We start from the raw sequence: 144179 nt of genomic DNA, 5'->3' as shown, positions 1-144179 counted from the left end.
GCATTGTGTTCAGCATCAACTCTGTGATGCATCAGAAACGTCAAACTTATTGTGCAGGTTATCTGTCAAAAAACGCTATTTTGCATGGATCAAATATCGTTTGCTACATTCGGTTTAAAGTTAGTGATACATCGCAGGGCTGAATGTCCCAAATCGGATGGGTTTGCGGGGGTAACTTTGTTATTATTGAACATAGAGATTAGGTTTATTAATCAAGTTTTCTGTTTTGTGTGTTCACTAACACTCTGTTTAGAAAATTCAAAAACCCTAATAGTAGATTTTTTTAAACTGAAAAATGACAATTTGCAAAAAATAAGTATTTCTTTAGTTATAATAACGTATAGCAAAAATTTCATACAAAACATTTCTGGTTTCGATAAGACAAACCAAAATTTAAAATGGCAGTCACTGACATATTTCAAATTTTATTTGTGTTGGAGTTGTCTACGATTAAAGAGAGTTTTTTATTCTCTTTTTTTTCAACGATGTAATAAAATTAATTATTTTCTGTTTTCAATTAAATTTGTTCTTTAATTCTTACGAGTCGAATTCAAGGAGTTGTTTGTTTTTTAGGGCGGGGAGGAGAGAGTACATGCCTAAATTGATATCTCGCCAAAAACGAATACTATACGAGACATACAGGATGTTTCACGCAAACCGTTACCTACAAGTTTTCAGGCTCTCATTAAAACATTAAATCTGAAAATTTGCATAACGACATAGTTTTTCATGATCTGTCGAAAGAAAACATTATCATGATGATGTCACTTCCGGTTTGTCCGGAAGTAGATGTAACTTTCTTATTTTAAGTATTGTGTATTGTATTGCATTTTTTTTAATCTAAATCTACGTCGTTTGTACCATATTTCCCTAGCATCAAAGTTTTCAAAATTGTTTGACTGGTTTTTTTAGCCCTGTACCTATGACTCCGTTAGTCCGTTGATGTGAATTTCAAGCCGTCTTCCAAAATGAACAATACTCTCTTACTTAAATTTTGATCGCCCTTCTATAGGGTGTTTTAAAACTAAAGGAAAATTATTTTTTTATGTTTTCGACGAAAAATCAAAGCGAATCCAATCGAAACTTTTTCATGGAATGATTACTAATTTTCAAAATGTAGCTTTTTCAATATTTTTGCAAACAAATCTATTCCACTGTATCGATTTCAATGAATTCTACACCAAATGAAATTCGCATCTTTAGCATCGTACAAAAGTCGGTATGTCTACCATACCATCAACCATCGAGACTAAATAACACTGACAGTGATATAATTCTTTTTTGTGCAAATTGCGAAAGGCATAGCAATTTTAAAGAAATTGATGTAAAGTACTGTACAGTGTGTCCAAGATAAGAATGAACAGCATATGGAAATCGAAAACCATGAGATACACAGTCGGTTAAATTAGAAAAAAGTTGCGTATTTTGATTAGGTTTTTCACAGATGTTTTGGAAACGTAATTTATTATTTTATTATGAGTGGCGAGAACGAAAGAAGAATTCGTTTAAAAATCACGTAGTTCATAATTTTCGTTAAACTCCTATTATATTCCGTAATAATTTATGGAACTCCTTTAATAACCGATCCAATTAAATGAATTTCTTTAGTAAGATACAAGGATCCACTTGATCTTTGATGGTACGAACAAAAATTGCTTTCTCTTAACAGTAATGATCATCTTGCAAGACAATTTCATTTGACAAATTTTGCACATCGTGGAAACCCTATATCCACCACCATTCTGATTTAAAAATAACAAGGCGAAAATGATTAATGTTTGCAAACAACAGTTTGAAATTTTATCTTTGTAAATATCACTTTGATGTCGGTTAACGGTTTCGATTCTAAATGAAAATTGCAATTTGCAAGTTCAATTTTACCACCCACATTGTAATGCTTTTTTTTTTATTTCCTTATTTTTATATGTATAAAATATAAGAATTGTACCGCCACTTACATGTACCGTTTACCATTCAAATTAACTTGAAGCTCATAGAGTTTTCGTATACCTCTACGAATACGAAAGGTTTTTCGCGTAAAAATTCTATTATGTTATATAAAAAAATACAAAAATATATATGGTGTTCTACTAAAAAAACATGACTTTTATGGAACACCTTGATTGTCCCAAAATATTTTTAGGTTATGGGATAAGGTTATAAGATGCTATCTATTTAATAAAAAATTGAGTTTGCAATTCACGTAAGCATCGGAGACATTGGAAATGACAACCATATCTATTATTCAATCGGAAAAATCACCCTTTTGAATAATAAGTGTGGTAACGTGCTCGTAGATTGGAATTAACAAAACAATTGAGCACTATGAAGAAAGTACCGTATCGACAGTATCCGTGACTTTTCCATCACCTACCGATCAAACAAAATTTATACAAAAAAATTTATAAAATGGGGGAGGCTAACTTCCCAGCATTGCCCGACCTTTTTTTTGTCAAAACAATCAATAACTATCAAAAAACAAACGATAATACTCCTTAGTTTTTAGATTTTTTATTGGGCGAGAATAACTTCACTCTCGATTCACGGCGTTGCAACGCTAATAATTGGCAATTAATCCTCATCAAATCTAATAGAGTAATGTATGTTAATTAAAATTACCTACTTTTCAAAGAGCGGAACAGGATCCAAATAGGACTAAATATTACAAGTATACTGATGTTATGCTTGCTCACATTAGTTAACAAATTAAACTGGGCGATAGTATACTAACTGAAGTGTAATGTCGAAAAGTTTACGAGAGCAATTCCAGAGGAAAACAGTCGCAAAGGCATTCCTTTAAAAACGACAAGAAAAGTATTGGCATTTAAACTCCCGCGCGACAATAGATTTATCCCTTTACGTTTCAAATTGCAATTCTTATCGGCTAAGAATTTCGAAAAGCTAGCAATTCCTTTCAGGTTGAAGATAATTAAATCAATCATTGCACGATGAAAACGCGCGCGCCATAGCGGTGAAAAAAAGTATCACTAACAAATCCATTACGGTTTTAGGGTAATTTAATAACACCTAGTGTGTGGCTAATTCGATTTACAAAATGGAAACATCTCCGGTACAAACATAGTGTCCATTACAGTAAACCAACTGCATCCCTTATGTTTTAGACAAAGGAAACCAGAAGCACGAGCTGCGTACATTTCGGAATATAAATGACATTGTTAAACCCATGGTACGTATAAACAACAGAAACGAGTAAATGCATTTTTGTTTCATGACACCTCTTTTTTTTGTTAGGGTATACAATTTGCCCACGAGAGTCATTTGAAAGGGACCGCGTTATAATTTGGTAACAAATGTTACTAATTGACAAAGTTATTGCATTGTGGTTATGAGATGACGACAAGAGGGTGATGATTTAACTTTCGGGTGTACCGCAGAAACACTCCGCCAGATCAATAAAACTAAATAATTGCCGGGAAACCGCGATGCAAATGAGATATAGGGGCTCTAAATTTTATAGAGATCTCTAAAATTTTAATCACTTTAGAAGGGAAGTAATTTATAATATAATTAAAATTAGATGACAATTTTTGCAAGACCGTTTCTCGGCATTTTCTAGTTGAGCTAACACAACTATTGGGAGACTGTGTTTTAAACATTAAACGACATTGACTTTTACTAATTTCTCTAGTAAGTTAATAATTTTTGAACTGAATACCTTACAGAATTACAAATAATATGTAAACTCTATAAAAAACTGGGTAGTTTAGAAATTATTGAACAATTAAGTACCATCTTTTAACTTAGAAACAATAAACTATGGGGAACTTGCTTTCATACGTCTTATCCATATTATATTAACAAGGAGAACGACTACTGAATAAAAAGAACTAAGAACATACCTTGAAGCAAGACATATTGAAGAGGAATACAACGATATTGCTGACAGATCTAAAAGTCATAAAAACTTTGTCAACAAAAATACGTTCACTTGTAAAATGGGATAAGACCAAAATTGATCGACATGCAAATGCAGGATGCCATTTAAAATTTTATTAAGGTCGACCTACTTCCGTGAAAGAATACAGTAAAGGAAGCTGTTTGGAAACACTTTTGGCAAAATGTGAGAAGAAAGATAACACTTACCGTAAGAATCTTCTTTTGCCTAAATTCTGACCGGAAAATCTGTGTCTTTCGATAGTAGTTATCCGTTATTAAATTGTAAGATTTTCAGAAAACTCGCGAGAAATTCCAAATTTTAAAACGATGCCAGCTATGGTAAATCGTAACAACGGCAACTTAACACGGGTTGCTCTGGAAACTTGTGGACCGAATGCCTCGAAAACTTCCCATACTAGCCCCTTCCTGTCTTTACTTAATGAATGACTACCTACAATAGTGCCAATTGTTGACGAAATCGGACATCCTTCATTGTGAATTAATTGATTCAATCCCTCCTTACGAATCAATAAAAGCACGCCTACTAGCAGCTGCTTACAAAATGGGCTGACGAGGTGATGCCGAGGGTTATAAAAACCGAGCAATATACTAGGGGGAGAAGTGACTTCGGAGAGGAAAAGAGATTAGGGCAACAAGGAAAGAAGTCCACCAAGCCTTAGCAGAGGAGCATCGAGATAGAAAAAAGGTGTATAGAAAATTGATAGAAGACAAGCAAAGGCGTTTGGAAGGAATTGGACGGGGGCGTGTGGGGTCAAGTGTATAAGATAGTAGCAGGGAAGCTTAGATGCAGGGAGAGAGTGGTTGGTATAGATGAAGAGACAATTAAAAAACTTTAAACCCTTTTCTCTCTGCGTGAGTACGAAAGGGAGATTAAGGGTGGAATTCATAGATATTACTTAAGTTACACTTACACTTTACCCATACTTAGCGCGTACTTTCTGGTATTCAAAGATATAGTTAAGGTGACGCATGACATTATTGCTATAGTAACACGCGAAATACGACCAGTTAAGCAGGAATACCAGCAGTAAATATAATAGACCGGGAGGCAGCGTACATAGTAACTAAACCATAAGCGACAAAAAATTCGACAATACAGGCTGAAAGTACGTTGAAAACTAGTAATAAAATCACTCGTCTGCCAGTCGTAAGTGGCAGCATTAACTTGGGGCGGCGCTGAATAGGTGACTTCTTTAGGTGATTGATCAACTAAATTACCAAACTATAAGGGTCACGGAAAAGATTTGTATCAAGAAATCCCATTTTTTCCATAGTTTTCAAATATGCTATGGCAGACGATTTCAAGTGCAGCGTTGGTAGCGAAAGACGCCCTCCAATGTAGGGAAAAACACCCCTGAACTAAACCATGAGGACCGTATAAAAATTATACATAAAAAATTCCTCTTTTTGTCACTACTTTAAAATATATCCTGGCAGACGATATTAAGTGTAGCTTTAATAGTGGCAGACGTCTTAGAAGTTAAAAAATTTGGGTATAGTAAATCCCAGCGAGTGCGAGCGTGTGAGAGATAAGCGCGCGAGAGCACAACGAACAGAGATAGCTATAGGTTTACGCACCGCTTGGAGTTACCAAACGAATTAAATTAGCGAAAATAATAAATTGTTTATTTCGCGATAAGATTATCGGTATTTCTTGAATTCTTTTCACACAGAAAACCTGAAGAGAAAGGAAGATAGATCTTCAGCTCGTTCTAAACTATCATCTGACTCCAGTTCCGTTGTCTCTATGCAACATTGATGGATCGATGATTAAAATCGACAAGTTTGTTTTGCTGAAACTTTTTCGGAAGTATGATTTCTTCAAATGCTCCTAGTCCATCGCCAGTTGTAGATGTTGTTTTAATCGATGGATTCTTTTTTTTGCATCTTTTAAAAGATCTCCGGTAAACCTTTGAGCGATTTTCTGAACACATCCTCAGCAAGATTTGTGCTGTGTCAGCGAGAGAAGTACATCTTACTTTTGACAGACAGTTACCCCTTCCATGAAGGACGCAGAACATGATCGTTGGGATCAAAATAAGGAAAGATTACAATCCTACTAAATTTCTGTTTCCACTCAGAAGCAGCCTGCAAATTTCATAAAACCACTTCGCAATGATAGCTCAAAGCCTCTCTTATAGATTATTTATACCGTTCATAGGCAAAAAAGACCTGTTGTGCCTTTACTTGGATGGAAAGTTGTGTTTGCCACATATGAAGATAAGTGCTATAAATTTGTGGCAAGGGAAGATGATGTGGTAAAAACTGAATTGTGCTGCAGCCACTAAGAGGCAGATTCTCGAATAATTTACCATCTTGGTAAACTACCAACAAGTAGCAAAGTCATTATTAGCGCTTCCGATATGAATATTGCTGTTATTGCTTTGGTAAATGTAAAATTGACGCTACCATCAAGGTATAGATGGAAGTAGGTCTCTTTTCCAATAACACGCAGAAATTCATAAATCTTCGAGAGATGTTCGTGAATTTGGGTGTTGATGTGTGTAACGAGCAGGGTAACGCGTTACCGGGTTCCCACGCATTTACCGGATGTATAACTTGTGTATGGTCCTCATGGTTTAGTTCATCGCAATTTAGGCGAATGCCACCGAAAAATGTCTGAGTTTCTACAATCCGTTTGATTGAAGTGGATGGAACTATGTGAATGAGAAGTTTAGAATCAAATGGTTTGAAAGATCTCAGTAGTCAGTATACGATCGCTATCTCTGGTTATGCTCTCGCGCGCTTATCTCTCACACGCTCGCACTCGCAGGGATTTACTATAGGTACCTAAATTTTTTAACTTCTAAGACGTCTGCCACTATTAAAGCTACATTTAATGTCGTCTGGCAGGATATATTTTAAAGTAGTGACAAACAGAGGAATTTTTTATGTATAATTTTTATACGGTCCTCATGGTTTAGTTCAGTGGTGTTTTTCCCTACATTGGAGGGCGTCTTTCGCTACCAACGCTGCACTTGAAATCGTCTGCCATAGCTTATTTGAAAACTATGGAAAAAATGAGATTTCTTGATACAAATCTTTTCCGTGACCCTTATAGTTTGGTAATTTAGTTGATCACCTAAAGGAGTCACCTATTCAGCGCCGCCCCAAGTTAATGCTGCCACTTACGACTGGCAGACTAGTGATTTTATTATTAGTTTTCAACGTACTTTCAGCCTGTATTGTCGAATTTTTTGTCGCTTATGGTTTAGTTACTATGTACGCTGCCTCCCGGTCTATAAGTTCCACTTAAACTAAACTAAGTGTGCACTTAGTAAAGTATAAGTCTAACTTAAGTAATATCTATGAATTCCACCCTAAGAGAAGACCAAGTCTCAGGGGCAGACCCAGAAATTAGCCAGGCTGCAAAAAAAACCAAAACGAAAAGCGCCGGACGGCCGTGCACGGGGAAGTTTTTCTTGAATATTAATTGTGGAATTGTTATCAAGCTCTGGTGTAAATTTGGCCGTGATACTATGTGCCGTTCTCGAGATAATGTACGGGGGTGAGCTTTTCAACCCCTTGAATAGCAGTTCAACCAGATCATATGTATTCTAAATTATTATTATTGATTATTATTTTTAATTCTGTAACAATATATTGACATAATTTGTATTATAAAGCCAATTTATACTTCGGGTGTCTTCGGAAATTTGGTCTGTTGGAAATGGCCCGCTCTTTTCACAACGGTAGGACAGGTTTCATTTGCACAACGGTTTTTTATTAATTCCATTCCACTAGTCAATTAATTTATGAGAAAAAATTTATTCATTTCAATACATGTACAACGCGAGACGATATAAACTCACAGAATATGGCAACTGTTTTGTAACTTGCCACACAAGGCATATGTAAGTAAAAAATGACATAATGAAAAATTGCATTAATGCTTCAACCGTCAAAAAGTTGATACTTCCACAAATTATTAATAAATAGGGTTGTTTTAACTAAACCCCTTTTAAAATACCTGGCGATGGTGAAATACTCTTCGCTGCCGACGACGTTCAGTCTTACAGCTGCTTTATAGTAGAGGTAATTTGAATTCTGTTCTATCCAATTTATTTTGATTCTAATTTAGCTTGGCTCTGGCAATTACACGTACGAATCCAGGGTTTTGTAGACCTTTAGTCAGCACGTAACAGCATACAGTATTTTCTTAAATTATGGTTTATCGACAATAAATTGGAGAACTAAAAACATCCTGACGTGCACCGAATTATGTCTGATATCAATTTCGTAACAAACTTAACTAACGGCAGTTAGGGGTAGATCTAAACAATAACGTAGCATTATAAGTTTCTCGTTCGTGAGTTACTGATAGTTAAATACAAAGGGTAATTACTCCAGAATTAAACTTTAATTTAAGCTCGCAGTTTGAACTAACCAATATACATGACGTGCAAGTGATGGAAAGTCTAGGCTTGGAAACTGTTTACTCTTTTCCATTTATTCTAACAAAACACAGCTTCAGTTACTCAAGTTTACTTTAAAAGTTGGCAAACTGATTCTAACTTCAATTTCGCACGCTTGAATGCCGCCTATAATAGGGTAGCTCGGTATCTTGTAGATGATTATCACGCAATGTGAGATCAGATGGTTTTTTGAGCATTCTGATAATGCATAATTCGACTCGACTCGCCTACCTTCATCGGAAAAATTAGTTAAATTGGTTAGTTTTTCACTGGTATGAGGAAAATACGTTTCCACCACTTCATGCAAGTATAAAATATTGTTTCCGAGAGAAAACATTTTTTATCAACGAGAACGGAAATACATCACAAGTCTAAAAATAATTTAAACGCACCACGCACTTTAATTAAATTGTCTACGCGAACAAAGGCCATTAAAGTTCTATTTTGTAAGCATGAATTATTTAACAGGGTAGAAATTGAAACATAAAATTGAGAATTCAATTGTAATAATTTTAGCGCTCATGCGACTCATTAAGTTGTAAAACCTCAATCTATAGCGGTGGTTTCGTTTCAAAGCGAACCATCCAATTTGTAATTTTGATAAGAAAAAGTTACGAAAACACGTCGATTTAGATAGCGAGAGGGGCGTTTGATGGCAGATATAACTTTGATAAATTATAATGTCCTATACGATTTCCTATAAGACATGCCTAAAAAACCAAAATTGTATGACCTGGTCAGAAAATAATAACAACAGTTCTCGTGCAATTTGTAACGCCACAATAGCAACTTTTCGAGCCAAAAACCCAAACGTTTATTCATTCGCTTCCTTTCTGGGGTGGATTTTCACGTTTAGAAGGCCTTAGATCGTTAATATGGGGGATTGTATTAACTGGGAACATCTGTTCCTATTGCACAAAACACCAAAAAAACTGTACGCCGCAAATTGCACTTCTTAACTGATGACCGCAGAAATTCAGTATCTTTTCCTAACACATTGCAATATTTTTGCTATAAGTATATTGGATAAACTTCATAACAAAATGCCAGTATGGCGGGAGGCTGAAAAAAATTGAATGCTAACACTAAGAAAGTAATCTGTTGTTAACAAGTGATTATTTTTGATCCGAGTATTAAAGCAATTGACCAATCACTTTTTAACCGGATTGAACCCGAATCTAATATGTTTGCGCCACCGGTCCTAAGAAGTTGAAATTGTAGATTTAATGAGAAAATGGAAAAAAAGCTATTTTCCTACGATAACATAATTAAAATACGAACTAAATGCATCCGGTATCTCTTTTAACTCGAAAGTATATTGAACAAAGGTGGTACAACGCAACTTATCTAAACTTTGTAAATCCATTTTGCGACCCAACAAAGCAGAGACCTCAATCTAAAAAACGAACGGAACGATTGCCTCAACGTAATTTTGTTATCCCTCCTTCATGTATGAATAATGAGAATAGTCTGCTAAATTGACGCTTCCCAAAAGCTTTGCAAATAGGGTATAGAGTACAGTTTACAATTCAAATTTCTAACCCTTCAATATACGTATGTCCGCGGTCGGTTATCATAAAGGACTTTGTTCGTACAAACTTACCATCAGATCAGCAAACTGCGCTTACTTTTGTCAGGGGAAAGTATAATCTGCACTCACCTGAAACAAACGAAAATTATGAGTATTGGTTTTCATGAAAGGGGCAACTTTGATATGGAGAATTATTGTTATCGTAGTAGGTACTCAAAAATCCCCAGTTATTATTATTAATTTTTGGAAAACAACAACGGATTGCATTTAATATACAGGGAGTGTCCAACAGCTTATTTTTTTAAATGAGACACCCTGTATATTTTATAGTTTTGTGTAGCTCTGTATTTTTTCTGCAAAATAAAAGAAGGGTGCACGGCTAGCTCTAAATATAAAGTTTTATACGATAACGATTTAAATTTTAATTTTCTCTGTTTTCCCTTCTGCCAGACAATAAAAATCAGTTTTATTCACAATTATATACCGGGTCGCTGGTAAGTCTTGAAACGGTCGATATTGGGGAAAATATACAAGGTATCAAAAAAAGTTGTTTTATACAAAAGAGTTGAGGTTGTTTAATGTCTACTAGGCAGTAGAGTAATTATACAGAGGTGGCCATAAAGGAGTGGCACACCAAGTTTGCATTATTTTAAATGAAACGCCCTGTATATAATTCGATATTTCAATTCTTCTCTCACTTTTGAGCATAATTTGTAAGAAGCATAATGTATCCAAATTCCCTTGGGCCGGCTTGAGTTTATTATGTAAACCTGCCCTGGTTTCCTCGGATAATTGAACCTGGGTGGAAATCTAAAGTGTCGCCCATTGGGCGTCTACAGGGGTGTCTATTATATAATGTCCGCGATTGTGACATGTAACCTGATGCCATAACGTTTCGTATGCAAAAAAATGGACAGCAGCTCAAACCAAAAAGTGTTTGAATTGAAATGCAACACATTCCATTAGACAAGCAACAAAAAACGAGCGACACTCGCTGGTTGTTATCGATGAGCATGTTCGATAATCTATGGGGGGAGGGCTTTATATTCACGAAAAAGCAAATTTATGCAAACCATGTACATAAATTTAAAGGAGGTAATCATATTCGCATCGAAATAAACTCGACATTTACTGCAATTGCCGAGAAGAAAACGGAAGTGTGAGAAATGCCGTGAATTATGATATTGCTTTTCCGTTTCATTTAATGGTGTAAGATATGGATGCTTACGAGCGTTAAAAGTGAAGGTTGTTGAAGATGTATAGTAGAAAATAAGACGTCAAAGGATGATATATTAGTAGCGAAATCGAAAATTTATGTACTGGTAGTACATAAAGCTCTCGCCCGAAAGCAATCTGCATTAAATACGAAACATTGAGTGTACAACTGCGACAAAAAGCAATTCCGACTAAATATCCCTTGTAGGTGCAAACAATTGAAAACACTAACCCCTTTTTTCGGTAGTAGGGTCAGGTGAAATACGTCACTTTGGGGAATAACAAAAAAAATCGATACACCCCGAAGTTTGTACAAATTAGTCTTTTCGAGTTGCATTTATCGGCAACGGAAGTGTTTTTTTACGTGACTACGGCGGATGCGAACCTTCTGGCGAACGGGCAATTATAGCGTGCGCTTTACAAGTTTTCCTCCTACCTTTTTTTTTAAACGGTCCCATTTATAGAGACATCCTTATGAAATTTATTTCCACCTTAAACAAAGCTGAAAGAAAAGCAAATTTGAGATATTACCTCTCTGACGGTATTCAATTTTTATTTTAGAATAAAGTTTCGCGTTGCTCGAGGATTTTGAAGGAATTAAGTTTAATTTTAACGTACATGCGACAACCCATCTTTTGATGTGTGCTTTTTACGAGGAAAACTGACGTCTTGGTGATGGTAGCCCTTAACGTTGATGGATCAAAGTAGTCGCTGCATGATGTATCGCCACCAGAAAAACCTTCATGCTCGTGATTGCAACACTGCTACGTTGGGGCGTAGTTCGGGTAGTTTTCAAATGAAAGGATCATAAGGTAATAGCACTTTCTTTCATATGTAAATAAAACTTGAGCCGTTTATTAATGAAAAATTCTTCAGGTTGTTTTCCGTTCAGGTGCGACACGCTACAAGCGGTTTGGACTTTGGACAATTCTAAATGTAAACATGTTTTTCTTAATGCGTTGAATGTTGCAACCACCTCGGACTTTTGTGTCATAGCCGATCCAGAGGAGTTCATCATGTCCAAATTGATCGCAGGTCAAAGCAAACAATTAGCGCAAGCATGCAACCAACAAAATGAAATAAACTAAAGCTAAAAAAGGCAGAAAAGAATAATTGCAGGAAACTACAAGGAGACAGAGCAGAAATTCTCTAAAATAGAAGAATAAAGGAGATGAAAATGCGCGTGATTATGACATTGCAAGAGAATGGGAAAGGTTAGGATGTTAGATAAAGAAAACGATGTTCTGCAGTATCAACCCTATTATTTTTAAATACCCATTTGTTTTCGTTTCAGATAAAAGACAAATTACTTCAAAGCAGACCTACCATTAAAACTTGTTTTCTTGATGCTCAACGCTTTATCTTCTGTTTACAGTTTCTGAAATAAAACGAATCGCAAAACGATTCCGTAAGAGTTTATTATTGATTATCAATTGGTTTCGAAGATCGATTTAAAAACATAAACTGAAGGAAATACCACAAAGTGCACATGCAAATTGTAGTTGCGCAGTTATAAGAACGTTTATATTTTAACGTTTCTTCAGTTAAAGCAATTGAAAAAATTACGGAAAAGTAATACTTTATTCTATGGGAAGTTTTCACTTGTCATTCTGTTGAATTATTTCCTTGTGTAAATACACCGAAGCTCTGGTATAGAATTTTCATTGTGTTAAAAGGCGTACCTATGCGAAATCGTAAACCCATTGTGACGTTATATTCGATTTCCTAAACGAAAAATATGACCCAGATTCTTTACATATCCTATTTAAGAAGGCAAACATTGCTGTGTGGCATTTATTTTATTTTATTTATTTATTTTTTAATTTAGAGAACTTGGAAAACACCATTTCATTATTGAAATGCTTCCGCGTGTGTGAGAGACGGACAGTTGACCGCAACATGACGTTTTGTAGTGTAATTAAAACATTAGAGAAATCAGATTGACGATTTGATGCAAGGTTCCTCGCACTGTTTGGAAATGGAATGATTTCCTCCAAATTTGAAATTGAAAATTTCTCATCTATTGACTCGCATACATTTTTTATTTAACTTGAAAGATTAACAGATTAAGGATTCTTACCACACGTTATTTGACTTGACAAAATATGAAATTCGATCCAGTTCAAGTGTTGAAGTGCAACATAAGAGCGACCGTGCATTGTTGGCTTTGACAAAGCATGAAGTTAATTAAAAATCCATAAACGCTTTAGCTATTGAACGTCATAGTTAAAAAAAAGGACGTGATCCCAACGTGGCACTTTTTCATATTTAGCAAACGTAAAAATATGGTAGCAAATTCTGACAGATAAAATCTCCGGGAGAAAATTTATGCAATCGAAATATAATTGTAGGCATTGATTCCCTTTCGGCCACCGTCTTCCATAAATCCATGAATATAATCTGAAAGCTTTGAAATATTGCAAAACCTTGCGAATTCCCTTTCAGTTTCGTATAACTGTAAAGCGGGGCACAAAGCAAAGCGCTTTTGGGAGCAGCACTTGATCAATATCGGTTGTGCTAAAACAATGCTTAAAGGAACTGTAGTTGTCGCCTTTATCTCTGGCGACAAATGGGTCGATTAGTGGCACAGAGGTCGAAACCGGCAAGAAGCAACATGTGTCACTGTCATTAATTAGTCATCTTTACTTGAATAGCAAATGTAATTGATAAATGAACAGTCCAAGTATAATGGAAGAAATAGTAAGACAGTTTTAATCTTAGGTTGAAAACCTCCCTTATCTGACTTTTATTAATTGATCTGGTTTGATAGTTGTCAAAAAACGTAAAATTGTAGTTAGCAGTCTGGGTTATTGCGTTATCGATTTGTGAATCAATTTCAATCATATCAACTGTGCGAAATCTATAAAACAAAATTGTCTGAAATTGATTCACAAATCACCTGATTTTTAGTCCATGAGAATCTTTGACAGAGACGTGAAAAATAAATAACTGCAGAAGTTGATACTACATGCGCAGGTCGCTAACTATTTCAATGTCTTGTAGGCATTCAAAATTGTCTCTCCTTTATTAACAATTTTATTTTGAATCGGTGAATTTAAATTCACGAATCCATCAGCTACACGGGTCACTTGTAAGTAAATATAAGGTGGTACACCCCCTGTATTATGTGTTGTAAAATTCCTCCGTTAGATGTCGCCTGTTGTCGTCCCCATCCTTTGAATTCCTTCTCAGTTCCCTACTCGTTCCCCGAAAACATCATGATTTTGTAATTCACCAAACACTTCTTCCCACGATCAGTTACCAACCAGAAACTAATATCCAGACCTCACTCCTGACAAGAATTCACATTAATCTACACCCGATCCTTCATTCCATTCCGTTTATCCCAGAATTTTCCGTTTGATTTTCAATTTATCACCGTTTATTTCATTATAATTGTTCACCCGACCTGATAATTTTGCATTTAGTTTTGATTGCCCATCTTATTTGCCAGTATTGTTGATATCAATCAGTAGGGTGTATAATCCTGCCGTAATCTTTTGCGTTTGCGGTTTGATAGGTCTGAATCAAAACCAATCGACAGCACTACCAGTGAGTGCCGACCGATCCAAGTGGCTGTGATAAGGGTTCATTTGAATCGTTGAAAGCTTCCGTTTTAAGAGACCATAGCCATGTTTATACTTGCCGGCTGTACAACATTCCATTTTAATTAGAGTCCGTTAGACACAACCATGTGTGGGGGTTCAGCCCCAAAAATAAAATAACGAAAAGCACCCTTGTAATGTGTCCTTGAATAATCATATTGTATCATTTGGAATTAATTAAAGTCAATTATGGGCGTTAGAAACATTCGGTATAACTTCTAATAGGTACAATCACACGCCACGCGGGGTTATGCAATAAAGTTATTAGACCTAACCTTATTTTTTTAAATGGAACGCCCTGTATTATTTAATAATCTAAAAATATAGCATAGTAACTTTTAAAAAATATAATACACTAAGGATCAGGGTTTCTAGTCTATAACTTTTGATTGAGAAGTCTGATCGAAAAAATACGAATTGTTTTGAATTCTACGCACCAAAATTAATAAGAAAAAGTGTTTTCCCGAGAAATTTTGGTGCAGTCGATTTTTGGTAAAAGAGGAAGGTTGTACACTGCCTTTTTTTGAGGCCCTCAAAAAAAATTGTCTCAGATCGGCCCGGAAAAAAATTTTCTTATAGAATGTGGCATGTAGAATCCATAATTTCAAAAAGTTCCAAGATTGGGCTACTAGTTCAAAAGTTACAGCCCTTTGAATTTTCTTTCGAAATTGGTTTCTAGTCTATAACTTTTGATTGAGAAGTCTGATCGAAAAAGTACGAATTGTTTTGGATTCTACGCACCAAAATTAATAAGAAAAAGTGTTTTCCCGAGAAATTTTGGTGCAGTCGATTTTTGGTAAAAAAGGAAGGTCGTATTGGATTCTACGCACCAAAATTAATAAGAAAAAGTATTTTCCCGAGAAATTATGGTGCAGTCGATTTTTGGTAAAAAAGGAAGGTTATAACACTGCCTTTTTTTGAAGTCCTCAAAAAAAATTGTCTCAGATCGACCCGGAAAAAAAATTTTCTTATAGAATGTGGCATGTAGAATCCATAATTACAAACAGTTCCAAGATTGGGCTACTAGTTCAAAAGTTACAGCCCTTTGAATTTTCTTTCGAAATTGGTTTCTAGCAGGCTAAGGATAATATTCAAAAAGGGCTCAAAAAAGATTTAAAAAAATGTTAAATGATTTGATAAATACAACAAAATTTCAAAAAAGTCTTTTGAATCTATTTGAATCAATATGAAATTTTTGTAGTTTATATTTTGGAAAAGAGATTTTTAATATGATAGCTTTTGATTAAAATATTTCAATTTAAAAATGTTTTTAATTCTTTTTTAATAAATGTCACTTATATTAGAAGCTTTTTTGATAGCAGTAAAAATTACGAAATTCTTGCTTTATATCATTTTGGAATAGTTTTGTCTTTCGGTATATAGATTTATCGGATTATATAGAACTTGTTCCATTGGAACACTCTTTCCACAAAAATAAAAAAATGCACTATTGTGGCCACATTGTCCGTCCGTCTGTCCGTCCCTAGTACTTCTATTTTTGTCGCTATTTGGTTCGTTATGCTGTCAAGGTTTGCATCAAGGAAGGAATTTTTTCTGTGCTGTCTGTCCGTCCGTCCGTGTGCACGATAGCTTTTGTATTTGCGCAATCTAAATTCTTATTTGTTAAATACTTAAATGAAATTTTGTATGTAGGCTTTAGATATAGATGTAGACCTCGAATAAAAGTAAAACTAACGCCGAGTAAAAGAATACGTTGGGCCCATGCTCAATCGAATTTTTTAATTTCTTACGTTATTTAAATGAAATTTGGTATGTAGATACCTCGAATAAAGGTGAAACTAATGCCAAATCAAATAATTTGTTTTGCGCATATCCAGACCCACGTTCGTTATTTGTGAACACAATGCTTCTGAAATTTTAGGATGGGGTAGGATTTTTATAAACTGAAAATGAAGCAGCAACGTGAAAAATGTCTTTGTGGCCGGATTTTTCAGAAATTTTAACAGAAGTTGCTTGTATCTTACAACATGGGAAATGAATGCAAGTGTTAATGCGTTTTTTGTAAATAGTTTACGATTACCTTTTTAAGTGTTTATTTGTGTGTTTTAAGTAAGTACCTATGTTACCATGTAAGGTAACAATGTACCCGTGCCTTTATTTATGGGAGCGTGTAAACGCTCCTTTACAAATGCACTACATTGACATCTATGTCGCTAACTAATCATTAATGATAACATAATCAAGTGTCATTGCCACTTCCTAGTCGTAGGCCTAATCATGGCTGTATAAAAGGAGGATCCCTTGAGTTTAGAAGACACTTCTATCCTGTCATTTGATGACCGAAAACCTGAATCCAGACCTGAAACTGATAATCATTCATCCGATTTCCCGTTTGCATTCGATACCGTTTCCGTTCCGCTTATATCCTTAACCCACCTGTCCCTGCATCCTTAACCTCGCCATTCATTCGAAATCATCCAGTCCTTGAAAGACGAACCCTCAAACACCCGGAAGTTCGATACCTGTGGGGCCTGTGACCCGCATGTAGCCAGCTCCCGCTTGCTTGATTTAGTCGTAAGGTTGTGAACGTTAAGCGGAGGTAGTGGCCGTGTCACATCTTGCTTTTCGTTACCATACTATCACCAGTCCCTTAGATACGAGGCGAGTCAAAGTACGGGAACTGGGAGCTGTGGGGCCTTCGACCTGCATTCCTCCAGTTTGCGACCGTTGATTCTGCTTCAACCTAGAGCGTGGTGTACTGGGGTCGTGGCCGTGTCACATCCTGTGTACCACCTCTAGCATAAGTACCATACCGCACTGACGGGCCGAGTATTCGGAAGTGCTGGTGTCATTCACCTGAAATAGAACCCGGCGGCACCAATCATTCGCACCCCGATTCATCGATAGCTTACCAACTCCCGGATAAAAACCCGCTAATCGATAAACTTACAGCTACCGCCAAATTAGAGTACCGCTGAGCCGAGGCGATCCGCTCCGACATCTCGACACCTGAGATCGCCGCCATTGCCCTTTTACCGCAACCCGAGGCAACGGCATAGCAGAATACTACCGTATCGACAACACCAGGGATACCAACTAAATAATAATTCTATATTCTGTGGTATAGATACACGGTGTTCAAAAATAAAAGGAAACTGGTGTGTAAATAAGTTTTATTTAGAAACCCTGGGGCACGACTGTAGCTACCCGCGTGCCCACCGAAAAACCCTTACAACCAACTAAGAATTTCCTGATGAAAAAAAAACATTAAACGACCATGGTTAACCCTTTGCTCCAAGGGCTTCGTCGATATTCAAGTTTTTATGTCAAAAATTGAATTTGCAGGGGTTATTTTAAAAATCTATTATTCGAAAACAGTAAGAGATATATACGGGCAAAAATAAAAAATGAAGAGGAAGCGAGAGAAGATGAAGGATGGGATAATGTATACGATGCCAAAACCGTTCATCATTTCAGTCTGTGGTTTTGAGGCAGCTTTGTGGAAATTCCTATGGAGAATGAAGTTGATTAATAATAAAATAATAGTAGATTTTGAAATTGTAACTAAACCTAAATTTCTTCTAAACAGTCACCCAAAACTCTCCTCCACTACTGGATGGTTTCAGGCTGTAGTTCAGGCTTTTCAATTTACCCCTCTCACTTTGCAATAATAAGGTAAAAACCACTGAATAGAAAAATTTTAAATATCAATACGATTTTGATTCAATAGCAAACAGTAATAAAACGCTTAAGCGACAATCTACCTATGCACTCTGTGTATATATAAATCAATTTGATGAAGCAAACAGTGCACCCGAAGTAATATGTGCACGACAAACAAACTTTCCATTAAAAAGCTCTCACAAAACTGAATATCCTTCTAAGAGCATTCCATCGAATCTGTATTCCATAAATCAATAAAACTATCGCGATGTGCAAGCGAGTAGAGGCAAAAATAAAAATGTCAACATAATCAGCGAAAAACGTGACCGAAATTCAAAAACGCCAGTTCCAGACCTGGAAGCGCTTTTATACGTTCTCCATTATTAATGAGAAACTAGATATATCGAAAATTCCTTCGAGAAGTCGACTCCACAGACGAAATTAAGATAATGCACTCTCGCGAATCGATGAAATTCGACCCTGTTCCACTTCTACGCGTCGCGCCCGTCAGAAATTTTGACGAGAGAAACTTTTTCGTAGCTGCTGAACCAAATTTGATGGATTCGATTCGCTTATGGATATAGGAAGAATCAACTTTGCCCCGGAATGGTTTTTTTAATACGACGCATAACTCAACAATCGCCTAATCTCATTTTCGAGGCGCGTTCGCGACAAAAAAGGCGTTTCTCCGGAAGTTTTCGACGTATTTAATAATCTGTATTGTTCTTGGTGGAAATCTGACGCGCTTGGCAAGTGACAGTAACAAAAAGCTTTCATAACTGTGGATACATTTTCGGGGATTTCATGGCACATAAATTTATCAGCATCATGAAATTGAGATTTCAGCTAAGACTTATTGTACTAGTCTAAAACTAACATTGGGAAAATATACCCTCGGCAGTTCATTTAAATCTTTGAAGGAAATGAAGCAGTGATTATTTTAGGAAACCAAATCACAATTTTTCTTCTACAATATATGTGGATCTTAAGTATTTTCTTGGAGCAGTATAGCAATTCGACGAAAGTGTATTACTTCAAATAACGCAACCGTCTGTGTAGTGTGTAGTTTCAAAATCGATGTCAACAATATTGGTTTACCTAAGTCTTATATCTTATCTTTGGGATGAGCGCAGATGCTGTAAATATTTAAAAAATGACATGTGCACTACAAATGTCCACGAAACGAAATCTCATTATTTAAGTGAAGAATGCAGTTTGGAAAATAAACTTCTCCCGGATTAACACAATTAAGTGGGGTGCACAAAAGTGGTATCGGAGACGGAAATAAGGTAAACGGGGAAAGTTTTGTGGTTTTGTCTGTTTGTTTTTTCGGCAAGCAAATTTGAAAATTCCAGCCCGGTTAGAAGTTCTGAAAATAACCGATTTCAAAAAGAAATATCTGTCATTATAAAAGTAATGCTTAAATATTAAAGTTTTCTTATTTCTATAAAACAGTCAAAAACCATGGCAAAATGAAAATGGCGGTTCATTCTTGGCCAATTTGCCATAAATCCCTCAATGTCAACATTTAGTTTCTTTGTTAATTATTAAATAAATAAATTGTTAACTTGTCTTAATGAATATTGGCTTTATTGGAACCACTGGAAAGCATTTTTCAGTAGCTTTCCGATGTGTCACAAGTAAGGGAGTGCTGCCATTTACGATTTTTGAAGAGGGGGGGGCTGGAGGGTTAAGGGGGGTGGGGGATTGTCACTCATAACGTGATTCTGGTTCCTCTCGATACCCCCAAAACGGATTTGCGCGATTTTGAATATCTTCTTTAGTTTGGAAAATATGGCCGACTGCAAGTTTTAAAATTGACCCCCGTATTTTGCGGGTGCACAACTGGTTGCGGAGGCAAAGCAGGCATTACCCTGCTCGCTTGTGTGCAGCACTTGCCGCGCTTCGTGTACCAATTGTTTTCAAATCGTCAGTATCAACGGTGACGACGGTTATGGTGAGGTGGACGATGAACAATTTACAATGAACCTATAAGGCGGACTGTCTTGCAATAAATACACTCTCACAGTTTCCGCCTCTCCTCTAGGTGAATTTGGGTTTTCGAAATTAAACACATGTGCTTTCCTACGTGCTTATCTTGAAATTTAATTAGCTTAAGCAGCGATAACGAAACCTTATCGTACTGACCGGAGATAACATTTTATAAAAAAATTAAACTTAATCTTTTAACACGTAATTTAGTTTCAATTAAATAAACAAAGTACAAGCGATTATTTAAATAATATTAACAGCAGTAAATAATTCTTAAACAAAATTACATTGACTTCAAATTCAAATGATTGGGAGAAAGCATAAGGGTCTCGCTTAACAACTCGACGCTAAAAGTACAATCTTCGAACAACGAAAATGTTACATGCCGTCATACGGTACGAATTTCGTCATTAATAAGATTCAAGTCAACATATTACATTAAAGAAAAACTGAAAAAGAAAGTCATTAATAAAATATTCGCGAAAGCCTAATGAGATAAGCTACGGTTAAAGTTATAAATATTTCACTATCCTTTATCTTATGGAATTGTAAATGTCGGATCATTATTCATCCCTCAACTTTGACGTTCCACCCTATCCCAAAAAAGAAACTGCGCCGTAAATACTATTTGTCTTGCAAAAGAAAACGAGGGGGCAATATTCCTTTCAGCATGTGGTCAGTAAATCAGTTTTGATGGCACTTTGTTATAATTGGTTTCTATTAGATTTATGTGGGCAAGAATGCCCGTTACGTAAGAGTGGGATGGCGATTTTTTTTAAACTAACAAGAAAGAAACATTTAAATTTAAATCCATCGAAAAAATTTGCTATTCAAATTTATATTGCGAAAGGTTTTCCTTTGTTCTTATTCTCGTTTTAAATTTGTTTTCATCGACAAATCTGATAACGGCGCTGAATTTTCTTGGAGAATTTCTCGTTAATTATGGCACCTTTGTATACGCTGCGTAAGCATTTGTAAATTTCGAGGTAAATTTCCTCCGTACAATTTACTTTACAGATACAGCTTAAAGAGTTTCCCCATCAGGATAACTTTCTGAACAATATAACCATTTGGTCGAGGTTTCATTTCAATTTCGGACACGTCGATTAGTGTTTTCACTAGGTACCGCTATTTTGCATTTTATCCCACGTAGGTGTGACGTCGGTATTGATTTGTGTAATGGCACACCCTGTATATCGAGATTGAAGACATTAATAATTCTAACTTCGGATGATTAAATCTGTTTTTTAAAAAACCTCTAGTGTCGAATATATTACTATGTGCAGTGGCAAACAGTTACTAAAACCACCTACAGTATCAAAAAAGTTGAAGTTACTTCAATAATCAAAAGCATTTATTGTAATAACTAAACGAGGTGAATCGTATCTTCTTCCTGTCCTATACAAATGTCATGAGTTCATAAAGAGCGTAACATCAAAGGGAACATGTTGTCAACTTTTACACCTGAGTTACAACAGAATCCCTCTTTGTCAGTAAAACGAGAAATCTCAATAGAAGCCTAAGCAACTTGCATTTCGAACATTTCTACCACTTCAAATGTAAGTCTTTTAGATCATTTACAAATTTAATACAGAAAACAAAAGAATTTCGCCTGGGGACACATTATTTCATTAACTAACTAACACGCATACACATCATGAATAAAATATTGTAGAAAAACGGCATGTACGCTCACATAAATTTTGTTATTGGTCGCACAACATCCTACAGCGACAATACAAAAGGGAAATAAACCTTTTGAAATTTTTCGATTTGTACCGCCGTATTTCTCTGTAGCTATTACAAATTAAACTAATATGGAGTAAGAACTTTCGTCTAGCGTTGTGAAAGCTTCGATCCAAAACAAGCTTTGAGGCAATATTGAATTTCTGGCAAAAAGCATGGCGGGCTTTCAACTTATACAATAAACGTATCATAATCAGGCTACATCCTGCCTTTTCATACATGGCGCTTCCATTTTCAGATATACAAAAAAGAACAATAGATTTGATTTTGTAAGTCATTTACTAGTACTGTATACGCAATTAATTTCATTTTCTTTAAATTAATGATGAAAAGCTGGCGAAAATTTAAAGCATACCCTTTTTTCAAGACATTAACATCAAATCCTTTAGAATTACTGGCTTCTCTTTCACAAAGGAAAACTCGTCTTTTTTGAGAATGATATAACTAGTAAGTTACACGGTTCGGACACAAGCACCAAAAATGGTCTTTGGAGAAACGACTTTGTTAGACTGGAACTAGTTTTCTCTAAAATTTCAATGCAAACGGCAGTTTCGTAAACTTTTGTTGAACCTTGCAAGTTGCTCCCGGGGCTTCAAACGGTACCTACCTATCTTTTTAAAGGAAGTAATAAATCTTCCTCCGAGTTATCGTGATAAAAGTCGGGGATGGACATACAGAAAGTATGGTCTCATAAAGAATTATTGGTTCGACTGTTATCACGTACGTAGGTATGATTACCCAAATTCGCTAAAGCTTTGAGCTTTGCGTACGCGGGTTTCCCTTTGAAATATATTGCCAAGGCTCTTAATACAGACGCAATGCAAAATTTTGCATATCGCCAATGTTGTAGAGCCTTTAATTGCAGACGTGTTGGTGTATAATGCACCAAAATAAATTGATTGAGGCTGCTCTACCAACCCCACGAAGGCCTACTGATTTTTCAAAATTTCCGGAAGGATCGGGAAAAACCTGCGCAAGAAATTCTCTAGAAAAATTGGTTTTCTAATGCACTTCTGTCAATTTTCTGGGAAAACTCCTAAAAATACTGAGAAGAAGGCTCTTAAAGCGTATTCCAAGATATACAAGAGATCAAGAGGAATAATAAGTGGTTAATTTTAAACTTTATGCAATATTTGGCTATTTTTAATCTAATCATGAGAAAAAATGAGCCCTTGTCTTGGCGCCTTGCTCAATTAGGAAGTTTTTATAGTAATTAGCGTAATGATTATGTTTTAAAATCGCTCGTTCCATGCACAATGCTTTACAAAAATTAGCAGGAGCACGAATTTTCGTAAGCGTTTTCATATTTTAATAGGGAATTCACTTACTTTGTCTTCATGGTTTATGCAATTAATATTCATTTAGATAGAATTTGTCCATCTAATTAATAGATGTATAATTTATTTAAGAAGGTTAGTAGAATACTCTTGGTAACTTTATTATCAGTATTCGCACAATTTTTATTATTAAATTGTGTAGCACACCCCTACTCCCAAGGAACTATGATTATATTAGCTTACATTATCAATATACCCCAATTATACCAGTGTCTGAACGATTTTCAAGCCGTCAATCCGTGTTGATATTGTATTCCTTTTCCCAAGCGACTTTTTTAAGTAATCGAAACTCAAAATTGATTAGTCTCGCTAGGATAAAAAAAATTAAGAGATTATCACATTTGGCAAAGTAAACAATTTTGAGTTTTGATTCAATTGTTCAGTTCAAGAAATAAATTTCAAAAAGTGTCAAAAAAGTCAATAGGTACCTATGTCAAAAAGTGTCAAACTACGCCATGGAATATACGAGTATAATATTCAATTCATATACAAAGTAAAAGTGACATGCCTGCACGGTGCAGGCACCCAAACTCTTTGTCGGCTCCTCGTCAGGGGTGACCAACAATCCGGGCGCTCAAAACGGATCCGGTAACGGGGCAGCTTCTATTCGCAAAAAGAATAAGACTGGCGCACAGAACGCGATAACCAGAAACCGCTGGATCGAGGGTGAATACCTTGGGTCAAGCTAGCCCTGCGCCAACGCCTAAGGCTATAGGACCGGTGGCTCATGGGGGCAACACCACGTCAAGGACCAAGCGTCTCAGATCGGAAGGAAGCACTTCAGGGTCAGCATGAAAAGAAGTCCGGCATCACTGAGCCTCAGTCGAAGTGCATTATGGCTGTATTGAATGCAGTCGTTGATGAGATGGAGGAGGGGCCGTTCCCTCGACTGGCAAGGTTCCATGGGAATCCGCAGAGCGCCATTTTGAGCGAATGCGAAGACGAGTGGACCTTGGACTAGTTGGTTATTAGGCTCTGCGATGGCGCGTCTCTGAAATGTGCAGATGCACGGCCACCATCTTGAAGCGCCTCCAGAGGCAAATTCCTGGTTTCAGGACGAGCCTATGGAGGTGTCGATGATGCATCCTATCGGGCACTCCAGCGGCAGAACTAACCTCCTTACAGAGCAAGTTGCAGCACAGTTAGGGGTGACCTGTTTAATAGGCTGTCAACTTGCTGTTAAACAGACAGACGTATGTCTCATACAAGAATCTTGGGTTTACAGGGGACGCGTAAGAGATCTAGGTCAGGTGGAGAAGCGTGGCTGCCAACTGAACCCTAGGACTTGCATTTGTCTGATGAGCAGTCGCTTTCGAACCACAGGCACATTAATTTTCAACTAAATCTGGCATTCCACTGCGGGCCCTGTAGATGTGTCGCAAGTTCTTTAACTGGGCCATGCGAACAAAGCTGCCTGTGTCCTGGGAAGTTCTTAAGATCGCTCAGCGCTGGCAACAAAGAGGGTCTTCCAAACACTTCGTAAGATCCTTTAAGACCCGGGACAAAAAGTGGGGGTCGATCCACTGGAAAGTATCTACCCGGGTAGTTACCGAGGGATCTCTGAGATGGGCGCTCAACACGGCCGGACGGGATATGCTTCCATAAAAGGCGCATCAGCCTATCGTTTCTTCTAAAAACGGTGGCCAATCTGGTAGATACCTACGAAAGGAATGGAGTACTCTGGTCCTTATACCACTACATCCACTCCAACATGCTTACAGGGATGGTGTGTCCACAGAGACGGCTCTTCACAACCTAGTCTGCAGACTGGAGAGGGGAATGTTTGCCGGGGTGTGGCCCTGGGTGCGTTCCTAGATATCGATGGTGCGTTTAAGAACACCACGTTCGATTCCATTAGTGAAGCTGCTGCAGCCTTTGGCATTGATGGGTCAATTATAAGATGAATCGGCGCCGCCATCCTCGCAAGCAGGGTCATTATATCCTCAATCGCGACGAGAGAGATGAGCTCCTTGGTCACTAGAGGATGTCCGCAGGATGTTGTCGTGCTCTGTGCCTGGTGCTAGACGGGCGATCTCGCCATCGTCATAACTGGTGACTTTCGTGAAAGAGCGCATGAAGAGGAACAGGTGGATAGGCGGTACAGTATCCATGGCCTCTCCAACGACGTCAACTGGGTCAAACCAGGTCGAATAAACAAAAAGGTCACTGCATGTCTATGGGCATCTCGATGGGCATGTACAAGGCTTTACACAGTAGTGATAAGAGCAATAATAAATACCGTGCGGTACATTTGTATAGTGGCCTGCCATTCGCAGGAGAACCTATAGGAAGCAGCAAGTCACTTGTTTGGGAGTCACTGGAACCATGAAAACCACGTCAACTTTGGCCATGGACTAGAGTCTTTATACTTCGCTGTGGTGGCAGAGGCGTGGAAGGCTTCCATGCTGCTAAATGATTGGGACAAGTGGAAGGATCGAGGACAGGGACGGATCTGACAGCTGATTTTCTCCTTTGGAAAGGTAACAGCCAGTTGTCTCATATATACATAAGCATAAACAAAGTTTCATAACTGGCAGCGAGGTCCACTCATACGATACACGCTGCAAGCACAAGCTCAGATTGGACAAACCACGCCATTCGTTTTACAAGACATCCCCGGAGTACCAGTCTATAGCACTTTACAACGCCCTTCCGGATCAAATGAAAAGCGGCCTAAACCTTGGCCAATTTCAAAACAGGATTAAGGCATTCTTGTTGGATAGAGTCATCTACTGTGAGCGTGAATTTGTTACGGCTATGTGTTCGTTTTCTTTGTAATTACTTGTGTCATGTGTGTCTGTGTCTGTTATATTTATATGTTATATTTATATATCTACTATTTTTTATTATTTATTGACGTGTAAACGCCTTTTTTTACAATACACTTGGATTTTTGCTCGTTTAAACTGAATCTCGATAAATGGTTGACGTATGTGAACCCAGAACAAACCCATGCTTGAGGTTCCTCACAATTTATTAGTTTATTTACTGGAAAAATTACCATGTCTGGAATGTCCAAAATTACCCTTACAACATAGGATTTTGACAGTTAACAAAAGCGCGAATTAATTGTCTTTAACCTTTTTATCCGGTGCCGTTTTATTTATGTTAATAACACATTAATTATGTGCACATATTTGATTAATAAACTGGTTTTTGACGTAACTTGCCACTACAAATCTGACGCAACGAAATGTTTTGCCCCTTGGACCTAAACGCTTTCGTAGTAATAATTTATTTAAACGGAAGCATAATGGTACAATAATGCAACGAAACGAACCTATTACACGAAATACTTTCCCTTTCTTCTATATTGGCGACTCGTAACTAATTTAAAATGCACCCTCGTCTTGGAGATTTCCGTTGAAAAACAATTGTTACTCGATCTAAAATTGTCGCGTTTACGTAACGTAGTTTTATCTCGAAGGTTAGGCAAAGAATTGAATACGCGATCGAAAAAATGCAGCGATCGACTTGCTCTTCGAAGGTTTGAATAAGAATTCCGACCTCCCACCAAATTTTTCATCATCCAGAAATGGCGTGTTTCACTCAGTGGCATACCGTTCTGAGCCAATTGGTTAATTTTATGAAAATTTTCTGTTTATATTCATCCCTTCCTATCCATTTCCATACTTTAATTACTTACTATTTGGTACAAGTTCGGGCATCATGTTAACGTCTTGTCTTGGGTCTGTAGATTTCATTTTTTATTTTTCCCCAAACTCTTGATGTTATCTTTAGATCATCCTCGTTTGTTCCGGCTGCTGGGTGACTAGTGGAAAAAGGCAAAAAGGTAGTTTTTTGTATAGAGAAGGTTTGAGATGCTAAGATCTTACGATCATTTATCTTCTAGGGTTGATCATTTCCAAATTATGGCACAAACAAAACAGAGGATCCAGTTGAGAGGTCTAACTCATGCCAGCAACTAAAAACTACCACACTCAATGCAATCTAGAAGTACAGGATTTCGTTGTTAAGAAGTGTGAAGCAATGCTGCATTACTGTAATTAGAAATCGCAACATTAACCAGCAATTTGTAAAGTACTGTCGATTAAGTTGTCAGAAATGAACGTTATTATCGACTTTTGAAAGAAGAAAATGGCGAGGCGCATGAATAATAGACCGGAAAATACACAAACAGTTTCCTTTATGGTTTATAATAAATACAAACTCGGTAGGCAGCCATTAAACACAGATCGTTGCAAAAGCTGTTAACGTCCCAGTTCGCTGTAACTTTTTGCTAGTGCTCTATAAAATTCGAATTACTATTTACGTGCTCATGCTTCGCCGAGCTTCACTTGGAATCCCCTGAGAAATACTGGTAATGCTTACATCGTGTCTTTCCAGGTGCTTAGCGCGAAAGCATCTCTTTCAAAAAAAAATATGTGCATGCTTAAGGGAATGCCGAACATCCATTTTAAAAATTGGACCACCTCGCACCCTAAATTACTAAGTGAATATGTTAACAATAAAAAATGTTTGCCTCACGGGTTCTTGTTTGTCGTGCATAAAGCGTGGAGAGTTGACAATAATGTTAATATTCCTCCCAGTTTAATTTGTTACGGCGCTTCTCCCAGTTTCGAAACAAAGCAATCGGATATACCCTGCCGACAGGAAATTATATCGAAATAAATTCCTTAAGGCTTCCTTATCCTTAAATCTTTTAATTAACAGAGCGTGCATGACGGGGTGGTTCTAAACGAAAAGGTTGAACCACAATGCATACTAAATGTATCCAGCAAAACAGTTATATAGGTAGGTACAGTCGAGTGCACGTTTAGTCCAATATGTTTTACTAAAAGATGGTTAACCTCGGAGAAGGAATTGGAAATCTATGGCTCGCGAGGGTGTTGTAGTATAGCGCTAATAATACGCAATGAATTTCAAATTCACATTAATGTTGTACCGCAGGGCAAAGTTAGCACGTGCAATTATCGATTTTAAAGGAAGTTGCTGAAATTGTAATAGGTGCAGTCAGGGGCTGATTTTGCTGAAAGATAGTCACATGACTCATTGATTTCATTCCACAACAAACATTAAAAGATAATGCCCTAACCCCATCACAACTTGCTCGATTGCAATTATATAAGCAACCCTAAATATTTACTTTAAAAGCTCCGGAGTAATTTCCATTTCGGCAACGATTTTACGTACAACCCATCCGCGAGCAAACCAGTCAACAAGTAGATTTGCTTTTCAAGTTCATTTCATTATATTGGAGAAGGTTTAAACAAAATTATACATAATTGAGTTTCCACCGTTTCGTTTTGATTTCGCGTCTCTTTTCGGCAGGCAAATTAAAGCGAAACGCAATGAAAACAAGTTATTCATGATGGGACGGCATGTTTGAGTTAAGTAGGTTTGTTTGAACAACAAAAGAGTGCTCTTGTTTACGTATACTCAAGCGGAGGATTTTTTAAATCTTAAAGCAGCTACTGTAATAGATAGATATCTAATTTTAGAGTGCCTAGGGTTATACTTCCAAGCAACTAAAACAGAATCAAATTGTTCCCTTATAAAATATCATCGAGTTATCACGTCAGGTCAGAACACATGTTACTATTTGTGAGTCATGTGCCAAATAATTGAGACAGTTGCATTTTCAGGGAAAATCGCATTAAAATACCTGTGGTAGTAACCGAAAAATGATATTCATATTTTCTATGTCACACTTCCTGTTTGGACTGTGAACCCTGAGTTCAACTTAACAATATTGCATACAGGAAGGTGGCATGGATTATTGCTTATTATTAATAAGTAAGTATATAGTGGTAGCCTAGGGCGAACCTATTCACATCAAAATGTAGTAAGTTCTTATTATCATTTTAAATAGTCTTAAATAAACCCAATATGACAGCATGAGTATTACATGGCGCAAGATAAATAATTACATGGCGATCCTGCCTTAAATCATTACATACCGTATCTTCCCTATGCGGTGAAATTCTCTCTGTGCACCTCACATTTGTCATGTAATTACCACAAACTTTTAAACTCTTTCAATAATTTTGTGCCATGCACAATTTCGAACTTACCATTCCATGACTTCATGAAATTGTAGAGTTTTTGTTGGTCGCGCAGGTAAGATGCAGTCATGAGTCCAAGATTCTAAATAAAATTTATAAACGCACAACTTGAATTTATTTACAACGATTTTGTACACCCTGTATATCGACAATAAATAAATCAATCAATCAATCAATATAACCAAAATTAGGTTGGTATCCCTGGGTATGGTGGTACTCGTCAGCTGTAGGCTATGAGGCGAGGTACCTTAGGACACTGAGGCTTCCATGCGCAGATATACGTCTACTCTGGGCGGCGAGGCTCTCACATGTTTCCTGGAAACACACTCTCCAGGTTCTGGAGACAACGTAACTTCCGACCCACCAAGAGGAGTGTAAGGCCAATCGCGACTGGAAAGTAGCTGTCCGGGGGATCTCTGAGATTTAGTTTTTTATAAACGGCATTTTGTTAAGCATCAAAATACGCAACTTTGCCAAATTTAAACTACCCACCTATCTCTTACAGTTTCCGAGATCGCCATGGTGGCCCTCGAATTTGAATCAGCCTGTATACCTACATATGTATAAGCTTGAAGATGAATTTTTCACTTTCAAAAAATAAAAAGTGCACTTTTGCGCTCTTGATGTTTGTCTGTGTGTCTATCTGTCTGTGTGAGTCACAATGGCTCCGGAAGTACACCACTTACAAACTGGGTATTGGTATCATTCGATCAGAAATTAAAAATTATTTCATGTTATGTCCATAAGGACTATTAAAATCGAACAAATTTGAAAGTGCACTCTTCGCCTCTTGCCCACAAGCGGCTTAACATTTTTTTTTAATTTAAGGCCATAGTAATTTCATAATCATTAATGGTGATATCTATTTTGTACAAATGGAACACTGTGAATCTTACTTATTTACAAAAAAATATCTCATGAGGAAACGTTGTGAACGGAATATATTTACGCCGTTTCACACGGATAAAGCACTGTCATTTATTTGAATCTGCACATTCCCAAAATTACTCCCCTCTAGAAACCAAAATGCTTTGCTCTTTGAAATACAACCATGCCCTCTCGAAAATGATTATCGACGATTAAGCTTACAAAAAGGAACGAGAACTACAACAAAGCAAATACAATAATGGAACATTAGGGACGTTTCTGATTAAACTGAAAGCAAGTATGTGATCATTGGCAGGCAACAACGTCGATTTCCGTTTCAAATAAAAAGAAAAAATTGGCAGAAGCATAAAATCCCCTAGAATATATGAAATGTGCAGAGCAGCAGGACGAAAAATATAGAAATGTCGATGTCAAAGCCACCCTCAACTTTACGAGAGGTCAGGGGAACATTTTTGAAAAGCATTAACTCGCTGCACCCTCCTCATGCATGCATGCATTTTGAGTAAGTAGCTAAATTACTCTCGAGCTTTGTCGACTGAACGTTAAAAGCGGAATGGAAAACACAAACGCGCAATTCGTTTTGTGCAGCCACCTTCCTTCCGTAAATCTCGTGCTTTTCACCCTTCTCCACAAATACTAATCTCACGAGATGCGGTTTTCAGATTCAAATCACCGAACTTCTAAACTATTCAGAAGGGAAGCTGTAGTTTATGGGAACGTTTTTTAACAGCGACAAGCAGAGCTTACTTCCACTTCCTCCCACTCGCATTTATAGGAACGATGTGTGTGTCGCGACCCTGGAGATAAATTAGCAAACGATTATGCCTAGAACCATTATTTACGGGCGCAAAGCGCGATCGTTTTTACCCTTTCACTGGTACATCGGAAAAGATTGCCTGCAACTTGTCACTGAGCTTTTAAATCACGGCCCCCCCATCAACTTAACCGCTTTGAATACATCAATGCACGTTCCACTTGAAGCTCAACATACCTCAACGCGAGTATTTAAATCTTAAGTGCAGTACAACTGACGATGTTCCCAAATTTTCCACTGTTCATTAATTCCAAGAGATGCTCTTGACGACCAAATTCATGAATTATATCAAGATAAATTTCGTTTCTAAACGCTGGATGAGTGCTCAACGGCGTGTTTCAGAAAGTTCCTTGTGTACTTCCCAAGTTGGAAAAAAGTGGATATTTGAACTACTAATTAGGTAGGTAGCTCTTCAAGCACTATTTTTAAAGGAGTTAGTTCACAAAGGAGTTAAATTGCTTTGAGACCCAAGTGTTCAGTAGTTTAAGCCATTTTCTCGTCAATTCCGCATGCATGCATAAAAAAGGTAGTCTAAGTCTGGTATTTGTTAGGGCCGTTCCGGTATTCGGGCTCGGCGAGTACAAATAAGGTGGGACAATAAGATTCTTGGCTGAACTTCCAAACCGAATCTATGAAAGTTGAGCGCGTAACATTTTCAACTGAAAGTTTCAGGATGATGAAATGGGAAATTAAATCCGATTGCATTAAAACACTGCTGTTATACACTTTCTTAAAGAGATCCAACCTATTGACAACTGAAGCAGTTTTGTATTGCATGTTTATTATACCATTTAACAGCTCACTCGAATTGGAGTTGAGAATTGGAATGATACTGGGTTCTTTCTAATTATTTTTACGTGAACTGTGTATAAAAATCGAGCTGTATTTTGTTATTAAATTCTGTGGCCGCAAAAACAACCGATGCTAAATTTATAGGGAACATCATAAATACAAAACCTGTCAAAGGGAAATGTAAATTGGAAGAATTTTCGAGTTTACTAAAAAATGTCAAAATTTTGTCTGAAGAAGAGAAGTTGGACACCACCACACACCTAAATAACATCTTGCCTTAGAAGGACAGTGAGGTTCCTATCCACTTGGTCCAATGCCGCTCTAAGCCCATATCTATTCAACTTGGTGATAGAACCATCCTATTGGACAGGCTTGTTCGCCGAAGACATTACTTTTATGGAGGAAAGTTGAAAGAATTTTGAACACATCGATGGAGTTCGTCGTAGACAGAGGGGAGGAGGGGGCAAATTAGGGGAGTATCTGTGGTTTGGTAGAGAAAGAAAAGTATGAGAACTGATATTACAAAGAGTAAACTCGAAGAGGACACAAGATTTCAAATACTCCACAGCAGACGGAAATATCGATAAGGAAATCCACCACAGGATTGAGGTGGGATGGATGAATTGGGAAGATCACCCGAGGCATATGCTGAATAAGTTGATTTTCACAACCATTCTCTATTGTGGTGAGGAGTGGCTCATAAACATGGTTCAAAAATATAAATTGGAAGTAGCAGAGATAGCCTGGTCAAAGTACACAAAATATCCGTAAAATGCAGCAAAAAGTAAAAACCTTTTGGAAATTCAAATTTAGGTAGTTAAAAGGATTGTGCTTAATATGAGAAAATCTTTACCAATGTAGGTAAGCAATTTTCCGGAAGAACTTTGGTCGACAATTTTGTTATTTGTTTTTTCACTCTAATTGTTTAAATAATGAAAATACAGAAAAATGTTCAAATCAAAAATTATAGACAATGCATTTACTTACAAAATTTGTCTGAAAAGTTTTCTGATCATTAGTTTTTGAAATATACCAAATTTTCCTAAGAGTATTTTTAAACATCATAAATTTTCAAGTTTTTAATTTTAAGATAGTAAATAAACAAAGATAGTAAATAAACAATCAGAGTTGGACTGGTCACTGTGGTCCACCTGGTCACTAAAATTAAACTGGGTCAACTGGGTCGCTGGGGTCACGTCATACTCTTTTCAGTTAAGACGCCAGTGACCCCAGTTTGACCAGTGGACCAGTTTGACCAGTTTGACCCAGCGACGCAATTTCAACCCGGGGACACCAATTCGACCCAGTTTCACCTAGTTTTTGATTGAATTAACGCAGTTAAGTCAGTGCTCTCGTTCAAAGTGTACAGATTATGCATAAATAAATGCTGGTTTTTGTTGAAAAATAATTCATTGCTTGACAACTGCCATTTCTGGAATGTTTGCTTAAAATACCTGCCGTAAAAAACTTTCCATGTCCCCGAAATTGTATTAGAATAATGTATTTCTTTGCTTCAGAGGGCTTAACCATTTGCTTACAGGTTGTTCATTCCACATTTAACTTTTTTTCTACTAGTTAGCTTAATCCAAATAAATCTTTCCTCTAAATACTTTCATTGACTACTTGACTACAAATATAAACAATGCATTTGATTTTTTTTAAGGTATTAGTTTCTCTTGAATGAAATTGGGCTACGTGCTTGTTGGCCGAATATTATTGAGGAAGTTTTTTTTAAATTAAAAGTATTGAAATTGTTTTGGATGATAGCGCTACAATAATTTAATACTGGGCTACTGGGTCAGGACGGGTCATTGAGTAAAGCTGGTCAAGATGGATCACTGGGTCAAGCTGGGTTCACCGGGTCAAACCTGGGTCAAGCTGGGTCACCAGGTCCAACGCTGGGTCACTGGTCAAGCTGGGTCAGCGGTCAAACTGGTCAAGCTGGGTCACCGGGTCAAGCTGGGTCAACCGGGTCAAACTGGGTCACCGGTCACTGGTCAGTACAACTAACTGGTCACTCGTTCACTGGGTCACTCTATGCTTGACCCCAGTCCCAACTCTGTAAAACAATGACACGTAAGAAACGTAGAGTTTCATTTATTAATCATATCGAAATCATCAGTATCATTCGTCTTCCGAGCTCAAAATATAACTCAATATCATTTTCATCTTCACTGAAGTTATCCTCAAAATGTGAACCTTGAGTGTCTTGATTATCACCATTTATAGTTGTTTGATCGTCGAAGTCATAATTATCTTCATCTTCGTCAATAAGTTCAATAAGTTGTTTTTTTTTAAATTAATACAATTTCCCGTTTGACAGTGAACACATGCAGGTGAACAAGGTAGCCCAGCTTTTCTACAGCCGCAATCCTTTTTACAACCAGTTTTGCAGTTACAAAAGATCATATTTAAAATTTCAAGGGGAGCAGCGTCTTGCTTTATTTTTCAGTGCATCACAACCTTCAAATTACTAACTTTTAAATCAAGCCTTTAATAAATTCGGCTCACGGAACGTTCGCGCGCACCCACGAATCGACTTCCGCTGAAATCAATTATATTTCGTACACTTTTCAATTTACAGAAAAACTTTTCAGATAAATGCATCAGCTACAAATTTTAATTGAAACTTTTTTCCGTATATTTAATATTTAAACAATTAGAGTGAAAAAACAAAAACAAAATTTTTCACTCGACAATTTTCCGGAAAATTGCATAAAGAATTTTTCATATTAAGCACAACTCTTTTGAATACTCAAATTTGAAATTTCAAGAGGTTTTTATTTTTTGTGAAGCTATATGTGTACTTTGACCACGCTAAGGGGAATTAGTAAGGTGAAATGAGGAGCCCGGGCCGAGAAAGATCATGGATCTGTAGATAAATAGTTAGCGAGGACGATTTGGTGGAGAATAAAATTTGAAGTGTATTATACTAGTTGTTCTCATTTCAAGTTTACCTTCCCTCAACCTTTTCTTTTAAGTTTTCATCGTTCTTTATTTTGGATTAACTTTTATGCTTCTCTACCTGGATATTACACATTACCTACGCCGAGGTTTGTAATTTATATTTTATACTAACTATTATTTACTGTGTTATGTTAGATTTTTTTGTTATGGTTTATATATTATTAATTATTAATAATGACAACTCTAAATGCCTGTTTATGCATACTACAGGAAACTATTAAAATTGTTTTTCATTGGAACACTCACCAATTTAGAAATCTAAAATTGCAATCGAAAAGGGATTAATCAACACAACAACGATAAAAGGATCACTCTGTGTAGCAGAAAAACATGCTTTCGATAGTCAGATACTGCAATGTAACAAAAACAAACACATCAAAGGTAACATGTACGCTAGAGTAACTATCAATTATTTAGTTTATCCAACATTACAACTTCCCTACAGTTTACTGCTCCCTCGTGCAATCAGTATCTTTATGTAAACGCCAAATCCCACGTCAATTTAATCATGTATGTATCTCCGAAGCTGTGGTAAGTATATAAGGTTATAGTATTCTGCCAAGTTAGTTCTCCACCGGGATTATCTGTTTCGCGCTTACCGTGCACCGTAGGTATAAATTCCGAAAACGTTCACCTTTTATATAAACCTCTTCTACGTTACGCCGCTAACCAACCAAACAACGTAATCAATAATACGAAAACCATTCCTTAGATCGCGGGCCGAATAAATATTTATCCGGCAGTGAGGTTTTCCGCAAATTTGGGAAACCTTTTGAAATTGTGAGATGACCTAAAACGAAAAGGGGTCAACACTTTACCCTCTGATCTTATAAAGTAGCCGGATACGTGTATGATGCATGAAAAAATCGATCGGGCAGAAATTTATGCTTCATATAAACAATTGGGAGAGTTTTGTTTCAATAGCAATAAAGACGATAAACTCTCCATTGCAAGGATGAAATTTATTAAAAAGAATAAACGCGTATGCTTTTCCGGGTCGTTACAATGATGAAATCATAGAACCGTTAGTTTCCAAATATGGGATTTTGTTGGAGAAACGGATTGATTATAAATACTGTTTTAATGTCAAATTTAGGTTAGCAAAGGCGGTTCATTTTCTCGTGGAATTGCAAATGAAGAACGTACATTAAGCAGCTTCATCTAAAATGTAAAATGTCATTTCAAGTCAATAGAAAGCTTCGTTTCTTTAATCCCTGCTAAAGGAAACCTATGCATTTTTAGTAGGCACTATGTCCATCTACCATTTATACCGTAGCTAAGACTGTTGAAATATCAAAAGCCGATTTCAAGTTTTCCATATTCCTATACAGCCAACAGAATTTAATTAAATTTATGTACTCGCTGCTACTCACCTACAGCTTTGTGCTTACCATAAATTAAGACCGCACTAGCTTTTCTGCTTTTTACCATAAAGGATAAATACAAGGATGAGAATTTATTCTTAATTGCATTTTTTGTTTGTCGCAAGTGATCAAATAACAGGGCGGAAAATGCGCATTTTTAGTCTTGGTTATTGATTTGCTCAGGGTAAAAACATGAGCCGTACACTTTACACCAGTCCAGCAATGCGAATAAGATTGAGGGTGGAGTGTGATAAACATGTTTCATTAACAGTCATATTTATATTTTTGTTGCAGATGAGTGAACACGTATCGCTTTGGGACAGACACCCCCGATTGATGTAAATTAAATTTTCTTTTACAAATAAAGTGGTACGACTGTCATTAAAATTACTATACCTATATGAAGGCAAATAGATCAACAAGTCGAAGACGGCGATTTAAATCACGAAGATACTGGAAACGTTGAGAGCAACGATGCAGGGAAAAACAATATGCAAACTAATTTTAGATAAATAGGTATCAGTAAAACTAATATAGGAAATTCTTCATCGGAGCGTGGAATTTGAATTGAATAATCTAATTGTATTCGCCCGTCTATTCCAGGGTTGTGATCTCGGTACATGCACGTTAGGAATTCGCGGAAGGAAAATGTGTTCGGCGGAGACATAGTACAACGCGAGGGGCAAACAACTTCCAAAAAAGTGTACACCATATTTAAAATATTTGATATTTTACGGTATTTGTAAGTAATTAACGTGTATTTGTAGGACTTAAAATATTTGAAAAGTAATCAAGCATTTAATAAGTAATCAGAACATTTTCAATAGAATCAAAATATTTCATAAATAATCATAGATAATTAAAATACTTGAAAGTAGTAATTTAAGTAATTGAGATCTACTTGAATATATTTGAAGTAATTAAGAAGTATATATTTGATAAACGTCACTTTTTGAATCATTCCTTTTCGCTATCCACTTCTCGTTTCACTGGAAAGGATGCCAACTTTCAATTCAAGTCGAGGACTATTATACCATATTGTACTATAATTGGTTAGGCATATCCATTGTGAACGAGTTCCAAGTATCACTTTGAACTGTCACACTCAGTGGGCCCTTTGGAAAATGCTAATAGCATTAGTATCTTCCTACTAAAAAAATCCTAAGTAGGTATAGTTTATCGAGTATTGTATGGTGGTTTCTACGCACCAAAATTAATAAGAAAAAGTGTTTTCCCGAGAAATTTTGGTGCAGTCGATTTTTGGTAAAAAAGGAAGGTTATACACTGCCTTTTTTTGAGCCCCGAAAAAAAAATTGTCTCAGATCGACCCGGAAAAAATTTTCTTATAGAATGTGGCCTGTAGAATCCATAATTTCAAACAGTTCCAAGATTGGGCTACTAGTTCAAAAGTTACAGCCCTTTGAATTTTCTTTCGAAATTGGTTTCTAAGTCTATAACTTTTGATTGAGAAGTCTGATCGAAAAAGTACGAATTGTTTTGGATTCTACGCACCAAAATTAATAAGAAAAAGTGTTTTCCCGAGAAATTTTGGTACAGTCGATTTTTGGTAAAAAAGGAAGGTTATACACTGCCTTTTTTTGAGCCCCGAAAAAAAAAGTGGAAGTAAAAGAAACAAATTTCAGCTGAGATTAAGGGAAAGGATTTTACCAGAGCCTACTACTGATTTTACCCATACCTTATGTGTTAAGTAAGAGTAACATGATTCAGAAAAAATTTGCTGTGGCTGGCACAGATACCATCCATACACCTGCGCGTTCTATCCAAAGATTTTTAAGCTCTTCCTTTTTTATCTAAGAATTTGTGTACCAAATTTGGTTCTAATCGGTTCAGCCGTAAATGAGAGTACAAACGGACCGACACTCTTAAATACTGTATTGTAAACGACTAAGGAGTTCACAATAAGTAACTTAAAACAACTGCTAATAAGGGAGATATTTCCCTGCGAAACTGATGCCCGCGCGGTTTTTGAGCTTGTTCACTAAGTATTTCAGTACGCAAGCCAACATGACGGGTTAACAACTTGACCTTACCTTAGTAATGAAAGTATTTGAAATTGTAATTGAAAGATTGAAAAAGGAATTAAAATATTGAAAAGATAATTAAAATATTCACAATGTAATCAAAGTACTGGAAATGTATTTAAAGGTAATGAAAAGACTCAAAACATACTCAAAACGTAATTAAAGTATTGAAAAGGTAATCAAGTAATTAAAAATTCCAGGTGTACACCATATTTAAGGAGTTATTTGCCCCTCGGTACAACGCTATAACCTAAAGATCCATCCTTTTTGCCAGCGCATGTAACGCTGCAAGATTCGAGAATGTTGTGATTTTAGTCTCAATTATTTTGGAGTCTCCGCGGCGGTATTCAAGCCACTTCTAGATTTTGCGTGAGCACCGAAAATGTTGGCTTTCGCAAAAAACCCAAAGTTACATTAAATTGAATTTGAACCTGAGAATCGGGTACCACCCTTTAGTTCAGTCGATGTGTACAAAAGGTCCGGTAGAAGATTTTATTTTGCTATACCGCTGGTTCAATTTTTGAATAACAGCATTTTTTACTTACACCAGGTGAGTTCGGGATTGCAATAGGCCTTTGCATACTCAAGGTGTCTAACGCCCCTTCATTGGTTTAACTGATCTGCACTTCCTACAGCAGAATTTAAAAAAAAAATAATTGATTCCTGGCTAGTTTTGAAATTTTGCCCTCTCTATTTTTTGAACATTGACTTCAAAATCGATCTTTTTCTAAATGCTCGCAAAATTAAACAGAAAGCTACTGTGAATATGAGAATATTGACGAAAAACTAATACTGAATAAGATTTAATTTACATCCCATTTTACAGGTTTTTCTATTTGCAGTTTTCCCCTATGATTTTTCAAAAACTATTCTATTCTATTCTATCAGGGGAGCCTTTACAGGCAGCACTTAGGCTCATCAACGGCCCATTGTGCTAACCCCCTCTCTAAACAACCAAAGCTTAGAGCCCGTTCCCTTCAATGAAGGATAAGACCCTATTTAGCCTTAGTTTCCTCACCTCCCTCGGTTCCAAGTAACTGTCACCGAGGAGTTTATGTCTGTCCCTGATCAGAGCGTCACAGTAACAGACTACATGCTCGGTAGTTTCCTCTACCTCACCACAAAACCTGCACGCAGGGTCTTCCACAAGCCCAATATTGTGCAGGTGATAGTTGACCATCCAGTGTCCCGTGAAGACACCGACGATCTTCCTAATCTGACTTCTGTTTAGGTTTAGAAGCTTAGAAGACTCAGATTTGCCAAGAGGCCCTGTTAAAAAGGTCTTGGACTGTCTGAGTCCAGCTGCCTGTTGCCACTGAGCCTGGAATTGACTGGTCGCCCAGTTCTTAATCCTGACCCTGACAACTGAGGGAGCAATTCCAAGGGTGGGCTCAGGCCCGACAAGGACCCCACTACTGCCTTCGCGAGCCAACTCGTCCGCCCTTTCGTTGCCCCCTATTCCAGAGTGCCCCGGCACCCATATCAAGCTTACCCTATTAGACTCACCTAATCTATCTAGGGTTCGCCTACAGTCAAGCATCGTATTCGAGCGGACCCTGTCAGCTGACAGAGCCTTTAACGCCGCCTGACTATCACTACATATGTATATATGCTGGTTACGATAACCTCTACGGAGGTTTTCTTGCGCACAGGTCGTGATGGCTAGCACCTCTGCCTGAAACACAGTACTGTGCTGGCCAAGGGAGAGGCTGATGCCTACTCTCGGCCGGTCACCGTGTATACCCATGCCCGTTCCCTTTTCCGTTAGGGACCCATCGGTAAACCACACGAGCCCCTCAGGTTTGAGGAACGGACGATCTGGGTTCAGCCACTGCTCCCTGTTCGGGAGAATGACTTTATACCTCTTCGGTTCAAGTAGGGTAGCTCGAATCACGTCCCTTCTTGCGAGGAAGGGGTCGGACCTAAGAGTTTCCTCCCAGATCCGCCCGTGTCCGAGACTGCCTCTATCCTTCCACTCACCCCAATCATTTAGTCTTATGGAAGCCCTCCGGGCCTCGGCCTCTACCGATAAGTGTAGAGGTTCAAGTCCCAGAAGAGCCTCCACAGCCAACGTTGGCGTGGTTTTCATGGCTCCAGTGATTCCCAAACAAGCGAGTCGCTGTACCTTACTCAGCTGCTTCTTGTATGTTACCCTGCGCGTTGCAGGCCACCATACAAGTGCGCCGTACAATATTATCGGCCTTATCACCGAAGTGTAAAGCCAATATATTAGTCGAGGATTTAATCCCCATGTGCAGCCGAAAGCTCTCCTGCATGCCCATAGACATGCAGTGGCCTTCTTGCTAATCCGCTCAATGTGCCCTTTCCAGGACAGACGGGAGTCTATAGTGACCCCCAAATATTTAACTGACCTGGTCAGACACAATTGGCGTCCTCGAAGGATGAGACCATCAAGGTCCACATTCCGTCTCCTCGTAAATGGAACAATTTCGGTCTTTTCCGGGTTGACAGAGAGACCGTGGCTACTGCACCATCTATCCACCTGTCCAAGAGCCCTCTGCATGAGCTCTTTTACGGTGCTCGGAAACTTCCCCACAATGACAATTGCGAGGTCGTCTGCGTATCCCTGTGTATACGCTCCATCCTCGTTTAGTGTACGAAGGAGCCCGTCTATCACCAGGCACCACAGTAGTGGAGACAGTACTCCACCCTGCGGACATCCTCTAGTGACCGATGAGCTCATCTCCGTAGTTCCGATCGAGGTTATGATGACCCTACCTCCAAGCATGGCCCGGATCCATCTTACGATTGACCCGTCAATGCCAAAGCTTTCAGCAGCCTCACTAATGGAATCGAACGTGGTGTTGTTAAACGCACCTTCGATGTCCAAAAAGGCTCCCAGAGCTACCCCTCCAGCAGACATTCCCCTCTCCAGTCTACACACGAGACTGTGAAGAGCCGTCTCCGTGGACATGCCAGCTCTGTAAGCGTGTTGAAACGGGTGTAGTGGTCTAAGGACCAGCGCCCCGTTTCTTATGTATGCATCCACCAGTTTTTCTACCGCTTTTAAAAGAAACGATGATAGACTGATGGGCCTATAATCCTTTGCTGTGTCGTACTTAGTACGACCCGGCTTAGGTAAATACACAACTCTGACCCTTCTCCAGCTTATGGGGATGTACCCCAAAGCCACAGAGGCCCTAAAGAGGTGCAACAAGTGCAGAAGTAATGGTTCCAGGCCCTTTTGCAAAAGAGCCGGAAATATCCCATCAGGTCCTGCGCTCTTAAATGGGCTAAACGTATTGATAGCCCATCTCAGGGATCCCTCGGTAACAACCCCGGCAGCTACTCTCCAGTCGGTCGGCCTTGCACCGACCCGGGTAGCACCTTCTGGCGGTTCCGAAGTTACATAGTCTCCAGAGCCTGGAAAGTGTGTTTCCAGGAGACATGTGAGGGCCTCACCCGCGTTAGTTGTAAATCTGCCGCATGGAAGCCTCAGCGTCCCCACTTTTTGCCCTGGATCTTTCAAAAGGATCTTACGAAGTTTTTGAACTTCGGGAAGCCCTTCCATGTTGCCACAGAAAGTCCTCCACGATCCCCGTTTAGACCGTCGAATGTGGTCTTTATACCTGCGCTGTGCGAGTTTGTGATCCTCCCAGTCCGCAGGTAACTTAGTACGCATGGCCCTGTTAAAGAGCCTTCGAACCTCTTTACGAACTTTTTCAAGGTCCGAGTTCCACCAAGGTGTTCGCTTCATTCCCCGAACAGTTCGCAGCTTGCAGCTGTCTTCAAACGACGCCGTTATAGCGTCGCTTATCATTGCCGCCGCCTCTTCCACCTGCCCTGCTTTCCGGCAGAGCAAAGGTGGTTTATCCAACCGTTCTGTCAGTTTTTCAACATAGCAGTCCCAGTTGGTGGTTCGGGGATTCCGAAACCTACAGGGCCCACCATTGAATGACAGGTTTAGTTGGAAAAGAATGTGCCTGTGATCCGAAAGAGACGGTTCATCAGACACTCTCCAGTTTGAGATCATGTGAGCTATAGAGAAAGAGCCCAACGTTAGATCAATGACCTCCTGCCTCCGCGACGTAACGAAGGTGGGGGTTGCTCCCTGATTTAAAACATTCAAATCAGTTGTCTGCAAGTACTCCAGAACGTGTTCGCCCCTCGAGTTCGTGTCCGTGCTGCCCCACACAACGTGATGTGCATTTGCATCACAGCCAACCACAAGAGGGAGCCTTTCACTCCGACAGTGCTCTATCAACTCAGCTAGCTCCCTGGGAGGTGGAGCTTCTTCCGAGTCATATGGTAGATACGCTGAGCAGACTACTACTTGCCTGCTCCGTCCCTTTCCATCTTTCAGCTGAAGTCTTAGAGCCACAAGATCCCTAAAACAGAAATCAGCCATTAAATAAGACTCGATGCGTCTGTCGACATATATGCAAGTCCTGGTACTCAGTTGACTGTCCCTCTTATAATAAAGTGAGCCCTCAACCTGACTTAAGCCTCTTACTCGTCCCTTGTAAACCCAAGGTTCTTGTATGAGGCAAACGCCTGTCTGCCTTACAGAAAGTTGGCGGCCTATTAAGCAGGTCGCCCCCTTACTGTGTTGCAAATTGCTCTGTAAGAAGGTTACCTTGTCCATCACCGATGTACTTAGGCTCCCCCCTCCTCTAAAGATGCCGACGGCTCTGACCCCATCTCGGAGCCAAGGACCGCCACACGAGCCAACAGCTCGTCGACCTGCGAGGGCGCCAGTTCTAATTCCAACGCCTCGAGGTCTCCACCTAAGGGTTGGACCCCCTCCATTGCAGCGGAACTGGGTCCCGCTGCTCCGGCGGAGCCCTCTCCCTTTGCTTGCGCAGCCGGAGCACTCGCCTTCGTCACGAAAGTGACGTGGGAGACCCCCTCGTGCGCCTTAAGGTTCTGCCGCTGGAGTGCCCTGTAGGATGCCTCATCCACACCAAATGCGAGAAGCACCCTACCAGGCTCCTCCCTGCGGAAGAACGTCCTCCATAAGTTCGTCCTGAGCCCAGGATTTTGCCTATGGAGGCGCTTTAAAATGATGGCCGTGTCATCCGGGAGCCCGTGCAACACTGCCATCACCTTTACCACCTTTGGGACGTGCCTCTGTACTTTCAGAGACGCACCTTCCCAAGGCTTGATTAGAGAGACGGTCCTCTCCAGCCAGTCCAGAGTCCACTGGTCCTCGCACTCAGCCACAACGACCCCATGCGAGTTCCAGCGGAACCCGGCCAGCCTCGGAAAAGGCCCGACCTCCAAGTCGTCTACAGCCACATTTAGTGCAGCCATAATGCACCTCGACTGAGCCTCAGTGAGGTCCACCTCCGGGTACGACACCGGTAGGATAGCCACCTTGAGGCCCGCCGCAGCGACTTGCCCATAGGTCCGCGGTGCACCCGTGGGTGCCCCAGGACCTTTGGACTTCTTTTGAGGTTGCACCGAGCCAGACCCTGGAGTGCTACCCTCCGATCTGAGACGCTTGGTCCCAGACGTCGGTTCGCCTTCCTGAGCCACCGACCCAGCCGCAACCTTCGATTTTAGCACCTGACCCGGGGTTTTACCCTCGAGCCGCCGCTTCCTGGCCAACGCCTTTTGCGCCCCCGTCCTGTTCTTCTTACGGGACGGAGCTGGTCCAGGTCCTTGGGTGGAGCCCTGCTTTGGGGCTGTCCCCTCTTTCGAGGAGCCTACCCCTACACAGGACCCCTGTTGTGGCCCTGGTTCATTGGTCCCCCCTGACGAGGAGCCCTGTAAAGGAAAATTATGTTTTTGTTTTGTATCCATATTGTTCCCACGAGTAATGCGGAAGAGCGGTATCACCTGCGCAGAGCCGCTTGCGCAGGGCTTGGCTACAATACCACTCGGAGGTCGCCCGGTATCCGAGGGGCACCGTTATCGACACTGCACCCCAGTGTCACGCAGTCCTCAGCACGGTAGCTAACACCTTGACTTGGGAGGTTGGTCCGCGGTAGCGACCTTCGTTGCTGCCAGTCTGGGTTTCAGCCCCGACGAGCAACTTATAATCGCTACTACCCACACAGAGACACTTGTCACCTTACGATCATTCAGGGCTTGCGTGGGCGTTCCCCTATCCGCCACCTGGGGACGCGCCCGATGGGTGCCTAACCAATCAAAAACTCTTTTAATCCATTTTTGAAGCCACGGTCCCTAATCTTAATTTAAATGTAAATGAGACGGTAAAATATTCCTACACAATACACCTTACACATATTTTGTAACTCATTGCCTTGGAGCTTCCTTTATTGAAATGGTATAACTTAAATTAAGAAAATATTACTCTTGCTCTTGTCGTTGTTATTATTTTGCGAAAAATGCTAATATATAAAGTGGAAAATTCCAGTCATCAAGCTAAAATTGTCTATATTATTGAACTACGCGCATTTACGTAAATTGGACACGGTTGTACCCTTTCGAGGTAGAGTTACTTTCACAGGATTCCCTAATTCATTAAAACGTTTCTTTTTAGGTTAAACCATACGTTATAATAATTCAATTACCTATCTCTGTTTTACCTATATCGCAATCCGAAACCCATTTATTAATGGGGTACGTAAGTTTGAATTAATTGGATTTTAGTCTGATATTGCTATTGCAGTTTTTGGATGTATCTTTCGTGTAACGAGCATTAACACTCATATCGGAGAAGTACCGCTTCCCCTGCACAGACGAATACCAGAATTTTATTTTTTAAAGAAAGAAGAAATTGAACAAGAGAGTAAGTAATCAGATGAACGGAATAATCGATTGGAAATAAATAATTGGTAGTTTCTAATTAAGCAGATCTCATTGTACGAAAGCAATATTCCGCTAAGCTGTTTTAACAAAAAAAAAACGTAATTTGAATCGGAAAATAAGGGATATATGAAAAACAAAAGACAAAAAAAAGCCTATTAGTTTGGTGGAGTAGATAAACATGGAATAATCTTTATAGGCGATAATTCAACAAAAAAAGGTTAATAAGTGAGTAAACCTCCCCAATGAATTATTCAGATTGTGGCTTTAAATAGAACGTTCAAATTGAAAAATCAATATCGAGTATACGTAAATTGCAAAAGCATTGGCTAGGTCATATTTATGAAACCCGAAATACAGACACCTATACACGCAATTTACCTCGAAATATGCGAGAGGGATGTAAAAGAGAAGCCAATCGCCTTGTCTTTTGACCCAGTTATCAACAGGTCACGTCGATGACTCTCAACCTTTTAACATAAAACCATAATTCCTCCCCATGTACGCAATATTCTGAGAGGTAGTGACGATGTTAACGTGTTTACGCTAAGTTAAAGCTGATTAAGGGCTTCGCTGACCTAAATCGTTTTTAACGTAATTCTATTAAGAAATTGCTTTCAAATGAAATGAAGCGTGCAATTCGGCTTGGAAAATTCTCATCTCCTTTTCATTTTTCCCGCTAATTCCTAATCACAATAGATCATCCCGCACCTTTAGAGGTGTGGCTTAACCATCGATTGTATCACAAACATCGTTGAACCAAACCAAACAAAGCGCAATGCAACATCAATAAATTTTATCCTTAACTGCTACCTGGCTGGTCCTATTCAAACATTCGCAAATCAAAGGATTTCACATTTAATTAGTCTTCGGTGATGAATTGGGAGGTGTGATACAAAAAAAGGAAATTGGAATCAAAGCCATTTTCCAATACTTGCCAAGTTTTCCGTATAAGTCGACTATTCAATATAACCTCCTAAATAAGATTCTCCACGTGCAGCTTGTTATTTATTAATAAAGGTACATTCGCATCGCATTCGCTTTTTACTCTTTTATATGGGTCGATAATCTAACGAAAAGTAGGTAGTCAACGCGTTTTATTATGCAAGATGTTAGTCACGTTGTTAAGGAAACAAACCGAAATGGGACTTTTGTCGATAAATATAAGATTAGGGGGTGGTCAATGATGTTGGGGACTTCCATTCGCAACGAATCTGAGATTTTAAAGATTAACTTTTACCCCGCTAATACTTAGAGAGGTTGAAAAAATTAGATCAAGAAGCAAAAGGATCTAATTATTACCCGATAGGGAAACCTGCAAAACCTCTATTATGTCAAGAAGATACTAAAATGCTGTTTTTGGAGTGACTTGAGTAGGGTGTTTACGCAAATGGATTCATTCATACCGTACGAGGGTGATTGGCACCCAGAATTCATCGGTATACCACTCGAAACCGGCTTGATTTTAAATTTACCGCATTTTTAATTTACTTTTCTGAAAACCACCTGCCAAGATAGTTTTTGGCAAGAGGTAACTGATTGAAGCACTGAAAAATGAAGGACATTGTTCTGGATGCTACAGCCCCTTCCAACATGTACGATGTGATGACCAACAGGAATTTTCCATATTTTTTGACGTACGGATACCGTCAAAATCGACGTACCTACTTTATTAAAGCTTAAAATCGTAACTTAATTGTCTCTCAGTTTGTCAGCGCGATAGCTCTTGAACGAAAATTCCAGAAACCCGAAATATATTCATTAATTTGTCTGACCTTTCGAAACTCTCGCTGTATCGGTTTACTGATTTATTAGACTCGTCAAATTTACTTCAATTCTGAGTTCTTAAGAGTACATGCACAATTATGGATATCACATTGCTTTTAGGTTACGTAGACTTTTCCCATTTTCGTTACAAACTTCATTCATCTAAGTAAATATTTCTATGAACTAGTACGAAAAGTACACGAAGGGAGTTTGTACTGCGACCTAATTTCAAACATTCCTATAACTTATTAACCGGTTTGGTTATGAACGTCGTGTTCCAATATTGATTTTGGGACTTTCCAGCTAATGCTATTAAGCCAGTCTGCATTGGCAATTACGAACGAGTGCACGTGAGGAGAAATTAGGAGAGCCGAGGCGAGCAATTACAAGGAACGAAAAGAACGCCGTATCGAAGAGAAAATGGTATACAACCCGAATCTCAGTAAAGTGACAGTAATTGTTCACTAGTTCACGGTTGTTCTAAATCGCAATAATGCTCATCTGTTGCTGTTATACAATGTTCGTTCTTCAAAGGTGTAAGTATTAAAAAATCGCCTGAAAACTGTCTCTCGGCAACTATGTCCAACTTGTGACTTGTGAGGTGTGCCTCGTACTGCAAAAGTTAATAGTAAAGTAATTTTGTGCGCGTGTAAAAGAAGCTCCAAATTCCACGAGCCGGGTATATTAACTTCGCTATTTGGAATCGATAGCAATGTTGGCGAAAACGAAATTAGTAAGACCACAACATGCTAGAAAATTCCTTGTTATAGGGCATTTTCCATATAATTCTCATCTGTCCCTCCACATGTAGCTATGTGCTACCGCATTATGTAAATAAAATACCATTCCAAGCGCTTAGTGACGTTAAATTCATAATGGATTGGTGGAAAACAATTGTATGATGGGGAATCGGGGAATAGTGATCACCGAGGTGATCACGTACCTCTTTGAGTCAGCAGTGGTTTAAATGTAAATATCTTACAATACGAGGGATTCATACTTTCTGATTACTTCCTACGAAAGTAAGCCAATGATACTTAATTCAAAATAGTAGAACTTTATAGAGGAGGTGAGAATCAGCAGAGATACGCCTGGAATCAATGATTTCAGTATGGTACAATTCAGTAGTTTCTTAAAGCTGTACAATAGAGAATGAAACCTCGCACTCCGGAAGGAGTACTGCTGAAGTTTTCTTAACATTTTCTACACTTACCTCTTCTTTGCTGGGCAATGAACTTCCTATTTATATCGTCTGCTATCAGCCAAAGCAATTCAATGGTACACGCCGAAACTCCGTTATTCTTTTGAAACTTTCTCTTTCGAACTGGAATTTTTAATTGACCGAACCGTGACTAACTGAGCGGGAAAAGTCCGCTCGTACTTTTATTTTTAAATAATTCTAAATACTTATTTTCAAATTTATATATTTACAAATACAGAACCAAGTCAGGTTTACCATGTTTACCATGTAAATGGCGGTCAATTCTTTATTGAATAATTGTGTTTTATTGTTTCAGTTGTGGTCTTAAAGCGCTACATAAATAATTCGTTGGTTACAAAAATAATTACGTGCACGTGGATTATATAAAAATGATACTCTCGGTATCTTTGTTTTTAAACGTTATCGTTATCGTTTAAATAAATTCAGTTTTGGGTTACAATGAAATATTTCACATTTGAACTACATGCACATAAACAATAAAATAAAAAAAAGATATATAAGTATATCTGCTGATAACATTCATTCATTCATTTTAATTGCTTAGTTTCCGATAATCTCTACCATAACCTTACCCCCTACATGCGTCGAGCAACTTTAATAATTAGTGCAATTAATTACATGTTATATCTTTTATGCAGTAAGGTCAAGACCTACGCCGAGACTGTTAATACTCAAAATGGAATTATGATGTTCATGTACTTAATTTTCGCGCAAAATCAACGATTAGATAGAGGAGGCCATTAAGGGACTCAATCACTAAAACAATGTTATGATTCACAACTTATCATTATCGGTACAATAAAAACGCCCAAGATTACAAATACTACAATATTTATAAACGAACAATAGAATAGGTTGCCTTATTACATATACAAAATAATGATTACAATTATTATTTACCTTACTATGTAATTTATGCACAATCCATAATCCGAGCCATAATCATAACAAGTACACTGTTCAAAAATTAAAAAAATTGAGATTAAAGCACAAGTTTGACCAATTCCAACGAAAGAGGTTCTGTAGCACCTCAAGTTGCGGGTGCACCACGGACCTATGGGCAAGTCGCTGCAGCGATGCTCAGAGTGACCATTGTTCCGGTGTCGCATCGGAAGGTGAACATAACTGAGTCTTAGTCGAGGTGCGTTATGGATGCTTTGAATGCAGCTGTTGGTGAGATCGAGGGGGGGGGTCCTCAGCTGGCAGGGTTCTGCTGGAATCCGCAGGGTGCCATTGTAGCCGAATGCGAGGACCAGTGGACCATGGAACCCCTCTTATTGAACCCTGGGATGGTGCGTCTCTGAAAGTGCAGGGTGACCAAGGTGATGGCTGTGTTATACGACTTTTCGGATGACACGGTCACCATCTTGAAGCGCCTCCAAAGACGAAATCCCGGTAGGGTCTGGTCACATTTGGTGTCGATAAGACATCCCTATCGGGCACTCCAGCACGAGAACTTTTAAGAGCAGGCGGGGGTCTCGCACGTCACTTTTGTGACGAAAGCGAGTGCTCCGGCTGCACCAAGTAAGGTGGAGAGCTCCACCGGAGCAGCAGGACCCAGTTCCGTTTCGACAGAGGGGGCTCAATCCCTCGTTATCGACCTCCAAGGAGCGTCGCGATTACTACCGGCGGGCGTCCTCAGAGGTCGAGAAAGATGTCGATGAGCTCGTGTGGCGGTTCTTGGTTCCGACCAGAACCCTCGGAGAAGGGGGAATATAGTACATCGGTGATGGACGAGGTAACCTTACAAAACCGGCTATGTGTCTCAGTGGTAGAGCTTGGGCTACATAACCGGAAGGTCCGATTTTCGAACCTGGGCTGAGGTAAAAATTTTTCATCTCTGGGCTGCATTAGTAACAGCGTGAGATGAGGACAGCTGCTGTAAATCTTTCGAAGGGAACGCCGTGTTCGTAAGGAGATTCGCAGACGCATTAATAGGGCCATGCGAACTAAGCTGCCTGAGGACTGGGAAGATCTCAAGATCATAAGGACCAAATTCGAAGGTCTAAGCAAGGATCATGGAGGACCTTCTGTGGTATCATAGAGGATCTTCCTGAAGTTCGAAAACTGTATCCGATGTAAGATCCTTTGGAAATACCCGGTGCAAAAAGTGGGGAAACAGGATTTATAAATAAATCCGAGACTAAATCTATATGCTTTTAAAATTACTTACAGTGGTGTGCGTCTACAGAACTAATAGGGTCCGTCACTTTTTTTATGGAAAACACCTCGGATAATACTTGTCGTGAGGTACTATTAAAAAGAACTTTTTTTTTAATACTTATCACAACATAAAAAACATTACCTAACTAAGTTCATTATAAAATTAATTAAAACTATTTTCCTTAATTTGAATGTTCTCTTAATGTTGATTATGTAATAGTTTTTTTTATGCTACTGTATGTATTGTAAAGGTACTCTTTAATAATATCATTGTTTAAATGAAGTATTTAAGCAACGATAATATAAATGATCTCGAGTGAAAACTAATAACCAAAAAAAAATATGCCCCCCTTGACCATGGAGAAGTACGCCACTGGTCACAAATTGAAAGCACGTAGGTTGGTAGCAATTTTTTTAAAATTCTACCGTACCATAAAAGGCTTCTTTTAAAAAACGTATAAGTAATTAATATACTGAAATTTATTCTGCGTAAAAGATCTTAGCCCAATTTCACTTCAATCTTAGGGGCTTTCCTCATTTTGAAAAAGACCTCAAAATTCACAGGAGATCTGGGTACTCATATTCAGTTAAAGATAAGGCAAAAGGCGTAAGAAAATACCGAGAAAAAGACGATCTTTTTATGTTCTTAAACTTTTGTTAAAAACAAATGTTTGTATTTTCAACGGTTAATGAAATATGGTCAAAAAGGTGAACATCGGCCGCCATTTTCCAGCATGCACGAATGGTGACTTTTGATATGTTGTTACTGGCTCCTAGTACTACACATACGCAAAGTTTCCTCTTTTCGGGAATTATTTTCAGGTAGGTAGATGGGTATTTTTCTAATATGACTGGCCTATGATGGACGGCAGCGGTTTATGGAACGATTGAGGGATTTCTCGGATTGCGACGAAGATTTCTTGGATTGCAGTACGGATTTCGGCCAGTTCTGAAAGATTGCGGAACGAATTCTGCATCGATTTCGAAGATTGTGAACTAATTTGTGACAAGATTGCGAGAAGCAATCCATCCTCGGTATCCATCGGATCAGTTAATCAAATTCTGAAGTGTCCCCAACAAACACATTCATAGGTACCGGGGATAACAAAAATGTGCACTTGTTTCAAAAAGATCATACTCAATTTCCGCAGAAAATGTGTTTGAGAAGGAATTCTTGGGAATGAACGTATTGGGCCGCAAATTTATTCCTCTCTTCCTTCGTTCCTTTCGTAAAAGGCGCGTCTTTAACCTAACACAATCTCATGATAAAAACAACTATAAAAACACAATGTGGTCTTTTATATGTACAAATTTCCTTTAATTACAATGTAGAGTAAAAAAATAGCTAATATTAAATTGAGTTATGTGAGAGACCTTCTGATTACACAATCTTTGTAGAATCTGCGAGACGAAGACAACTTTTAATTATTTTCAGAACCATGAGACTGCGACACATGAAGCTTAATCGACGGTTGCCTATTGATGACGGTCTCCCGCCTTGACTCCGCTTCGAGTTCCTCTTTTTTCTTGCTTTAGGTACATTTTAAAACGGTCGAAGACCTAAGACACAGAATACCACACGAATGTAAACAAATTATTTACAAGAGACTTAAAATCTCTAAACTAAGATAAACCTCGAGGTTAACCTTCCATTAATAAAACCTCCCCCTAGCTATTTTCGTTTTTTTTTAAATTAAAATTACAAAATACAATCGGTGAAATTATTTATTTATTTATTGTCCCTCTCTTGCTCTAGACCCACAACAGGCTTTTCCCAATTACAGAGGGACCCGCATAATACTTTTTAGAGGTACCTCTGCAGAAGGGAAATTATACTGTTATAGTTCAAGAGCGATAAAAAAGGTGCCCCCGTGATTAAAGTGAAATCAATAAAATGTACGATAGTTTAATGGATCATAGAGCATAAGGTCGCCACCTACAATTTGTCTATGGCTCTATTAATCATGTGTAATAAAGAATCAATCAATCAACCTCTCATTTTTTAGAAAACCGAATACTGTAACATAAATTAGGTACGTGATTTATTTATTATCATTATTAATTATTAAGTACACAAATTTATCACATACGAGAGCGAACTTCACTAATAATCACTTCGGCATCGATATTGAAAGTGCAATTAAACACGATTTAATTTGATTATATCGCAAACCTGCATTTCTCGGAAAGAACCCCGCTACATCCGTCTTCGTTCTTTATCGACGGTGACTAATCTTTTATCGACTCGATGATAGACTGCTGGCGCCCCGATGTCTGGGATACTCGCTACAATACTTTGTCGAGTGGTATAAAAGTAGTTTATTGGCAAACGCTCTGGACACCTTTTGGATAGGAATGTGGAGAGATAGGCGCTAAAATGCTTTATAAAGACCTCAAAAAGTTCTTCAAAAGGCCTTTCGATACTTTTCAAAAATCTCTTAAATGCTTGCCAGGTGTTTTCGGAGCAATCGAATATTTTTCACCTCGTTTTTCACGACCTTCTAGGAACTAACCCTAGCTTTAAAGCGTAAGTAGGTACTTTTCAAAGTCCCTTCCAGAGCTTTCTACACTTTCTTAAAGACTTTTCTAGAGCCTTCTAACCCTGTAAAAGACATAATACACTAAATTTTTGGATTATCCATGAGAATAAGCGAGGTGAAAACGTGTGCCGTGCATTTAACAGGCACGCAAGGTGGTTTTATGCACCAGTGGCTATCGTCAATGACATAATTACAGCGCACTTGACAATCTCATCCACATTTGGTCAATTCTTAGTTTGAACAACAAAAAAAACCTCAAGCATGACCAGATTATTATTATTATAATTAGGAAATGCATTAGCATAATAAAAAACGTACATACAGCATAACTACGTATGTAATTATTGTTACATAAATCGATTACGGCGAAATGAAAACGTATTACCCACCGGTAATGCGCTTGCAGTATTTCTTTTTAATTCAGGTAAATTACTATTTGGTATGGTTTTCGCGGGTTTTTTTTGGGAGCGATCTCCTCGCCCGCGCAATTTTGATAACAAACCGTGTACCTACTCAACAATAATTATTAGTCCAACGTAGCACAAACGCGCTCAGGTATCATAATTGAAGGTATGTATCGGCACGCCCACCTTCCATAAACATTAACAAATTTAAAAATTGTTGTGACTACCTACATGTTCGACAAAGATATAAATTTAAAGGGTCGTTTAATGTTTACGACTACGAGACAGGCAGCAAGGTTGTATCGAACGTTGTGCGTTTTAAACAGCCCCCGCGAACAAAATTTATAGTAAAGGGAGCAAAAGGGCTTACCAATTGTAAAACTGTGTTGACGACTTCCTTATTAGACACCTGGCCAACTTCGATAAGTCCTATCAGAACGGCAAATTTTAAGTTATCATTCAATGCCATTCTAACCACCTCTTCGGGGTGCTTAATGTCACTAAGAGGTGGAGCACTTAGGTCCGCCATCACGAATATATTAAGGGCAATTGTTAATACACAAATATTTTGATTGTACACAAACACTTTACACAAAACACGGAAAATTTCGCATCACATGATAGAAGCACGAAACACCACCTGCCATGTTGAAACGAAAGTGACAGACCGGTTATCTCTTCTTCCTTCCTTATCGTATAGGTATTTTCGTTTTCTTCCCAGCGAACCAGGTGAATTTTCCTAGAATTGTCAAAAACATATGAGCGTACAACATAACCTTAAACGTTCACAAAATTTGCTACCAATTTAGGACATAATGGGCGAAATCTCTAACGGCACACCGGAAATTAGCCACAGGTAATTTCAACCTAAAATTCTATTTCATTTACCTCGCACTTTTTAGCTCGGCAAACAGCAAGCGTCTCGATTACATTTCGTGGCACGAATACTTCATGGCCACGGCGTTCTTAGCCGCAAAACGTAGCAAAGACCCCGTGACTCAAGTCGGCGCCTGCATAGTCAGTGACGAAAACAAAATCGTCGGTATAGGCTACAACGGCATGCCGATCGGCTGTCACGACGACCACTTCCCCTGGGGCAAAGAAGGACACGAAACCAAGCACCTCTACGTGTGCCACGCCGAAATGAACGCGATCGTCAACAAAAACTGCACCACGCTAAACAAATGCCGAATGTACGTTGCCCTATTCCCCTGCAATGAGTGCGCTAAATTTATTATACAATCAGGTATACGCGAAGTAATTTACATGTCCGATAAGTACGCGCAGAAATGCTCTACAATTGCATCGAAAAAGATGTTTGATGCGGCCGGTGTTGAGTATTGGTAAGCCTCGAACCTCTCGGTAGCGATTTACTTGTGTGTTTTTCAGGCAGTACACACCAATGAATAGGAGGCTGGTAATTGATTTTAGTGAAATTGACTGGAACAGTATGCAGCAAGTTCCTACATCTCCCTTAAAAGATCTGAAGTTGCAGGAGTCTTGACTGCTTTCATTTTAGGTTTATGTACGAATTTTGATTGTCGGTTTTTCATTTTAACTAATTGTACAATATCTGGAATCTCAAACATACCAAATGTGTTCTTGTGCATTAATTTGTTTTAATAATTTCATTTTAAATTAGAAAGCATGTATCAATAGCCAGTTTCTTGTAGTTAAGGACCCAGAGGAACACAAGTCAATTTTTGTGAATTTTAAGATTATGAGTCATTTTCTTAATTGACAAACCATTTTCTTATTGCTCTGGCATCCGATTTTGAACACGGGCAATCCAAAGCAATTGCTTATTCTATGTGGCACTTATAATCATAAAATATGAATCATTCTTGACTGAGGAAATGTACACTGGTTACTCCCACCTGCTTTGCCTATTTATTATTTTAAACTCGGAGGTCACTATATCGTGACCTTGAGGCCTATTGTACCCTCCAGCTGTATCCTCACTCCATTAATATGTCTGTGCTTTGTTTCCTCTCCAAACCCCTTGCACAGAAAGGTCTATTTCAAGGCCCATTTTTTGCATAGGTTTTACATTCGACAGTGCTCTGTTACTAGGCCTATCCATAGGTGTAAATATTCTTATACTGATGAGTTTCGGCAAGTATTCAATCCTTTGACTGGAAGGTCCCTTGATTTGTATCTGACCAGAAGTATTTTTTTAGTATTTCCCTGTTGCCAACTTTTGGCTAGTCGATGGGCCATTTCGTTACTCTTCAGAGTAGAGTGCCTGGATACACTCGTATCAGCTTGACTTTATTATTTTCCACCAGCTTGCTGAGGTTTCAGATGCACTCCAGTACCACGCCATGATTCATCTTTTGCGTCCCCAGCACCCCATAGCAATAGGCGTTCTGCAGAGGAAAAGTCGCCTCTTTCAATGGGATCCTTTTTCTTGTAAACGGCACAAGGGATAGCTCGCTTTGGTGCAGGATTAACTGAAAGACGATGCCGAAGCGGAGAACCAACAGAACAGCTCAGCAGCGAGAAGAGGAAGCTGAGCAAGTTGATTGCTGATTGTAGTTAATCTGTGCCGATAGTAAGAAAACAGGGTGGAATCGAAGGTCTGGACCCATAGACATATGAGAATTAAACTCATATGTCTATGTATCTGAGCCGCGATGTTTGGATATGGGGTTACTAAATCTTTTCTGTGTTGGGGGATACAGAATACGCCTACACAAGGCCATACTTGAAAACAAACAGACAATACAAAAGCCATTCTAATTATCCCGCCTGTAAATACAGTGAATAATGCATCCTTTGATATAAAGTAGTATTATCTTTGCCATTTGGAAGTGTTGTAGTTGTCTCTCTTGTAACAAGCTCATTAAAAGTATATTTACTTATTTATGTACAGTGAATCTCATTTAGTTCAGGTATAAACCTTCAATTTCTCCGTTTTAGTTGAACAGAATATCTTTATATTGTACCACCACTTTCTCGGGGCTCGCTTTTGAATCCGTTGGCCTACTTCTGATAGTATCATTGTATATGTTATACAGGTACTATTCATTTTCGTTATCATCTTTGTATAGATTGATAATTTTAGCGCTACTACAGACACATCCACATAGTTAAATGATGATTTGAAACGTTGTGCGCAATCGCAATAACCTACAATTTTGTTCAGCCATTGATGTTGATCGCCTATCTGTGTATCCAAAAAAGCAGGTATTTCCAATAAACATTATTTATTTGAAGTTCTAAAAGCAAAATACTCACTAAAACCCGGTTTATATAATTAAAATGGATGTCACTATTCGTGTTTCTCATACTGCAACTCTGTATACAGACATACCCAAAGTGCCACCTAAGCTTAGCCCCAGGCTGAAAAATGTGCTTCTGTATACAATAGACCATACCTACAACTTAATACGTTAATCTCCAGCACACGTTAGCGATGTATTTTCGTATTTCTGAATGTTATTAAATTCTGCATGTGGTTCACTAAAAATAGGACCCTCCATATTTGAATTACCTTTTATGTTCATATTCTTCATTGTTCCCTTTTTAAAGACACTCAATATGTCATACTCACTTTGCAATTCGAGAGCTATTTACTTTTACAGCGATAATAGATAGTAAAGCACATTATGTGAGGTTAAGTAACCTAGCACAGATTTTTTGTTTTTTAGCAGCATGACTGATTCTATGAATTTTGGTCCCGAATGGTTACGAAACCTGTCTGAAGGTTCGGCGGGAAGTGGTGCGGTCCCCGTGGCTCGGTGTCCGTTGGCCGAATATAGGTAATGTTCCTCATTATAAACTGTTTCGCATGAGTTTCATTGGGATCTGTGGAGTGGTAAGTGCTAGCTGTACAGAGCTGAGTAATACACAATTTTAAGTAAGTACATCGAGAAATTGCAATTTCTAAGTCCGAGTTTTCAGTTGCATAATGCAAAACTAATACATGAATAGATGCAATTGATGGTAGTATTTTATACTAGGGATGAGGGATGGTATTTTATTATTACAACGAGAATGTCAGGGTCAAATCCTCGGAATTTAGATATTAATTTAGTGAAGAATGCTATTTCCACACAAAGCAACAAAAATTATAATACTTTTGGGGTGTGGTTACGATTTTAAAGAATTCAAATATGTCGATTTTTCCAGCTCTTATATTTCCACACAGCAAATTAAAGCAATATTTACCTACACATGATCTGTTCGTTTTGAAAAATGTATAAAAATTCTATACCAGTGACTTTGTATCTATTTGTTTTCAATACACTTATTTAACAGGTTTGAGATAATTGAAAGTGATTTTTTAAAACCTTGTATTAAATCACTGGTTAAATTCAAAAACTCATTACACAAAGACAACATTAACATTAAACTGGCACACAGCACCTGTTGCTGTTATTACTTTATTATTTAAATTATGTGCTAAGTAGTAGAAAACCCTTGTGTGTCATACTATGTAACTTTCCTTGCGCAAAAGGTCTAAAGACATTGTTTTGTCTTTGTATCTAATATCATCTCGAATGTCATGCTGGGTCCAATGTGTCTTTAAAGACTATGTCTAAGTATGTATATTGTACACCAAGCATAAATCTAGAGCTCTTATCCTTTTTTTTTCATTATTCCACAACGTAGGCGCGTAGGGTTACGTGTATAGAGTGTAACAGGTGAGTATGTCAGAGAAGCAAAATTGCCACACTCGCACGAGTGGTTAAAGTGTAAGTTTGTGAGCCTTGCCATGCTTGTATGCACAAGGGAAGGTATCAACATAGGTGGTAAGCATGGCGCTTTTTCTTTGAAAAATCAACCCTAAAGAAAATTACATTCCAGTTTCACAATAAGTATAATATAGGATTTAGCTTGGGAAAAATTGTAAGATTTCACTAAACGTTTCAGAACAGTGTGTTGTTCTTACAGTGAATAATAAACTGTTGCTTAATCTTTGACATTACTTTATATAGGATGATTCACGTTGTCTGTTCGTTAGACTTTTTTAAGGAGAATTTTCTGTTTACCAAAAATTGTTGCTTGTCCTGAAATGCCCTCAAGTGGAGGTAAAATCATCATTTCACACAGGGTGATGAGAAAATCAAGAAGTAATTATATTTTTCAAGAATGTTTGTGAGAGAAAATTACACTTCCAGTGATTCCCGCATTGTATTGAAGAAAACTGCTCTTCCTAACTTTCTCTCTTCACTAATTTTGTTGGAAAAACGGAAGAACTTGGTACAAAGAGTTGATTACCTTTTCCCAAAAGTCACCAAGGGGTAATACAGGTAGAATTACAGACCTCTCCTTTGCTGGGTGGTATTCCATACTCCCCAGACCTCCGGTACTACTTTCTTTAAAAATTTTTAATAGATAATTTGGGAGACTCCACACGATTATGAGAATGTTTCCCAACACACAAAGATTTGATTGCCCGAATCTGAAGTTTTTGGCAATTTTTGATTGCCAATTTTGAAACATTGCGGCAGCCCTGGAAACTTTTTCAAGAATTTCGGCGGTCACTCAAAAAATTCCTAAGGGATTCTATTATAAAAAAACGCACTCACTTTTCTTCAACTGTTTAATCTTTAAGAGATATGAATTTTTTAATGGACCCTTCGATCTGTATGGAATACCCTCCAGCACACAAAGATTTGATTACCTTTTCCCAAAAGTCACCAAGGGGTAAACAGGAAGAATTATTGACCCCTTCTTTGTTGGGGAGTATTCCATACCCTACAGATCCCCCATACCACTTTCTTGCTTTAAAATCTCTAAAATGTTAGCAGTCATACGATAATTTGCAAGAAAAGATTTAATACGACAAACAGAAGCAATCTAGCTACGTTTTTTCTAAGATACAGGGTGTTTGACTTTTGGAATCATATCTCGTATGTAAGATAGAAAAAATGTAAAAACTGTTTATTTTAGATATTTTTACTTAGAATCCAGTGGCGTAGTAAAAAAATATTTGTACCACTTTTCGGAGATTTGACCCTAAGTTGGTATTTTTTGAATACAACACTTTGTATATCTTACCGTCAGTTTTTTTCCTGATTACATTTATGTATCACAACCTATTTTTTTTTTCAATTTTAGACATGATGAACCAAAAATAAAATTTTTGATGGTTCTTAAATAGCATAGATTAATGGAAATTTTGTTTTGTTTATTATATCCATGGTAACTAAGGCAGCATATACCAATCAATAAAAATATCTGACGGATATTTCAAAAATTCGAAAAATATGATGTGAGACTGCAAAAAATTGACGTTAAGATCTACAGGGCGTTGCATTTAGAAAATACCAACTCTAATCTCAAAAAAGGTAGGCCAAAATTTTTTTAGTACGCCACTGGATGCTACGTCAAAATATTTAAAATAATCAGTTATTATCTTTTTTCTATCTTACTCTTATATGACTAGTTTTCACCCTGTATTTCAGAAGCAAACGTAGCTAGGACAGACTGTGTTTGTGGTATTAAAAGTTTGACACTGCGCTGGGGATTCGACCAATGATTTAGTGGCGCTTTTAGAAAACCAACAGCCGCTGTTATTATCCCGAAGCGGGGATGATTCAGAAAAGGTTGGGATGTATGCTTTAAAATGTTTAATGTTCGGAGTCCTACGATAATTTATGAGAAAAGACTTTCCAAATACTCCCCAGCACACAAAGATTTGATTACCTTTTCCCAAAAGTCACCAAGGGAGTGCTAGGGTTACCTCCTTTATGACAAAATACGCTCCACTCACTCCCGCGACTGTTACGTTTTTATCACACGTTGTAAGTAGATACACTCCAAAGTGCTGTTTTGGGAAATGCAGTTGGTGTGGCTCACGATTTTCCATTACTTTACTTTGCACTACCATATTCAATTTAGTGTAATGTTCAACTCGATCCGATCTACTTCCACTGATCTTTCGCAGTGATAAATACAACAACATAACCTTTTATTTGTAATATTTCGCCTAATGAAATTGTTTTCACTGAAGGTATGGTAGAGAAGAAATGTTGGCGCTACATGACAAAAATCTACGTCCGCCTATTTCGCTCACCGGTTTCCCGTCTCTATATTCAGAACAAGTTCTACCGCCGCTCGCACTTATACCGCAAACAGACGAGGATGTAGGTCTTTGAACAATGAAAATTTCGGTGTATTTGATCTGTGTGATTATCTAGAGAGGTTGGCAGTCACGTCCCGTACCGCCGGCTGGAGTAATACGCGGCGGTCGCGGTGGGTCTTTAGAGAGAGGCGGTCGTATCAATAGAGGGCGTGGTTCTTATCAACAGTACGGGCGTGGCGGGTACGACGGATCAGGAGGGTGGAACTCGACCGAACAGACAGAGTGGAGCCCACGCAAGGATTACAATACACGAGCTTCGTCTGTGGATAACTGGAGACGAAATCGAGGTGCTGAGGATGATGATGGGTGGCGTAACACCAATAACACGCGTGGGCCTTTGGAGAAATGGGGTAATTTGTCCTTTTTGCGCTATTAATTGTGTTCATTTTGATATATTCATAGGACGTTCAACTAGTTGGCGGGATGGAGGGGAGGGGGGTGAAGAGCGGGGACCTCCCGAAAGAGCCAATCGTAGCAGCTGGCAAGAAAATGCACGTTCTGTACAAAGAAGGCCGTGGGAAAATGATGATCATCTTCCCGAGTGGGCCATGGAGAACCCCAGCGAAACGGGCGGAACATTTGATGCTACGGGCGCTTTTCATGGCTCTGACGATGAGCAAGTAATTTATCCTTGTCTTAGCGTTACTGCAGGGTGTAAATTGTTTTTTTGTGTAGCGGGACCACAAGCATGTTAATAAACGTGAGCGTGAGGTCCCATTGCAAAAGTCCGTATCCCAACAAAACATTGTCACAAAAACACATCCGTCAACGTTACCCTCATCACAATCGGCGATTTCACTCTCAAAGCCACCAGATGATATCACGATCGAAGAAAAATTGGTAAAAGAGTATCTCTTCCACTTCCAATATTTATTTGTATTTCTAGCATGACAAAGAGGAGGAGAAGCATCGTATAGCAAAAATAGACAAACGAGGTATGAAGGAGTTTGATATCGAACAGCATATCAAACAAATACACAAAGTTGAGAAAACGCCCCCCAAAAATTTGGATAAACACATGGATAATGTTTCACATATGAATAATACAGAAGCTATGAATGGTATTACAGTGCCCGATTTAAACAACAGGTACATTTCCTTTGACTTTCTTCAATTTCAAAAGTATACTTATGGCAAAGATAATACTACTGTAGCTGAGAAAAAGGTAGTAGCATGCTATGTTTATCGATATTTACCTTCTTGGTAGGTGATAAATGAGAAGGGGCAAAAAATTTATAAATTGAGATCCGGATAATGAGTCCTGGGGTTTTCAGCATTAGGTTCGTATTATACAGTTATTCCTGCATCGATTACTCAGCAAACTGAAGTCCATAATTTATGAATTTCGTTTTTATAGTAAAACAAAGGGAACCTTCAGGTCGCGAAGCGCCGCCTTTTTCGCTCACATTGATTTCAATACGCCACGCCGCGCATCGAGTGTATGCCTATGTAAATCAATGTTAGCGAAAAAGAAGAAGGTAAAGCAGGTTATTGCAAAAACAATTGAACGCCCTGCACCATCTTTGTTTTTGAAATAACTGACTTTTTGTTTTTACGAAAATGATGATAAACTGGTTCTCTTTAAAAATGTGAAAAAAAATTTTTTAGTTTATTATGCGAAATTTAAAGCAAATTCAATTTTAAAATTTAAGATGGCAGTTACGCCCTCTGTTGGTCATTTTTAGAACTAGAAAATATTTTCCAGCGATTCTTCATGACCGATTTACCCAATAATTTTTTTTACCGTTAAGTCATATGACGGACGGTTCTCGAGATATGGGCGGGAAACAGTCTTATTGGGTCTCTTTTCATACTAGTGTGTTAAAAACATTGACTCTTGTCTGCGGATAAAGTTGAGTGACAGTGTGTATGTAGTGTAGTATTATCTTTGATGCTTTTAGTTTTTACTGCCGATAATGACAGCTTTACTGCAAAAGTGTCCTAATAAAATTTGTTTATTGTAAATTTGTAGGGTGGAAGAAGAGTTCGACCGATTACAAGAAGACCTCGTAAAAAAATTAGTTGTTGACGAAGAAACTCCGAAAAAGGTTACAATTGAAAGTTACAACATGTCAGGAAGCGCTAATAATATTGTACCACCTCCGAACTTGTCGCAGCCTTTACAAGATAAATGGTGTTATCAAGATCCTCAGGGTGATCTACAGGGTCCTTTCCTGTCATCAGAAATGGCTGAATGGTTTAGAGCTGGATATTTCACATCGACGCTGCTCGTGAAAAGGCAGTGCGACGAAAATTTTTACCGCCTGGGCGATTTGGTTGCGATGTGTAGTGGTAATCCATTTCAGTGTAATATGCGTATTCCAACTCTTAAACATGAAATACCTGCACCAGCTCCAGATAATGATTTATTACAGTACCAGCTGTTGCAAAGGCAATTTGCGTACAGGCAAGCTCAAGCTAGTAATTTAAGAACTTTAAACCAATCAGAGCCTTGGTCCAATTTGTCTTCACTTCAGCAAAGAGATCTGCTCAATCAACAAGTGCTTGTTCAAGCGCAGGTAGAATTATACAATTTGCTTTACGATGTATACATCTAAACATTGCAGATGGGACCCGATATACAGTTATACCAACAATCCCAACAGCCACCGACAAATCCTTTAATGCATATGATTAGTCAAATGCAACAGGTTGGTAAGGAAAAGTCGAAATTTTCGTTATTTGTAATTTTTTCCATTCAGGGCAATAAATTATCCGGACCCACCATGGCAGACAAGCCTCCCTCAGTCCAACCTCAGCTGGATCCCATTCAAACACTTGTCCAGCAGATGGCCGGCCTTCAGTCATTATCGAATAATCTTCACGTCGGCCCTTCTCCCGGTCTTCCTACCACAATCCCTAACAGTGTTGGCATCTCGGGTAGTATGCCGACGAGTGGACACTCCACAAACTTATCAAACAGCGGATTGTTGAATAATTTTCAAAATTTACCCTCCGGTCCACTACCCGTCCCCGTCGGTTTATCAGTGAGCGGCGGAATACCGGGTAGCGGAAGCTTACTCGTCAGCGGCGCCGGCCTCCACAATAATAATAACAGCATACCGGTCAGTTCCGGCGTTTTAACGAGTAACACCGGAATGCCGGGAGGTGACGGCATAACGAATAGCAGTGGACTCCCTGTTAGTTTGCAAAGTGGGCTTCCAGGGGGGTTAACCGAAAACACACTACCTCCGCGGCCGAACCCTCTCGGCGCAGTGGACCCCCTATCTTCGGCCAATGAAAACGACCCCATAAAAAATTTGTTACGACAGCTGGCCAATAAACAACAAGCACCACAGGTTATTATTATTTCTATATTCTTATTCCAATTGTCGGAATGTTAAGGGTAGAAAAGATGCCAGGTTTTCAAAGCAGAAGTTGCATCTTAAAAAATGATAGATGTGGATGCTTTACTCAATTTAACCAATCTCAAAATCTTGGTAATTTATTGTTGTTGCGTAGCTTAAAATCCATGACAACGATTATTGAGACAATGGTGGTCATGGATTTTAAGCTAAACTCAGTTTAAATTTGTTGGTGCAAACGGCCATTAGCAGGTTAATGGGCTGAACAATTTTTTGTTGTTTGTTTGTAACAACATGATTTTTTTAGGCCTTCTTTCTTATGTCTTTCTTTTTAATTGGCACCCCCTCGAAAAAAAATTACTAGATATCACTACTAGCTTTTTCCTGCATTTGCTTAAAACATTCCAGCAATAGAAATGCTAATAGCTGACGTTCGTAGTTTTGCCGCCAGACTACCATGTGGAATGTATGCATTTGGTTCATTTACAGCTAGACACATTGTGGCAACAAAACCAATTTACAAACTCGCAATCAAAGTCTCAGTGGCAAAAAACCGAGTCGCCGTTAGCCATGTGGGATATACCGACGCCTACAGTTCCGATGCCCATACCGAACAACGGAGTCCCGACCGAAAAACCAAGCGGTCCAACGTCCGAACAATTACAAAAACAAGAAAAGGAGCGTCAAAAACAACTGAAAGAGAGTCAGGAACGCGAACAGAAGAAGAAACGCGAGGAGGAGAAACAGGCGAAGAAGGAGGCCGAAGAGAAGCGAAAGGAGGAGCAGAGGCGGTTAGAGGCCGAAAGGAAGGCCGTCGAAGAAAAGCGCAAAAAGGAGGAGGAGAGGATTAAAAAAGAACTGGAGAAGGCGAAGAAGGAGGCGGAGGAGAAAAGAATGCGGGAATTGGAGGAGAAACGTAGACTCAAAGAGCAAAGGAAGGCGGAGGAGGAGGCGAGGAAGAGATTTGAAGAACAAAAAAGACAGGAGGAGATAGAGAAGGCAAAGTGAGTTGGTTTCCTTTGTTTTTGGGCGCATGCATAATTTGTTTGTAGACGAGAGATGAAAGAAAAAGAAGAGCAATTACGACGTCAAGCTGAGCAGAATCGTATTGAAAACAGTAATAAAGCATCGCGGAGCGCGCCTTGGAGTCAAGCGAATTCGACACCCGAGCTCAGTTTGGCGGACATTCAAAAGGCGGAGAGAGAGAAACGCGCCGAGCAGGCGGCTCTGTTGCAGATGCAGCGCGCGCAGCAGACGTTACACGAGCAGCAGACCGTGGTCGAGAAGCAAAGTTTGCAGTTTAGTTGGGCGAAAAAATTGCCCGAGTCCGGAAAGGTTAAGACTCTCGCAGAAATACAGCAGGAAGAACAAGATCGCGCTGCGAAGGCAAGTGTGGGCAGTTTTCTCGATAAGAAATTGTCACATTTTATTTTCACAGCAAAATGCCGAAGCCCGACTTGCGTATCAGAAGGATAAGGAGAGCCATTCCGTAATGGCGCCAACCGTTGTTATGCCTTGGAACAGTTCTAATCTTTCCTGGGCCAGTACTGCTGCACAATGGAGTAATCCAGGAGGTAAACATTGTTTCAGAATTAGAAATATTTAATGCATTCTAACTATAGTATTTATTTATTTAATTATTATACAGAGGCAGGTTTATACAAGTGAAGTAGAAAAAATTAGTAACAAAGTGATCTCTGCGGAAATGAGTACTCAATAGGTTCCTTATTAACGCCTCAAAAATCGCACTTTGTCGCATTGGTGGAACTTGGACAAAAATGGCCGCCATCTTGATATTTTTTGAATTTATTAAATATTTCGTAAAGTATACATTATATCAAAAAATCTCAAGAGACTTTTTTTATGGAGAATCAAAAGTTACCTGTAATAAAAAAAGTTTAAGTCTATTGATCAAAAAACAAAAAAGTTATTGAAATTTATATGATTTGGGTATTTATCACATCTGTGTCGAGACTTAGATGTATTTCAAGAACTTAATGCAGATATAGCAGTTTTAATTAAATCAGGACTTAAAATTATTTTAAATCTGTAGGTACCGGTGTCCATGATATTAACCAGTTACGTCACACACTATACAGGGTGGTGCCTAGCGCAACGCAGCATAGGGATTTCAATGGTAAATCCTTTATAGTCGCAATTACTAGCTCCCCTAATTATTTTAGAGCAAAAGTCTAAATACGGTTTTTTTAGAGCAATAATACTGCATCTGTTCATACTTTTAGTTATAATTTTCCATTTTTCAAAACCGTAGAAATCGACAAAATAAAAAATTACATTTTTATACATCAGTGATGCTATGGAATCTTTTAACAAACTACAAGCGCATCGCATCTTAGTTATCGTTGTTTGATGTCGAACAATTTTCATGTTTAATTCTGTTTCAACTAACTGACGCAATAAAAGGCATCTTAGGGTAATGTTTTTTTAGAGAATGTATGCTGCATCTGCATCAGATACTATTTGTTTATCATTTTCCGGAATCAGAGTACCTACATAATCGAAGAAAAAAAACTGATTTGAAGAAGATTTGTTCCTAAACTTATATTCGGATTTTCCGCTACTGCAGCCAAAACGTTGAATGTATTGTCGTTTTCCTGATGGTTTTGACGGACATTTTGAACGTTATTGCACTTGCAGTTCTTTAACTAATTTATAAACAAGTATAAATTTAATATACGTCAAAGGCAAATAATGAAACGTGATCGCTCTTTTTTTAGGTAATTCCAAGGCATATTTGATTTATTGTAAAATGAACCTTTTTATTTTGTTGATTTCTACGGTTTTGAAAAATGAAAATTATAACTAAAAGTATGAACAGATGCAGTATTTTTTTCTCTAAAAAAACTGTATTTAGACTTTTGCTCTAAAATAATTAGGAGAGCTAGTAATTGACTATAAAGAAATTACCATTGAAATCCCTATGCTGTGTCGCGCTAGGCACCACCCGGTATATGCGAATGACTTCCAGGCAAAGCTTAAATTCAGAATTGTATTCAGCCTCACTACCACCCACCCGAAGAAGCTGCCAAGCAGCACATTAATATCATGAATCTTTTTTTTATTGATGTATTGCTCCATGTGAATTATTGGGATATATTTAATGTAGCAGGTAAGTAGAGGGAAGCAGATAATTGAATGTTTTTATTTTCTTTAGGTTATCGATTTCGAAGCTCACTTCATCACAGGGGTGGATGGGGAACCATAAATCGGGCCGTGAAATATACATGACTATCGGCCCACTTAGCGGGTGGGGAAGGGGTACTCAATGCACCCTAATTGCAAACATTTATGCTTTTTCTAACACTGATTGTTGATAATTATTTCCCAACAACATAAATGCTTCTAGATTATTGTTACGCAATCTGTTCCTTAATCGGAATTATACATTTCAGAATTGCGAAAGAATAAGAATCAATTAATTAATGTATAAATCTTAAAATGGATTAATTTATAACAGTAATTATAAGCGCGAACTATTCGTTACTTCGGCGTTAAAATTGGAACTGATTGAAACGCAATTTGATTTGCTTATGTAGCAAACGCCGTTTTTTCTGGAGGCTCCCGAGTATTCTAGAATCTTCTCTAACAAACACATCGTATTTCCCGGAAAGATTGCGTCACATTTGTCTTCGCTCTTTATCGCCGATTCTTCTTCTTTCATGGTGCCTCGGAATTTCTGGAATATTCGCTATAATTTTTCTTGATAATTATAAATTCTACTGGTAATCGCACTATATAACAGCATCTAAAACAGTTTTGGCAACTACCACAAACGGCATTTTTAGAGAAATCATGTACATTTTGTTTTTTATCTGCATCGTTCGGAAGCAATGCGGTGGGCGGTTGACAATTTTTATACATTTTTTTTTTCAAGAAATTTCAATTGTGGTTGCCCCCGACAGGATCTTAAAATTTCTTCTCGTAATCTAACAGGTCTGGCATTTTTCCCCAAAGTTTTTCCAGTAGATTATTAGGCAATACTTTTAATATCAGGAAAATTATGTGAATTTAAAAAGGAAAGATTCATACAGAAATCTGTATACTTCGTGAAAATCTACCTTTAATCAATTCAGTGGCTTGATTTTATTTAAGAGTCTTAACATAGAAATTCTCAATTTTTTTCCAATTTACTAATTTAAATATCTATATTAGTTATTTCATTTTTAGCGCATTTTTGCAAATTTTTGTCAAAGGTAGCTTTTAATCTCACTTGAGCCGGCTGGCAGCAAATGCGGGTCTGTAGAAAAACGCTTGGTGGAAGACAAGGAGTGCTACCGGCGTCGTGTAATTAACAAGTGACTACATGATGCGGTTGGCGACATCTGGGAGCCATCCCGAAGTGTGTTGTACTAATGTGGCGATTTTTCCTTCTTCTTCTACAGTTTTGGTCTGATTGTGCGCACCTAAAAGTTTCTTAAGTGCTTGAATCGCGGTCTCTCTTTCTCGTGTCGCCAATAGAAGCTGGAGCTATGAGAAGTGCCTCTATAATTGAGCACTATTTTGTGGAGGGTTTTTAGCAAAATCCACCAAAATACGAATTGCGGGTGAACGGGGCGTCGGGGGTGGGCACCGACAAAGGGAATGCCTTCAACAAGTTCTTATTGATGGACACGAAGATAATATTTTATATGCACCGTCACCTTCGAATAATAATTAAATTAATTTCTTGCAAGTGGCGGCGTAGCCTGGCTCTATCTCTGTTTTGTGTTTTCATTTGAGTGATGCTGCCAGCCAGGGCCGTACCCACAATATTTTTTCGAGGGGGGTTGTTATTAGAAAAATAAGTACAGAAATAGAAAATGATGCACGCTCCGATTTTCGCTATCATTTCCGAAGTCAAACCACGAATTTTCTGTAGTCGGCTGCTGGCTGCGACTAATAATTTTCTTTTCCTTTATTATTTCGGAGGGGGTTTCAACCCCTCTAACCCCCCCCTTGGGTACGGCCCTGCTGCCAGCCGCAAAGCGCTCATGGATCCTACCTGTTATGTTGGGTTCTTGTTGAGAGAATTGATTAAATGATAAAGTGAACAAAAGCGTTTATTCGGGGCTCCATACAATTTTTAGCCATCTTATCTTCTTGCCCTAGTTCTAACTTAACCTACTGGGGGCGCCTCTTTCCTACAAAGTATTGTATATACAGAGTGATACAACTCTTACAGAACACTACCGGCCCACCGGGAAAGATCCCGATATCCCGCTGGCCCCATCCACCCCTGCTTCATCATCAGACCTTGCTAAAATATATACACTACTCTAGTGAGCCCATAACCTAAAGAAAATAATAACATTCAATTATTTGCGTCCCTCTATTTTACCTGCTACATTAAATCATGAATCTTCTTTGGGCACCGGTACAGATTAAAAATAATTTTAAGTCCTGATTCAATTAAAACTGCTATATCTGCATTGAGTTTTTGAAATACATCTAAGTCTCGACACAGATGTGAATAATTACCCAATTATTGAGTATTTTACTTTAAAATCCTTATTTTCAAAATTGGGCATACAAAACAGTTTTAACTAATTCAGATATTTACCAAATTTTAAAAAAATCCATATTGCCAAATCATATAAATTTCAATAACTTTTTTGTTTTTTAATCAATAGACTAAAGGTGGGTTCATAGCTCTCCGTTCATACGTTTCTGTTTGTCCGTTAGCCAATCAGAACACAGTAAATTTTTAAACCGTACGTCGTCCATTTACAACGGAAAAGTTGGTTGAAGTTGAACATTTACTTTTGCGTTGGTTCGTTTTTTAACGAGAGTAAGATTATGTTTGTATATTGTTGACGTTTAAGAGCAAATTTAACAGTGTTCGCCTATTACGTTCTTTGAGGTGATAATCTGATAGTAGTTTCTACGTACTGAAGATCACGGTGGGTACAGTACAAAATAAAATTTAGGTTATGGTTATACCTTGTAAACGTACGATATGGACGGATTGCTATGAATATTAACAAATTGCACTATCCGTTTGACGGATCAACGCAACGGATGAACGGAGAGCTATGAACCCACCTTTAAACTTTTTTTTATTACAGGCAACTTTTGATTCTCCATAAAAAAAGTCTCTTGAGTTTTTTTGATATAATGGCCCGTATCAATAAAAATAAGCAAATGCTTATACTTGCAAAATTCAAAGTAAATACTCGTAACTGCCCCTTCATGCAGGTCTGTTTAGCAGCACTGCACTGCGTCCTGTCCTGCTGCTCAGCAGCGCTGCTAAGTCGCCCAGTGGGAAGGAGCACTTACGAGTATTTACTTTGAATTTTGCAAGTATAAGCATTTGCTTACTTTTATTCATACGGGCCCTTGTATACTTTATTAATAAATTCGCAAAAAATCAAGATGGCGGCCATTTTTTCCAAGTTCCATCAATGCCACAAAGAGCGATTTTTGAGGGGTTAATAAGGACCCTATTGGATACTCATTTCCGCAGAGATCACTTTGTTACTAATTTTTTCTACCTTAACCACCTATTTTGACTAGCCTAGATGGAATAGCTCATTTTTTACAGGTCATAAATATTTTACGTTTTTGACACTATAAAATGAGTCCAACTGAGGCCTAAAAGTGTGGTTTCCCACCCATTTAATTTAAATGTTCTCACAAAAAATAATTAGGTCAACTTACCCTACGCTTCATCTGTATTATGCCAATAGGCGCTTTTTACCAGAATGGCTATTTTGTCCCAAACTATTGTCGGTACGTCTTTGAATTTAACCTTGACCTTAACATGTAAAATGTACATCCCTAGTAGCTTCCGAGTGCATAAAATTTGTGCATAATTTTTCTGAGCTTAACCTTAATTATAGTGACAGCAATTCACTGTATAGTTGTACACTGTATAGTGACAAAAGTAATGATCGCCGAATAGATAAATCCTTCAGCATATGCAACTTTTAATGCGAACCAATAAATTAAGTGATAGGCAGGTTGGTTGCTTAGGAAATTCAGAAAGTTGTGATAGGTATTGGTTTGGGTAGTGTTGCACCAAAAACACTTTTAATCCCGAAGTTTCAATTTCTCATAAAGCACCAAATTTATTTATTTATTTATTAAAATGCGTATAAACCCGCCAATAATGTTGCCTCTTAATGGTGGATGGGTGGAGCTAACCGCTAGTAAATATGGTATTTTCCCATAAAACTGCTATAACAAATCGTGGAGTAGGCCTATGGGGGAACTACATTTTAAAAAAAGGCGCCAAGTACACCACCTCACAGGTGGTGTGGGAATATGTGCATATCACATAAAATGTAACTCTTTCAACTTTTTGAATGGCGATATAAGTATAAGGACCAGTTTTCTAAATAATTTGATGGTCTACAGTTTTTGTCTGAGTTATATGTTTGATTAAAATTACCGTTTTCGAGAAAAAAAACCTGAAAATGTTGACTTTTGACCTTGATTAACTTTTAGCACACTTGGGATCTTTGGGGACTTTTGGCACTTTATTTCTACTAGCGTATCCAAGGTTTCTCCAAAATTCAGCTGTCGAAATTTTTGTTATTTGATATGTCTATTTTGACCAGACTACCACATATATTCCTGTGGTCAAATCGATTCATTTGGAAAAACCTTTGTTTCCTGGACTATAAGTGGAATTTTTAAAACTGATGAGAGCTGTTGTAAACTTTGTGCTGAAAACTACGATTAATGCAACTGTTGACTTTAAGGCTTTTGGGAAGAAGCACCCGTTCAAAGATCACCAAATAAACCGTCCACAGTATCCAAAAGTAATTCAACAAGTGCCGTAAATGTCAGTAAGCCTGTAGCGAAACAAACGAAGGGCAAAACGAAGAAGGAGGAGCAACACGTAATGAAATTGTTCAGTAATGGCCCGGCTACTGACGAATTTACAGATTGGTGTACAAATGCTCTTAAAAAACTGAATAGTACTGTTGATAGTGAGTCGCCCTCTATAATTTTGTCAAGAAAACTAAGCGCTGTTTCGTTTCAGTTCCTACATTTATAAGTTTTTTACGTGATATAGAATCCGCTTTAGAAGTTCGAGATTATTGTAAGGAGTATTTAGGAGAAGGACCTACCACGCAACAATTCGCATCACAGTTCCTCGAAAAACGGCGCATGATCAAACCGAAAGCCACCACGCAAAAAGACGACATGAGCTCTCCTGCTCCTGCGATTACGCCTTCCTCTCAACACAACCCCGATTTCCAGGAAGTGAAGGTGAATTACGATCTACTCCAATACATGTGCAGTAATTTACATTTTAGGGTAAGGGTAAGAAAGTCAAGAAGTCCAAGATGATGAAGGTGGACGCTCGTATATTGGGCTTCTCTGTGACCGCCGCTCCTGATCGTATAAATGTCGGCGACCGCGATTATGTCGAAAATTAAAATACGAAAAAACAAATTCATAGTCCTCTCAGTCATGTAAATTCTGTGCAAATACCTTGAACTAATTTTAAGATCTTTATTTATAAAACATTACTTTTGTTTTATCACTTTACTGTTTAAATACATATTAGTTTTACATAAAAATTGAAAATACGAATTTCATGTTTTATTTAGGTAACAATTAATTTATGACAGGCTGTAACAAAAATGTAATTAACTTGTTGAAAGGAGAACAATATTTATTTACCTTCTTTCAATTAGTGGTAGTGTCTCGCAGTTAGGATAGTCCCTTACTCTAAACAGTACGTTATCGCCCATTGCAGGATTGAATCCGGTTTCGTAAGCGTTCCCGGGGGACTACAAGATTGTAAACGTTAATTATTAAATTTAAAAATTATGCGCTCACATTTAAGACTAGTTCACTGTAGGTCAGAAAATCTTGGCCATCTGCAAGCAATTCAGGAGCGTCAAAACGTGGAATATTCAAATACATCATCAATTGGTTTTTCTTATCGGCGTATCTATAAATAAAAATTAGTAAAAATCGCAGCTTCGCTAAGCGTGGTGGAATAATGCCAATTACACCTCAATCTCAGTGGTGGGTACCTCAAACAAATCGTTAGATGAAACAAACTGATCGAGTATACCTATGTATACATTGAGCGGTCCAGCGACTACTGGGAATACTACAAAAGAAGCTACCAATAATTGCTTTTGTTTTTTTAAATGATTGATCGAGACATACATCGTTACAAATAAATAAAACAAATTAAAAAATGTCCGTGTACTTATGCAGGGTGGACATTTTGTCTAGAACAGTGAACACAACTACAATATTTGCATCTACCTACTAGGTTTAAATTTTTCATTACATATTAGAGTACACTAGCAGCATAAAAAAAACTATACAGGGAGATCATGTAGCTCATTCGTTAGAAGCTTATAAACTTAGTTGAAATAGAAGTTTGGCTCACAGCCATCTTGGTTTTTTAAAATAGGAACACCATTTTCTATTTTTTTCTAAGATCAAGCAGACAAACAACATTAAAGAAGATCATGAGATTTTGATTGGTAGAAATTTCGTATCACTGTTCTAGCTTTTTACTCCCAACTTCCATATACAGAGAAAGACTAGATGAATATGACTAAGGTCATTTCTTCTGAATTGGGACCTAGGAAAACTTTGCAAAAATATAGTCACCCTAAAGGTGTAAGGATACAGCTAGAGGTCGCAGTACAGAACCTAGTAGGACATAACATCTGACAAGAGGCAAGATATCTAATTATGGGGTAGAATGTGGTTGACATACTTATTCCTTAAGCAACCGTACTCTTCTTCTAAATGATAAACCCAGTCTTTCACTTTAGCATCCTGCTCATCAATTCTTGAGAAGTCAATTCGTTCGATATCCTCAACAACAACCTCGATATCACCTTGCTCTGACCAATCATAAATCAATAACTCCGAATGTGTGCTGAAAACAAAACTACTTCAAACAAAAGCAATTTGTAACACTCGCACCTCAATTTCTTCAGGTATTCCAATTTGTACAAGTCTTCCATCGACTTCAAGTACTTTGGGTTGATTACCTCGGAGTCCTTTTCACATGTGTAATTGCGTTTTTGTACGTTAGCCATTACTTTTTCGACTGGTATGTCTAGATAGATAATCAAATGCGGCCTCAACAACTCGTCGATTGAACAACTTCTCGCATCGTAATAAATGGAACGTGCTACAAATAACTTGCTTATCAAATAAATATGCTCCCAACATTATTATATAGTAAGCTACAGTGTGTTCCAATTAAAGTCAACACTTGATACAAATATATACAAGGTACTGATTAGTAATTTGTTCGTAGCGTGTAGCTTCTATAACAAATTTAGCAATAACACTGGATTTATTTGTGAACACACTGTATAATACACAGTGTACATTATTAGAATACCTTCGGGCGAAATATACTTCAGCTTAAACATTGATTCCATAAATACAAAATCGGAATAAACACAGCGATCTAAAATCACCCCTTGCCCGGTACTAAACACATGTGCCAACGCATCGATGTACTGCGAAAATTTCGCGACATATTGACGCATTTGAAAACAGGCAGTCATTTTATGTCGGGGATTCAGGAGAAAATCTGGGATGTCGTAGAAGCGTAGCGACTCCGGTATTTGGTCGTTCAACTTCTTCAAATTGAAACCGTAAATATTCGTCGTTAGCATGTCTAGGTTTGCCTCGGGCAGATACAACATATCCAATTCGGCAGCCAGTTCTTTTGCGAGCTTAGTTTTACCGGCGGCGATGGGGCCTTCGACTACGATAATCTGCAATGAAATCTGTCAAACCTGTCTTTTTAAGGTGCGAAAACTGAACCTTCGAATTCTCGTCAAATCTTGAAGTTGTTTTATCGTAAAGGGAGTTAAATATATTATATCCTTTAGTCTTGTAGGGCCAGGGCTTCGGTTTGTTGGTGGGTGGCGCGATTGCTCTAGCATTTTTTCCTGAAATTGTACGAATGGGGACTATCAGTTCGCTTCGGTTGGCCAATAGTTTGTTCGTGCTGTTGATGGATAAGACTCTTAGGAGTCCAACGCGAAAAACTCCTGCCATAGTCAACTCAGTTTGTGTATATTTTGATTAATAAATACTAAATTCTACTTTCAAAGGTTTTCATTGAATTACATAACCAAGTTTTGTTTAATGCGGTGTTGGCAAATCGAATATCAGGTACCTGTTCTAGTTCTATTTTGTGATAACGACAACACTGCATGAGGAGACACGAAGAAGACCAAAAGATGTGAAGCAGAATGGGTTAAAGAAGGTGTGAAAACGCGTAAAAGAGCTCTGAAGAAGGAGTGAATGGAGAGAAAAAGAAGAAATAAGAAAGATTTGAGAAAGACGTCTGTAGAAAGCTTTAAAGACGATGTGGCGGTGGATGCGAAAGAGGTGCCACATGATCGGGATTATCCCGGAACTAACTGCAGTGGCCCGGATCCCGGTTTTTCTTAAATCAAAATTTAGAAATTACAAACACAACCATAGCTTTTGGTGCTAGTGGCAATCAGAGCTGGGCAGTATTCATTTTGTAAATACTTTTTAGTATTCAAATCCTTTAAAGTATTCAAATACTTTGTAATTAAATACTTGTATGGGAACAGTATTTGTATTTGTAACTCCAATACTTTCACAAATATTTAGTATTCGAATACTTCGCAAAGTATTTGGATACTTCGTAAAGTATTCGAATACTTCGCAAGGTATTTGGATACTTCGTAAAGTATTCGAATACTTCGCAAGGTATTTGAATACTTTGAGAAGTATTCGAATACTTCGCATAGTATTTGAATACTTAAACTTCCTTTTTTACCAAAAATCGACTGCACCAAAATTTCTCGGGAAAACACTTTTTATTATTAATTTTGGTGCGTAGAATCCAAAACAATTCGTACTTTTTCGATCAGACTTCTCAATCAAAAGTTATAGACTAGAAACCAATTTCGAAGAAAAATTCAAAGGGCTGTAACTTTTGAACTAGTAGCCCAATCTTGGAAATGTTTGAAATTATGGATTCTACAGGCAACGTTCTATAAGAAAATTTTTTTCCGGGTCGATCTGAGACAATTTTTTTTTTCGGGGCTCAAAAAAAGGCAGTGTATAACCTTCCTTTTTTACCAAAAATCGACTACACCAAAATTTCTCGGGAAAACACTTTATCTTATTAATTTTGGTGCGTAGAATCCAAAACAATTCGTACTTTTTCGATCAGACTTCTCAATCAAAAGTTATAGACTTAGAAACCAATTTCGAAAGAAAATTCAAAGGGCTGTAACTTTTGAACTAGTAGCCCAATCTTGGAACTGTTTGAAATTATGGATTCTACAGGCCACATTCTATAAGAAAATTTTTTTTCCGGGTCGACCTGAGACAATTTTTTTTTCGGGGCTCAAAAAAAGGCAGTGTATAACCTTCCTTTTTTACCAAAAATCGACTGCACCAAAATTTATCGGGAAAACACTTTTTCTTATTAATTTTGGTGCGTAGAATCCAAAACAATTCGTACTTTTTCGATCAGACTTCTCAATCAAAAGTTATAGACTAGAAAACCAATTTCGAAAGAAAATTCAAAGGGCTGTAACTTTTGAACTAGTAGCCCAATCTTGGAACTGTTTGAAATTATGGATTCTACAGGCCTCATTCTATAAGAAAATTTTTTTCCGGGTCGATCTGAGACAATTTTTTTTTCGGGGCTCAAAAAAAGGCAGTGTATAACCTTCCTTTTTTACCAAAAATGGACTACACCAAAATTTCTCGGGAAAACACTTTTTCTTATTAATTTTGGTGCGTAGAATCCAAAACAATTCGTACTTTGTCGATCAGACTTCTCAATCAAAAGTTATAGACTAGAAACCAATTTCGAAAAAAAATTCAAAGGGCTGTAACTTTTGAACTAGTGGCCCAATCTTGGAACTGTTTGAAATTATGGATTCTACAGGCCACATTCTATAAGAAAATTTTTTTCCGGGTCGATCTGAGACAATTTTTTTTTCGGGCCTCAAAAAAAGGCAGTGTAAAACCTTCCTTTTTTACCAAAAATCGACTGCACCAAAATTTCTCGGGAAAACACTTTTTCTTATTAATTTTGGTGCGTAGAATCCAAAACAATTCGTAGTTTTTCGATCAGACTTCTCAATCAAAAGTTATAGACTAGAAACCAATGGCAATGTACTTACGAACCAAAAGAAATAACCACAACCCTCGACCGCGCGATTGTGACATTTACGTTGAGGCGAAATGCGAGCAAAGATTACATGCGTCCATAGCGGCCTCCAATATTCGAGTCGGAGGGACGAACCGCGAGCTAGGTGGAAGGTCACGGGAAACCACCACCAAATATTTTCCCCAGGAAGCCAGGCATCCGCACCTTTACCATGGAAATGGCGTATTTAAAAAAAAAGAGGACGCCAAGTGGGTAGAACCAACGGTCAGAATCCCAAACTGCTGTGCGCGCGGCAGGCAGCCCTATAGATCCTGGACAGGGCAAAAAAAAGCCTAAGGATAAGCTTCTGCGAGTATGGAATGCGAGGAGTGTAGGCAGATTAGAAAACTTAAAAAGGGTATATGGTTAGGTTAGATTTCGTATTGTAGTCAGTGATGCAGGGGTGGGGGACACGTGGGAACGGCATTTCCACTCTGTTTTTCCAAGAATATATACAATGGCTGGTCTCCGAAAGTTTTTTTAAAAAATTTATTTATTTATTTATTAGCCCTCTCTTGTTCTGGGTCCTCAACAGGCTTGCACCTAATTACAGAGTGACCCGCATAATGCTTTTTAGAGGGGCCTCTGCCACACCCCCACCGATCCACACAGGAAGGCATTGACAACTGCCTTTTCAGCTCTTTGTCGCTTGAGTATTTTTTCGTTGGCGACCTTTTGATAAACCTGTATATTAGACGAGCAATTTTTATTGCAATTCTTGCATGCATTGCTGTAAGAAATTGCACGAAAAATTGTTCCGTGGTATTGTCAAAATTGCACGTGCAAGTTCTCGCTGCAATTATTTCTGCAAGACATTCTGCAGTTTTCTTGTTTAGAACTTGTGCTATTTTTCTGGCAATTTTTCTTCCAATTTAGTAATTATTATAGTAACATTTAACATAAATTAATTTAAGTAGGTACAAGAAAGAAAACAAAAGATGGTGTCTAAAAAGTGTAAATAAATTCCATAGTGTAATTACCGCATCTTTTTACAATAATTGCTGCAATAATCGCAGCAATAGTCGCTGCAAAAAGATGTACATTTATTTTAAAACTCAAATTCCAGGGCCTTCTTTTTTCCAGTTTATTTTATCTAGATAGCTACAAAATATAAGTACCTATCTGTATGTGTATCTAGATACACTGAAACAAATTGAGGTGCTTTTTAGACTATTTGAAGGTTTTTGTAGACACTTGAAACATTTCTATGGTCACCTAGCTTGAAAAAGAACTTTGAAGGCTATCAGAGGTACTATGAAAAGGAATGTTGTAGGTCCCTTGTGTACTCAGACCAATGAAAGTTCCCCAGAGAATTTTACAACCTTTCAACAGGTAGGTACATAGCGCCTCTCCAGAGAATAATAATATCATCCTACAGTAGCATTATAGACCCCTGCCAAAGGTAGTTAGTTCTAGATAGGACACACAAAGCTCCGGAATGAGAAATTTTGGAAATGATCAATAGTGCTCTATAAAGTACAAAGAAACGATCTGCAATTGAGCTAAAAAAAGCTGTGGATAGTATCTGAAAAACGCTAGAATGTTTTGGAAGGTTGTGACAACGATTTTGAAAGTACTTATGAGACTAACATACGTAGATACTTAAACCTATCCGAATTTTTCAAAGCGGTTTAGCCCCGATTTTTAAGTGTTTTCCTGCGCCTTTAGGACTTTTCCATATTAAGACCTTTTTGACCGTTTTTAGTGCGCTCAGCTCTCGAATTAAGCCAATAAAATTCGGGAAAGGCTCTCAAAGGAATCACTAAACTACACTCCACGCATTCCAAAGCCTTATAAGACTCTCCGCAGCAGAACCTTTTCAGACCACCTTCAGAATCTAGCTTCGTTTCAGAGCTTTCTAGATCCTCTCTTCATTGAAACGTAGCATAGTCTATTGGGCGTTTTACAAAACCTCCCTAAAGCATTAAAGCACACCGTTTATAGGCGCTTGAAGTTTTCTAAAGGGTCTTAAGAGAACGGCAAAAGCCCTTTCAGTCAGCTCTCCACAGTGCATTTCCCTTTTTGAAACGAGCATTTCATAAATCTAAGGAAGGTGCACTGTATCGGTAGCTTTTCATTTGGGATTTATTTTCTCAAAATGTTTATAGAGATAGGTAAAGTGACATTTTTTGAGAGATTAAAGCGTTAGATAATAGAAAGTAAATATTTTATTGAATAAGTAAATAATTACTTATTCAATAGATAATATCAAGAAAAGCGCTATGTCGAGTGTATTATACGTAACTTCATTTAATTTTATATCATTTTCATCGTTTTCTTTACACGTGTTTATTCATTCAACATTCCTGGCCCAAATCTCCTTCCCAATTTGCCGAGGGCCCACATGTCATAGTATATTCCTTCTTATCTCTGCAAGTTAGTGTCACCTGATCTTGAAATAAGTAGGAATTCCCTTGGATAGTAGTAGTTTCTTTGACCTTTGGCTTGAAACATGACTTCTCTACAATCATTTTAGCTACCTCTCATTGTTATGTAAATGCGTAACATACTTATGCACTTTCCTGGCACACGTGACCACTTTCCGTTGGCGAGGCATCGTGTAGTCGCTTTACCAAACAATCTGTAGCCATCTACGCACTCGTAAGGGAGCACCGTTCCAAATGTAAAAGAGCTATTAGAACCTTTGCGATGCATGTTTGGAGGCTGCGGTGCATTTGGACAACTTATGTCTGAAATTCTTTAACGTCAGTAACCTAACAGCGTCAAAGAGTAACGCACATTCGCAGATCATGCTGATCTCAGTCCAATAACCGTCAAGAATGCATTCTGAAGTGCTAACACCAAGCGATCTGTACCCTTGTTTGCACTTGTAGTGTACGAAAACCGTGTCACCGTGGGTGTATGCGTTCAAACTTTCTATGACGGTGTAACCATTTTTTGGGGCCTTAGGTAGTTGCTCCAAAGAGCATGGCAACCACGCATTTGTCTTCTGCACACATTGAGGGATTACGTTATCCCAACTTCCACTACTAAGACATTTTAATACGCTGACTCCGTTAACTTCCCAACCATCCTGACAGCTAATTTCAATTTCAGTACCAACCTCCATTTCTGTTCGTCCTTCTAAATATTCATCTGAATACTCACTTGTTATATTGACTAGACTGTGTTCCGGGTACACAAATTTGCATTGGGTGCCTAAATGTTAACTTAAACCGCGCGGATGATTGCTCGCATCTTACCAACACAAGATGGTTGCTCAAAAGACCATGAACCATTCGCTAGACACGTACGTTCCGGATTTCCAATTAGCTTGTATTCTTTTTCACAGGTAAATTGCACAGTATCGTTATAGAAATAATCTCGACCAATCACCTCGCCGTGATGCAAGTAACCAGGATAGCCGCAGTAAATCTCTAAAAGAAAGATCTTTGGACGATCTTGATCATTTAAGTACTGGTGGATTACTCTCGCATTTTGGCACCGTCGATCCCATCCATTTGGACGCTTTCGAACATTTGCGACCTTTGTTGTACTCTGAAGTTGACAGTTTAAATCCGCTATTACACTCGTAATACGCCCGATTATTCAAAACATGCACATGCCCATCATCCAATCTTTCCTGTGCCTCACAACTCTTACAAAATGTAGATGGTAATACCTTCAATTGCAAAATGAAAGGCTACATGTCTTATAATAAATTCACCAACTTCAATTTCCCCGTGAATATACTCTTGTATAGTTGACCAAGGGTATATGTCACCTAATTCACTTTCTTCACAGTCGTTCATGTAATTTAGTATTTCCTCCTCAGTGAGAACCCTACTCCACATGTCTAGGTAAGCTATTTCGCCTAAAAAGGATTCCGATTGGCTAAATTTTCCACCAAGTACATCTTGCTCTTGACCAATAATCATTTTTCCACCTCCTGGCGAAGATAATAAAATTATTATATTTAGTAGACGAGCAAAATGACGCACCTTGAATGTAGGTGTTATTGGCTAGCCCGTGTCCGCTCTGTACGAGACTTCCGTCGACATACATCTTATAGGAACCCTCTCTGCTAGCCCATGTCAGACAGAAAAAGTGCCAAAGACCATCGTTCAAATAAACATCTGTGATTCTGTGATCACCATTAATGTACACCACCATCCTAAAAATCACGTTAAAAAGAGAGAGGAGCCTGAAAAATTACCCTGTGTAATCCGTTAGTGTGAACGTGTTGTCGAATTCGTAAGTAGCATACGATAATAATGTGCCGTAATTAAAGTTGTCTCTGGTGACCATCCAAAGGCAAGTGGAGATCTGAACGGTTGATTAAATTGGTGAGTTTAGAAAGTAGACACTCACCTCTGTGAGATTTTGTTCGAATCCATTCAGTTTAACAAAATCAGTTGTGCCTGATCTTGGAAATCTTAGAATATAGTCGCTATTCCGTTTTTGCTGGCAGTTGCTGCCATAGTATGGTTTTGGGCAGTTGCAAAAGGGACCCTCCTCGCTATTGGTGCACTTTCCGTTATTTAAACAGTGGTTGCTTGCGCAGTAGTTTATGAGAGTTGAGCAAGTTGGGCCTTCGTAATTCTTTGGGCATTCGCATCTGGAAAGTGCGCATTAAGACACCAACGAGAAGCTTCCAGCTCACCGATAACTAGCCCGTGTAGCGTTTGCAACATTTAAGTTCATGCATACGGAGTGATTTGCGCACGGCTTATAATCGCACGGTAAAATATTGCACCGTTTCCCCATGTATCCGTCTCTACATAGACAACGATACCCTTGCGTATCCTCACGACAGGTTCCATGCTCGCAAATACCAGTAGAACAATAGCTCCACTTTGTTTCGCAGAATGATCCGGCGAATCCTGCAAACAATTTGAAATGCCGGAGGAAAATGAAGAACAGTCGAACCTTCCAAACAAACGCACATTTCGACATCGTCATCATTTTTGTCGCACTTTCCACCGTTGAGGCAGTTCTTCGAGCATCTGTCTTCAACTTCCTCGCATATTTCACCAGAATACCCTTCTTTGCACTGACAATTAAAAGCATCTTCGGACGTTGGTGTGCAAATTCCGTCATTCAAGCAAGGGTTCGACGCGCACTTTGAAACCTTGGTTTCACAGTGGGAACCTGAAATGTCACCTAAGATAAACCACAATTATGCGCTTTGTGTACCTATGTATTGGTTGTCACACGAACAGCTGTAATAAAAAGAATCCTCTTCAACACACTTGCCGGTGTTGCACACGCTCGAAGAGTTACAGATGTGCGTTTCCGCCAAAATGCACTCCTCCAACGACGTTGATTTATGCGATGGCGTCGTGTATCCATCTGGACAGGCGCGGCATGATAACTGCCCATAGTTAGCTTGATAATGCCCAATAGAGCAGGAACGGCAGTGAGGCCTAAGCGTCATGTGGGTAATGGTTGTGTTTGGATGATGCTTTGTAGGTTTCAAAATTCTTCTGCGACTATGCGTTCCGGGCGGGCAGTGCGCTGCAAGTTTCTCTTACACTAAACCCTTCAGGTAAATTTAGGCTCACCTATGCATGCACTAATTGACTTGGAATGCAGTCTTTTAGTCGAATGGTTCACCGGACAAATGGTACAACTACTTTGTCCAGGTTTATCACTGTAAAAACCTATGGGGCAACTGTGACAGGTTCCAGTGCTAACGTTGTGAAAAGTACCTTTTGGGCACTGTACTGAATGTTGAGTTAGAACAATTACTTTATATTTGTCGAAAACTTACCGCAACGCATTTTTCTACGTACATGTCCCGAAGGACACCTGAAATCACTGTGATCAATCGCGACATTAACCGTAGTGTTGTCCGGTAAGCGAATTTTGTCTAATTTTGGAAGCTCTCGAAATGTAGTCGCGTTAACAGTGTCCGAGATACTAGCCGTAATTTCAAAATTGATCTTCACGCGTTGTTTTTTGTGCCTCTTTCTCTTGGTGGGCTTGCCCAAGGTTTCTCGTTTGATAATGTTGGTCTTCTCTTCATAATCCGATTCTTCGAGGCTTTCGCAAACAACGCTTGTATTAATTTTGCAAGAAATGCCTGTTGTGCACGTCTCTTGAATATTAATGCCTAACGTAACGGATAAGTCATTTGCAATCTAGAATTTTGATGAAATCAAAAGTGCGGAAAGTCTAGCTTTATACTTACCTCAGTTAAAGCGCTGGAGTTGCTGCAGATATCCTCCTCGCTCTCTTTTAGGAATGTGACTGTACCGTTTTGAGTCGTTTCCACTGGTAATTGAGTTACTAAAAGCATTTTTGTTATGGTTCAGTCATAAGTGAAAATCAAAAGGAAAGCAGGGTTTATAAAATTTTAAAGAATTTTTTGAAAGAAAAAAATCAAAATCAAAGGTTTTTTAGGTCACTGATAGACTCCATAGAGAGATTCCACACAAAACTGTAGGTACACTTTCTTTCTAGGAACTTTCTAAAGCTTTTTCGGGTTCTCTAGCACCGGGAATATTTTAAAGACGTTTTCTTGTACTAAATAGTACAACGAAAACCAATCTGTTTACCATTTTGGCAAATGTTAAATGGAATAAGAATACTGGAAGGAAAATTTTCAACCCCCTTACTTTAGTACAAGGTTTTTTGTTCAGGATGAATGGGAATATTTGCATTCTAATAATAAAATTGTACGCAACTCACTTGTACAATCAGGAAATGCGCTATTTTCTTTGGAATACCAAATTGCGTCCGAGTTATCACAAAAAAATTGCGATCCGCTGCTGTCGACATCCAACACATCACCGGGGGACGCAATTGGAATAGCATAACCGTCTTGGCAGGTGACCACGCACTGGATGCTACTGTTTAGAGAGACACACTCGCTTCTTCCAAAAATTGGGTCAGGCAAAGGCGAGCATTGCGATTCTGATATTGTAAAAGAAGCACTCTGAGAAATTCAGCAAGTTTTACATACCTATAATCGTGATATTCAATGTGCAAGTGTTAACGTTTCCTGAACCGTCTGTCGCCGTGTACTTTACTGATGTCGTACCAACGTTGAAAAAGCCAAATTCGTGTGATTGGGCGATCTAGGTAGGAAAAATGAGATAACGTTGCAATCTGGTGGCGTGTCTTACCGTAACAAACCCTGAATTGTCGAAGATCATTGGCTCATCCCAAGTAATATTTGCACCATCAGTGTCTGAAGACAGAAATGGGATTGGGTCCACACAATCTTCGATCGATGGCGGTTGGATGTCTACAAATGGTAAAAATGGTATTTGCAACTGACGCGAGGAGTTTACCTTGAATTTCCACTGTAAAACTACATTGCGCGGTGTTTTGGGCAATATCTTGAGCAAAGTACGTTACCATCGTCCTTCCGATTTTGAATTTGAACGCGGAGATGTTTTTAATTGCAGGTTTTAACCAAACACTTACGTTCAGGGCAGAGTTATCTAGGGAATTGGATGAAAAATTTGAGGATATTTGCAAAATTACCTGTCACGTTGGGTGCATTCCAGGTAACTGTACCAAATTTTTTATCCAAACTCGTATGCCCGACAATATCGGGAGGGCATTCTAACGTAGGTGGGGTAACGTCTGTAATTGCGATTTATTTTACACATTCAAATTGAGTAGGTGCTTACCCTCACAGTAGCTCTGTTTCGACTTATTGCTCCAAATTCCATGCCTACCTGTGCAAATCCGTTCTGAAGGTCCGCTTATTTTGAATCCTTCCTGACAGGTGTAGGTACACTTTTTACCAAATGACTGTTTAGCAGTAGTGCACGACTTTGGTTCAATCGTTCCAAAAGGTATGTTGGAGAGCTTGTTGCACTTTATCAATTTACAAGATACTTTCAAGCCATCCCATTGAGCCAACGGTAGACACGTTCGTTGTGAGGAACCAACCACTGTCCGTCCATTTTCACACTTAAATTCGCATACAGTATCAACAGGAAGTGGCTCGTCGGTCCGATTGTATTTTATTCCCAAATCATTGTGCTCGCACGAGATAAAACCGTGACTGGGTGCCGAAAGGGCACTACATGTTTTTACTGCAATCACATGGAGATTAACAAAAAATTACAATTACCCAGCACCTTGGCATGAAGGTGGATCACCGCTCCAAGTACCACTAAGTTGGCACAATCGAATGCTGCTACCAATTAAAGTATAGCCGACCTCACAGCGCACACCACACGCGTTGTTTAATACGTTTCCACAATCCTTCTTCCGAACGAAGTATCCGTGCTCAGGTGGAGACAGCTTTGGACACTTGATTGCTAGTGAACCACGCCAGCTAATGCAATGCCTCTAAAGAATGTTAACTTACTTTCACAACCATTCCGATCAGTTGCCCTATATCCCGTTTTACACTGACAACTTTTAATACCAAGCGCTGGAGGGGTGGTAACGTGGTGAACGTCCGGACACGGCAGGCAACTGTTGGGTCCATCAGCAAAAGATCCCGAAGGGCATGCTACATCGAAACTCTAAAGAAAACTGTTTCAGAAGCGATACGCACCAAAGCACGAGTTTCTTAAACCCGACCCGTAATACCCAGGATTACACAAGCAGGTATAGTGCCCAGTAGATGTTCCGCACGTGCAGACCGCGTTATCATCGCAACAGTTACCGGTAGCGCACAGTTTGTTACAAGGTGCACTGCTGCCCAGAGATAAATAGTCTCCGTCCTTTATGTCTACAAGTGATCGATTTCAACCCCCAAAACAAATACTTGGAAAACCTACCAACGTGCAAAGCTCTACGAGCCAAGCTTTCGAACTCTTCAAAACTGTCCAACAGGTAGCTGTAGTATTCTCCTGGCGACGACGATAACATATACAGCTCTTTGTAGTTTCCATTCCGGATCCCAATGGTAAAAACGGTAACACCCTGTTTTTTTAATTCGATTGATAGAGGCACAGGATCCCCTCCGTTCGAGTAACCATCGGTTATCAAAAATAAAATCTTTTTGGTATCATTGCGGCTGTGTTGAAATATATCCTGTGCAAGTAAGTAGATGTAAATTGCGACTGTTTAGTTGTGCTAGTTACTTTTGCGGCTCCAAACGCTCCAACTGTGTAGGTACCTCCACCGATGTACCTGATGTTGCTCAGTTCTTTATTCAGCAATAAACATTTGTTGTTTCGCTTACCAGGTTTACTTATTCCATCAATATTTGTTATCTAAAATTTACTAATAAGTTTTGTTTGTGAATTTTTCTACAGCTGAAAGAAAGTTGGACTTACCACACTGTCTTTAGAACTAAAAGTAACCACAGAGATACGGGAATGATCAAAATCAACAACAACATCGCTAAGTAATTTCTTAACAAATTTCAGTTCACTTTTAAAATTATCCTCGCCAACACTTGAAGAAGCATCTATCAAAAATACTATATCCAATTTGGGCCAAACTTTAATTGAGTCTATATGTTTCTTGAATACCTCACCCAGCACTTCAACTTTTGACTTAATCACTGCGTTTTCTAAATTACCCTTGACCAATTTGGAAACCTTTTGGCCGCCATAATTTAAAAATACGCTGTAGCTATCAAACTTGTCCGTTTTCACTTTATTAAGTGTAGCGCTGTTGGTACTAATTAAAATTGCAATAACGAACGCAATTACCGTGTACATTTCAATTTGCTCGGCACAGAACGTAACCCTTAATTGCGCACTAATATTATTGCGTGAATCATTGTACAAGATCTTCTGCAAACGAGCGTTTTAAACAATTTTTAAAGTTCGACAACTACAGTTGTTAATAGACACATTTTTTTCAATTTGTGGCAGTAAAATTATTATGTCGACAACCTTTGGTCAAAGGTTATCTATTATTGCTTTACCCTATCTCGTTAGTAGAAATTTAAAAAAATCTAAATAAATAATATAAGTAAATGGAGGACAAATGAGAGCATTGGGCAAGCTTCTTTCTGTAAACATGTTTGCTGCTGTGGTTTTGCAGCTACACCTTAGGAATCATGGAATAGCTGCATTTCTTTTTTACCTGTGGCCTCGTCGGCCATCAAAATTGTAACCGTAGTTGTAATCTATATAAATGCAACAATTTGAAGTTAGAAATCTCTACTGAATTTTGAGGGGCCTGTAGTGTTCATTTGAGGGCCATATTTGCTCTGGCGGAAAGCAGGGTCAATGGAAGAGGCGGCCGCATTACTAAGCGTCATTTGAGGACAGCTGTAAACTGCCGACGAGGAAGGAAGAGAACACCTCGGTGGAAAAAGGTACTTAAGGAGGTTCGCAGGCCTGCCTGGGAAGGTTTCAAGATCGCTCATAGAAGATCTAACCGGGGATCATAAAAGGTCTTCTTGAAATTCAAAAACTTCCTGAGATCTTTTTGAAAGACCCGGGGTAAAAAGTGGTGACACTGAGGCTTCTATGCGGCAGATATACGTCTATCGCGGGCGAGGCTCTTACATGTCTCCTGGAAACATACTTTCCAGGCTCGGGGGACTACGTAACTTCGGTCCCACCAAAAGGAGTCGGTGTAAGAACAGTCGGAGCGTCTTTAGATATCGAGGGCGCGTTAACCAACACCACGTTCGATTCCATTAGTGAGGCTGCTGAAGGCTTTTGCATTGATCGGTCAATCGTAAGATGGATCTGCGCCATTCTCGGAAGCAAAGTCATCAGTCAATTCCAGGCTTAGTCGCAACAAGCAACCGGCCTTTTTAACAGCACCCCTTGGCAAACCTGGGTCTTCTAAGCTTCTAAAATTGAACAGAAGCTAGATCATACCTGGGTCCTTACGCAGCACTGGATGATCAACTATCTCCTGCACAACTTTGGGCTTGTAGAAGAGCCCTCGTGCTGATTCTGTGGCTACCGAGCATGTGGTCTGTCACTGTGATGCCTTGGTCAAAGACAGACATCAGCTCCTTGGTGACAGTTATCTGGAACCGGGGAGGGTGAAACAACTTAGTTAGGCTAAACAGGGTCCTATCTTTTATTAAGAGGAACGAGATCTGAACCTAGTTGCGGAAGAAAGGAGGGAGGGACAACGGACAATGGGTCTTTGGTGTGCCTAAGTGCTGGCTGGTCGGGCTCTTCTTCACTCTTTTAATTATGGGCACGCTTCATAAAAAGAAAATAAAATTACATTGTTTTCCTAAATCAACGTCAAAAAATTCATTGAAAATTTGTTGTAAAGTGTAAACATTGCAATATACTAAAAGAAAAAAAGGGAAACATAATATAACCTTGAAGGTAATTACAAATTACTATAGAATGTCGAATAATACACTGTTGACCAAACAATGAATCATCGGGTATTTCCTAAAATTGTTTTCCATTTTTAGCCAAACGATAAGAAAACTCCACAATAATTGACGAGTCAATAAAACGTGAAAATTCTTAATCTTCAAGATCTAGTTTTACTGATAAAATTTCAATGTGTGCAATTAAATATTCGTTACTATTATAAGTTCAAAGTAAATTTTTGGAAACGTCAATGTTAGGTTTAAAGGGGAAAACTTGTACTGTATAACCTCCTTTTATATCCTATGACTAGGACCACAAACCCCAAAAATTGAATTAAGAGATAGCAGGAACTTCCAAATTACTTTTTTTTGTACCAAAATTGCTTTTGAAGTTCCTCGGTTGTGCACAAATTTTTTTAAATTCCGATCCTTTTTAAAGTTCCTTAATATTCAGAAGCGTGAAACAGAACGCGGCTTCTTAGGTCGTTAATATAATATATGTCCCTGTAGGGAGTAGAATCCCGAACTCCCGAACCTACAGGGACATAGGTATATTATATTAACGACCTAAGAAGTCGCGTTCTGTTTCACGCTTCTGAATATTAAGGAGCTTTAGTTAAACGTTTCTGGGAAAGTAAAATAGGTAGGTTTTTGAAATTTTGTACTTACCTACGATTTAGGAGTTACTCTGAAGGCCGAATCGATGTAAAATATTTTCGAAATGGCCGCACTTCCGGAAACACCGGTAGTAGATAGTAACTTCGTTATTTTAAATAGCAACCCCTATTTTTATTGGATTTTTGGATTCTACGTGAAATTTCAGTTCTTTTTGACTCTAAGAAAAGAAATGGCGGATGCAGATGGTACATGGTTGCTTACTTGAAAACGGTTGTAATCATGGTAACCTATTTTTATCAGTGCATAGAGAATGAATAGGACTTTCTTTTAGTGTACTTAAAAAAAAGTTGCGTACTTCCGCACCTATGGAGATCCAAATTCCGTTAATTGAAGTACCCTTTTTTCTCGTACTCAATCAATAGAATCCGCTCACAACACAAGAATATCATTAGTATATCCATTTTTCCGCTAAACATTGCGTTTTCATTCATTGTTTAAAAAAATATCGATTTCTTGGATATACTTTCCTCGTAAACTTCCTGACAAGTTTCTGTTCTGGTGTGAGGAACCTGGGATGGAGATCCATCCAATCCACCAAACATGAAACATAATCAAGAAAAGAACAATTAAAAACTTTATTTCTCGAGTGATAAATAAAACAAAGGGAACGAATAACCACTTGCTTTAATAGCTATCTATATTTTTGCCAATTCTCAAAAAATAAGGAACGTTGGATACTTTATTCCCGCTACTACCCTTCTTTGCTGTTAAAATTTGTCTGGAAATATTCTCCCGATTCTTCTTCCACTTTCTTTGATTTACAAACTCATGGAACACATATTTTGTTGACGGTATGTGTCTACGTAGAAAAATATCAATCTTATTCCACAAGTTGTTCAAAGTCTGTTGAGTTAACCAGTAGTGAGGGATCAGCAAACATTCAGTCGGTTCGGTTGAAATTACTCTTCTGCCTTCCATGGCTTCGCCAAAGCCGAAGCATGATAGCGGATTCAGTATGCAAACCTAACAGCTCTATTGCTTGAAAGGTGTTGAGATCCGTAAAACTTACTTACTTGCATAAAGTGCATTTCAGCCTTTGGTGGAAGATTTTTCGTTTTTGTGGAGTTTGTTGCTTGTTGCTGGTGGACATCTCTAAAAATGCCAATATCTCAAACACGCATGACTCTAGTTAGTTTTAATTTTAATGGAGCACGCGATCTGATCGTTAATCCACCTTCATAGCATATTATCATAACATTTTGAAAAACAAAGATAATTAGAACACTTACTTACTGCTAATTACCTGTCTGGTTTGAGAAGCTTGTACCGAGATTTTATGTTCTCAACGTATAGTTCCTCTACAATTTTGCACCTTCCATTCAGCACGAAATACACGTAATTTGCTAATCCAAAACCGTCACCTAATATAATACTATTTTCATTATAACGTTTAATTTTGGAGAGCGAACAACATTCTGCAATCGTTTCTTGATTCCATTTGCGAAAATATTCAAAGCGATTCATGGCAGCTTCGACGTCACTTGTCATGTCTTCTTGTTGAGAGTTTGATCAATAATACAAAATTATTGCATTAGGATTAGGTCACAGTATCGGCACCTACTTCAATTCGATTGATTACTTGATATAGGTAAATAATGTAAAACTGAAGTTCGAATTGTAAAGTTGTCGTACAGTTGATTCCTTATACAAGGATTCACTATAGCTATTTGTGTATTAATTAAAATGATATATTGTCGATTGAAAGAGACAGTTGACGCGCGACGAAGGAGCGCGGCAATCTCTTGAAATCGACAATCAATTTGCGCTCGAATTACACACAAGATTTTTTCTACAATCGAGCAGTTCACATATTTCCAGAAATTTAAATTTTTCACTCAAATCATATTAATCTTATGCCCAAATGAAAGATGTCATTTACTCGTTGTCATTGGATACTCTGAGCAATGCATATTTGATTTATAGTTAATAATTGGGAGAGCGAGCGTTTTTTTCTATTTTGTCGCTTATAAGCGACAAAGTGACATTCCTCGAAAAAGATGACGTTTGCGTTGTCAAATACGAGCGCAAATGCCTACTTTGGATATCGATTGTAGAAAAACATACAATACATTTTTGCTATAAATTATTCGTAGAATAATGAACCCCTTTTATGTGGTAGTTACTCAATTATTCTTCATTAAAAAGGTGAAATAAGATACAAATCTCAGTCTGTATATCGCACTATCGATCTTCCTAAGGTAATTAAGAAACAAAAACCCTATCGAAAACAAGCACGCAGGAAGATATATAGACCCATTTATTCTTTCGACTTCTCACACAACCACTATTTATCTGAGAAATAATTCAGAACCGCAAATTTGTTATAACCTGAAAATTTCGATGATGCTCAATCTTTAACATTCACTTAAATCTCTAAAACTTCAAAAACTCTACCTATAACTTGAAATGAAACTTCGAAATAAATCATGAAGCTTTAGTACTACTTTTCGATCAAGAGTATCCTGATCTATTATACTCCAGGTCCTTTTATCTATAGAACATTACCTTTTTTATATTATAACGTAAATTTAGTCTTAAAATGAATTAATTTGCCGTGTAATGCATTGGTGCGATTTTTTCTACTCAAAACCAATAATGGAAAAAATCCAGCATTTTTCGTCCTCACCAACTTTTTGAAGGTGGTGATTTCCCATTTGGCCGTATAGTTAATCCGGATTGAGTTTGAGCATTGAATAAAAAATTTATTTATTTACTTGAAAATCTGGCATTTATAAAAATTTCGTAACAAACCCTCATTTTAGTCATTTTTTATTTGTGTGATTTATTTAGACTATTGTAAATTCACAAAACGCAGACAAGAATGGAATATTGTACTATGAAAGTTATGGTAGGTACTAATTTTGAGCCACAAGAAAAGTTTTTAGTCAATAAAGGCAATTTGCATTAAAGACGGAATCCAAATGCAACATTTTCCCATAGTTAAATAATAAATTGTTGTCAGCCTGATTTAGCACATACAACGTAGACGTATTGTCACTTATTGCAATTAACTTTCAATTTATGTATAAAATTGTATACGAGACCTTTCATTTTGCTAATAAAGCATCGGCCACCTTCAAATTTTCCAGAATGTCAGCGCTCATTAGACGAGATGTGACCACAATGACGTAAATCTAGTCCCAGCCTTTGAAAGCACCCCATCTATGGCGAATATGCAGTGGAGTAATTAAAATCGTTCTCATCTCCTTTCAGAAATGTAACAAGTGTAGAAATAAAACAAATCTCTTCTATAGCAATAAAAAGTCAGTTTTGCTCAAAGCAATTTAGTTAATGATGTATAAATACATCACAATTTACACTTAGATTTTCCCATCTACAAATCAAAGTACAATTTAGACAATTAAACAGTAGAATGTATTTAATTGTAAAAGGCAATTTCTGAAATCTACGTCGTAATCTTGATTGAGAAGTTCAAGATCATGTGTAGGTAACGTACGTGAAATTTTAATTATTTATACACACAATGTAATTAAATAAAAAAATTAATAACGAAAAAATCTGCACTTGGAAGATCTAGTGAATGACCTTACAGATCAATAAATGAACAATAGAATCTCCCGCACGTTCCCATAATTATGTTTAAACAATAAACCTGTTTATACACCAGAGATTTTGTTGTGGTGTCCGTACCAAGACGTGAATATTCTCCAGTAATTTTATTTAATTGGGAGCGGGGCACCCATATAATAGAGGCTCGCCGTTTGGTGCAGGCACTTCAAATTCATCATTCACGATATAAGCACAGAAATATCGCTCAGAAATCAAAATGCCTTGCCATCCGACCGACAACTCCGCGGACAAATGCAAAGGTACGTAGATATCCTTTTTTTTTCTTGGTTTTAAACATTTTTTGTAAATTTTAGACGGGTCTTGCTCTCCCAGTAGCTGCAGTGGTTGCAACTGTGCCGCAAATTGCAAGTGTAATTGCTGTGCATCTAAGGGTGAGAAGAAGTGAGGAATATGACGGGAATATATATATATATATTAATTATGTAGTAGTGCTGTCGGTATTTAAATAAACGACTTCTATAACGTTTTGAATTCAATTTGGTTTCATTGCAATCAGTGCGTTGCACTCTAGGTCAAATGGGTCTAGTATGCGAGAGGAATGTAGCCTCGGGGCTTTATTTAAGTAAGTGTACTGAGAACGAATCAAATATCATGTCCAAAACGAGAGATAAGGATGAAGCTGGCCCTTGCTTTAATCCACCGACAAAATGAAATTTAAAATCCCTAAAAATGCCTGTATATTAACTATTATAAGCATAAGGTTATAAGGTGAACTTATACTTTTATTTGTATGTTTTAGTTTGATTTTAAAGATGGATTCAATGTGCAACAGAGCAAGTTGCACCCCATTGTATGTGCTATCCAAATTACCTAATGCTTACAAATTCAGAGTGTAAATCTTTTGGATGAATAAATTCAAGATACGGCAGTTAAAAACGTACCTTTGCTGTACCCTTAGTGGCCTTAGTAATAGTTTCAAGGCATTTTGGGAAATGGGCATAGAATGTTATTCATGAAAAAATTGATTCACATGTTAAAATAGGTACAGTTCTTTCCAAAACGTTATACGCGTTTACCACAGCTTTATATGTCCTTTCCAGGGTGGTGCTAACGTAAAAAGTGAAAATGATTACGACTACGCCTTTATGCACAAAATTTGGGAAAAATGCACTCTATTTTTTCTACATTTTCGAATTTTACGTTGAATTTGGAGTACAACGATACGCCATCGTTGACCCTTTACTTTAATTTCATAATATGAAAAGAATCACATGAGAAGACTTTTAATTTACGGATGAAGAAACTCAACAATTGAAAACATATCAAATAAAAGTAACAAAAGTATGGAATATCTACACTTTACGGAAGCCTGGAAGGGCCAAAGGACAAAAAATATTAAGTCGACATTTCGACTTAGTATGTTGAAATTTCGACTTTGTATGTTGAAATTTCGACGTTGTATGTTGAAATTTCGACTTTGTATGTTGAAATTTCGACTTTGTATGTTGAAATTTCGACTTTGTATGTTGAAATTTCGACGTTGTATGTTGAAATTTCGACTTTGTATGTCGATATTTCGACTTAGTAAGTTGAAATGTCGACTACGTATAATATAATATATAATATAATACGGAATTTTGGGCCACTTTTTATGAGAAATGTACGTGTGGACAATCTCAGAAAGTGCCGGTTTTAAGAGACGATTTTAAGGAGATACAATGGATCGCGGTGGCGAAAATTTTGTACAAAGGCTACAAAGACCAAAATTACGTTCCTGTAAAAATTGCACGAATTTTTTTAGAAATATGCTTTTTTCACGAAATAAAAAGTGATTTGGTTGACCAAATTTTAAATTTTTTAAGTCCTCCAGACAGTGCAGTTGTGGCCGTGGCACTGAAAGATTGGGAAAATGTTGACGAAGACGAACTTGTTTCAATCATTGAATCTTTTGGTTGCAAAAGGTATCCCACAAAAAATAACATAAAAGACATTATATCGGATATATCCCACAAAGAGATTATCCAAAAGTCAACTTACGTAATCGACTGCTGGTATCAAGTACTACAAAATATGATAAGTCATATTGATTTAAACCAAATTTACATGGCATATACGCCAACTGCAAAAAATACACTTTCAAAGTTTCTTCAGAAATAAGCGAAAATCAAAAACAAGTGGTATGCTATTTTAAAAAATATATTAAAGAATGCGACGGTTCATTATTGCAATCATTGATCAGATTTTGTACGGGTTCTGATATTTTAACTGAATATGGCATAAGCATAAGCTTTAACAACCTTAATGGTTTTAGTAGGAGAGTGATTGGGCATACTTACTTGTAGTTTTAATATAGACCTACCTGACACATATGAATGTTATATAGATTTTCGGTCTGAACTGAACTCACTTTTGAAATCCAATGTGTGGACTATGGATTCTGCATAAGTTTCATTGGTATAATGGTATCATCTACCAGCTACCTAAACAAAAATTGTTATTTAAGGTTACTTTTTATATTTTTATTTAAGCTGTTGTTTGATAAGTTTTACTAATATGTAAGTTGATATACAGGGTGATTCCCATAGTACCTGCCACCGTTTGGGAGCGTATAGGGGGTGCCTAGGGGAGTATTTTGATATAGGACACTTGGGGTCGGAAATCTAAAATAAGGGCGCCAGAACCAAATTTATCTTCTGGAATTTCACGCCTGTATGTAGGCAACCCAACCGACCGACGTTTCGCGCGGAGCGATGCAGAGCGAGTTAGCGCGAGGAAGCGACATGGGAGGGAAGGAGGGAAAACGACAGTCAAAAGCAATAACGTTTACAAGTGTTCAACGTGGCCACCGTTGTTCTCAATGCACTTCCTACATCTAGCCAACTATTATTATACTATTGCCATAGTGTTTATTCACTTGATACGCGTCGTTGCAGACGGGATTTCGTGGGTTTAAACAAAATTCTGATCAAGTGTCAGCCACACATCGCCGCCTGAGATCGCTCCGTGTGCACCGCCGGCCGGTTGGGTTGCCTACCTACAGGCGCGAAATTCCAGAAGGTAAATTTGGCTCTGGCACCCTTATTTTAGATTTCCGACCCCAAGTGTCCTATATCAAAATACTCCCCTACGCACCACCTACACGCTCCCAAACGGTGGCAGGTACTATAGGAATCACCCTGTATTACCTTAGGTGAAATCAAGCACTTAATAAAGTATGCTGGTTGGTTTTGTTATGCTTATGAATTATCGACCCTATATGACCCCAAAGATCATACTACACTAGATAGCCAACGTATATGCAAGAGTTGTTTGGCGTTTAAGTAGTTCTATAAACATAGGTATTATATTAAGTGCTTCCATAGATACACTAAAATAACTGACTTGGTGTAATATTTAGAAATTATTTATTTTCATGGTAAAGGTAGGTATGTGCAACCAACTATAGCTACTATGTAAGTAAAGGATAGATAGTTGACTTATTCGCAATATTGGAGCCAATTTTTAATTGACTAACAATGACAACAGAATTATATTTTTTTGTAACAATTATTCCCATTGCAGGTGATAGTGATTTTTATTTTCGCGCTAAAATTGGCTCCAATATGGCGGACGAGTAAGCTATCCTACATACCTATACAACAAACTATACTAAATTTATATGAAATTAGAAGGCATCTACTACAAATCCAATAGCACACCAATTTCAGATTTCAACATTTTATATAAAGTTAAAGCGTCATAAGGATCCTTAGGAGGTGGTAAAGTTTTCTCTTCCATTATCAATTTGCAAAGTTCCTCGAGGTCCTCATCGTAAACTGTCTCTAGATTTTTACACTCCCGTTGACATGCTATGCGCTTGACTTCAGCTACTGGGAACTTTGAAATCGCGAGTGTTATAGATTTCGGGTGATTCAAACATTAGTACAGGTCGTCCGTGAGGTGCAACACTATTCCTGGATTGTCTTATGCGATGAATATTCCATTCAAGTGGGACATCATCTAACTCATCCCGAGACTCATCCTATAAAAACGATTTCATATTAGGTATTGTAGATGTAGATATTAGTAGGAATATTATAGAATGAGTTTATAATGTAAGTATTTACATGAATTTTTCTATGCTTGATCAAGTCTATAAGAATCAGTTTATTATCAACTCGTTACATCTAACGGAATGTGAATAAACTCATATTATTTCAAATGAGAATAGGTTAACAATTAAGCGATATCCTTACCTGTATTATTTCCAAAAAACAAAATTGGCACAAGTTTTTGTCGAGAAAACTACCATCAAAGATAAATTCCTATTTGAAAGAAGTTGATCCAAAATTGAGCATGATGTTTTCTTAATATGGACCACCACGACTCTATTCTTTGGTTGGCTGTACTTGTTCCATATATAAAATAAGGCGCTTGCATTGAAGCCACTGTTCCGTTCTCGGTTCCGAAATCAGCTCTAATTCGGCGCGGACAACCTCCAAGACGTGTTACTGTTGAAATATAGTATCCTGCAATGACTTTTGGATCGCTACTTGTTCTGCCAGCTTTTAACCAAACAATATGTCTGGAAAAACCATCGATGCACCCATTTATAGCAATGCCATAAGGTTTTAATTTGTCGTACGAGTCCATGTGCCATAAGTAATTAGGTCCCTGATTTTGATATTGGCGTCGCCTTAACCTTTTCTTACGCCTGAGTTCTACTCCTTGTGAATCAATAAGACCTATGGCTAAACGTACCTACCGTTTCACGGGTAACATTTAGTCCTGCTTGAATGCATTTCAAATGCAGCCACTTATATCCGCATGCAACTGAGCATTTGTTCCAATTTGTATGTTTAGGAACGGTATCAATATTTCCAAAGGAGTATAACTTTTCCTTCGAAATAAACGCATTCTGCTTAAATGTCTCTTTAAACTTCATTCGCTTATAGTTATTCCGTGGTTTTTAGATAAAAAGTAGCGAATTTCTATTTGATTTAGCCCACTTGCAAAGTACAACTGTATCAAATCATCCACACTCTCCATTATTGACTAAGGAAACACTAAACTAGTAGGTAGCACATGCACGATCAGTAAGCAACTGCGAAGTATGTCTACCCCCACGTACCTACCCATTAAAAGTCGAAACATTTTATGTTGAAATTTCAACATAAAAAGTTGAAATTTCAACATAAAAAGTTGAAATTTCACATAAAAAGTTGAAATTTCAACATAAAAAGTTGAAATTTTAACATAAGAAGTCGAAATTTCAACATGCTAAATTGATATTTCAACATGCTAAGTGGAAATTTCAACATACTAAGTCGAAATATCGACTTAATATTTTTTGTCCTTTGGCCCCTCCAGGCTTCCGTAACACTTGACGTTTTAAAATGTGTCCAAATATTCCTCCGTCTTGGTTTAAACATGTTTCTAGCCTTTTTATGACATTTCTGTGAGTTGAAAGCATCTCTAACTCGTCTCTCCAATCTCCATATCAGCTTTTGTTGTTGGTGGTGTAGCATAAACCATATCTTTGATATTTCCTCAAAGAAGAAATGTCTAGGGCGAACGTGCGGGCCATGTCTAAGGGCCTAAATAACCGATCCAGTTACCATTAAAGGTTCGCTCCAGATAATCCGAAATTGCCCACGCATTATGAGCTCGCTCACAACATTGAATTCTGCGTTCATGATCGCCATCGTAAAAGCAATGCATTTTTTAAAACAAATATGAGTGGCATTTATGCTACTTTTTGAGTATTCTTTGCACACTCGTGTCTGATGTGACAATTTCCCTTTGAATATCATTCGGTGCTGCAGGTGGATTTGCAGTAAAATAAGCCTGTGCAGTTATTTCTTGTTCTTCAGAGTCTATCACAGGCTTTCTTTTTTATTTTTGTTTGAAGCATGCCGTTATCCCTGCAATTTTGTAGTAATTGGCGAATTGTGGCCTCTGTGGGTCGCGCCTTGTCAGGGTATCTTTCGGAAAAAAGACGGCAAGTCCTGGCTGCTATTCGATTACATTCACCGTGTATAATATTAAATTCAAAAATTTTCATTAATGTAACCCAAACGAGTCATTATTGACCAGAAATAAAATTTCAAAACTGTTCAAAAAGCGAAAATTTGACGTTTAAACGTTATCATAATAAAACCAAACATCAAGCGACTTAATTTTTTTATCAATTTACTACAAGCAGTAACTAAAACATGGAATATCTCGGAAACCGTTTGAAGCAGCCTTTGCCATTTGTGTATCAAATTAAAGGTCTCGGAAAAAGGGAAACAACAGTGAAGAAAAAATGGTTTCGGAAATTTAAAAATTTAAAGGTTTAAAGCTTTTTAAAAATGACGTAGTCTCATTTTTCTAGACGGTTACACGCATACCATAAGAAAATTCGATCTTTCCTTAATAAAGTCGTGAAAACTGTTTTACAATACCTATATCTTACCGTTTTCGATTAATAAATTTTTAAAATAACCCCTGCAAATTCAATTTTTGACATGCAAACGTGAATGACGTGAATCTATATTGACGAACCCCTTGGAGCAAAGGGTCAATTATGGGGTATCGTTGTATTCCAAATTCGACGATCGATCGAAATCGGAAAATGTAGAATGTTCCTTTTTAAAATAACAAAGTTGATGGCCACCTTCGGTATTTGAGGAAGTGAATCTTGAAAATATTTTAGTTCAATTCGTCGCCCTTCAGGCTGGACAGTACACCTGTTCCGTTGCCCGAAACCGCTTGATTTCCTTCCACGATATCTGAATTCTGAGTGAAGATGATGAAGGGGTCGAATGTTCCTGTGAAAGGTGAATGCTTTAGCTAGACAATAACACCGGAATTTCTTAAAATGTTTTTAAATAATCTTTTTTTTAGGGGCCCATTATTTTCTAGCTATCCTTGTTTCTACATCTATGACATCTCCAGCTACCTACCTCAGTACTCATCTATTCTATGACCAAAGCTCGTCCACTTGGTTTGTTTCTCTACTATTACCTATCAGCAAAGGTTACTCTTTGTTATCAGCTTGTTGCTTGAAATTCTGGCACGTTTAACACTAAGATCATCTCAAGATCCTGTTGAAAGGAACGGAGATCATCTAAAAGACTCGAAAATCTTATATTAGCATTTGTAAGCCTTCTGGATATACCTTTCCGACCATTCTAGGTAATTTCAAATATTACAGTGTGGTTTGTATAACCAATTGTATTTAAATACAATGGTATAACGTAGGTACATACCTTTGAATCAAAGGTACATACTGTGGAGCAATAAGCATCGTACTGTGTACTTATAAATTACACACTTTGTTTGCGCCACGAGTTATGCCAAATGGGCAGCAGGTAATAGTAAATAAATTAATCTCAAGAAGAATATGGAAGTAGTATGGAATGGCAATGCCATTTTTACCTAGCAAAAATGAAATTAAATGCATCGTGTGGATATCTGACGTAAATCAAAAGAATTACGCGTTTTGATGTAGTGTATAAATGCAGGGCCCATTATTACCAATAGGGTACTTCCTACAAATCTCGCACCCTCCCTGCGATTTGTAAAAGAAATCTACTATTTACCTACAAGTGGTAATTTACTTTCGTGTACTTAGTAACGACAAAAAGCGTTCAGTTCGTAAACGTACGTTAGATGTCAGAACGATATCCTTTTCAATGACTACTTTTCCAAATTAGCGCGTATCCCACACACATTTATCATTGAATAACTATTAAATTCAAGGCATTTATGTTGGAAGCACTGGAACTACTTGTGGCTATTGAACTTGCAAAAGTAAAACAAAAACACCAATAGACCACAAGGTAATTATAATAAAATTTAAAATATCGAACGCGTTCCAACAGCATCGCTGTCATCATAAGAGAACAACTATTGTTTTTTCCCGGTCAATTTCGGGCATGTATTTTTTCGCCCGAAAATACGTTTTATTTTTTTTTAGAAATTTAAATGGTCTCTTGTTTATAACTTTTAATGTAGGCGCCCAATTCTTGAAAATTCGGGATATATTGGTTTCTACAAGTCAAAATGTATAAGAAAAAGACCTTTATAGACTTTGTACGTGGTCCCTAGGGTGTGCGAAAATGAAAAATTTGAGTAATTTTCAACATGAAAATCACATTTTGCGTCATATATTGGTTTTATATACATAAAATATATAAATAAAAACACGATTATATTCCCTTAATCTAATTTCGTACTTTATCCTTATATACATAATAGAGATCTTCAGTATTGTTTTCCTTTGCTCAATCATTTTGTGATAAAGCTGATCAGCAATATCTTCTTGGGGCCATTGATTTCCGATTCGGTCATTTGTTTCATATGTTCATTGATTTAGTCGTATTAAATAGGTTTACCTAATGAAAGTACATAAAAAGGCGCTTTGACATAGTTAAATGTACTCTGCACAATCTCTTCGCAGAGCATATCGAACATAATGTCGGGTATTCATCACAGAACTAGCTTACAAGCACTATTTCATACACACAATTATGTCTAATGACTAAATATTGAGATGATATATGGCACAATATATAATATTGTTTGGATATGTTGTCCTTACGTGCAATTTCAGGTACTCTTATTGTTGCACTAAATATTTGTGTACTGTTCTGATAATACTCATAAATGAGTGTCGTGCTTTTCATGCTCATCAACGGGTCCTCATTAAATTACAACCAAATGCACTTGTAATACACAGACCCTCTAGACGCACATTAAACCTGCACTCGTTCCCAATCCCGGGTATTGTTATTAACGTAGTGATTCGCATCCTTTTCATTTGTGGCACTAATGCATTCTTTAAGATTTTTTTCATTTTTCATGGCATTTTTGTTTTGTGGCATGTTGACGTAATTGTCCGCGGTTTTCACAATATCTTCATCAGTCTTTTCCATAATAATGGGGGGCATATGATAAGACGGATTTGAAAAACTTGTGGGCGTTTTGACACAGGGACTTAATTCACAGTCTGATTCGTTCTGAGTATGAAGCATCGGTAACAGTTCGGTGCCCAACGCTAGTTCAGTGTCACTATTTTTATGTTTTCTATTACTATTGTCCACGTCAAAATTGAAAACTGTATCACACTGCTCGCGGGGGCTGAATATGCTGGAAGGTTTCATGCATAAGTATCCAGGTGTGTCCATACCAGGAATGTTTCCGTTGAGGTGTACGTCATCATTAACGTAATGGTGAGGGGAGGAGAGGTGCTCAAAATCTGGTGGACTCAACATTGCCAAATAGTCACTGTGACCCGCTTCGATGCGTTGAGTGTTCATTACCAAATAAGGGTCGTTTAGGTCGACATAATGCTACAAACGATCAATGAATCGGCTATTAAAACCCGGTTTGATCTTACCTGTCTGACGCTATCTTCGAGCATTAGGCCAATTTTTTCGGATAACTTTGTAAACGTCGGTCTAGCAATGGGTTTTGGGTGCCAACAGTCGCACATCATTTTGTATCTGGAACGTTTTAGAATCAGATTGTACAAAATGAGTGAGAAGCAACTTACATTTCATCGGTGGCATACTCAGGTTGGTCCATTCTATAACCATCCGCCAATTTCTGGTAGAAAATTTCGTTCGCCTCCATGCCAGGGTAGGGAGTTCGAGCTAATGAGAAAAACTCCCACAGCACGATACCATAAGACCATATATCGGACTGCGTCGAGAAGACACGGTCGCGTATGGATTCCACAGCCATCCACTTCACCGGCAATGGTCCCTAGTAGCGATGGTTAAAGTCATTGTTTGCAAATAGTGCATACTTACATCCCCTTTCTTTTTGTAATTATCACTTTTGTACATACTCTTGGCTAGTCCAAAATCACAAATTTTGACAATATTATTCTCCGCCAGCAGAATATTTCTGGCTGCTAAATCACCATGAAGCACCTGTAAACTTTATTGATTATTTGTCCACCGAACCGTAACGCCCACCTTTCGTGACGCGAGATATTCCATACCGCGGGCCACTTGGAACGCCCAGGTTATCAGATCCTTGGTGCAGATCGGCTTGACCGTCCCTTTGTAGTCACCGCGGTAATTCGATCGCCATTCGGGTTGTGAACTGTTACTGTTACTACCGGTCATTAAGCAGTCTTCTCCTGCAGATCGATTGTGAGTCAAGTCGGAGACGATAGGGGTAACTTACCACCAGTGGGTGTCATTGAAACCATGGTCGTGTCCGTAACTGCAGTATTTCCACTATAGTTGCAGTTTCCTCGATAATCAACCATATCTCTTGGTAAGGGATTGTTGTCACTGTGTGAAAACGTTAATGCAGCATACTTCACATTAGGAGAGTTACTATAGAATTTAAGAAGAAATAATCATGCAAAAGAGAGTAAATGAGCACTGATTGGTATTTACTCCACTAAACGCATTGCGCATGTACCTACCAGCTTTTGTTACTAGAAACCGAAAAAGAGCGTTCTAGTAGCTCAGAGCCGTAAGTGTAGTCAATTTTTCCAGTCTTGCTATCAATTTGATTCACAAAACTGTTGCGGTGGCGAAGAAGGTAATTGTGGAGGTTGCCAAAGCGGCAAAATTCAACAATGACCAATAGCTCTCCTGTAAATATAAAAATATTATTCGATTACTGAAAGTCTACCACATACGCTTGGCAACGTTCTTAGTGCACGCTCCTAGCAAATTAACGACGTTTAAATGCTTCCCCAAGTGAACCATGATTTTTAACTCTGAAGCGAGCGCTTTAATGTACGTGTAGTCCGCATTTCTCTTGACCATCTTTACTGCAACTGCGGTTACTTCCTCCCCTTCAACGATTCCGGTTGCCTCGGCTTTCATGACAACGCCAAAAGCGCCCGACCCCAGTTGTTTACCTAACTTTAGCTTTTCTCTGGGGAACTCATACTTTTTGTCATAGGGCAATAGCTCAGCTTGATCGTCTATACCCAACTCAGGGTTTAGGCTTTCCAACGCACCATTCTCGAAATTTGCCAGACCAGCTCTCTTCAACTCCCTTCTTAGTTTCTAAAAATACAATGCATTCACTCTCAGCTCTCATGGCCAACTGGCATACCTTCTCCTTCCTGTACCTGAGGCAGGTGTAAATGCACACCACCAGGCAGGAGAATATAATCCCAACAATAACGTACACGAAAATTAGATTAGCCGTCGGTTTATCTGCAAACGGATTTAATTAGCGTAATTAAATTACCTTCGGGACGTACTATTAAACTGCAGCGATATCCTCTTTTCTGCAACCCCAATTTTATTTTTGGCGCGACAGGTGTACTCGCCCTCGTCCTCCACCTGAGTGAACGGAATTTGAAGCACGTGGTCGTTTTGGAAGAACGTAATTCTACTTTTCGTGTTCCTTTCAACGATCTCCTCCCCATTCTGAAAAGGGAGTCAACGCATTTTTTAAAACACAGCGAGGTACTTACCAAGTACCAGGTTATTGTGGGTTTAGGTATGCCGACGGCAAAGCACCATAGTCGGAACTCGTCAGGGAGTGCGATTGTAAACGTGGAACCGTTGAGATTCGTGTCAGTAATTAGGGGCGATGATGGATCTAGTAGAAAATATGTTAACGTTCAAATTATTATAAAAAAACATATTTTTGGGTTGCATGATAAACAAAAGCTCATCCTTAAACACTTAAAGTAAGCCAATGAAGAACGAGGGTCAAAATTTCTATAACTAAAGACGTTTCTCGTCGGAAGATTCCGAATACGCATCTACTGATTAATTTTGCGTATCGTTGTCAATGTAATGTTCCGTGTTTTTTCTGATTCACAGACTTTTATCTACAAGGATATTTGTTTTAGAAGGTACAGTGCTATCTATTTTATTTATGTCCAATTAAATAGTTGAATCTGTTTAAGGACTATTGTCATAATTAATAATAGATTATAGCTCCAACAAAGGTAATATCTAAAGTAATTTGATTGGTAAAGAACAACTGTTAACTCTTGTATTAGATGTCGAACCTCTTAAAATTGGATTGGATTCTGTTTTAAGAAATTTGTTAAAAGTTCAGTAAACAAAGTTTCCAAATTCATGGATTCATTGTAATTATGTAAATTGTGCATGAAAATATATCCTACATATTTATATTTTGTTCTTATTTCGTATTTACGCTAGGTATTTCACAGAAACCGTGGCCACGTAGATCGTTTTAGTTAATTTGGAGTTATTTGCAGAAATGGGAAGTATATATTGGAACCACTTAATTTATGTTGTAAATTTATCAAAAAACTTTACGGTTATTTTGTGTTTCATTGTTTACAAGTAAGCAATTCAGGAACAAGAAAATCCAATTTTTAAGGCAAATTAAACAGAAAGAACAATAAAGGAATTTTAGTAAATACATCACCGCAAAAAAACTTAAGTAGAGAAGACAATTATTTATACAATGCTGTTGAGGTAAGTCTCTGAAGATCCAGAAGATCTTTGCTTTCCTTAACACCGAATCATTTTTTATTTAGAACTACTGAAAACGGAATTAATATGTGGAAACAAAGAACGAAGAAACCAAATTAAAACTGTTGAGTGAACAAATGAATACCAGGCTAGTTCAGAAATTCGTGCGGTTTGGACAAGGTTTTATAGGTAGAACTGAAGCTGGAACGTCCAATCCAACTACTGTAAGCGCTGCAGATGGGAGGACTTTCAAAGTATTATACAAAGATGCTTTTACCTTTGATAGATAACGTGATGTTATCATAATGGTACATGTCCTGAGTCTTCGGCGAATCTGTGATAAACTTTTCTTTAACCTGACATGTATAGTTACCGGAATCATCGAAACCAATTTGGTGTATGGTGAGCGTTAGTTTGTTCGAGAACTCCGTCGAGCTTTTCTCAATTTTAAAATCTGTGAATGTAAAGACATGACTTGAATTCATTTGTCGATCGGAAACTTACGGTCATTCTCTTCAATTGGATTGAAGTGCGATCCGTTGTTTTTGTACCACTTGAGCTGTTCCGTGTAGTTATATCTTGATGCGGCGCAATACATGGTGATAGTCTCCCCTCGAGCGATGGGGTAAAGAGGAATCTCATTGTGAATTTCTTTCGTTTCTTCGTCGAAACCCCAAATTCCGAAACCGTTATCGACATCTGTGAGAAAATGGCCCATGATGGAACGGTCCGAGCCCATAGAATTGTTGGCTGTGCACATCACAAAACCGGACTGATCCGAGGTCAAATTTAGGAAGGAGGTTTTCAGTAACCCTTGCGTGTCGGTCCCAGTGGCTTTCCTCTGAAATAGCGATTGAATTTAAATGGGAAATGTGCGGTGGGGTGAATTACTGGTTCAAATTGGCAAGAGTTATCCAAGCAGTTTCGGTAGTACCAATAAATCGAGGGGTCGGGATACGCCGCAACTTTACATTTGATGATACTTTGCTGGTTGATGACATGGAAACTGTCGGTTTCGATGTGCACGGTTGGTTTATCTGAAATGGTAAGTGTTACAAATCGTGAAGACTAATTCACGGTTTACCTGTGACATTCAAGAATAAATTGAGGGTTTTCTCTTCATAATCATTGATTGCTTTCAGTTGGTAGGTGCCCCGATCGAAAATCGTAATGTCGAAAATTTTTAAAAACGCTTCGTGGTTTTCGGTTCGCACCTCGTACTTTTTGTTGTTTCCGTTATCGGCCCACCCCGCCTGTATTTCGGTGTTGTGGTTATCAAGCCTGCGTTTTAAGAATAAACTTTGGAATCGTGAGTGTGCGAACTTACCATACGAGCTTCGGGGAAGGATGGGCCTCGACGTTAATGCTCCATTGAATACTTGGCTCGCCTGCACTGACCGAAATTTCATAGACGCCATTTTCTTCAGTTAAATTGATGAAATGTTCAGCTTTGTCTAAAGTAAAAGGTAAATTTTGGAAAAATATCATTTGACCTACCAAAAATTCTAACATATCTCGTATTATTATTGACATGATTTGGATCTTTAACTATGCAAGTGTATTCGCCTTGATCAATCGGTTTAGTTTTCTCAATGGTCAGTATTTGATGGTACTTTTCATTTGAATCGGCAATTGATTTACTAACTGATATGCGTCCGCTCTGAAACATGCATGTAGACTAAGGTTACATTTTTCTTAATTGTACCCTTATCCCATTTCTGTCAGGGGTAACCCATTCCATTGAGGATCGCACAGTGACTTTCAATGTACATTTTAGTGTCAGTTTTTCGCCTACGACCGTGTGGCCTCCGCTTAACTCCTCCAGGTAGGGTTTCGCAATTGAGTACGTCAACACTATTGGAAAATGTAAGGTTAATTTCATGCGATGAAAGAATGGGTTTTTTTGAAAATAACGCAGTGAAACTACAAACATTTTTTTTGGAAACGGTTGCTTTATCAGAGTTTATAATGTGCACGTGGGAAGGTTGCGGAAATCGAAGGTGTTTTTAATTCACTTATCCTTATCACTTTTTATTTGTGGTTATATTGATGCAACACTGTAGACAGAGCTGGGCAAAATACTTAAGAATAAAAAGTATTTGAATACTAAATAGTAAATACTTTACACAAATCAAAGGTATTTGAATACTAAATACTTTTATGTCCAGCACAAGCGAATTCTAGATACAGAATACATTGTAAAGTATCCAAGTACTTTAAAAAATAAGTATTCAAATACTCTAGAATGTATTCGAATACTATAAAAAGTATTCGAATACTTTGAAAAGTATTTCACTTACTTTGAAAAGTATTCGAATACAGTAAAAAGTATTCAAATATACTTTAAAATTTAAAATAGTATACTAGATAAAAGTCTTAATACTACTTAAAAAATCAAGTTATACTTTGTATGGGGTTAGCTTTTTTATATTTCTATTGTTATATACAAATTTAAGGGGAGCAAATGCGTATTATTATTATTATATTGTTATATACGAGGTACCTACCAGGACCTTTCTTATATCAGTTACATCCTTAAGAATATGTGTACCAGTTTTCAAAGCGTCGTGCACATGATACGTAGGTACGCCTTTCTGAAATTAATCCTAGCGATTTTGGAACAGATCCATTTTTGACCATCCGTTTGTCCGTGTGCATGATAGTTTGTTTAGAAACCTGCGATCGCTTTAAAAATTGGTACACATGGTCTTAAGGATATAAGAAAGGTCCCTATTGTTTTTAAGTTACGTAGATTATCGAGTCAAAAAGTTTCACTCCAGGATCGTTCGGTATTCAGTTGTATCGGATTTTTATATTTGATTTTGTGACAATGGAAACTTTCCCTAAACATATCTAAATTGTTCTCAAATATTTGAATAACTTAAAAGTACTTCCTTTTTCAAACAGTTCCAAGATTAGGCTACTAGTTCAAAAGTTACAGCCCTTTGAATTTTCTTTCGAAATTGGTTTCTAGTCTATAACTTTTGATTGAGAACTCTGATCGAAAAAGTACGAATTGTTTTGGATTCTACGCACCAAAATTAATTAGAAAAAGTGTTTTCCCGAGAAATTTTGGTGCAGTCCATTTTTGTTAAAAAAGAAGGTTATACACTGCCTTTTTTTGAGGCCCGAAAAAAAAATTGTCTCAGATCGACCCGGAAAAATATTTTCGTATAGAATGAGGCCTGTAGAATCCATAATTTCAAACAGTTCCAAGATTGGGCTACTAGTTCAAAAGTTACAGCCCTTTGAATTTTCTTTCGAAATTGGTTTCTGGTCTATAACTTTTGCTTGAGAAGTCTGATCGAAAAAGTACGAATTGTTTTGGATTCTACGCACCAAAATTAATAAGAAAAAGTGTTTTCCCGAGAAATTTTGGTGCAGTCGATTTTTGGTAAAAAGGAAGGTTACACTGCCTTTTTTTTCGGGCCTCAAAAAAAATTGTCTCAGATCGACCCGGAAAAAAAATTTTCTTATAGAACGTGGCCTGTAGAATCCATAATTTCAAACAGTTCCAAGATTGGGCTACTAGTTCAAAAGTTACAGCCCTTTGAATTTTCTTTCGAAATTGTTTTCTGGTCTATAAATTTTGATTTAGAAGTCTATCGAAAAAGTACAAATTGTTTTGGATTCTACGCACCAAAATTAATTAGAAAAAGTGTTTTCCCGAGAAATTTTGGTGCAGTCCATTTTTGTTAAAAAAGAAGGTTATACACTGCCTTTTTTTGAGGCCCGAAAAAAAAATTGTCTCAGATCGACCCGGAAAAAAATTTTCGTATAGAATGAGGCCTGTAGAATCCATAATTTCAAACAGTTCCAAGATTGGGCTACTAGTTCAAAAGTTACAGCCCTTTGAATTTTCTTTCTAAATTGGTTTCTAGTCTATAACTTTTGATTGAGATGTCTGATCGAAAAAGTACGAATTGTTTTGGATTCTACGCACCAAAATTAATAATAAAAAGTGTTTTCCCGAGAAATTTTGGTGCAGTCGATTTTTGGTAAAAAAGGAAGTTTAAGTATTCAAATACTATGCGAAGTATTCGAATACTTCTCAAAGTATTCAAATACCTTGCGAAGTATTCGAATACTTTACGAAGTATCCAAATACTTTGCGAAGTATTCGAAAACTAAATATTTGTGAAAGTATTTGAGTTACAAATACAAATACTGCTTCCATAAAAGTATTTAATTACAAAGTATTTGAATACTTTAAAGGATTTGAATACTAAATAGTTATTTATACAGGGTGTATCATTAATATTGCGAAAAAATTCAGGGTGAGAATCCTTGCATAAAAATAAGAATAAAAGTTCATCATAAACATGTAACAAAAATGCATATCGCACATTTCACTATTTTCGTAATTCATTTTGAAAAAGAAACCTAACAACTGTCAAATCGCTGTAAAGTAACGACTTTCATATAAAAAGTCAATGGCACTCTCGATAGAGTGATCCGACAAGTGATGATGCAGAGGAAACAAAAAAGTTTTATTTTCAATTGCATAATATTCAACACCCTGTATCTCGGAAACGAGGCGTTTTAGGAAACATGTTTATATGAACTTTTATTCTTAGTTTTATGCAAGGAATCTCACCCTGAATTTTTTCGCAATATTGATGATACACCCTGTATAACAAGAGCGCGAAGTTCAATTTCGCGCATTGAGACTGAAGGTATTTTGACGAGGCGAAATAACTTCGCGCCAGCGTTATATACAATATTTTTTCTACAACTGAACCGTTTGTTAATTAAATTTGCTGTTTAAGTTCAACTTTGTCACGTGCGCGAAATACTTTTTTTCACTGTTGCCGATTTCGCGCACGTTGTCAAGGGCAACCTTACTTATTAATTAACCGTTTAAAAATCTAGTAGTTCGCGCTTCGAAATTCGTCAGAAAATGACAAGTTTTTTGACGACAGTTGTAGAAAAAAGTATTTACAAAATCGGATATTGCCCAGCTCTGACTGCAGAGAAGCCATTTTCATTGTAAATAAACTCCACAGCCACAACCTTCCCGAGAAAAATATAGATTTTTAAGCTCTCCATTTCCACTAAGCAACGATAGTTTATAAGTGTACTGCCACAGTTAAAGATATGGTATGCAGTGCAGCAGAACAGTTTCAATAGTGCGTAAGATAAACTACATTAAGCTAAAAGTATGACAATACAGGAAGCGTTAGTTACCACCACAAGAAGTTGTAGGAAATGGTGTACAGCAGACGATCAAACACCATAGCAAAAAGATGTCGAAAAGAACAAAAACACTAACCGACACCACTTTACTTACGTTCTACGTATACAACTACCTCCAAATCAAAACTCTTTTCATCTTTACTGAATGTACAAGTGTAGAGGATATGGCCCGACAAATCATCTGTGGGCACTGTATATCCAATTTTTGGGTCGTAACTTACGTTCTCTATCTGTAAAAACATTTCAAACCATTAGCAACTAATTGTAGCTAAGTGCATGTCGTAATAAGTAAACGCGATTTCGCACACAATTAGCAGCTCATGGTCGAAGATCTAAATTAGAAATTGAATGTACGTACGATTCACGTCCATCAGGATGTGAACTTTAAATCGTGCGAGACCTCTACTAAATCTGCACTCGTAGAGGACCGAATCGTCGTCCGTAACTTCATTGAAGGTAAATCCTTTTCGTGGATCGTAAGTGACGATAATTCCGTTTTTGTCGATTGTTTCCAAACGTACCTTTCCCATTGAATGCTGATTATTAAATTTATTCAAAACTGCATTAATTGGTTAGTAAATACATACCGCGGATGGAGGTAGAGACACTGCCGTTAATTTTATATACATTGGCGTGGCTCTAACTTAAATACGATAATTTAAAGCATTTTACAGCACCTAAGTTGATCAGATAACACGATACGATTGTTATAAGGATGGGCACTCATAAACGCTTTAATGTAAACTATTTGTCGCACTTAGGGCCATTTATTTATTTTTTTTATGTATCAGTTCGTAGTTTGGACCTTTGGGCAATTCAACAGACAGCAACTGCATTGGCCGAGATTGGTATATTCTCCATCGTATTTTATATTGACAAAGTCATCTTTATTATGAACTTGCACCGCATTCTGTGGATAGCTCAGAAGTTTCCAAAGCCTCAAGTCTACAGGTCCATCTTCGACTGCAAGGTTTTTGTTTGTTGCACCAAAAGTTCTCTTCTCTTCTTTCCGTTGTTTCGAGGAAAACCTTCCTGTCTAGCTGGTTCATGTTGTTATGGGATAGTTTATTTGTTTATAGGTAATGCAAAAAGGCTAAGTTAAACAACGTGTTGGAAGTAACATGACCGCAACAACATTCCAAAGACGGCAACGATTTGAATAGGTACTGTAAATCGTCGACAGTGTCAGAAGAACAATACATGAAGAAAACATGGTTTTTAAACAAATTAATTTAACGATGAAATAAGCCAATTAGTAAAGTGATCGTAAAAAATTACCACAAATTACAATAATAGAATCTAACGATAAATTACAGGTAAATTTGGTATGAAAACGCGAAAGCTGTCACGTCCAAAGAGTTGACGCCTTTTATAGACGGTACCATTTTACAAATCTGTTGATATTGATGAAGATAGGGGTATTTCTTTGTAAAAGTTGGTAACATGCCTTTTTATCTTAATTTGGATATGCCGAACCCTCAAAACTATGTTCCCACCCCGATTTCCGACGTTTAAGAGGTAAATATTGGAATTCAAGGTGGCTGCCGCACAAGGGACGCCTGGTGGATATTCTCTTGTGGCAGATATCGTATATCGTTTAAGAACACGAACTTATTAAGGGTTAAGGGATATGATATGAATCACACAATGAACGAGTGGCGAAGGCTTTAAAGAAGTATGATGAATGATGGGGAGAGATGTAAAAAAAGGAAAGAAATTTTAACGAATGGGACGACAAAACGAGATGTGAACAAAGCAGGAACAAAAAAGGCGATGCGGAAAAGCCGTAAAATAGAGAAAACGCGAACAAAAAGGTTTGAGGGTGGGAGAAATGATGAGATCATCACATAAAAATAACGTATGGAGCGAAATAAGCGTACAGAAAGGAAACCTTAGAAAAAGAAGTGAAAAAGAGTTGGAAAATAAGAATTACGGAGGCGTGAAAAATGTATAAAGGAAATCTAAATGGAACGAGAAGGGGTGAGACGTACAGGAAAGAAGTAATGATAGGAGCTGTAAAGGTAGAAGCTTTTATAAAGGAGGTGCTCGCCCATGAAGAAGATGTAACGGAAGCAGGTGCGAAAAATCCTGTATCAAAATCAAATTTTGTTTTCTAAGAGGGATTATAATGGAAATTTTCTATATATATTTCGGTTTCGGTTTGTACAAAAGTCGTCCATTGTATATAAGGGGATTTGTTAACAAACTGCCGTTACTTTCGACTTTACATACTATTGGCAAAAAGGCGGTTTTTAAGGAGGTTTAAAGATGCGAAAGAGATTTGAAGTGGGGCGAAAAAAAGGACGCGTGAAGCAATAAGAGGAAAAAAACACGGGCGTGAAAATGCGGGAAAGTAGAGATAAAACATTAGTGAAGCAGACATTAAAGCAGGAAAAAGGTAAAGACGAAAAGGAAGGCGTGCAGAATCCGTAAAAAAGTCGTGGAAGAGCTTTACAGATGGCACGAAGAGGGTCAAAGAGGGGTGAAAGAGAACGAATTTTACTCATTTATTGACCTTGAATCATTATTTAAAAAGCAAATTTACCACCTTTGCAATCAATTTAGTTTTTCCCATTGAATTGACACACACGGCATCAAATATATGTATGTATTACGAAACGTCAAAACGTTTTGACGTTTTCTCGACCATCTTTACACGTTGTCATATGATACATTTAAAGATTTCGAATGAAAATGATGCATAAATAAGATCTTTAAATCTTGAAAATTGGCTCCTATTTTGCTGTTGATTTAAGCTATCGATTTCCAAAAAAGGAATTCTTCTTTTTTAAATCATCAGACTTAGTGGACTTACTTCGTCTTAAAGTCCTTATTCTCCATGTTTTGTCTTTTGCTGTAAGTAACTAACATATAAGTCTCGGAAGACATAAGGCACTATATTTCATGAAGTTGTCTTTTGGATCTACGTTCATATAACATTTTCCAATATTTTTCACTAAATGAAATCCCAAGTAGGTATGGGCATTTAGTGCAGTAATCTTGGAATTGTCTAATTGCATTTTTCCGCACTTTCTTCCTCTTTTTCACCAAGAGCAGCTATAATTGGTGTCGAAAACGCCCTACACTTTTCCCGCACAGAACGAATGTAATCAAAAACTGTACAAGTCTCGAAAGCTATGTACGCTCAAGCGATATTTAAAATAATACGTACCTCTTCGCCCGTCGTTTGGTACAGCTCCACGTTAACATCGGGGGATGTTGGTCTGCAGGGCAAAACTACGGGCGAATACTGAGTGATCTGAACTGTGTACGGCAATTCGGATAATACTGACAGATGATCTTCGTCTGCAATGACAAGGATGAATCACACGCGCTAGTCAGTTCGCGACCATTTACCATAAACATAAAGATAAATACTGTTAACTCTGGAGACATCCTCAAAATCGGATGTATCACTATAGGCGCAGTGGTAGTACCCGGTGTCCAAGTAGGAGGCGGCGTTGATCTTGAGAATCGTTCCATACTTGTAAACGCGGTCGGGTGTCTCGGATGGCAAAACGGCCGTCGTCGACGTCTTGTTTAAGACGATGTCATTATACTGAAATAGAATAATTGAGGTTAGCCTTGCAACGTGTAGCGGAAACGGATATTTTCGGTATATAATATAGTTTTAGGACAAGTGAAAGAACTCCGATAAGATTTCTATGCAGATATTGCGCATTTGGCGATAGTATATTAAGGACGCCATAAAAATGTTCCCAAAGCGGAGAGTTTTTTATGGGAACCTTACGCGTACCTCAATTACTGATAGCATTAATGAAGTATTTCCGGGGTATATGGCTATAAGATAGGCCAAAGAAGAAATTTGCACATACGTAAATCTAGTCCTTGAGGTACAGTTAATTGGCATTATCAAAAAAATTCACAACGCATTTTTCTTTGTAGAGGGCGCGGACGGTTGTTATTAATTTTTGAAATAGTATGAGTCGGTAGAAAATGTATAAATCTACTGAATTGGGGCAATTAGCGATGAAGGTTGCTCTGGATCCAAATCATTATACTCGTATTTGAACTGATGCCGAATTGTTTAAACAATACATCTTCAAGCATTCTTAAGAGGCATCTCTTCTACCGCGCCTATTTTTAGCGTTCGACTTCTAGTAAAAATATATTTCCTTAGAAAATAAGCTCTAGGTGCGCTGCGGCAAAAATCATCCAATATGGTCTGTCTCAGTAATAAATTGCGTCCACTAGATGTACGTATTTAAAACCTTCTTTCAAAATGTAGGACGACCATCTGATCTAAATTCTCCACGCATTATTGGAAGACAAGGGAAGTGCACTAGTGAAAGAACACTATTACACTGTTTTGTTTTAGTTGGACCATGATCAAAGACTGCAGGTGAAGTTTAACATATAATGCTTCAGCCACACTTTCAGAGCTTACTTATTTTCAGCTTACATTCTTCTCGGAGTCCACAGTCCTAGGATTGGTTGGACGCAGTCATCCAACCTTTCCTATCCTTGGCTATCCTTCTTATTTCTACACCACTGCCCTTTTATACGGCCCTAACTATTTGGTCTATGTACCTAAGTCGCTGGCGTCCTACACATCTCTTGCCCTCTGACCTAACTTTTAGCTAGCTGTGCTAATTAGCCCACTCAACAGAGACCAAAAACTGCCAAATAGGGGAAACTGTTTCTGTAAAAGCGAATTTTGGTATAGTTGTAGGTGAAGGTGTCTTAAACAACGTACTAAAAGTACTGATGGATTGGGGTAGAGCTAACAGGTGACTGCGGTATAAAAGTACCTTTTTTTAGTTTTACGTAAATAATCGGCAAACGGTGATCCATAGCAAAAAATGTTCTCATAACATTCTCTACACACAGGATTCTATACACTTTTTCGCTGACTAAAAAAAGGGACCTTTACAACCCCCTCGCCCGTTGAAATAAATAATAAATAAATGATATAAATGATAAATGATATGAGTTAGCTCCGCCCTCATCCATCAGTACACCTACACTACACAACACTACACAAAAATTCACTTTTACAGGAATAACGAGTATTTCCCATATTATTCCTTCGTAGTGGACTAAATCCTCCGTGTCTGAACGCGTGCCCTATCATTCTATCTCGTCTTCTCTGTACGGTTTTCCACATTTCCCTATCTTCTTTCACTAGCTCTAAAACTGCTTCATTTGTTACCCTATCCATCCAGCTTCCGTACAATGTTCAATCTTCAGAACGAGAAGCCTAATTTTTCTGGAGATTTTGTTTACAAAATTTCCAAGAACGCGCTTAGATTTAAATATCGTCACTAAGATTGGTACATACATTTTCAGTTTGTGTGCAATTTTTAAATTGTATAGTCGCTTATTTAGGCAAAATTAATAAGAGAAGCCGAATCCAATTTAGGGGTAGCCGGTCAACAATTATTTCCGTATTTGGCGAAGTTTTCAAATATCACCCCTTTGTCAATAAAATTGGTACATACAATTTCAGTTTTTGGGAAATAACATTTGAATGTAGCCGGCTTATTAGGCACAAGCAATGAGGACAGCCAAGTCCTATATTTAGGGATAATCGGGGGCACATATCATCCCTTAAATATAGTCAGTAAAGTTGGTACACCGATCTCGGTTTGTAGGAAGAAAAAACTATTAAATGTAGTCGACTTTTTAGGCAAAAGTAATCACGAAAGTATAATGAGGATAGTCTAATTGAGGGCTGGCCGGGGAATAATATTATTCACGTACCATAAGTTATGCACATGACTCCTTTAATTATGTCAAGTGGAGAAGTCCAATTGAAGGATGAAGGATCATAATTTACGCATATCATCCCTTAACTACCGTCAATAAAATTCTCAGTTTGTAGAGGAAACATTTTTAAATGTAGTCGACTTCTTAGGCAAAAGTAATAATGTAGCCATTTCCAATTTAGGGTTGGCCGAGCTACAATTATTCACGTATTTGATAATTTACACATATCATCCCTTAAATATCATTAATGAAATTGGTTTCTACACTCTTACCATTTTTAAATGTAGTCAATTATTTAAGCAAAAGTATTGCCCGAAAACTAAAATTGATTACTCACATTACATACCCAAATCCGCCCCGCTCACTCCCTCAATTTTCAGCTATATTCAGCTAAATATATATCGGGCGCGGTATAGTTCGCCCCGATATAAATCTCAAAATATGTGCCTTCAATGTAACGAGAGCATTAGTTTTGGCTTTAAATTTTTAAATTTCTCGCAGAACTTAGTATCATGAATTCGTGGGTATTATTTATCAATGCGTCTTTGGTTTTTTTAATTTTTTAAGTCCCTCTAATCGTCAGTAATTTAATTAGCTCATCATGAAATAAAACCGCACAACATTTAACATAGAACCTTTCGATTAATTGGATTCAACCAATTTTAAATTTCTGAAGAGTTCAAGAATTTAAATTTTACACCATAATTTCAATAAGCAATGAGCCAAATTTAAGGGTTCATTTATTGTTGGTATTTTTTTCGTTTATACATAAAAAGAAAATAAGAAATTGTTTAGGTGTATGTAGAATTTAAGATATTTAAAATAGCATTAGTTATGGAGAAATTTGAAGAGAAAGCTTCATTTTGGATAGAAGCAAGCCGCTTTTCACAGTGGTAGTATGGAGGAAAAAAAACAAATTTGCCCGTAGCAGCGCAAGTTTCATCCCTTAGGGACAATTACAGCACAATCAAAAAAGATTTTAAAGAAGATACTTACGGTATTGTTAGGTAAAATCCACGTGACCGATTCCGTTCCTTCACATCGTAGGGTAAAATTGTCATTTGATTGAATAATATATTCGTTTCCTTTACTAGTGGAGATGATCCTTGGTGGAGTAGAATCTGTTCCATATGCTGAAACAATTTTTTTGTTATTAGACAATTCGAAAATCAATCAATAAAAAATTAAAACTTATTATAACTCGTTCCCCTTTTGCAAAATTTGTTATGGTAGATCTGAACGCTTCTCAATTTGATGTTTTGACAAGGTTGAATTGCAGATTTCTTTTCAAGGGGGGATTTGAGTAAAACTGAAGTCGGTCCAAATTCTGGATTCTAAGAAAGAATATGCACATTAAAATCTAGTACGACTGTCTTGGAACGGGGAGCAAAAGTGTCTGTGTCACAGAAATTATTTTCAGTTTTGCAAGCAAGGAAAGATCTGCTCTTCTCATATCGAGTATTTCACATTTCTCCAAAATCGGTTAACAAAGATAAGTCCTTAACATGTAAAGTCAAAGAAAACATTGTTACATATAAAACAACAAGTGTGAATTATACTTCTGCAGGAATATACCAAATGAATGGTATGGTTCTACAGGAATTCGAATATCTTACTCCTATATTACCTCCTTGGTGTCCCTTTAACTGAAGAAGCACTTCCTTCACTTTTTGTCCAAAATTATTGAAAAATTTACATCTCTGACCAATAACATAGTATATAGTAGTCTTGACGATAGTGTCCATATACAAAGGCAGTTTTGTGTCAGCTTTATTGTAAGAGTGCTCTTGGTACCACTCATATAGCTATAATGGGCGCTCTTTTAGGTATGCTTCCACTGGAATTTCGACATTGTCGCATTTTGGCCCCAAATCAGCTATTTTTAGGGGAATTCCCCTTATGAGATGGTTTTCTCCGTCTATCCGTCCGTCTGTTCTTCGTCTAACTCGAAAACGAAAAGCTCCAGCGACGGCAAATCTTTGCCAATCGATTTCAAGGGGGAGTTCAGTTCAGTGCTATTGAATATGAGCCGGATTAAAAGTTGTGTTTCCGAATCACTGATTGACAAAAAATTCGCCTACTGAAAATCATATCAGTCAGAATCAAGAGAACAACTGAATCTTGATTTGCTTCGGCGTTTTCTATACAAATGACACTATTGGACTTATTAGCATAGGATCCATAGATTCATTAATTTATTTTTCGAACAAAAACAATTCTAGAAATGAGGGATGTAATTTCCTACAACCATAGACAGTAGACAAACAAACAATGCAAAATATTACTACAAGAACCGAGTAGCACTTTTGGACTTTGTCCCGCCATTTGTTTAGGAACCGATATGGGAAAGAAAGGAGAGAAACCAGCAGAACAAAGCTATCTGCAACTTTGACTTTGGTTTTGTCAAATTCCTATACACCAAAATATCGTTATCGTCAACGGAATGATTTCATTTACATAGAGAAGAGTTTTCGCCTCACCACATCTAATGACTAACACTACATTGGAAAAGCTACGCTTTTCAGGAAAGGCCAGCGTACGGATGTCACATTCTCGGTAAAACGTTGGCGTAATGCAATTTGCCATACAAGAGAGCCATGAGCGATGACGTTAGCGAAAGGCTGTTTGGGAAGTGGAAGTGGTTTCAAAATAGATTATAATCGAAATGGTATCACCAACAGAAAACTTGGCGGCTACAAGTTCGCAGAAGTTCTCGATCCACGCTTTAGAATTGAACAATTTTTTTTAAAAATATAAATATAGGCTCTAACGGTTTACTTTGAGATAAAAACGAAGATACTTGTGTTTGTTCGCTGTACTAGAAGAGCATCCACCTACTTGTGAACAGATAAGGTTACAAAATATAGATAGACGTTTATGTAAATACGATAATACATCAAATTTTCTACAGTTTATAAAGATAAGACGGGAACGTTTTGTGTATAAATTAGATGGAGTATTATAGGTATAGAATAACATTCCATCAGAGTAATTATAATTTTGCAATTGATACCAAATCAAATCGCCGTTGGTGGTTTTCGATTATTTAATAAACCAATAAACAATTGCTTGATAGAAAAATACTATTATATTAAATATATAACATGCGACACAAGTTTTATGATAGAAGTGGATGGTGGCGATAGTGGAAAACAGAAAAATTAATTTCTAGCAAAAGAAAACGTTCAGAGCGAGAAAATTGGGGAAGCCTATTGACTTTATACAACACTCTCAGACCAGTATTATAAATCCTTCGATGTTTTTGTAAAACAACATCGATACCGATGTGCAAGTTTAAGATCTCTCGAGCAATTTAGGGATACCATTCCAAAAGAGAACCTATCTTTCTCTCACAACCATTCGTAGAGCCATTTTTGTACACACTCGAAAGTCTTAAAGTGTTGCTCAGCCAGTGCGTGACCCATCGATGAGAAGGCGCCAACTCTGGTGCATACGGCAGGTGGGGTAAGAGTTCCTAACCAAGCGAAGAAATGGTTCCTTTGACCACCTTTGTGGAATGAGCGTTGTGATGAAGCAGTGCCGTGTGTTCGAGCCCATTCTGGGCGTTTTTCGGTCAATGCGTGGGTTCAAATTGATCAATTGTTGTCGGTAGTGGACGGCATCATGTTTCGTCGGGTTGGAGAAGCTCGTATTACACTACTCCCTTCTGATCCCACCACACACACAGAATTGTCTTCCTCCCAAAACGATCCGGTCTTGCACATGATGCGTAAATACAGCATTTCGCATACAGTTTTTTACTTTTGCATCTGTCTTTCGTTCAGTTCGTGTGGAACAATTTTTCCAACTTTTTGAATCTTTCCCATGGCTCTTACGCGATCGGAATTGGCTTGCAGATTCAACTGCGACGCCATCATTTGTTGTTTTTGTGTTCGTACAATAATGCTTGTAATTCGTTGTTTGCAAACTTTTGAAACGTTAAAACCAGCGTTCACAGGTCTTGATGGTTGGAGTCCCTTCAAGCATTCGGCGCTTTTTCCTTTCGATTGAATAGAAAAAAATAGAAAACTTGCCGCAAATGCTCTTTATTTGGAACAAAATTCCGCATGTTTAACACGAAAAAAGTATGCCACTTCGTTAACAACTAAGCGAATATGACAAAAACGACATTTTAAACTTGCGGCGTAAGTAAAGTATCTATATCTCTTATTTTACTCAATTCGGTGCACCAATCTAATAGTACAACAATTCCCATCATATCAATATGATTTTGAAGACGGAAAATCATTAGAAAGAAATATTTTTCTGAAGGTCTTGTATGCCTTTTCTCACATTTTCCAAAAAATTGCCAACATTTTATTTAGGAAATTGAATAAATCACAGACCAATCTCAATCTCTTCACATCTGAGTACTAAAGTCGTGCATGACCAATAGAAGTGCTGAAGATTAGTTGAATTTAAAAATAGAATTGTAAATATCCATATTCATTGTAATACCCAAGTTTACTGAAAGAGAGGCAAACACTTAATCAGATGTATTTTAGTTTATTTATTTTATTTTTCTAGTAAGTTATTATTAAGTTGTAGAATGTCACCAACTGCGATCTGAATAATGGCATTGAATCAGTTCAGAAGCAGGGTGGATGTTGACAATTTCCAGGAAGAATTTAATTCCCCTTTACACACCTGAAGTATGACTGATGTACTGATTTATTGATATGTTACGTTCTCTTTTTTATTTACTTATTCTTCCAGATCACATCAAGTAAACGCTTTTTGGATGGTATGCTTTTGAAGGTAAATAATTTGTATAGGGAGATGTCACCAATTAGCTACAACTTACACATTTGTAATGTAAAAGAATAAAGGAAATATCATGGCCTAGGATGAAAGTATCCTAATAATTGGTATTGTGAACAATCACAGAAATCGTTATCCCTCTAATTCAACCCCGCTAAATCCGAAAATACCGTTTGCCAACTCGAAATTCCAACCGGAAGTGAGTTATTCGAAATGGTATATCCAAAATAGCGCCAAATTTAAGCGTTTTTATGCTTTCTGTCATAGGTACATACGTATTTTTATTTTATTTTATTTTGCCTTTATTTTTGATGCGATCCAGGTGTTTTTTTCGGGGGCGTAGAACACGATTAAACACTTAAAAACAAAGTTGGTGCATTAAAACACGGTTAAAAGGTAATATTTTAATAAAAATTAACCAAAATTTAAAAAGTTATGTGAAAACTGTATTAAATGCTGTGCTTTGTGTTATGTACTATATTTTGAACAGGTATTTAGGATAGTGGCGAATTTACCAGCAGGCTGAGTAGATTTTAGGGGGTGGAAAATTTGGCCCAAAAATGTTTGTCTTACGGAAATTAAAAAAAAGATTTTTATTAAAGGGGATTTTTTTCATTTTCACTGTGGGGATCTCGTAAACCGTAAGAGATAAAAAGTCGCTTAAATGGGAACAGTTATGCAGAACTGTATGCTGATTAATTTTCTCTTTCAAAGGTTCTTTTAGCTCTTTAATAGCGAAGTTATGGCCAAAAAAACCGAAAAATGTCATTTTCCAGAACGCGCTGGTGGATACTTTTAGCGCATTTTTGGAAAAAAAAACGCTATTATATTCCTTATCGCTGGCTGGCTGTCCGACTGAAATCTCAGCAATTACCATTGCTAGACTTTAAATTTTCACTAAAAGCTTTCTGTTATAATGTAGACGTGTAGGCTCTTGTCTATTTTGAGTTACATTACTCGTGATATCGATAATATTAAACTTTGCTAATGAAATAGGTGCTGATCTGGATTACCAAAAATTCGCTTTCATCATGCATATGCTGATTTACAACTTGTTTTTCTTAACCTTCTCATGGTGCTACAATAAAAATGACGATAGAGCACAAATCAAAATTGCAATTTCATTGATTGCGAATTTGAGTCGGTCAGTAGGGACGGCAAAAATGGAATAGTCTACTGGCAGCAAACTTGTAAATCCACCACTGATTTAGGACATTTATTTAGTAGTGTAAATTGACATGAATACTTTCCTTATTCATCATCCTCACCTGTCCCATTCATGCACTTCGCTTTACATTGGCTTGCAAGAGACCCAAGGCTCAAGGCCCAAAGTGCTTTGCAGTCACAAACAGTAAACTCCGAGCATGACTTCGGAATGGGTGGTTTTGTCATGAGGACAATCCAATTTTGATCTTCCATTCCCAATCCTTAATAGTTCGGGAGGTAGCGTCAAATTTTAGAGGTGATTTTAGCACGATTTCTATGAGTTGATAATGGCAGTTAGTACGTGTTGAAGGATTAAAATTGATGTCAGCTGGCGGGCCTCCGTGGCTTTTGGGCGAGGGAGGATGCGAAACTTGTAGACAAGAAAATATTTCTTGGTTATTTCGGCGGCATTTCGGAGCACTAATTTCGTCCCTTTGCAGCTTTCTAAAATTTTGTTTTCAACGCATGTTCAAATTTGAAAACATTGCAGTGTTTATAGTGCTACCTTATGATCTTGGAGCTCCGTATTTAGTATACCTATTGTAATATTTCAACTTATAACTGGACAAAATCCTTGCTAACATAAATGCTCGTATACACGTCAAGGGTAAATGTGAAGGATTAAAATGCAGTTTTATGTGCCAAAGTAAGATTAAAATATCGTGTAGGTCATTAATGAACATAATCACTGACATTAAAAAGGAAAATAAGTACCTCTTTAATTGCACGAACTTGGTTATGCAAGGAGAGCATACAACATAACTTGTATGTCAACCTTTTGGTAAAATACAAAGCAAGTGAAAGTTGCTGGTATTTTTGTATTGTAGAAATTTACAGACGACAATTTCGATGTCTGAACTTCCCCAGAAAGTTTCAACTTAATTAAAATATTGTTTCAACTTTTAGTATTAAATAAATATTCCCGTGTTTAAATTGTTAATCTAAATATGTATGCAAATTGCGGCTTTTTTCCATATAATTTACATATCGAGCCCCAAGTGCAGCACCCATCAATTTTGTAACGAAATTTAATAAATGGAAACCTATCTACCCTTAGATCTAATTCACCCCATATTTGGAAGACCGAAAGTCCAAGGCACGGATAAATCAGATCGTAATCTTGAAAGAATGTATTAATTACAATAATTTTGTAGAAGATCCACTGCTGCGTATTGATAATAAACAAATGTTACAAATTATATCACAAAGACTACCGGTGGTTATTCCAGATTCCACCGGAAAATGGTTTTTAAGCGGAAACCTTATTAAAAAAAATAGGAAAGACATTAATACGCCGTCTTCTTGAAAACAAACGAGCAATGAGAGCTTTGTGCGGAATGCTAATTCGTCATCTTATTCTATTTGAGCCCAAATTACGCTTGAAACAATGTAGTGCAAACATTTACGGGGCGTCGCGATTCTCTTAGGTGTGTCACTAATTTTATTTAATACGCATCTCATCTTTAAAGGTGAGTCACGTTATTGTGGAAATGGAGGTCGATTACAAGAATGAACAACTTGTTTACTATTTAATTTACTGAGTAAATACCTCAGTAACGGTCATGTAAATGTAACATAATTGTCGACGGAATTACAAGAATTCCATTTAACACATTGCAACATTTTTCTTAGAACTAGGTAACATTACTGAATTTTTTTGTTAAAAATTTATGACCATGGGTGTTGTTACGACCGGTAATCATGCATAACACCATTTTAATCATACTAAATCACAAAGGTTCATTTCATTGTAAGAATTTTACGAACCGCAGCGTTATTTTATTAGCGATATTTCATTAAGTTTCTAACGCGGTTGAGAATTGTTCACAAAAACTGTCATATTTCATTATAGTAGTGTACCTACACCTTACGAATCAATTGTTATAATATGACACTACCATGGCGTTTAATGCAGCCTTGTAATCCATCCTTGAAATGAGATATACTGTTTCAAAATTCAACTGTGCTCAATTTAGCGCTAATCTAGGTTGTTCGAATAAACTTTGTAGGCAGTTCAATTTTGCCTGTTAAAAATCTGCTTTTCATTTTTTGACGAAAGCAAAATCCTGGACCATCTTTATCTATACTATAGGATTTGTTAGCCCAGTTTCGCAAGGAAGAAGTCCATTTCGATTACTTTTGACGTTACCAAATTCACAAATTATACTAAAATTGGAAATACGGCGACTAATTTAAGAATTTCGTTAAATGTATGTAAGCGGAACTTCGTGAAACATGAAAACATCACGTTTTATTACGGCTCGCTAAGGCAGCTTTATTATACCAAGGGGTGCGCGAAGGAGCGCGGCCCACATATGAGGATTTCGTACGCGACATCCAAGAAAGACGGTCGAGAAATAGAGCAATGTATCGAGCCATTGTTACTGTTCAATAAACGCCCACTGTAAATTGTCGTATAGTGTTTAATTAAGGGGTGTAATACCCCTAATCCTCTATAAAGTTAGTGAATCTTTTACATGTATAACTTTTTAGCGCATTTCCACAAAAATAAAAGAAAAATGCGCTATTGTGGCCACTTTGTCCGTCCGTCCGTCCGTCCGTCCGTCCGTCCGTCCGTCCGCTAACTTTGCGACGCTACTAGTTTTTTATCTTAAGAGCTATTGTTCTACTTTTTCGCTATTTGGTTCGTTATGGTGTCGAGTCTTGTACCAAGGAAGGAATTTTTTCTGTACCGCTTACAAAAAAGTTATTGTAAAAAAAACAAAAAACCGTTTTTTACATGTTCCATAATTTTACACTTTTGCCGTTTATTAACGATCTTAGAGATCGTTTATAATTTTGCATTGCTATCTGTCGCCTGCCGGTTGGTCTCTCCGTCTGTTCCTTTGTCTGTCTGTCCATCTATCTGTCCGTGTGAACGATAACTTTGTTTAGAAATGTTCGATCGCTTTTACATCTCCGTTAGTTATGAACTGAATTGCATGAAATTCAATATGGGCATAGCTTTAGCCATATAATACGCAATGCCAAAAGTTGAATCGAATCGATTCAAAATTCACAGTGCCCTTTTCGCATCTCGACCATTTATAAACCGAATTGCAAACTTTTTTACTTATAAAAGTATTTGAATGAAATTTGATACATAGGCACTTGGAATAAAGGAAAATCAAACGCAAATTTCAAAATTTGGTTTTGCGCATGCGCAGTGCCAACTTTTTTATTTATGGAAGAATTTAAACGAAATTTGATACATAAGCACTTCGAATAAAGGAAAATCAAACGCCAATTTCAAAATTTGGTTTTGCGCATGCGCAGTGCCAACTTTTTTATTTATGGAAGAATTTAAACGAAATTTGATACATAAGCACTTCGAATAAAGGAAAATCAAACGCCAATTTCAAAATTTGGTTTTGCGCATGCGCAGTGCCAACTTTTTTATTTATGGAAGAATTTAAACGAAATTTGATACATAGGCACTTGGGATAAAGGAAAATCAAACGCCAATTTCAAAATTTGGTTTTGCGCATGCGCAGTGCCAACTTTTTTATTTATGGAAGAATTTAAATGAAATGTGATACATAGGCACTTGGAATAAAGGAAAATCTAACGCCAGTTTCAAAATTTAGGTTTTGCGCATGCGCAGTTCCAACTTTCTTATTTAGAAAAGCATTGAAATGAAATTCTTCTCATAAACTGAAATTGAAGTAGCACGTCAACAATGGATTGCCCATGTGCAACGCTATCTTTCATATTTGTGGGCGGATTTTTACGATTTTAACAGAAGTTGCATCTTACAAATGGGAAATGAATGCAAGTGGAAATGCGCTTTATGTAAATCGTTTACGATTGCTTTTTAACTTGTTTAACCTGTGCTAGAAAAATGAGCAAATTAAAATTTGCGGTACAAATCAAAATAAACCCCAGAGAGATTTAGCTGAAACGGTCGAAAGGTAAAGGGAACAGAGTCTTCGACAAAGGTAACGGAGATGGGAATTTTGATATATAAACTAGTATTGAGCTCAAGCTAACCCGTTGCTACAGGAAAAAGTGCTCTGCGCCAGTAGCCTAGACGAAGAAGTTGGTATCATATACTGCTCAGTACCTAGAATGGAGCACATCTTATTTTGTCTTTTGATCAGGAGGAAATGAAGGGGCAGGCTGTATCAATGAAAGAAAACCTACGTTTTATTTTTCCAGAGAACGGAAAACACAATGAAACACACACCCGGTTTCAAATTCTTGCCCTGGAAACGTCGCTATACAATAAGTAGGTATATAAGTCTAGCGCTAGAATTATAACAATTTTAATATTTCATGATAAACCTATAAAATAACTGGCAAAGATTGCTTCCAGTGGGGAACTGAGTCGGTGGGTAATAAATCAGCACCTCTTGTAAACATTGAATATACTTTGTTACTAAGTTACTTTTTATATTGGGTAGTAAAGAGAACCTAAAGAAATATGTTTTTGAAATTGCATTCTTTGCGTTTCTTCTTTAACTTTCTTCTCGCCAACCGTAACACATAGGAGAATGGAATTAACGGCTTTTCCAAGACTTTTTGGTATTTTCCTTTTCATTTTGCGAGAATTTGTCCAAAATTCCTACCCTGAAGATGGCCCACTTCTAAATAGGGACGCGGAAAAATTTGATCTCAAAAAAATTTTAATTGGATATCTTCTTAAATACATGGAGATTGTGTCCATCAAATTTAAGGAGACTCAATCCATTTTTATGACTCTGACAAAAGTTGCAGTTGGATTTTTTTCTTTCAAAAATAAATTTGGGTTAGTTATTATCATGTTAAGAAACCCCAGATACTAAAGTGAATCCAGAACAAGCCTCCGGTTAGAGGTGAGCGAATGTTGGGAACATTGAAAAAACCGATTAACGCCGTTAATCCTAGCATTAATCCCATTCTTGGTATGGTTATTGAAATAAAGTAAATGAAGAAACTCAACTTTGGGACTTTGGTGTTTAGCTCTCATTTGAACCTTCGGTTTACTCGAAAAAAAAATTATGACAATTAGGCTCAGGCAGAAGTGAAGTTGGACACACTTATATTAATGAACGTAGAAAAACAATTTATAAATGGATGGGAGAACATTGTTAAAAAAGAAGATATTTCTATGGTTACCATCATTACTGAACAATTTTTTGTGGTACTAAAGGAAGATAATTTTTTCCTCCTTTTTTGCACACTATCCGCTCTCCTGTATCTTGCGTTAGTGTGGGTCGGTTGAATTTGCCAATATTTTTTAACGCATTTCCAGAAACGGACTTTACCATCGCGATTCATTCCTATCGTATCAAACCTTTTTACATATAAAAAGTATGAGACTACGAAAACAGTTAAACAAGCAAATATTACCAACTACGTAATTTTAAAAATAAAAGGGTATCATTTCATTTAAAATATCTAAGTAACCCCCCCCCCCCAAACTTAGAGAAAAAATATGTTAAAATGTATCCTTATCCGTATTCTTATTGTCACCAAAAATTTCATAAAAATATTTAAAACTATTTTCCAAATATCGCCTTGCAACTCACCCTGTATGCCTTATGATGATTAATCGTGGAATTTATGTTCAAGGCAACTTAAATTTATTAAATTAGCGTATCCACCCTATACAGCTCTGATTTAGCACCGTGCCAATTTTTCTTTAAAATTTCATGAACAACCACAGATGATGAATTCCGCTGGAGCAATGTCTGTTGAAGAGCGGATAAATATGTGTCGTTTATCCGGAAGAGTCGGAGTCTAGTAAGGGGAATGACATCGACAAACTATAACTATATTCGGTTAGTTAACAGTAAACTGTCGAAAAATCATCTCGAGAGCGCGGAGGACGTGCCGAGAGGGGAAAAACTAATTATTTAAAAGTGATGCATGCATCAAATACGCTCATATAATAAATAAACCGTATTATTCCGTCTGTCTCGGTGGGGTTTCTTAATATTTCGACAGTAGGCCCTCTTAATAAAAACAAATAAGACAGAAAGACGATAGGTTTACGTATAAATTTTTTTTGAAAACGCGCTCAATCACCGTCCAAAAAAATATTTGTTAATATGGAAATGTGGTTTTTGTAAAACGCTGTCGCTGGACAACTGTGTTTTCATAAATTACATAAACTAATTAATTAATAAATAAATTACCACAGACAGCATTTAATGAAATTTTTTATATTTTAAGTATACGGTAAATTTTTTTTTTAAATAGAGTCAATAGAGTTCTTTTTTTTAATTTCTGTATCGCTATTTTTTATGCCACCTTGCTTGAAATGCTATAAACTGAAATAATTATATTTCATATCACGAGATACTCAAGAAGAAAGCTTTAATTTGTTCAATTTGGAAATTCCAATATTAACGATTTTATCTTATCGAAATGTAAATACTCCTGAATGGACTCTTAACGACTTAAAAAGATGCGAGGATGTTCCATTACCTCATTAAGAAACTTTTGGGAGAGTTTCATCTAAAGCGGTAGATAAGTAAAGCAAAGAGTCAAAGAAAATCAAAGAAAAATCCTGTAAATTTCGATCGTATTTGCGTTATATTTTTGAAAGATCCTTCTTGCATTCGTTTTCCAAATTATTACAAAATGCAGAAACTCTTCTTCAGCTCCGACAATATCCGCAAAAAAGAAGTGTATTCCGAATACTTAGTTTTCTCTCGATAGGCCTTGAAATTCTGTTCTCTGGCTTTCTTAGAGGCTTGCTATATGGGTTCTTGTAGATCTAAAGAAGAATCCCATTCAATTTAAAGCGAGTAGCTATAAATTCGCCAATGTTCAGCAATCTGTCGGCCCTGTAATACTCCACTGTATCAATTTATTTTCCGCCAGATTTTGTTGTACCTCTCTCAGCAAGATCTCTTTAGACACCTTTAAATACAACATTTGGCATAGAATGCAACATGAAACCGAGCGAAACATTTTTCTCCTATGAACCAATGTAGTTTAATTACTTGTTAACTTTTTGTTTCCGTGGAGGTATCTACCAAAATCCAAAAGGAACACAATCATTAGAAACTGGCCGTTTTTCCATTTCGTTTCCAGTACTTTTAAATGCTAGATTTATTTCCGAGTCAGTTTGTCGAGCACATTTCCTTTAAATCTTCAATGAACTCAAAACTCAAAAAGTAAAATAAAGTATACTAATACATAGCAAAACCAGCCAGCCTTGTAGTAGTCCGACAATTTTTACGTCATTAAAACTACTTTTTTTTACTCTCATATCAACCATCATTATGTATCAAAGTGTGAAACTAAAAACAGATGGATAAAACTCATTATATCGTTAGAGCATATTGCGCAAACTGTAGGCATTATCAGTAAAATCTTCATGAAGTTGTAATTTCATTAGATTACAAAACGCCCCATAATTTTCCGACAAAATTATGTAAGGGAGAGGATGCTGTTTGCACTGCAATATTACATAAGAAGGCTGAACATAAAATACTAAATGAACGCGGCAAAACAGAGAAGATAATTATTATACTTATGGCAGGGCTATGATTTGAATTTGAGGGGCAAATAAAACGCCTTGTAGAAAACTCATATAAGGAAATGAGAGAAGACCAACCGCAATGTTCATATTTTTGTATTTCACAGAAACTTAGGTTTATAGTAAGACACAGGAAGCCACTAACCATAGTAAACCTCAAAATTTAAGGGAATTTGCGAAACACCCGGTCATTCTCCGCTTCAAACAAAGCGTCGCTTTGGGTATAGAGTACCGTTGAAGCTTAAACAAACGCTTTGTTTGCATAGGAGATAGATTGACAGAAGCAGCTCGAGTACAAACTGACAATCGAGTCCGTTACAGTTTATCAAAACTGATAAGTAATCATTTGAGTAGGAATGTTTCCTTGTCGATAACTCAAAATTAATGGAATTTTCATATTTCCGTTTATTTTAATCTGTATACGAGGCAGAAATAGCTTCTGACTAACAATTGTTAGTGCATGTTAATCGGGATCGTACTGTACACTAAGAAAAAATACATTAGCATTGAGAAACTACAAAACCGAAACCTTGGAAAATTCAACTTTCCCCTTACCGTTAGTGAAGCTTTATAATGCATACATTTCTAGTCTTCTGACAAAACAACAGTTAGATACAAAAATTGGTGCCAATTAACCAAAAATAAGCCATCAGAATAAAGGTATCAACAACACTAATCGCGTATCGATTAAAATTAATTAAGAAAACAAATGAATTAACCGCATTTTATCGCGCAGGCTTGATTTTACGTAAATAATAATATATGGATCCGTAACGGGTTGAGAAGCGAAAATTGCCCTGGACAGAATGAAAAACCAACCTCATTTTTTCATCACTGGGTATCTTTCTGGTGTGGTTCAACGTACCGCACTGTTTACGTGTAAGTGCCATAGTCGGCAAGGGAAAGTTGCTTATCAATGCGGTTCAAAAATTTCCATTGGGACGTGTTAAAAAACGAGTAGTTGTGTTTTCCCGCCTCGTGTCATTATCTCCTTGAGGAAATGTGTAGTACGCTAGTTTTGATTGAGAACTGCAGATGAACTTTCGACTTTAAAACTAAACTCCGCAAAGAATTTGCCGAAAAATGACTCAGTACCATTAGGTTCCAAATCCTTCTAGCCACGACCATTATTTCTACCAGGATTTTTTCCCAAAATCCAATAAACTTTTTTCGATAAATGAGTGCGGGCATACCAAAACTACGAATTTTGTTCGAGAGATTGACATGGCCTTTATAAACGTTGCCCAAAATCAGACTAACTGAAAGAAATAAAATGTTAACGTTTTGCATGATATGCTAGATTCACTTTTTAACCTCTGGTTCTCGAAAGCAATCGAGAACTTTTCGCAACAACTGGATGCTTTATCAATTATTATTGATACTTTTGATAACGTAATAATCCGGGAAATAGGCAAACGTAGCTTTTTACAACTCCAAATCAGATTCCGGTGAACAATTATCGCAGTCGAGCCCACTATCTGTCTGTGTGCCCGTAAGCATTTCCCTATGTGTATTTATTGACAACAGTACTTAGCACATGAGCTCCTAGACTTATTATTGGTTATAAAACGTGTGCATTGTAGGGATCTTTTGTGTACTGCTTTTTTTAAGTAGGTAATGAACGCTTTGGTTGCGGTACACAAAAGAGTATTGAAAACATTACCCCTTAAAAACGAATTTATTTGTATTTGTTACAGTAAAACAAATTTACACATGTACAGGGTGGTTTAAATTCGTGGTTCCCATTGGGATGTCCGTAACGGTGAGAGAAAAACATTTTTCAAAATTTGCAAATGCGTTTTTTTAGTCACAAAAAAGGCATCTTTGCCCTGTATCCATCATCGTTACGGAGACTCTAATGATACGTCACGAACGACCCTGTCAGGTGGATTCTATCTTGATCAGGGATCTGGACCTATTGGCAATATCGGTTTCGGTTCTGACTGACACTTTTATCGAAAAAATATTTATAACGGTTCCAGTCCGGGTTTCGGTTCTAAAAATAATTCCGGTTTCGAATTTTCTTTTGGGTTCCAATTATCGCCTGCCGTTTTCTGATCGGGCATAGCCAGAAAGCTGAGTTTAACTTCTAGGTTCTAGCAGTGTGTAACCGAAGAAAACCGTAAAAATCGTAAAAAAAATTGTGGGTTCCGGTTCTCAGTAATATTTTTTAAGGGAAGGAATTACGGTTTCTGTTCTGATTACGGTTCCGAAACAACAAACGGTTCCGGTACGGTTTTCGGTATTGATTCGGTCCGGTCCAGATCCCCGATCTTGATACACTATACACATTGATTCATCAAATGTACTAACTTTGCTTTTAATAGTAATTATTAATGATACAAGTTCGATATGAACTTCATAATGGAACGCCTGTAGTGTTAGTTAATTCATAATAACAAGCAGCCGTAATGACATCCAAATGGCAATGCGAAATTTGTCAAAGTGACACCGTCGCAGATTTAATACCTATTCAGATAAGTGGGTGTATTATAGGTACTTTAAAGGACGATGTGAGAGAGGTTTTAATGGGCATAGCCAACCATGTTATCTTCATAATTTTTTTAACACTGAAGCTGATTGTATGCGAATTCGTCTTTTATTAATAGTTTTTCCAAATACTTTGAAAAATGATTAATTGTATAATTTTTTGTGGGTCATGATGAGAGAGAAAAAACTTCAAATCTTGGTACATTTACTGGTTTTGTATTTTTTGGCAGAGCATCATTAAAGGAACCTACCCAAATAAGCAGTTCCAAAGAAATCCATAACGATTTACTGTTGAGAACACGTGGAAATTTTCTTTTTGTAATTGGTGATGAAACGTCTGGTATCAGCCTCCCAGTTGGATGTGGTTCGTTTGTTATGTGTTACCAAACAACCAACCTGTTAACGATTTTGGCAGTTTCTTAATCCCCCTGGGCATGACAGCTTCTATCTCTCCCCAAATATTGGGGTGAACATGCCTTAAAAGTGGGTAACCCAAAGGTGTACAATCAGTAATTCAGGAAAAGTACAAATATGCATATTTTTTTGCATTGTTATAAATTAAACTTAATTGAGAGGTATAGTGCTCGAGTTTGTGTATTTTTAACCCCCCCCCCCCGCACGTTAGTAAGGGAGGTATTGCATTGGGGTAAAAAATGACCCCCCCCCCACTTTTTTGACGGAAAGACACGTTTTGAAGCACCAGGAATCCGAATCAAACAAATTCTCGGCAATGCCGGTCTGTACTCTCATTTCCGGCTAAACGGCTGAACCGATTAGAACCATCAACCAAATTTTGTACACATATTCATAGACATTAAAAAAAGCTGAAAAGCTTTTGACCAGAATGCGCATGCGCAGATGTGCGGGTGGTATCTGTGCCAGCCACAGCCAATTGTTTTAAATTTAAATTAGGGCACATCAAAAAAGAAAAACAAAAATATGAGTAAAACAGTTGCAGCAACGCTACAACGCTCTGCCCATTAAAATCCCGCTCCCTTCGGTCGCTCCGATTTATAATGCACATCGTCCTTTAAAGTGATGCCATTATAGTAGCCAAAATAAATATCACATTTTCTTTTACAAATCATTGTTTCGCTGTGTCCCTTTTTAATGCAGAAAAGTTTCAAGATTGCGAAAAGCGCTTTCCAATTCAACTGCTGCAAAAAAGAATATTCGTTTTAGAAAATAGTCGTTTTTACGCTGCATTTTCTTCAATTCGTTATAGACAACAATTTACAATCGACATTTTGGGATTATTGAGCATTATTCCACTGACGACTGCCGAGACGGAAAGAGCTTTTCAACTTTTACAAGGATTACGACAGTTATAAGAATGACTCAAGATAGCTGTAGTAGGTACTTTGTATGCTTTTTATAATAAATATATTTGATAAAAACACATTTGTTTATGTAATTCATGTTTGGATTTGTAATTTTGCGGTTGTTTAGTAACCCAATTGCAGGAATTTCCCTAAATCCCTAAAAACAATTCATACCTCTGTGGAGTTTCTTGTAATCCTCATTTTTATACGGTCACGAGCCGCTGGTGGATACGATTAATTTTTAAGTTTACATAAATAAATCGTAATGTTATCCCATTGTTAATTACTTTAATAATTCTTAGATTTTTCCGATTTGCATGTCATGGAGTTTTATATATACACACACAAATTCCATATAGTTTTAAGGAAAAGTACAAGAAAATCAAGCAAATAATAATAAGATGTCACAAATTGGTGGTAATTGGAATGCGGATCATTTAATATGGTTAAAAGATCAGAATTGGCTGTCTAAAATCGGTCAATAGCATAATGTCAAAAGGACAAAACAGTGATGCACACAATGTCCTTTCACATTATCGTAACAGGTTCACTGTGTTGTTACACTTGAAGTTTGTTCTATATTTCTGGTATTCAAATCACACTGAACCGTGTACTTGTTTGGAAACTTGTAAGTTTTTCAAGGATTTAAAAGACAATTAACCAAAACTACTTTCGGGTTTCCCTACAACTACCATCTCCGTCACAAGGTATCGGTGTGACGATGGAAATGTTATTTTGATACTATGGATTTCCTCAATTCAAACGCAATTTCCCCGAATGATCGATATTAATTTTGAATTGAATTACACAGTTCAGGAATATTGTATTTGTTTATGACGTTTCTCAATAAAAAAAATTGGTTATATCATCAAAATTTGCATGAACGATTCGTTTATTTTTAGATTGTTTAATTTACTGCTAGATTTGAATTGTAGATGGGTAAATATTTGTTAATGTTACTGTGCATGATTACTTGGAAAAGGGTAATTCTAGAAATTTGCGTCTATTTTTCGTTTTAACACGTGTACACAAACCTTCACCTTCTCCCAGCATTATTTGCCAAACTGATAACAGCGATTAGTGTCATTTCCGACATACCTATCTGGCGCCTTTATTTTTTTCTGCTCACCCTTGTGAGAGAGCGGTTTCACTCTAGTCCTTCACAAAAAAGTTAGTTATTAAGTAGACCAATACTTTATTGAATTCGTTCGATGAGTGTGCTAAGTGCATACCAGACATACCGAGCAAGCCTTGTGATTCGAATATTAAGTCGACTAGACTGTCCCTCTTCCGTAAATGTCACCATAAAAAGAATGACAAAGGCCATGACAACAACAGCATTTTCTCCCAATTTCGTGCACTGAATCATTCTACCAAGTATTGCTATCTTAAACTTAAAAAAACTTAAGATAGAGACCATTACATTAGCATGTTTGTCAATCAATTAAGTTCGCAGCAGAGTAGGTATCATTTACAATACATTTACTGGACTATTAATAGAATCAGAGATGATAAAACTTTACAGAAGCGATGTCCCTTGGGAGGACGAGCTCCGATGTGTGGTTAATGCCACCGAGTGCAGGGTACCCGTGATATCTACCATAAACTGTACGCTTATCTATGTTGGAAAAACAAAGGCAGGATGCAAATCTTCTTGTAGGCCTCGCGCGACACTGATAAGATGGCATGTGTCCTATCATCATTGTCGCTTTGTACAGAAGTGAAAGTTGTACGGAGAATGAAACGACGACACCTGCATTTTCAGTTAAAACGATTACGGCATGCCGGTTAATTTAAATACCAGTTTATGTAATTGCTTAGTGGATTTCTAATTCTCAAAAAGAAAAAGCGAGTGGCTTTCAGCGAAATCGCAATTCACCTTGTGATAATGAAACTTTGATCTAAATGAGTACTATTTAGATTCTGAAGAGTACTTACACAGATATCGTAACGATGAGTCAAATTATCTCAGTATCAAAGTTTGAGCATAACAATATTCTAGCAAAAGATATTCATGTTGTTGCCAAAATTGAAGTAGTAAGCGGCTATAGATTATTGATGCCATACATTAGCAGCAGAGATTAAGAGAAAACCTACTTTAGACTAATTAACATGGTTAACAATATCAATTATAATCTTAGCCGAATGTTACGATATACTTAATAACAAAAAAGCCTAACGCAGTTTCCTCAATAACCTAATAGGTTTGCTAATTTGTCCACGTATGTGCATTCCAGAATCAACCGGAGGAAAGAAAGGAATTGTCATACTAAAAAATGAATCCTGCACCGAAGCGAATAAATTATTACCTATACACCTTTTTGAAAACCTCTTCCGATCCCTGCTGAGTTAAGTTTAGCTTCGGCACTTGTGGATTTATCACAGCGTTAGCTTTTTATGGATTACACTAAGTTTTGGACCAGTGCTTCTTTGCTTGGAAGTATAGACGTTAAAAACAATATAAAGGAAAAATTAGTAGCCAAAGAAGGCATATAGGTAAAAGGCGAGGTAAAAGGTGTGCAAGAAACGAGTGCACAAAACATCACATATAAAATAAGATAATAATAATAATAATAAGTGCCATTTATTAGACTTCTAAAATAACATAAAGCAATATAAACGGTAAAAAAAAACTATATTGTAGCCAGAAGCCTAAGAGGGCGAAGTTCAGATGTTCAGCATGAACATGTGATACATCTGCTCTACCACTTAACCCTTAATTCTAGTAGTAGTATACATTACATAGAGGTGGAATAAAAAATTAAATTAACAAAGGCAGAAGCTATTGATGACGATAAGAAGAAAACTAAAATACAAGGAAAAGGAAGGAAATTGAGAAAAAAAATGGACGAAAGAAAGACAATGATATTACTGCTGATTAGACTGCCTAAGCAACAAAATACCTTGAAAATGGTTTTTAAATGTAGCGCTATTCATATTTTTTTTTAATTCATTTGAGAGGTCGTTGTATACTTTGGCAATATTATAAGCATAACATCTTTCATACCTGCGTGTTTTGTGAAATGGTGGTGTCAATAATTTATAGAACCGCGGATTTGAACTAAATTTTATAAGATCGTATAAATACGGTGGCATTTGATTTATAACAATTTTGTGAAATATGCAAGCTGAATGTAGTAATCTCCTATTAGCCATATTTAACCAACCGAGCTCTTGTAGTTTGTAAGTAATGCGTTCATGCTTTTTGATTCCAAAGATCAAACGAAGACAAGAGTTTTGCATTTTTTGGATTCTATATTCGTCTCTAATAGTCAAGCAGAGGCCATAAATCACATCACAGTAATTAAAGTTTGACAGCACAAGTGCCTCACATAGCAATACTTTTAAATGTCTACTTAAACAGTGGCGATGGGAAAAAATCATTTTTAGATTAACATAGGCTTTCTGACATGACTCCGAAACATGTTTACTAAACCGCATATCACTGTCAATATGTAATCCTAAATTTTTCACGCAGTCGTTGATATACGATTTTCAGTAGGGTAATTTTTTGCCACTCACGGCTCGCATTCGGAAACCAGACATGTAATTCGGCTAATATTCAATAGCCATGATCCCTGAACTCGTAGAAATCGATGAGAAAAGGTTTGACTTCGCTGACACTTTTCATTGTCTAGTTAGACGAGGAACAGATGGACAGAGTGACGGACAAAACCGTCTCATAAGGGGAATTTTTTTCCTTATGAAAAAATTTCTCTAAAAACGAAATAATTTGACTCTTGTGGCGACTGCGATACGTCTTTTGGAAGGCGGCTGTGGACGGTTGCCAAGTAGAAGAAAGAATAAGTACAATTCTGAACGCTCGTGTTTTACATTTAGTAGTTAAGCATTTTTAGTGCACTAATATCACTTTCAAAAAATAAAAATTGCACTTTTGCGCCTTTGATGTCATTCTATAAGAAAAATTTTTTTTCCGGGTCGATCTGAGATAATTTTTTTTGAGGCCCGAAAAAAAGGCAGTGTATAACCTTCGTTTTTTACCAAAAATCGACTGCACCAAAATTTCTCGGGAAAACACTTTTTCTTATTAATTTTAATTGATAAAAATTTGATGTCTGTCTGTCAGTCACAAATTTCTTATATTTAGTATCTATTTAGGTTTTATTTATTTATTTTTTTTATTTTATTTATTTTGACTTTATTTTTTAGTGGGCGAGGTTCCAACCAAAACTTCTCTACCAACCCAACCCACTATATATTTATAAATATCCATGTCCTCAACATCATTTATCAATGGTTAAATTGGGCCGGTACGTATATTAGCAGCTATGTACATGGAGAAGAAATTAAGTACGTTCTTTCTACTGACCCATTTTTTTAAATACAATTGTCACACTCTGTATAGTTAACATATCGGCGGCCGATACGGATATCGGTAAAGTAGGCCGATATCGCGAGTGTCTCAATCTCGGTCTCAATTTCTATGTCCTGATAGGAAAAACTTTTTTTTATCCCTATTGGGAAACTGTTTTTAGATTATCCGTACTGATCTTTCTCAAATAGCAACGTGACAATTCTAAAAAATGGTTAAATTAGCTCACTCATTTTTAAGAATATGGCGCTATTACTAAAAAATAGGCTAATATAGGAAAAATGTGAAGACGGCGTAATCTTCTTTATTATCTATAAAATTATTCTGTACCTACATGTGTTTGTAACTGAACTCCTAAACGGCTGGTCGGATTTTGATGAAAATTGTTTTATGTGTCTCTGTGTGTCCCGGGATGATTTAGATTCATTTAGATTTAGACTTTTTTTTCGTTGATATCACACTCTGCTATTTTGGGTACCGATCGATACATATGCGCCAAGTTTCTCGCGTCGTACCGTGTTGATGTGTTTACAGCCTCCGATCTCTTGTATTATTATTTTGAAAAATAAGTCATCTTTGAAAAAATAAAATAGCAACCGCCCAATTTAAAAAATTGAGAATTCTTTTTCAAAAATATTCTTTATAATCGAATTTTACATTCGATTAACATTTTTGCCTCTTTCCTATTTTGCACTGTCTATTTTAGAAAAAAAAATTCTAAATTCAGTGATACCTATTAAAAATTAGTGCATGTCCCTTTTGAAAAATCACAATTTTGGGCTATAACTCGAAAGCCGTGCGATACAAGAGAAAGGTAATCTAATGCGTTTTTTTTCTGTATTTTAAAAAATAACAGACATATCTTGCAAAATCTAATTAAACTATGTCTTTAATTGCAAGGTTGTCACGTTACTATTTGAGATAGCTTGAAACCGCTTTCCAATATTCCTAAGGATGCAAGTTTACCTCCAAGCACCCTGTACAGTAGTATCTTATTCGCAATCATGAGACCGATAGCAAGTATTTAAAATCTTCCTCCTAACTATCAAGACAACATGTTTTGCCGTTTGCGACTAAGTTTTTTACTAGCAATGTAACAAGAAAGAGAGCAAGACAATTTTTTCTTGAATTAGGTTTCCTTGGGTACATCACAAGATTTGAATCCTTGATTTTATAATTTGAGAGAAGTCATTATTGAAATTGCAACAAAATTTGAATGGTTCAACCAAATAAATCGAATAAGAATTTTCAGCGAGTAATTGCACATTGTACGTGTGAATCCGAATATGTAGGCGGATTTGTCCATAGATATTCCGTGAATTTCCGAGGATACTCAAAGATGTCCGGTGGCTCCCCATGCATTTTGGACACTAAATGGATGTTTAGTGTACAAAACTTTTCTCCCTTGCTATAAAGAGAGATATCTAACTCCTCTCAGAAAGCAATACAGATAGACGTTTGGGATAATTTCTTTTTAATAAAAGGAACCAAGAAAAATGCTGCGAATTATTTTTACTTTCCTATTAGGTATAACCGACAGCATGCACTTTAATAAAACAATTATTTAACACACATATTGCTTCAAAGTTAAAGAAAGATAAGGGTTTTTTCATCTTTAGGGGAAGCTAAAATTGATTTAATTCGGTACTGGCAGCCAACGAACTATTACTAAACTCACGTCTCAGCAAGGGAAAGTAATATCGACATGTTTGTATTTTTGCGGAAACATGGAAGAACTTCTGGATATAAGCGACACAAGGATTAACACAAAGTGATGTCAAAGAAATTGGCCGCGTGATCCTATCGGGTACCTCCACCACTAGGAAGACTCTTGGAAAGAATTTTGGACGGATAGGCCGTCCAAGAGTCCTTTCCACCGAAGATGTAGCTATCGCCGAGACGCTTGGAGTGGTGGCCAATTGGGATGAAATGGAGTGAACCAAGGCAAAAAATGTTCATTATGAAAGCCAGCCCATAACGAAATTCGTTCTTTTCCAAATTTTATTTGGCGATGATTCGAGAATGATTTTCTACCACATGTTGTAGGTTATGGCATCAAATTTACTGGTTGTATAGTAGTATAACAAGAGACAGATACAGGAAAGACGTTTAATGTGTAAGAATGGAATACTGAGCAAGGAGGCTTTTTGGCTGAATCAAAACAAGAAAATCTATTAACTTGCAGAGCAGGTTAAATTTGTATGAATTGTTTCCCAACTTACTTTCTCTAGTTTCACTTGTGATAAAAAGATAGAGAAAACCACAATACTAATAGAGTAAAAAATTTGGCGTGATAATAACCATTCATTGTAATGGAAAATTTAATACCCGCAGACAGAATAAAGAAAAGCAATAAGACGATCATGAGATTTCAACTACCATTAATGGAGTTGTATTACTTTTACTCACTTTCAACAAAAAACTCCTTTAAAATAGAAAATCATACTTGTCGTTCAACAAGAGTACTTTTCCATGTATAAATAAATTTACTAACATTCTATTCGTTACTCAGCAAATCATTTTTCAAGAATCTACTCGCTGGTAGAGCAAGTATTGATGTGCATCCAATGCTTAATGGACCACCCTGCGTATAAACAAACATAATTGGTATTTAACAATAACATTATTAAAAAGCAATTACAATTGGTGCGACATTGGCCGCTTATGGTAAAAGCACAAAAGGCATTGTAGTCCCGGTAACCGATCCGATTTAACAACAATTTCAATATAAGCAATTACATTATATACAATTATGCTAATTACCGGCGATAATAATATGTATTGACGCCTAATAAGTTGCGGACACAAGCGCTCGAATCTAATTGAAAATTAATAATACCTAAGCGCGTTATTGAAATGACCATTTAAAAAGAAGCGAAAGTGGAGGTATTTCCGTAAATTTACATGTTGCGTTAAAATGTTTACTTGTTCAACCTGACATTATTAACTATGATTATTATTGGTTTATCCGATATGTAATTATAGAAGTGACGCGCTGTAAAGTGGAAAATATTGGAATTATAGGTAAAAGCGCGTCGGAAAAATGAAAAAAAAAATCGACGTACCATCAGAAAGGTATCCCAATAATATAAATACGAGAAAAATCCTTTTATACACATCCATACTATATACGATTTGCGATAGAAAAAAAATGTAATTAAAACATTTTGCGCGTCCGCACTTAACAACGCTAGCGTTTAAACTGACGCTAGACGGCGACGTAACGATAACTACGTATCCGTAACTTTTACTCTTGTTTGTTCTTTGATTACTAGTTTTGTAATGTAGTAGAATTTTTCATTTCGGTGGCCTTTAGTGATGACTCACGTGTATCGCCTAAAGCTGTAGGTGACTATCAATGAATTATTCATGCATCACGCAGATGAATTGGCTTACGCCGTACGATCAGCTTCTGATGAATGTACCCAGACGTATTTTTCCTAAACCGTTTTGTTTTTTGGAAAATGTAATAACGTCATTTGTGTTTTTCGGTTCAGTCTGTATAGAAATATTTATGTTGGGAAAAGGTTTTTAATTGTGAATGGACGAAGTAACTGTAATTTATAACAGAATTTGGTGTATATGAAATTAATAGAAATTAATCTTCCTCCTCCCCACAATACAAGGACACATCGATTGAGCATAATTTGTGTTTTTCAGTTTAGGTTCGCCTAACAATAAATTGTGTATACAATGTTGGGAAAAGGTTTTTTTTAGTTCTAGACGCAAGATTTTTCATTGTAAACGAAAATAATTGCAATTTCATTTACAATTTTGTGTAAGAATAAAAAGAAGTATCCTCATCCCCATAAAGAAGCATCGATTGACTATTATAGTATTAAGTTTTTTCGCTTTATATTTCGATTTTTCATAGGAATTTTACTGTACTCCAAAGCGAGATGCACGATTAAAACTAACTTAGCAAGAAATAATCGACTAACGTATTTTGCCTCAGTTTTCTATAGGTACTCTCATCACAGAGTTTACTGTGAATAAGTTCTAAATCAGCATAAATGCTTTATGAAAACACATTTTTGGTAATACAGATCAATACTCTTAATGACACGAGAATAGCTCTAGCGACCTCAAGGTCTTAAGGAAGGAAAAAAGAGCTATTGCAAACCTTCCAGAAGATGTACTTCCTTACTTTCTCATTTCTTTTCCAATTTTCAAATTACAATTTTAATTATAATAGTTTTCTACTTATACGACAACATCGACGAAATTTATCTCCCTCATAATCGTGAATTTACATCGATATTTAAAATATTGTGCCACTGTCTTTTACAGAAATGAACATGTCTATTACGCCTGGACGATTCCCATAAGAAATGCATTGTAAACTTCAAAGCAAAAATGCAAGGTTGATTCCCAAATGAAATACTAAGCATCAATGAGACACTGTTATGCATGTTATGCAAGAACCAAACTGCATTATAAAAGGTGATAAACGCTGCAGACAAGTAAAGGTACACATACATCGCGCACACATTTATTGTAATAATTAGAATTAGATTATAAATTATGACACGTAGGTAATTTAGTTACCTGTTATAATCATTTATGGAAGTAAAAGGAAGTTACTTTATAATTAGATTTGTGCACAATTATGTGTTTAGTATTTACAGGTTCACGGTATCTACTCTTTTGCGAAATCGGAAAATCGGGAAACATAATTCCCGAACGAAACGAAACGTTTTGGCCTTTTTGGTTTATTTGAAAAACAATGTATGTTTTACTTTACTACTTTTTTGGGGGATAGGTGTGCGTAACTAATCCTTTACCAGATATTTTATGTAGCTAGTACAGGAATAATTTAATGTGGTTTTCGAACGCTAAACATTACTGAACCCTGAAATCGGGATACAAAAAAATTGTTATTGAGGGTTTAGAATGCGAAGCACAAACCCGCGTGGTCAGACCGTGGAAAATAAAACTCAAAATCATGTGTAGAGTTGTTTTATTCATTTAAATTGAGTTAGTATGTTGATTTTCTCTGTTCCAAACATAAAATACATGCTGTCTCAAAGGACGTTGCTGATAGGACTTGCCAAAATAATTCGTACAGTTTGATTTATTAAAAGTTTCACGTATTGACTTGCTTTTCTTGCTTTTGGGTTCCTCTACATCTACCTGTTATGTATTTTAGTAGTTCTGTTTATATTTTGAGTCAATTTTTCCTACATTAACGGTATGAGTACAATCTAATTTCAATGAAGGATGTGAGAAAACAGCAAAATCCAACTCATATCCCAGTCCCAAAGCGCCCGTAACAAATTATAGTTGGACAAAAATATTACGCGTGCTATACGTTCATTAACCCAGAAAGCTAATTAATTTGTTTTTGAAACTATTTAATAAGAAAATATACTATGCAATTTGTTTCGCTATTTGAAATTCGCACGAACCAAAAATTCACCAGAAGCGAATTTGTGGGGTGGCGAAATAATCGTCTAGCTTATTTATTCCTATTGAAATCTAATACCATTATTAACCTAAAAGCTTTTGGTAATTAACGATTTCCTAAGGGAATGCGTTGTGATACTAATAAATGAAATTTGTCGTTTATAGTTTCATATGGTGAGACCGTAAAATTATAAATACTTGCCTATTACGTAGGTAAATGTACTTTGAGATTTTTGGGCGTAGTGCATTGCGCAATTACATACGATACCTACTTCAAGTTAATTTTCGCAATCTTAGGTAATTTGTGAACAAATTAAACGTTTTCATGGAATAGAAATACCAAGTGAAGGACACTAAATATCAATAAACAAGCAGTCATTAAAACATAAGCAAATGATGATGCCCTAAACACGATTTAGTGTAGGCGCAATTTTAGTAAAATAAACCTAGAACTGAGAATAATAGGGCTGAGCAACACACATTACTTCATTCCAGTAATACTCGTACTTGCATGAGCTGTATGAATAGTTTTCTTCTTTCTTTACTTAATTCTTATATTTAAAATGTCGCTTTGTTATTCACAATTAAATAATCTTATGCAAAGGGAGAAGATGGAGAGGAAACCTTCTCCTACCATACAAACTTGCCCTTTTTGCAAACCATTTTTAGCCAGGCAGTAGTAGGTACCTACAATTTAAATAATATATTAACATTTAGCTGTTCTTGGTTATTTAAATTTGTTTAGATCTTTACTTACTTCATTAGTGTCAGCGTTGAGTATTACTTTTCACTCAACGGTGTCAGTCAGTTTTCTCTTTCCTATCTTTTTTCTTTATCGGCTAGTCCCATTTCAATGGATACCATATGAACCCTTTCCATCCGTCGATATGCAAGAAATGAGTGAAATATTGCCGAATCCTTTCCTACGATACCATGAGGACTAGCAGGTTGAGCGAGGAAAGGATCGAAATCGAAGGCATCATCAGGGTACTGCAATACTTTGTATGGGGTTAGCTTTTTTTATATTTCTATTGTTATATACAAATTTAAGGGGAGTAAATGCGTATTATTATTATTATATTGTTATATACGAGGTACCTACCAGGACCTTTCTTATATTAGTTATATCCTTAAGAATATGTGTACCAGTTTTCAAAGCGTCGTGCACATGATACGTAGGTAGGCCTTTCTGAAATTAATCCTAGCGATTTTGGAACAGATCCATTTTTGACCATCCGTTTGTCAGTGTGCATGATAGTTTGTTTAGAAACCTGCGATCGCTTTGAAAATTGGTACACATGGTCTTAAGGATATAAGAAAGGTCCCTATTGTTTTTAAGTTACGTAGACTATCGAGTCAAAAAGTTTCACTCCAGGATCGTTCGGTATTCAGTTGTATCGGATTTTTATATTTGATTTTGTGACAATGGAAACTTTCCCTAAACATTTCTAAATTGTTCTCAAATATTTGAATAACTTAAAAGTACTTCCTTTTTCAAACAGTTCCAAGATTAGGCTACTAGTTCAAAAGTTACAGCCCTTTGAATTTTCTTTCGAAATTGGTTTCTAGTCTATAACTTTTGATTGAGAAGTCTGATCGAAAAAGTATGAATTGTTTTGGATTCTACGCACCAAAATTAATAAGAAAAAGTGTTTTCCCGAGAAATTTTGGTGTAGTCGATTTTTGGTAAAAAAAAGAAGGTTATACAGTGCCTTTTTTTGAGGTCCGAAAAAAAAATTCTCTCAGATCGACCCGGAAAAAAATATATCTTATAGAATATGGCCTGTAGAATCCATAATTTCAAACAGTTCCAAGATTGGGCTACTAGTTCAAAAGTT

The 144179-nt window shown here is 37.4% G+C and overlaps 6 protein-coding genes and 2 long non-coding RNA genes across 16 annotated transcripts; 3 read left to right on the top strand and 5 right to left on the bottom strand.

Annotated features, from left to right (window-relative positions):
- Nucleotides 1-16775: 16775 nt before the first annotated feature.
- Nucleotides 16776-17872, bottom strand: LOC116168227. Its single transcript, XR_004144735.1, has 2 exons — nucleotides 17558-17872; nucleotides 16776-17501 (listed from the first exon to the last, which is right to left on the bottom strand). It is a non-coding gene; the product is annotated as an uncharacterized LOC116168227 (long non-coding RNA).
- A 35595-nt stretch (nucleotides 17873-53467) lies between these two features.
- Nucleotides 53468-54765, top strand: LOC116168226 (deoxycytidylate deaminase). The gene is made up of 3 exons (XM_031483933.1): nucleotides 53468-53963; nucleotides 54010-54450; nucleotides 54497-54765. Exons 1-3 carry the CDS (start codon nucleotides 53923-53925, stop codon nucleotides 54609-54611), a joined length of 597 nt encoding a protein of 198 aa, XP_031339793.1. The 5' UTR covers nucleotides 53468-53922; the 3' UTR covers nucleotides 54612-54765.
- A 1437-nt stretch (nucleotides 54766-56202) lies between these two features.
- LOC116167939 (GRB10-interacting GYF protein 2) lies at nucleotides 56203-72052 on the top strand. Of its 3 annotated transcripts, none has more exons than XM_031483561.1 (16): nucleotides 56203-56296; nucleotides 56761-56871; nucleotides 60072-60204; nucleotides 60259-60553; nucleotides 60606-60823; nucleotides 60879-61043; nucleotides 61090-61292; nucleotides 62176-62722; nucleotides 62771-62854; nucleotides 62906-63502; nucleotides 63998-64512; nucleotides 64561-64894; nucleotides 64947-65082; nucleotides 71212-71442; nucleotides 71496-71725; nucleotides 71779-72052. In XM_031483561.1, exons 1-16 carry the CDS (start codon nucleotides 56262-56264, stop codon nucleotides 71893-71895), a joined length of 3951 nt encoding a protein of 1316 aa, XP_031339421.1. In that variant the 5' UTR covers nucleotides 56203-56261; the 3' UTR covers nucleotides 71896-72052. The 3 variants fall into 3 exon arrangements, with proteins under 3 accessions (XP_031339421.1, XP_031339419.1, XP_031339420.1); XM_031483559.1 differs by having other exon boundaries at nucleotides 71773-72052; XM_031483560.1 differs by having other exon boundaries at nucleotides 56243-56296; nucleotides 56764-56871; nucleotides 71773-72052.
- On the bottom strand, nucleotides 71990-74614 carry LOC116167940 (NADH dehydrogenase [ubiquinone] 1 alpha subcomplex subunit 10, mitochondrial). The gene is made up of 7 exons (XM_031483562.1): nucleotides 74276-74614; nucleotides 73845-74226; nucleotides 73418-73628; nucleotides 73206-73370; nucleotides 72302-72416; nucleotides 72143-72252; nucleotides 71990-72091 (listed from the first exon to the last, which is right to left on the bottom strand). The coding sequence occupies exons 1-7, from the start codon at nucleotides 74510-74512 to the stop codon at nucleotides 72082-72084; spliced, it is 1230 nt and encodes a 409-aa protein (XP_031339422.1). The 5' UTR covers nucleotides 74513-74614; the 3' UTR covers nucleotides 71990-72081.
- A 4269-nt stretch (nucleotides 74615-78883) lies between these two features.
- On the bottom strand, nucleotides 78884-86455 carry LOC116167934 (sushi, von Willebrand factor type A, EGF and pentraxin domain-containing protein 1-like). The gene is made up of 27 exons (XM_031483549.1): nucleotides 85850-86455; nucleotides 85655-85786; nucleotides 85349-85604; nucleotides 85123-85299; nucleotides 84931-85077; nucleotides 84698-84880; nucleotides 84242-84652; nucleotides 84093-84194; nucleotides 83897-84049; nucleotides 83729-83850; nucleotides 83566-83680; nucleotides 83292-83516; nucleotides 82792-82889; nucleotides 82372-82741; nucleotides 82163-82324; nucleotides 81795-82115; nucleotides 81528-81749; nucleotides 81262-81481; nucleotides 80970-81216; nucleotides 80815-80924; nucleotides 80600-80772; nucleotides 80330-80547; nucleotides 80088-80280; nucleotides 79862-80035; nucleotides 79398-79817; nucleotides 79169-79348; nucleotides 78884-79119 (listed from the first exon to the last, which is right to left on the bottom strand). Exons 1-27 carry the CDS (start codon nucleotides 86237-86239, stop codon nucleotides 78956-78958), a joined length of 5685 nt encoding a protein of 1894 aa, XP_031339409.1. The 5' UTR covers nucleotides 86240-86455; the 3' UTR covers nucleotides 78884-78955.
- Nucleotides 85389-92555, top strand: LOC116167937. The gene is made up of 4 exons (XR_004144673.1): nucleotides 85389-85403; nucleotides 85456-85612; nucleotides 92051-92327; nucleotides 92382-92555. It is a non-coding gene; the product is annotated as an uncharacterized LOC116167937 (long non-coding RNA).
- Nucleotides 88769-90147, bottom strand: LOC116167936. The gene is made up of 3 exons (XM_031483558.1): nucleotides 89741-90147; nucleotides 89511-89589; nucleotides 88769-89460 (listed from the first exon to the last, which is right to left on the bottom strand). Exons 1-3 carry the CDS (start codon nucleotides 89983-89985, stop codon nucleotides 89122-89124), a joined length of 663 nt encoding a protein of 220 aa, XP_031339418.1. The 5' UTR covers nucleotides 89986-90147; the 3' UTR covers nucleotides 88769-89121.
- A 7571-nt stretch (nucleotides 92556-100126) lies between the features above and the next one.
- On the bottom strand, nucleotides 100127-140192 carry LOC116167935 (vascular endothelial growth factor receptor 1-like). 7 transcript variants are annotated; one of them, XM_031483551.1, is made up of 23 exons: nucleotides 140001-140192; nucleotides 116349-116485; nucleotides 112980-113181; nucleotides 112795-112928; nucleotides 109981-110158; nucleotides 106132-106280; nucleotides 105924-106086; nucleotides 105754-105880; nucleotides 105511-105707; nucleotides 105318-105463; nucleotides 104931-105267; nucleotides 104704-104880; nucleotides 103448-103575; nucleotides 103232-103400; nucleotides 103081-103184; nucleotides 102656-103031; nucleotides 102437-102608; nucleotides 102190-102344; nucleotides 101976-102142; nucleotides 101808-101930; nucleotides 101549-101760; nucleotides 101393-101498; nucleotides 100127-101345 (listed from the first exon to the last, which is right to left on the bottom strand). In XM_031483551.1, the coding sequence occupies exons 1-23, from the start codon at nucleotides 140056-140058 to the stop codon at nucleotides 100749-100751; spliced, it is 4314 nt and encodes a 1437-aa protein (XP_031339411.1). In that variant the 5' UTR covers nucleotides 140059-140192; the 3' UTR covers nucleotides 100127-100748. The 7 variants fall into 7 exon arrangements, with proteins under 7 accessions (XP_031339411.1, XP_031339412.1, XP_031339414.1 ...); XM_031483552.1 differs by having other exon boundaries at nucleotides 109981-110143; XM_031483554.1 differs by having other exon boundaries at nucleotides 102190-102299; nucleotides 140001-140191.
- Between the last annotated feature and the right edge of the window lie 3987 nt (nucleotides 140193-144179).

The sequence above is a fragment of the Photinus pyralis genome, unplaced genomic scaffold, assembly GCF_008802855.1.
Source record: "Photinus pyralis isolate 1611_PpyrPB1 unplaced genomic scaffold, Ppyr1.3 Ppyr1.4_LG4, whole genome shotgun sequence".
NCBI lineage: Eukaryota > Metazoa > Arthropoda > Insecta > Coleoptera > Lampyridae > Photinus > Photinus pyralis.
The sequence above is the reverse complement of the archived record's forward strand: the minus strand, read 5'-3'. Positions and strand labels throughout refer to the sequence as shown.

Excerpts from the sequence above, each read along its gene's own strand:
- LOC116167935 (XM_031483551.1), bottom strand. The coding sequence starts at position 140,058 with ATGGATGTGTATAAAAGGATTTTTCTCGTATTTATATTATTGGGATAC. Across the intron at positions 105,268-105,317 it reads ACTCTTGCCAATTTGAACCA|AGGAAAGCCACTGGGACCGA; the intron begins GTAATTCACCCC and ends TCGCTATTTCAG. Across the intron at positions 103,032-103,080 it reads TCAGGTACAGGAAGGAGAAG|AAACTAAGAAGGGAGTTGAA; the intron begins GTATGCCAGTTG and ends TTGTATTTTTAG.
- LOC116167936 (XM_031483558.1), bottom strand. The coding sequence starts at position 89,985 with ATGACAAGTGACGTCGAAGCTGCCATGAATCGCTTTGAATATTTTCGC. Across the intron at positions 89,590-89,740 it reads AAGCTTCTCAAACCAGACAG|AGATGTCCACCAGCAACAAG; the intron begins GTAATTAGCAGT and ends TGGCATTTTTAG. Across the intron at positions 89,461-89,510 it reads CTGAAATGCACTTTATGCAA|GTTTGCATACTGAATCCGCT; the intron begins GTAAGTAAGTTT and ends TAGAGCTGTTAG.
- LOC116167940 (XM_031483562.1), bottom strand. The coding sequence starts at position 74,512 with ATGGCAGGAGTTTTTCGCGTTGGACTCCTAAGAGTCTTATCCATCAAC. Across the intron at positions 73,629-73,844 it reads GAAGTATATTTCGCCCGAAG|CACGTTCCATTTATTACGAT; the intron begins GTATTCTAATAA and ends AGTTATTTGTAG. Across the intron at positions 72,253-72,301 it reads ACAGTGAACTAGTCTTAAAT|TCCCCCGGGAACGCTTACGA; the intron begins GTGAGCGCATAA and ends ACAATCTTGTAG.
- LOC116167939 (XM_031483559.1), top strand. The coding sequence starts at position 56,262 with ATGTTGATCGCCTATCTGTGTATCCAAAAAAGCAG. Across the intron at positions 60,205-60,258 it reads TACCGCAAACAGACGAGGAT|AGAGGTTGGCAGTCACGTCC; the intron begins GTAGGTCTTTGA and ends GTGATTATCTAG. Across the intron at positions 61,044-61,089 it reads TCACGATCGAAGAAAAATTG|CATGACAAAGAGGAGGAGAA; the intron begins GTAAAAGAGTAT and ends TTGTATTTCTAG.
- LOC116168226 (XM_031483933.1), top strand. The coding sequence starts at position 53,923 with ATGGGCGAAATCTCTAACGGCACACCGGAAATTAGCCACAG. Across the intron at positions 53,964-54,009 it reads ACACCGGAAATTAGCCACAG|CTCGGCAAACAGCAAGCGTC; the intron begins GTAATTTCAACC and ends CGCACTTTTTAG. Across the intron at positions 54,451-54,496 it reads GCGGCCGGTGTTGAGTATTG|GCAGTACACACCAATGAATA; the intron begins GTAAGCCTCGAA and ends TGTGTTTTTCAG.
- LOC116167934 (XM_031483549.1), bottom strand. The coding sequence starts at position 86,239 with ATGTACACGGTAATTGCGTTCGTTATTGCAATTTTAATTAGTACCAAC. Across the intron at positions 83,851-83,896 it reads TTTTACAGTGGAAATTCAAG|ACATCCAACCGCCATCGATC; the intron begins GTAAACTCCTCG and ends TACCATTTGTAG. Across the intron at positions 79,120-79,168 it reads TGTGCCAGGAAAGTGCATAA|AGAAGTCATGTTTCAAGCCA; the intron begins GTATGTTACGCA and ends AAATGATTGTAG.